Source organism: Zootoca vivipara, chromosome 9 (genome assembly GCF_963506605.1).
Source record: "Zootoca vivipara chromosome 9, rZooViv1.1, whole genome shotgun sequence".
NCBI lineage: Eukaryota > Metazoa > Chordata > Lepidosauria > Squamata > Lacertidae > Zootoca > Zootoca vivipara.
In genome coordinates, this window is record NC_083284.1 from 40,409,670 (window position 1) to 40,553,149 (window position 143,480).

At 42.7% G+C, this 143,480-nt stretch overlaps 1 protein-coding gene across 1 annotated transcript; it reads right to left on the reverse strand.

Annotated features, from left to right (window-relative positions):
- Positions 1–15,388: 15,388 nt before the first annotated feature.
- DCHS2 (dachsous cadherin-related 2) lies at positions 15,389–119,935 on the reverse strand. Its single transcript, XM_060278664.1, has 20 exons — positions 117,773–119,935; positions 71,904–72,095; positions 68,493–68,724; positions 59,085–59,321; positions 55,822–56,841; positions 53,847–54,034; positions 52,984–53,083; positions 49,090–49,247; positions 43,863–44,703; positions 42,631–42,870; positions 39,990–40,124; positions 39,486–39,695; positions 37,947–38,804; positions 30,834–30,944; positions 27,378–27,589; positions 26,366–26,517; positions 23,515–23,645; positions 20,837–21,123; positions 20,596–20,734; positions 15,389–19,574 (listed from the first exon to the last, which is right to left on the reverse strand). Exons 1-20 carry the CDS (start codon positions 119,618–119,620, stop codon positions 16,930–16,932), a joined length of 9,936 nt encoding a protein of 3,311 aa, XP_060134647.1. The 5' UTR covers positions 119,621–119,935; the 3' UTR covers positions 15,389–16,929.
- Between the last annotated feature and the right edge of the window lie 23,545 nt (positions 119,936–143,480).

Here is a 143,480-nt window from a genome sequence, read left to right on the forward strand (position 1 = left end):
GCTATGCCAAAAAAAGCCTTTCTCAACCTTGGGTCCTCAGATGTTCTTGAACTACAGCTCCCATAATCCCTGACCACTAGCCATGCTGACAACTCCTTCTTTGTAGGCAGCATAATTCAACACTTTTGCAGTCATTAAACCCTATGCTCAAGGTCTGTGCTTAACACTTATTTCCAGCTATCTTTAATGTACAGAATAGTCTTCCTGATTTTTCTGGCAGTTGACACTACTACCATTTTTTTACCATTCGGAAGAAAAGTGTCCCAGGGGTTGATTACTCCAATGTGGTCACATATGGAAATCTGCTTTGCAAAATGAATTATCCCTGGGAGTATATTTCTCAAAATGAAAGTTTTGGAATAAAACAATCACCATACTTACATGTCCTGAAGCTATGCTGATGGACCTAGACAGTTTTGTGGACAGAGCCCAGAATTGGCAAGCCATGAAGCCCAGGAGTATAGTTTGCTTGTCCATAATGGGTTTTCCCTACCAGAAACCACCAGGTCAACACAATGACTATTCTCCACTGAAGCTATTTTAGCTATCATTCCCCATCTAAGTCAGTTTGAATTACATTTTTAAATAAAAAATATTATTTTCTTAAACAAATTAATAATCTTTACTTCCGCCAGGAAAACATTTGCTGCCATATCATCATAGAACAGTTTTGTAGTTTTATGGACAGTGACATTTTTTTGAACTCTTTATAAACCTCTGCTGTTCAGCAAAGAGTCCTGCATCCCACTCTCACCAAATGCCTGTATCACCTGAGCAGTACTTCTCTCTTCTACCTATCTCTCTCCTCTCAAATGCATGCTGACCAAGATCCAGCAGACTATCCACTGCCATCCTATGGGGAAGAGACAGATCCCAGTAAGTTTTTTTAGGAGACATAAAAATTACTGGTGTCATATCACAGTCTCATCCTGGGAAATGATGCTAACATATTTTAGCATTCTCCACTCAGCGAAGTCTTTTTAATAACTTTGGTGTTGGTGAACATATATAGATATCTAGATCCAACTCAATTACAGTTTAAATTTGGTTGGGTAAAGACGAATTGCAAAGCGGGGGAAGATGACCCCCCAAAAGTCACAAAGTTTTCAATTTGAATAATTCCAGTGTGACTGTGGTTGTCCTCTATGACCAATCAAAGCATGCCTGACCCACATTTCAGCATTTGTACCATATATGCAAAAATAATAATCAAACTTAAACGATATTTAATCATCATATATGATGATGATGATGATGAGATTCCTGATGTAACTGATAACAAAAACTGATTTCTATAGTATGGGATGGACTCTTCAGACTCACATTGAATATGAACTTAATAAACAATGAATGAAATCTTTGTAAATTGTTTGAACTTTGTAAATAGTTATTTGACGCCGGTAAGTACTCTTGCCTGATTTACTGCTTATCAATTGGTAATATAATTTTATTGAGCTTTACTACCATTGTGTCCCTGTTTGTGATCAGTTCACACAATGAAAAGTGAGTAACATATTTATTAAAAGAAATATACTATTCCCCAAACAATGCTCAAAGGGGTGTACTCCTTGTAAGTGCATTTAGGGTTGCAGTTTTAAATACTAGCACAGAACTTTCAAACTCATATTCACAGTCTTAAGATTTTTCAAAGCATGCAATGCAAATTTTAGAAATGGCAAAGCAGGCGATTTATCTTATTTATTTACTTTATCATATATCTCCCGTGTGTGACCACACTCCAGCAATCAGTTATTAACTCAGTCAAGAAGATGCTGAACACTGGAATTCAAGCAAGAAATATATACCTGATTCAGGACTGGTGGGCCTTTCAGAAAAGAATAGCAATCATAGTTCAGCTTTGAATGTATGGGACTCATTTAAAGACTATAATAAGAAGCAAATTACCTCTGTGGCATCAGCTAAAAAGGACAGCTGAATGACAGATTAGAAGAGACAGAAAAGGAAATGAAGGAGTTGGAAGCTAAATAAGCAAGGTCTGAAGACCAAAAAGAAGAGGATCAAGTTACTGGAATTAAGAAAAGAATGCAATTTTCCAATTATATATGAAGCAAGACTTTTCTGCATAGTCATAGGGGGATAACAAATCCAGCAAAATAAAAGCCCACTCCAAACTGAATTACAATGAAGTTGTCTCTATGGCACTTACTTTGATTCCTATAGAATATGCTTTATTGTTAGAAGTCTCATCCAAAGGCCAATAAATCCATGGAAAGACCCCTGCGCCAACTGCAATCTGTTCTCATTGCACTGAGGGAAAACCTTTTGATGTTGTGTTTGAAACCTATTTTGAAGCAAGGTGGCATGATAAAAGTGCACATGGCTACTGTGAGGGACAGGGGATATCGCGAAGTCCCTCCCCTCCTGAGTTCAAGCCCGTCCCCGAGCAAAGGGGAAAGCAGGGAGAGTTCCGATTCCAGTGGGGAAGCAGGAAGTCGTGTCCGAGGCTCAGGCAAGGTAGAGGAGCCAGGGTCCCAGGTGGGACAGGAAGGGGCAAGCAAGGGGGGAAGACCCATCCCTCCAACTCCAGAATTACGCAGGAAGAGGAGGGGCAAGAGGATGGGTCTGCCAAAGCTTTTGTGTTGGAGAAAGACGCGCCAAAAGCCATTAGGAGGTTCTGAAACCGACTGACAACATCGCTCCGTGTAAATAGCAATGACTTGAGCACTGTAAATACGCAGCACCAATAAAAGAATAAAATGCAGAGCTGCGTAGCGTCGTTACTCTGAAGTAGTCCACTCCGGCCACTGTGACAGCAACCTCCTAATCATTTTTGGGCTACTTCGGAGTTGCCGGGATGAGCGTGTCCGAGGCGGAGAAGTGGCGGCAGATCGCTGAGCAAGCCCAGCTAGAACTGCAACAGCTGTCGCTGCAGGCGCAGGGAGAATTGAAGGCAGCTAAAGAGGAGACTAAGAAGGTCCAGGACGACCGGCTACAACTTGCGGAACAGGTGAGAGAGCTCCAGGAAAAAGAGCAGCATTTAAGGGCGGTGGCGGTAGACCTCCAAAACAAGCTGGATGCAGAGAAAAACAAGGCGGGAGGGGCTCCCCAAGTCCAAGTGCTGCCAGGAAGGAGAGCAGGGACCCTTGTAAGCAAGTTCAATGGAGACCCGAAGGAGTTTCAGGGCTTTGAGACTGAGATCGTGTATGCTCTTGAGCTGCACCAGAATGAGTTCCCCGATGATGAGCACAGAGTAGCGTTTATTGTGGAACATCTCACCGGAGCAGCCAGGGAGTGGCTAAGACCATTAATCGCAACCAAGAATCCTTGCATGAAAAATGTCCAACAATTTCTAGAAGGTTTGAGGACGATGTATTCGTCCGATAGTCATTTGGACCAGACTAAGGAGGAACTGCATAATTTACGCCAAGGAAATATGACAGTTCGCGCATATTGGGCGAAATTCACCATGCTGGTGCACAGACTGGGGTGGGTTTTGGATTCGCCTCCCATGCAAGCTGCGTTTTACTTGGGTTTGAGCGAGGAGGTGAAGGATGAACTCTCGAGAAGTCCAAAGCCCAGTACTATGGATCAGCTGAGCAAAGCAGCTCTGGCGGTGGGGGTGAGGCAGGAATCCCGGTGGAACGACAAGCAAGCGACGCGCGCAAAGCGGGCTTGGTTCCCACGGTCGCAGGAGAAGCCACTCCCTCGACAACCCTTTCAGGCCACGCCTGGAGCCAGCCAGGACCAGGAGCCCATGCAGATTGATAGCGCGCGCGCGCGGGCTTTTCAAACCCCAGCGGCGCCAAGACGCAAGGAGGGAAGGGGCGGGAATTGCTTTCTCTGCAACTCACCCCAGCATCTCGTCAGAGACTGCCCACATCGCAGGGAGTGGCAAGGAAAGGCGGGAACGGTGGTGCCCTCCCCCACTGACGCAGCACCACAGCAGGGAAACGGGAAAGCCTGGCTGCAGGAGACAAGGGGCAGCAGCCAGGCACAGTCAGCAGACAACAGCCCCAGCCCGCCCACCCGCACAGAGAGGTGCAGAGCCAGCCCACCCCTCCCAGAGCAGGAGTGGTTCTAGAAGTGACGCTAACGCTCCCAAATGGCTATCCCCTGACGGTCCTCGCCTTAATTGACAGTGGGGCGTCCGCCAACTTCTTCTCGAGAAGCTTTGCAGAAGAGCACCAAATCCAGCTTTTGCAGTTGGATTTTCCTCTGCACGTAGCAACCATTGACGGCAGGGAGCTGCTGGGAGGGGCCATCACACATCAAACCCCCCCCATGAGAATGACGGTGGGAAGGCACTCAGAGACACTGGCATTCAACGTCACAACCATCTCAGACCCCCCCATCGTCTTGGGCATGAGCTGGCTGGCGCGCCACGACCCCTCCATCAGTTGGCACCAGAGGTGCATCACGTTTGGGTCAGACTTTTGTCTGGAACATTGCATGCAGCACCAACCAGGGGAGGGGCCTCCGATAGCCACGGTGGCCACCATGCATATCAAAGGGGGTGAGGCAATACCCAAGCAGTACTGGGACCTGCAGGAGGTCTTCAGCGAAGCGGAGTCCGACCACCTACCCCCGCACAGGCCTTTTGACTGCCAGATCAACCTGGTGCCAGGGGCGACGATACCCCCAGCCAAGCTGTACGCCATGTCAGACCAGGAGCTGGAGGATCTGCGCGCTTTCATCGACAAGAACCTCAAGCGGGGGTTCATAAGGGAAAGCAAGGCAGCAGGGGGCAGCCCGGTCTTCTGGGTGGACAAGAAAGACACGCAACAGCGCCGTCTTGTGGTGGACTTTAGACGGCTGAATTCGGTGACAGAGCCCGTGGCTTTCCCCATGCCCAGAGTGGATGATCTCCTGACAGCGGCACGCAGGGGCAAGATTTTCACCAAGCTGGACCTAAGGGGGGCGTACAACTTGATCAGGATCCGGGAAGGAGATGAATGGAAAACCACGATGTTCACGCCTCTGGGCTCTTTTGAATATCTGGTGATGCCCTTCGGTTTGCAAGGGGGCTCAGCATGCTTCCAGGCCTTCATGCACCACGTCCTGGGGTCCCTCCTCTTCAGGAAATGCTTGGTCTTCCTAGATGACATCCTTATCTACTCGAATGACCCAGTGCAGCATGTGAAAGATGTCAGAGAGGTGTTGCAACGCCTGAAGGAGAACCACCTGTATGTGAAGCTGGAGAAGTGCAAGTTTCACACCAAAGAGGTGGACTTCCTGGGCTACAAGCTGTCAGACAAGGGGCTGGCGATGGACAAGGACAAGGTGCAGGCCATCCTGGACTGGCACAGCCCCAGGACGCGCAAAGATGCCCAACGCCTACTAGGCTTCGCTAACTTCTACAGGAAGTTCATCAAGAACTTCTCTCGCGTTACGGCTCCCATCACGGACTGCCTGAGAGGCAAGCAGAAGTTCAAGTGGACACCAGAGGCGCAAGCAGCGTTCGAAAGCCTCAAGAGAGTGTTCGCCTCAGACCAAAACCTGTTCCATGTGGTGCAGGACGCGCCCCTACGCATTGAGACAGATGCTTCTGAAAAAGCTGTGGGCGCAATTTTGTTGCAACTGGACGCCAACAGGGAGTGGAGACCCTGTGCCTTCTTCTCCAGGAAGCTGACACAGCCTGAACGCAACTACACAGTGTTTGATAGGGAACTTCTTGCGATCTACGCTGCGTTCCAGCACTGGCGACACTTCCTGGTGGGCGCAAAGCACCCCATCCAGGTGTGCACCGACCACAAGAACCTGGAGTTCTGGAGAACTGCCAGGGTGCTCAACCAGCGGCAGATACGGTGGGCAGAGTTCTTCTCGAACTTCAACTTCTCCATCCACTACATCCCGGGGGAGCAGAATGTCAGGGCGGATGCCCTCTCCCGCAAGCCAGAGTACATGGAGGAGGAGGCGCCACCAGCCCCAAGGCACATTTTCCCCCCGTCGGCATGGTCCTGCGGAGCAGCTGTGGTGAGCGAGGCAGAACTCACAGCACTGACGGCAGCGGATGGATTTGCCAACCGCATCTTCAGAGAACTGAGAGGGGGGAGGGAGCAGGCAAAAGACTTTGCAGAACGCAGAGGGCTGCTTTTCTACAAGGGTGCGCTGTACCTACCCACCACCCAGCTTCGACGTACGGTCCTCAAGCAGATGCACGACAACCCTACAGCGGGGCATTTTGGAAGGGACAAAACCGCTCACCTAGTCATGAGACACTTCTGGTGGCCAGGGGTGCGGGAAGATGTTCGAGACTATGTAAGGGGCTGTACCACCTGCCAGCGGGCGAAGGTGGTCAGAGCAGCGCCACCAGGGTTGCTGGAGCCCTTAGCCACACCACACAGGCCGTGGGAAGTGGTGTCCATGGACTTCATCACAGATCTGCCTTCGTCCAGGGGTAAGACTGCAGTGTTGGTGGTGGTGGACCTTATGTCCAAAATGTGTCACTTTATACCGTGTGCCAGGGCAGTCTCGGCAGAAGAGACAGCCAAACTGTTTGTTGATCACATTTTCAGACTGCATGGATTACCTTTAAGGGTTATTTCGGATCGTGGCCGCCAATTTGTTTCCAGGTTCTGGCGGCGGCTCATGAACCTCCTGCAGGTGGAGGTCAGCTTGTCGACGGCTAGACACCCGCAGACCAACGGACAAGCGGAGAGGGTCAACGCCATTCTGCAGCAGTACCTGAGATGCTACGTCAGCCAGCGGCAAACGGACTGGGTGGATCGCTTGCCACTAGCAGAATTTGCCTACAACAATGCAGTGCACGTCTCCACAGGGGTGTCGCCCTTTAAGGCCAATTACGGGCGCGACCTCAGATCTTTCCCAGAGAGGGAGAGGGAGGAGGAGGAGGAGGAGGGCCCACAGGCTGAGGATTGGGCAGAGGAACTGGAGACGGTGCACCAGCAGCTCAGAGAACACTTGGAGAGGGCCAAGGAAGCGTACAAAAAGGGGGCAGATCGCCACAGGCGACAAGGGGAGGTCATCAGGGTGGGGGACAAGGTGTGGTTGTCCTCGGAGGGCCTTCCCACCAGAGGGAGGTGCAAAAAGCTGGCACCCAAAAGGCTGGGCCCCTTCACAGTCACGCAACAGGTAAACCCGGTGGCATACAGGCTGGCACTGCCAGAGGACATGAGGGTGCATCCAGTGTTTCATAGATCGCTGCTGTCGCCGTACAGGGAAAGCAGCAGGCTCCGAGACAGCGAACAAACCCCCGAGGGAGGGGGGGAGAGGGAAGGCAGGGAGCAACTCAATGAGGCCACGGCCATCCTGGATTCAAGGTGGGGGGTGGGGGGACTGGAGTACCTCATGGCATGGGAGGATGCTCCACCGTCCCAGAATGAATGGGTCCCAGCCACTCAGATACAGGAGGAATTCTTGGTGGAAGAATTTCACGCCCTCTTTCCCCACAGACCCAAGCCCTGGCACATGGAAAGGGAGGGGGAGGAGGAGGAGGCACGGGAGAGCAGCTCACCATGGCGCTGGGAAGCGGAGTTTGAGGAACCAGAGGATGAGGTATGGGTGTCACCGAGATCCACCCAGTCAGAGGAAGGAGCAGATTGGCAGAACGTTTTTACCCCCACCAGCTCTGACGCCACGGACTTTTTGGGATTCCCGTCCGCCCAGGCGGAGGGGGGGGGCTCGCAGGACTGGGGGGAGGTATTCACACCAACGGGCTCGGAGAGCACTGAGTTCTTAGGCTTCCAGTCGTCACCGACACATGGGGGGGGCCTGGGGAGGGGTGAAGGAGAGCTTGGGAGGGGGGTGGATGTGAGGGACAGGGGATATCGCGAAGTCCCTCCCCTCCTGAGTTCAAGCCCGTCCCCGAGCAAAGGGGAAAGCAGGGAGAGTTCCGATTCCAGTGGGGAAGCAGGAAGTCGTGTCCGAGGCTCAGGCAAGGTAGAGGAGCCAGGGTCCCAGGTGGGACAGGAAGGGGCAAGCAAGGGGGGAAGACCCATCCCTCCAACTCCAGAATTACGCAGGAAGAGGAGGGGCAAGAGGATGGGTCTGCCAAAGCTTTTGTGTTGGAGAAAGACGCGCCAAAAGCCATTAGGAGGTTCTGAAACCGACTGACAACATCGCTCCGTGTAAATAGCAATGACTTGAGCACTGTAAATACGCAGCACCAATAAAAGAATAAAATGCAGAGCTGCGTAGCGTCGTTACTCTGAAGTAGTCCACTCCGGCCACTGTGACAGCTACCATATGCAATTTTATTTTGGGGGCAAAGGTGGGTTGTTATTATTAGTGGAGAACCTATTCTAGATGACTCCCAGTTGGGCACTTTCTGTATCTGTATACATACAGAGGTCACATCCATGCTATAAATTAAAAGGACTCTTATACTACTTTAACAATCCTGGCTTCCTCCAAAGAATCTTGGAGGGACCTGCAGTTCTGTCAAAGGTGATTGAAAGAGTAGCTCTGCAAGGGGTCCTCTAACAACTCTCAACACTTTTAACCACCTTTCCCATGTTTCTTTGGGGGAGCCATGACTGTTAACAGGAGTGTTCAAAATATATGGCATGGGTGCGACCTGGAGAGTAGGGATGTGGAACCTGCAGCCCTCCAAATGTTTCTGGATTCCCATCAGCCCGAGCCAGCCTGGCCATTAGTCAAGGACGATGGGAGCTGTAGTTCAACACCTGGAGGGTCAGAGGTTCCCCATCCCTACAATAGTAAACAGGGACATAAATTAAATATTAAAGGACTCTGGTGTATAAAAAGTTAGATCAAAACTAGAGTTCTTTCCCTCTGATTGTCTGCTTGCATTTGAAAAATGAACCAAGTCCGCTCACCTCTCTTGGTGTGGTGGCATTGCTGGACGGAAGAGGCTTCACTGGGGCCCTTCCCGATAGGCAGAGGGGGCATATGCCCCTGCTGCCTATCAGGAGCCTGCACCCTGCATTGGCAAATGGGGATGCAGGCTGGGACGTGGGTGGATCCAGGGGCGGAGCCAATGGAGCCGAAGGTGGGCTTCCCTCTGATCCGCCCCCTGCCCATTTAAGCAGCCCACACCTGGGGCACGGCCTGTGTGTTCCTGCACTGGGCCCCACCCCACCCCACCCACAGTTTATGCTGATAGGAATGACTTTGCTGTGGCCAAGGTGGTCATCGTTCTTATGGGGCCGGGTAGGAATTTGCCCAGCGGGCTAATTGGCACTGACCCGGTGGTTTTGCCTACCTCATAGCAATTTGCCACAACTGGTTGAGCATAGAGGCAATCCCCTCCAAACGCTGGGGTACCCTGTTAAAGGGATCCTGAGGTAGTGACCATGTTTGCATGCTCAGGGGGGCCTGCAGGGGTCACCCTATTTGATGTAAGTCTTAGGAACCCCTGCCTTAATTTGACCACACGCCACTTCCGGCAGGTGGGCCGGAGGTATTTAGATTGCCCCATGCCCAAGCCAAACTAACTATTCAATAAAGTTGTGGACTTTTTTTTTTTTTTTACCCAAAACCCAGTCTCTTATTTATATGTGTTGGGGAATGGGAAGTCCAATGCCTTGTCCTGCAAGAGATTCTTGCTAAATCATAAGGAAATTCACTCCAATCTTGGCATGCAAATGTGCACACACACTCACATTTTTCTGTGTTAGATTCCAGGTTCTTGATGTCTCTTCTTCTGAAACACATTCCCTGCTGTTTTATATCTACTACACTGAAGGGAACCATTTCAGTGCTGCCAATTACATCACTGGTACTCTGTTTCTTCCAGGTGCTGCGTATGGGCTGAATCCAAGTCGTCCTGCAATCTGTTTGTGCTGGCAGGGTTGGTTCAAGCCACAACACTAGTCTGTTCTTTGATTTGAATCAATCTTCAAGTTTCTTTGAGAGAAGATTCTGGAGAAATGTGGCCATTTAGCCTTTAAAGATGCAGTAAGTTTAAGAAAGTTTATGTAAAACATATTCTTCTATATTACTTTAAAAAAAAAATCAGTGAAGACATTTCCACAAAACAAAAGACAGATTCTTTACTCTGAACAGGCAAGAGATAATTACTACGAACATTCTGTCACCCGAAATTTTGCAAGGGGGGAAGACTAGGATGCAATGCCCTCATGTTTTGCAGCACATGAACTTACGGTCAATAAAATATGCAGAGGAATAAGCAATCTGTGAGTGGCTATTGCACTAGCAACCTAGAGGGTTGGCACTCTTGGTGTAAGACCAGCACAAAATGCTGCTAACAAGTCATGTGTCCAGAATGAGCCTGGAGCCTTCTTGTTTTCCTATCTTATCCTTAACAGATGAAATTCAACTAAGTTTTGCTCAGAGTAGAGGCATTAAAATTAATGGCTAAGTCAGGTCCATTAATTTCAGTGGCTCCGCTCGGAGTAAAATTTAGTTGAAACACCACCCAACAGATTTATTATTATGGTGAATATTTTTGTGAGGCAGAGCTCATGTGTTAGATGCATAAAATATCACTTGAAATAGGTGAATATATTAGAAAGAAGAAAATGAAAAATGTTTATTTTTAATTGAGGCCAAAAGGATAAGCACTGCTTTTTTTCTCTATACACAAATGACTGCACCTCAACTGATCCAAGTTAAGATCTTGAAATTTGTGGGTGATACAACAGTCATTGGGCTCATCCGGGAGGCGGGAAGTAGATCATCTTGTCTCTTGGTGCAGCAGGAATAACTTGGTGCTGGCGCTGTGGTTAAACCACTGAGCCTAGGGCTTGCTGATCAGAAGGTCGGCGGTTCGAATCCCTATGACGGGGTGAGCTCCCGTTGCTTGGTCCCAGCTCCTGCCAACCTAGCAGTTCGAAAGCATGTCAAAATGCAAGTAGATAAATAGGAACCGCTACAGCGGGAAGGTAAACGGCGTTTCCATGTGCTGCTCTGGTTTGCCAGAAGCAGCTTTGTCATGCTGGCCACATGACCTGGAAGCTGTACGCCGGCTCCCTCGGCCAATAATGCGAGATGAGCGCGCAACCCCAGAGTCGGTCACGACTGGACCTAATGGTCAGGGGTCCCTTTACCTTTACCTTTAAATGCCCAAAAGACAGTGGAAATGTTAATTGATTTTAGAAGGCATCTTCCCATCTTGTTGCCAATCTCCATTCTTGGTAACATGGTTGTAGTGGTAAAGTCCTTTAAGTTCTTGGGCTCTATGATCTCTCAAAAATTGAATTGGTCAGATAACATCAATATTATTATTAAAAAGGTACACCAGAGATTGTATTTCTTGTGGCAACTAAGGAAATTTAATCTGCCCCAAGAATCGCTGGTCCAATTTTATAGAGGTTCTATTGAAACTGTTCTCTGTAATTCCACTACTGTCTGGTATGGTACAGCCTCTAAGCTGGATAAGAAGAGGCTCCAACGAGCAGTAAGAACTGCAGAGAGGGTGACTGGTGCTAGTTTGCCTTCAATAGAGACACTTTACGCCGCTCGAGTCAGGAAGAGAGCAGAGAGAATTGCTGTAGACCCTTTGCATCCTGGTCATCACCTGTTTGATTTACTCCCTTCTGAACGTCGGTACAGGACTCTATATACAAAAACGTCTAGGCACAGGAATAGCTTTTTTCCTTGTGCCATCAAATTGTTGAATCTGTAGTTGTGGGCGAAAGGGAGGTCAGTTGCTGGTATGTGGTTTTTTCGCTGTGCTGTTGTATTGTGAGGGGAATAGTGTTTGTATGAGGTACGTTTTTTCTTACATTGCAATGTAGTCGAAGCAAAATTCCAAGTATGGTTGATACTTGGCCAATAAATTATTCTATTCTATTCTATTCTATTCTATATGTAAAAAATAAAAAAGGAAAGCTGTATGTATGCCACTGTAGTACTAAGCAAAGCACTGTGGAATACTCATTCAGTTTGGAAACCAATTTGCACATCAGATGAAGTGGGTTCTGGCCCACAAAAGCCTTTGCTGCAATAAAATAGTGAGTCTCTAAATGCCACATGTATATAATGCTGCAAGCAACTCTTTGGAAATGACAGTGCATTTAAATCTGAAATCCAATTAATGCAACTAAGTTCTTTATTCGAAGCAGAACACAACTTATTTAGGATTAGAACTTATCCTATATATGCTATATATAGGGAAATCCCTATGGTTATGGGCAGTGCTCTAGAAAAGGTTTACCCTACCTATCCCCTTTAGGAATTAACGAGATGCGCAGCACAAGCCTACATAGGCTAACTATGAATTAAAGTTTGGCATACTCACAGGCTCACTTCACTGCCTTAGACATAACCAACTTTCTCTAGATCAGGGATATGTTCTTCTTTGTGCAAAAAAATATTATGACCAATAGATCACATTTTCTATTCATTTGGCCCTGAATTACACAACTATAACTCACTGGCTGTTAAGCAAGTCAATTCAGAGTGGCAACCCGCCAAAAACTCCAGCAAACCATCTTATTTTATAGTTTTTGCACTTTGGGCTTAATATATTTTTCCACTAACAAATCCTGCTCCTCCATCACTAGTATATACTGATCTTTTCTCTCTCTCCACTGATCAGACAATAGACTTTTTCAGGCAAGTGAAAACTAAACTCACAATAACTTAAACAAATTACATTGTTTACACAGAGAATAAAAAAAGTGAGGTGAAAAGAGCTGACATATGATTTACTGCAGACTCTTTCCTTGTATATTCACATTTTTCAGCCCAGCCACACATGAGACAGAAATACATCTGCTTAATGTAGTTCACAGTTTTGGACACAGAATTAGTAAATATATATATTTAAAAGAAAAATGAAATTAAAAAAAAACCTTGACGGAACAAAGTTTCTTAAGTCTGATTATCCCATGCAGAGTGTGGCATATATTTGCTAAAAAGGTGGTGGTGGGGGATTGGCTTACAGCTAATGTTTTCAAAAAGGAGTGCAACAATGACAACTAGATTCAAAGTCTGGAGGCAGACTGCAAAGGGTACCAATGGCCTTTTGGGCGATACAGAAAATGGCCATTTTGTGATGAGGATGACTGGATAAGACCATTGTTTAGTGTACTATCACCTGCAAATAATAATCTAGAACATCTACCTGAAAGGGAGAACGGCGAACCTTTAGCCTTGTTGTATCAGTTTTCCACCCTATTCTATAAATCAATTTTTTGAGGATGACAGCATGGTAATCCTGGGAAACAAAAAAAGCATGGGTGAAATCACTCACTGATTCCTGACAAACGTGCCTGGATATGACAATGGCATATGATGTTCTATTGACATCTTCTGTATATAAGACCTGGTTTGTTTCTGGTTTCATCCTCATGTGTTCACACGATAGAGAAGATCTCAGGGACAGATCGCTGTGCATACAAACTGGTATTCAGAATGCAAAAAGGGAGACTATGATAGCGGAAAAGAGAGGTGCAAAACCCAAAGTGCTGGGATAATATTTGTTCATTCAAAAGTTCCAACCACATCTTAGGTGTCTGGTGAGTTTCTAGCACTTGTCACCAACGACTGTTTGCAGATGGAAGGTTTATTTTACTTTATTATTTATTTCAACAATGTACGTACAGCTGAGCAGCTGTGCAGTCTCTAGACAGTGTACTATCAGGTGACAAAAGATACATGTTTTTTTAAAACAAAATTCTTAAAATAACCATAAAAATCAGAGGACCTTACCAAAAATGACTAAAATGAAAAGGTCTTAGGATGCCTGGCACTGCCGCCATGGCGAACTGCAGATCCCATGATAGCGGATGCCAGCTGTGCAGTTAATTAAGGATAATCTGGGAGTAATTATCCTTGCAAGCCACCACCCCCAGGGTCAGGGGGGGAGCTTTCACTAGCGGATCGTCCGATGGAATTAGGGGGCAGGGACGCAGAGGGCACAGCACTGCATGTGTTGGAAACCCCCCCAATACGGTAGCCATGAGCGGAGGTACTTTTCTTTTAAGATGGATGTGAATTTGGACTTAAGAAACTGACATGCTCTGAAGGAGAGGGATAGCCTGCTAAATGAATCAGACACTGAGTGCCAAGGTTTTGATCTGGAGAGGACTCTTGTCGTAATTGGATTGCTATGCAAGTGAAAGGGAAGACTTTGTTCTCTTTTTACATTATATTTGCTTTGCTATGATTTGGCAAGCCTTCACTGAAGAATCAATCAATCAATTAATTAATTACTAATGGAATAAAATTACTAATGAATTACAACTATATATGGAATGCAAGAAGGATTCAACAAGAACTATAATTTTCTTTACGGAGTACTGGAAAGAATGGACTGTGTAAAATACTGTGATAATTTGTGACATTGCCTACTAAAGAGGGCTCTGATTTATTATGGTTTTGGCGAGACACCAGCTTGTTAGTAGATTGGAAAGGACTAAAGGAGATAAATGCTGGAAGTAATCCAGGAGTCATGGCCGGATGCTGGACTACTTTCGGTTTTGGAAAGGCAAAATGGAAGCTGTGGCGTAATGAGAATTAAGTCCTCGAGGGAGGGGCAATGTTGAAGAGGATTTATCGATTACAACCTGAAGGAAAAGAAGAATGTAAACAAATATTTCACACAGAAAACTACAAGAAATAAATTTCCTTTGCAAGTTAATGGATATGGATTTGCTAAATACAAACGAAAGTCATCACACCAGTGGCTGTTAAAATAAAGGATCTAGATCGGAATTGTTGTATTTGGACTAATTAAGAGAATTGGTGCAAAACCAAGGAATAACATTAACTCCTGATAGCCGAAACATGGGAAGTCATCCAAAAATGTTGAATTTGGAACTGATTAATTGTATCATGATTTGGTATGATTTCGTATTGTATTAATGTGGCCTCCATTGGATTGTTATTAATGAAAAAGTAATAAAAATATTAAAAAATGAAAAATAAAATGAAACGGTCTTCAGCAAGCCTTAGAAGTAATGAAGACTAGAAGAAATGATAAAAATGCATCAGGCATCCGTAAAATGGTTGCATTTTTTAAAATAAATAAATCCATGTCCAAGCACCTAGGGTTCCTTCTCTTTTTTGGGTGGGGTGGGGTGGTGGTGGTGGTTAGAACATGTCTCTAGAAATCAAATTGATAAATAATCTACAGAGGGTGATTATTTCAGTATGGCACATTCCAGCTGTGCAGAGATCTTCCAATGGTAGCTGCTGGGTGACCTAAACTACACACATATATATATGTATTAAAAAGAATAGGTCTGGGGGTAAGCTGTGACTGGAACCAGGCCCTGCTTAGAAATGCAAAATGTGTCAATTCTCTAAAACCTGTTTCCAATCAGGAGAATTCAAGATCATCTTCCTCTCTTACAACAGTCTTCTTCCTCAACTGCTTCCTTTAGTAGGACTGAGTCAGGAAATGCCCAGAAATCCAAAGCCCTGGAGATCCTTACAGTTTAGTACCTTTTGCACATTAAAACCAAGAAAAATAAAAACTAAGTTTTCACATTAGAAAAAATATAAAAATTATATTTAAAATACTGTTACATTATTTAGTTATGCAATTATACAAGTCACTGCCGTGACTTTACATTTTTGGTTATACTTTGTTATATACATGTATGTATTTTGCAAATACAGAATTCATAAATTAACATTGCCCATTTCCTTTGTTTTGTTTGGTATGCTTTCATATCATGGGAAAATAACTCTGCTATGTGAGGGAACTAGTGTGGCAGATCTTGATAAGCTTTCATGCTTCCTATAGCAAGTCAGAAGTTAGAGCAAAAGGTCCTGGCTATAATCCAATAAACCACACAAGTAGATGGATCCCACTGTGGGTGTAGAAAGCAAAGAACCATGAGTACAAGCCAGTGTATCCCTAAAAGCCAGAAAATCCTGGCTGCACTCAAATATCAGATAAATGTCACTCTGTCACTTTTCAAAGAGGTCCAAGGGAATGTAGAATTGCACAGGTCAGGGGCCTAAAAGAAGGCACTCCAGCGACACCAAATTCTTCTTTCAGACAATCTCAGTGTAAACTGCATTGGAGATTCACTGACATCAAAGGCAAAAAATACCAGATGCTGCAGTCATTCTACATCCACTAGGAATGTATCTTTGATTTGTTTTGCCATTCTGAATCTCTGTGATTTTACCCATTACTTCCAGTGTTATCTGGAAACAACGTTAATTCTGCTTCTTTATTCCTCCAGCCTTTGGTGGTGCCACTTCTACACAGAAGTAGAGAGGATCCAGATATTTTGAATCTTGAGTCGTTCAGAATAAGCAATCGTTAAATGTGAGCCCAGAGGGTCAGTCTGGGAAGCATTTCGTTCCATTGCTTGTTCTAGATGAGACTGGGGGGAAACCAAACTTTGTAGGGCCCTTTCATATTCACCAAATGCCTATTCTGACTTATCCTGGTTTCTTTCGAGGTAATGTAAACGAAGGTGCAAAGACATTTACTTATATACTGAAGCAAAAGAAAGCTGTAAAAATATTGGTAACTATATGCTGATTTGATACAACAAATATGCACACTCCGAAATGTGTGCGTGTCTGTAAATATACTTCTACATGCACTGAATATTATGTAGCACCAACTTTTTTCTGTTTCTTTTTTTACTGCAGCTGAAGTGTGCTTGGCTCAGGTATCAAGAGTAGTTTGGGGGAAGGGACAAAAATGGCAATGCCTATTGTGCCTGTCTAGCAGCACCAGAGCACATGTTAGACCAGCTAAAATAGCAACTCTGTATGCTGCATGGACATCCAGCAAGTTCTACACATCCTCAAATATTCACCTGAGTTTAAGAGTAAGCATTACGTGAAAGTTCTGTTTCCCCCTAGATGTCTAGAACTTACAGGACACAAATAGCTCATGTAGGTAAGTTCAAAATGAGTGATCAAGGAGGTCCCTAACAGATCTGGAGTACACCCTGCAGTGAATTAATTAGGCAGGTAAATGTTTTAACTTCTAAAAAATATTTTTTCTCCCTCTTACAGATATAGACATGACATGCAATGCTCATTAAGGGATATGGCAAAAACATTTAGCCAAACATCCATGTAACACTTTAAGTCAATGATAAATAATTATACTTGAACGTCTTCATCTGCTGAAAGTTCACACTTTGCCCCACCAGGGCATATCCCCTTCAGGTTAGGGTGGGAGACCACTGGAGATGCTGTAGGGGTCTGCATGGTAAGCAGAGACAGAGAAGTTGAAAAACTGGGAGTCATAGCAGATGGAGGATACCTCAGGTGATGGATGAGGGGTGAGCGGGGGTATTTCTTAAATGCCTGACCAGGCAACAGATTTGGAATTCGCGGGGGGACTGTCTTTAAACCAGGCTGAGCTACAGAAGTAATTAGAGGAGGAGGAAAGATGAAAGATTTCTTCTCCTTAGGAAAGCTGTGCATTTTTAAGCTTTCATCCTCCAGTTCTGCAATATCACTGAACACAGATGCGAGAGGCTTAAATCTGGGTTCCCAATTAAGCAAGTAATCCCAGTTGTAGCTGCCTCTGAGATCCTCATCAGAGTCAACTAGGGTAGCAAGAGATCCATAATGGGAGTTCTGATCGTCAGGTATGAAGATATATTCTCTTGTGATGTCTGTCATGATGTCTTTTTCCTTCACCCCCATGTTGTGAAGTGTTTCGGACAGCATTTTATTGCAAGCGTACTTTGCGTCACATTCTCTCCCCTCTCCTCCACTTCCATCTTTGAAAGAGTGGGCAGCCTCTACGCTTTGAGAAATGGCCATGACATCAGTCTCCTCAGACTGACACGAAAGCTGGTCAGAGTCTCTAGGAATTCCTGAGTCGGGTATACGCGAGCCTCGGTCACTTAAAGCTGATCCGGACCCCTTCCTGCAGGGATGCTCATTGATCCTCTTTATTTCCTCATCTTCTGCAGTTTCTCCTTCTGCAGAGCCATGGCCGCTGGAGTCCGAATGCCTACAATGATTGCCCATGTCCCTTCTCTCTCTGATGCCTACCAAACTTAGCCACTCGGCTATGGTGCCTACGGGAAGGTTACCGGTTGCATGGATTTGGGATTTCCGGATGTCTTTAGGAGCACTATTCTCATGGTCTAATTTCAAATCACCAGATGAGGGACGTGGCATCTCTTTCTTCATGCTGGAGTTTGCTGTGTCTTTTCGCCTGAATCTAACAATAAGCACAGCAAGACTGATAGCCAGAAACAGGAATGCTACAGTAGAGGCGGCAATGCTAATGGACACTGTTTCCACCGGCAACATGGAATAGCTCTCTGGAGCTTTAGAAACGTTCACCAGAATTGTGCACGTGCTAGACTTTGAGTCCAGCTTTGGGCTATGAGCTTTTACAAGCAGTTCAAGAGTATCGCCTGCTCTCTTCATGCCGATTCTCTTCCTGTGGAAAGGACTGGTCAAGTAGAGGGCCCCACTGCTGTGGTTCACAGAAAAGAAGGGTGACTGTTTTAGCAAAGTGTAGTAAACAATACCATCCAATCCTCCATCATAATCTGATGCTGTGACTTTGCCAACCAACTGCCCTGCTTCATTCCTTTCAGGGAAATCAAAAAAATATTGGTCTTGGTTAAAGACAGGGTCAAATTCATCTGCCCCCTCGACCTCCACTTGAACGGTGATAGTGGCTGTTGAGTCGCTTCTGTCTTTGGCCTGAGCTATGAAGCAATACTTGTCCTGGTCTTCAAAATCAAGTACCTGCTTGGTGCGGATCTCTCCAGTCAGAGGATCTATGAAAAACATGTCATGATCTCCAGGAGTTCCATGACCAGACAAACATGATGACTGGATGGAATATGAAAGGTGACCGTAGGGGCCGGTATCAAAATCCAGTGCAGAAATTCTGCAGACAAAAGAAAAAGCAGGCAGATTTTCATGGATTCTGCAGTCCTGGGTGGGAAATACAAATATTGGTACGTAATCGTTAGCGTCGAGGATGCTGATTAAAACTACAGCGAAGGCCACATTTTTTATGCCAACTCCTCCATCAGAAGCTTGAATGGTGAGACTGAAATTCATTGTTTCTTCATAATCCAAAGCTCTGACCAGGTCAAGGGAGCCGGTTTTCCCATCTAAACGAAAGTGCCCCTTGTCATTTCCAGAGGTGATACTGTACGTGATGTCTCCATTAGGTCCAGCATCGCAATCACTAGCTGAGACAGCAGTAACATGACTGCCTACAGGTAAATTTTCCCTGACATGAACTTTATACTCCAAACTGGTAAATATAGGTGGGTTATCATTAATATCCAAAACGGTGATTGATACTGTAGCTGTGGCGTTTAAAGGAGGAGTCCCACGGTCAGATACAAGAATTAACAACTGGTAAGATGAACTGCTCTCGCGATCTAGAATGCTTCTCAACACAAGGTTTCCGGCCAGTTTACTTGGAGATTCTGGCCCAATGATGCATTTTCCCACCTGGAACTTATTAGTACCATTACCACCAATAATGGCATATTCAACATAGGTGCCGTCATGTGTCCTGTCATCGTCAATAGCTGAGAATGTTAGCAGCATCTCTCCAATGGAGACATTTTCACTGATACTGAGGTTATACGATGGCACAGTAAATTGAGGGATGTAATTATTCACATCCTGGATCTGTATGAGCACTGAAGCAACAGCAGTCAAAGGAGGATTTCCACTGTCACTGGCTTCTACACGGAGTCGAATAACTGGATTCTTTTCCTGGTATGTCACTGTCTTAACCAGATATAGTGAGCCTAAAATAAAGTTTTAGAAAAACACATTTCAAAACAAACTTTCAGTAATAGAAGCATAATGGTTCAGTTAAAATCCCCCCTCCAGCATTTCCTAAAAGAAACAGTCATTATTTGAAATGATTTTAAAGCAACAATCCTATACCCAACTGGAAGTAAACCACAAGAGTTTAAAACAATAGCAACATGTCACCTAATTCTGCAAGGCTGAACATTTTCTTTTCCATTTGGAGCACACCTAGACTATAGTGTAGTTGTTCCCAAACTTTCTTCCCCGTGGATCTCTTCAAAATTACTGAGGGTCTTGGCAGGCCATTTAATGTTTTTCCTGCTCAATGTATCAATTGTAATCCACTGTGCTAAGCGCTGTATGAATCTGAACTGTACTTTTATTGTTGCTTTTATTTCTTATACTTTTTTATTGTATTACAATTTGAATTTCATAGAATTCAAGTTGCTATACAATAAAATACAATATAAGAAATAACAGAAACAATAAAACTACAGTTCAAAATCAATATGAATATTTAACGTGATGGATGTGGCGTCTGCCATCTTTAATTACAAATCCACAGACATGCCAGGGACCAGAGTTTGGGGAACCCTGCTCTAGTGGGCTTTCCAAAATGTGTGCATAAATTCTTTTGCAAAATTATTAAATGTGGCAGATCTCTTTATTCTTTATATTACTGGAAAATCCTGTTCCTACTTGAATGCCTGAAGGTATGCTGCAATTTAATGTTTTTCTCATTTGAACTCTTGAAGTAAGTAACAGCATGGCATGTTCAACAAACAGGTAAATAAACAGACTGCTAGGTGCTCATTACATGCCCTCTGTTCATCACTTAAATCTTCCCATCACCCAATCTCTCAGTGCTGTCAATGCAATTGTATTACAGAAATGGATAACAATTATGGCTGTGTTTGATGTGTGGATGACAAGAAGCTTCAATAGGCATTCGAGACAAAGCACTTCATACTGTATGTTCCACACTGCAAATTATTCAACATACAACGAACTCACCATTTTGTGGATCAACAGAAAATTCATCAAAAGGGGGAAGAATTCTGTAGGTTATCTTTCCATTGTACTCTGAATCTCTGTCTGTGGCATAGACAGTCAAAAGAGTGGTAGCTACAGGCCTACGTTCTGGTATCACCACCTGAAAGGGGGAGAGGAAAGTCCACAGCATCTCAAGGTCACATGAAGAGATGTCTTCACAACAAAAGCTTTAAATTACTTACTGTAAAGTTTCTTTTCTTACCTGATATGCATCCTGAGTAAATACTGGTGGGTTATCATTAATATCAGATATAAATATCAGAAGTTGTTCTGTAGTTGGATGCACAGAATCCGAAACTCTGACCAACAGTTCAAGCTGAGTGGTTTCTTCAAAATCTAATGCTTTCACCAATGTGATTGTTCCATGGCATTGGTCAATTGCAAATTTCATTCCAGGATTTCCATTCTCAGCAAAACTATAGTGAAGGGGTGGTCCTAGGTCCGCATCATCTGCCAATACTTGCATCACCAGGGAGCCAAGTGGGGCATCTACAACCATCATATTTAAGAGTAAGACTTATTTATCACTGTTGTTCTTGCAAGTTGTGAGCCCTCCAGAAATTTTCATCAACAAAATTTATGTGTACAAAAAAAACAAAACCAGAAATCTTGGGAATATTTTAAGGGTAAGGTTAAAGATAATGTGGATGGCAGTACTGTACTAAACTGTGTATATGCTGTTAAATCCTCAAGCAAAGTTTTGCAAAAATCCCATCCCCACACTGCAAATAAGAAAACATATTTGCTCAAGAAATAAATGGCATAATCTTCCCTGGCTTCATAAAATAACAGTTAAAAAGGTGGCTTGTTATCTAAATAATACTGCCCTGAGATCTACAAATATACAGTGGTATACAAATTTAATAGATAAGAAAAATACATGCTAGCTCTTCCCAGCCTTTTTGTATTTAGACTACGCAAAGCTATTCCAGGGCAGGGCACACATCTTTGCAATCTTGGTCACAGCAAATGAAAAGCCAGACCTTTAACAATATACTGGTAACACAAACACTCCCATGTATATTTGGTGTTCATATGAGACCACCATTAAAAGGAGGAAAGGGGAACTAGTAGGAGTGAAAAGCCAAAACAAAAAAGGAAGTTAATAGCTTACTGGATGCAACTACTCTCTTCTTATGTCAGGAGTTATTTTGGAAGAATATAATTTTGTCCAGATGTTTCAAAACGGGTCCTTGTTTGACACCTGAGTACAGTAATGAATATCTGGCATGCAAATTGAAGATTTTAAGGTCTAAAGTTCATCTCCCAGTCGATTGACAATTTTCATCCAGGTGTGTTCTTCAAGGTCAATTTGCCTGAGTGAAAACTATACTTCTGGAGGAATAGCTACATAAACCAGATACGGATAAGCCAAGCTATTTCTGGATTATTGGCAACCCCATGTCTGGCTGGTGGGTGGCAAATGCATAAATGTTTTCCACTTCTGGGAGTGACATGCATCACCGCTGTGAGTGAAAAATCAAAACATAGGAAGGAATCTCAAAACGGACTTTATTTTTAATGGTCGATGTGTCATAACTCCTTCTTGTGCTGCTCTTTAAAGGCAGCAGTTCCAAGTCACATGGAAACTGTCCTTCTCTTGGTTCCCCAAAGTGGAGATGCTGGCATGGGGAGCTATAAGGAATAGCCATTCCATGTGACCTCAAACATGTGGTATAAAAAGAGGCCCTTGGAATAGCTACTGTGCCACAAAATGTAACATCAGAAGAAGGATGAAGCACTGGAACAAAATTGCTGAACATTACAACAGCTTCAGTTGATTCACTGTGAAGTAACTTAACTTTCATAACACAAGTGCTACTTTCGTCAATAACAATAGAATTGAAAAGTTAACTGTTGGGAACTCTGGCTTAAGAACTGTATTTCTTTCACCAAAAGGGAAATAGAAATTGAAAATAAATCTTAGGAATTTGACATCTGAACCTTGCAGCAGGGTCTTTTACCAATGTTTTGAGATTTAATGCACCAGACAGCATTCTTTTGTATGCTGTTTTTAAGTTGCTCACAAATATAAGCTTCCCAGCCAGCAGAAATATGCCACAGAATATGTGCTACTCATAAGAAAAAAAATATTTCCCATCTGATCAATTTCCCCCCTTTTATTACAAAGGCATAAAAAGACAGTGGCCCCATTTGCACAGAACTCTAAACCATGGCTTGACATGACAAACTGCAGTGTGCCCCAGGATCAAATGCTCCTCCCTCCCGTCTCATTCTATGGCATGGCTGCAAGTTCAATTTCTAATTCTAATTTTGGTTGAACACATCTTGTGATACTTCTGAGCCTTTGTTGTTGTTGTTTAGTCGTGTCCGACTCTTCGTGACCCCATGGACCACAGCACGCCAGGCACTCCTGTCTTCCACTGCCTCCCGCAGTTTGGTCAGACTCATGTTTGTAGCTTTGAGAACACTGTCCAACCATCTCACCCTCTGTCGTCCCCTTCTGAGCCTTACACTGTGGTTAATAGTAACTATGGTTTGTTGAAACAACCCACCCTTTAAAACTATGGCATAAAGTTGACTTTCAATAAATAAACCACAGCTAAAATTAACTACGTGACATGTTGTGGTTAGTTTAAAACGTAAGCGAAAGCCCTTGAATGAGAGGGAGGGGAGGGGGAAATGTGTGAGCACAAAGCTCCCTGTGGTTCATTCATGTAACCATGAGCTAGCATTTTATAACTAGGTGCCCTCCAGATGTTTTGGAGTATGACTCCAACTATTCCTGACCATCCCAGCTGCCTGTAGTCCAAACATCTGAAGGGCACTGGGTTGGGGAAAGCTGCAGTAAACTATGGTTTTTAACAGGATTAGGTCCAAACCAGCACAATCTCTTTGCTTGGTATTTGCCATTCTTACTTTCAGGGAGTTCAATGTCGCCGAGCGGCTGGAGAGTTGGAGCATTGTCATTGATATCCACAACTTGTATTTCTATTGTGCTTGTAGCAGATAGCCTGGGGGTTCCTCTGTCAACAGCTTGCACAACTAACCTGTTAAAAAGAGAGAGTCAAAAATAGGATCATTTTCTGTCAGGAGTTATTACAGAGATTCATTTATATGCCTATCCCTTTCTGTCTCAAAAGCAGTGCTGGGCAATGGTTCATAAAACAAGAGGGATGCTTATTATCTATTTGCTACATTTGTATTCTCCACATGTCCATAAAATACCCAACGGAACTCGAATAATTTCCAAAGTCAAATGCAATTGTTTTCAAAAGGCAAGGAAAAATGTGCACAGGGATGAAGAAAAAGCATAAGCACCTCTACAGATTTTTTTAAAATACATATGTAAATGCATAAAATTCTATATCAGTTCCTCCAACAATTCTTAAAAGGTGATTAATAAAACCATAAGAAAAATAACGTCAACAGTAGTCTTACATTCCATACAGTGTGGTAAAGTGCTTACAGCAGCCTTTCTCAACCTTGGGTCCAAAGATGTCGGACTACAACTCCCATCATCCCTAGCTAGAAGGACCAGTGGTCAGGGGTGATGGGAGTTGCAGTCCAACAACATCTGAGCACCCAAGCTTGGGAAAGAGTGTCACAACAGAACCCGGGAGACCAGGTGCAAATCCCTACTTGTCCATGAAGCTCACCTTGGGCCAGCCACTGCCTCTAGGCCTAACCTACCTCACAGAGTTGTTATGGAAATTAAATGAGAACCATGTGCACCACCTTGAGTTTCTTGAAGAAAAAGGTGGGATATAAATGCAATAAATAAAACAGTAAAATAAAGCTCAGTCTGCGCAATCCAGAGGCATCCATAAACGAAAGGATGCACTACTAGTATTGCTCAGGCTATTCTGACATGGACATGCATCTATCCTCACATTAAGATGTGGCTAGCTAGTCTGGGAGGGTCATTAGATGGTGGCAAGTAAACAGAGCAAACTACCTGTGTTTAAGGGTCTTCTCAGTAGCTGCTCCCAGACTTTGGAACTCCCATCCTAGAGAAGTGAGACTGGCTCCCTCCTTGCTGTCCTTCCACCAGCAAAGGAAGACTTTTTCCTTAAATTGGGCCTTTGGGTAAACTGACTAACTGCTTTTAATGAAAGGGCTGGTGCCATGCTGTTTTTATTGAAATTATTTGTATGGTTTTAATAGGTTTTACTTATGCATATTGCTTTACTTTTAACAACATTTAATTTTTTTATTGTTGTTTTCTGTGTTTAGTGGTTCTCATTTTTATATGCAAGCTGCCTTGTGTTTCATTAGGGACAGAGGTGGGGTATAAAAAACTACAGTATATAATAAAATGATGATGATGATGATGATGATGATGTCTACCCAGAAAGAAGCTTAGTGAGTTCAATGAAGGAAACTCCCAGGTAAAGTATGCATATAGACATAGACCTGGATGTAAACTTCACAGGTTTGGAGTAGACATATATAAGATCGTGGTGTAAACATTTTAAAGAGATGTTCCGTATTTGTAAACCATGACTTTATCATTTTTGGTGTAACTTTTAATTTGATATAAACTATTTCCAAAATTATCCTTCTGAAAATGGGGTGGGGGAGAAACCTTGTAACTTAAATTTTTATCATTTACATGGCACTTCTTTTTCAACATGTGAGGAAGGGATTCAGTTCAAGAACGACAGAGGGTTAAACGGGAACTAGAACAAAAGGAGCAGGACTCAGGGCTGGCATTAACGCTTCACTGATGTCATGTGTTTTACATATTGTAAATAGGCTTAAATTGGTAAGCAGTATTTTTCTCTATCTCCCTTTGGAAGTATGTATTTTTATAGTGAATGTCATTATAATCCACTTCAAAGCTTGGGAAAGGGCGGAATATACATTTGTTAAGTAAATATGCAGAATTCATTTTCTCTTTTATCTCTGACACAATAACTTCCTTTCAAAAGTGACAAACAGCAATGTTTCCCATTATTCACATGACGGCGCTGGACACAAAAAGCTGAAATTTGATATGTGGAGTCTAATGCCATTCATCTACCACACCAGTTCTGCTCTTGAGTTTTGTGGCTTCAAAATTGTCAGAACACATTACTTGAATTACAGACTTGCATTCAAAGTTTGTAAACATGCATAATTTCATATTTTGTCTAGAACATATATCAATAAGGTACACATGGAGATATTTACTAAAATAATCGGTTTCTTAAGTTTCAGTGTGAACACACACACACACCAACTTTCATAAAGAAACAACGTTATATCCAAGACATTCAAATTTAAGCTTCTGTCAGCAGTTGCCTCTGAAGCTCTTGACATTTAGCATTTCCACCCAAGTATATTGTAATGTTTAGGTCAAAGAGGAGATCATTTGAACTTTGAAAAAGCAAAGTTCGTAGCCCTATTGAATATTTTCCAAGACAATAATGCGCACTCACACTACAAAGAGCTTATAACCCCCCACTACTCTCAGCAGCTAGGAGCATCATAGCTAGACACTGGAGGGACTTGTCAGAAGTGAACATGGACCACTGGTACCAAACTGTATGGGACACAGCCTTAGTAAAAAAGCTAACCAACAAACTGAAAATAAATTAAAGGAGGGCACCTTCACCACCCCTGTGTGCTTCCCCTTCATTACATAAACAGCCCAACAAGATAACAACAAGAACCCACTGACAGCATACAAATTGATATGGCTAACTTGACCTAACAACCCCCAAACAACCCCCCCCCCAAACAAAACTCACACCGGCTATAGATCTTGTATTTGTTATAAACAAACCTATATGATGGAATGTCTTCACGGTCTAGGATTGCATTCGTTGATATAATTCCTTGTGCTGAATCAATAAGAAATGCTTCATTTGTGTTGCCAGATAAAATTGAATATTCAATTTCTCCGTTAAGTCCAGCGTCATCGTCTGTTGCATAGATCTGTATGGAGAGAAAACCCATCCTTATGGAAAGGCACTCAGCTCTACATCCTGGAGTAGAAATGGATCTCGGATGCACATGTGGCGCTTGCTGCAGTTTATTTGTGTTGCAACTTTGCTTCTATTGGCCAGGTCACAGGACGCATTATTTGCCCACATACGTGACAATAGGTGCATGTAGAGTTCAGAAGGTGTTGGATTACGGCCAATGAAACTTATTCTCAGTGAGGGATGATCCACACATGCATCAACATCCCCTCACACTTAAGGCTGCTGCAGTGTCACATGCAGTAGCTTGCCTTGCATAAGGGGAAGGATCTGAACACTTAGAATAGCAGGGCAAATTACAAGTGTTGGTAGTGAGTGTGTGCATGCAGTCCCATGGCTTCCTAAGTGCTGGTTCCAGTTTTGAATTCAAGTAAGACCCATGTTTTCTCATATATGTTCAGCATATGGCTTTCTTAATTTTGTAGCGAACACAGTGCTTTTTATTGCTCCTTGTTTCAGATCAGTGCTGCATACTAGAGAGCTGAAATTTACATTCATTTTATTTACAAGATCTACATTTCCTCTTTTTGTCCCATCAAGATGAGCGCTCTCTCTCTCTCCTCCTGCCCAAAAAAGAGACAGAATGTTCAGCCACCAGGGACCCTTGCGAGAAAGGATGCATAAAAAAATTGAGAGGACTAACCCAAAATAGGTATTTCAAATGGTCCTGTCAATCTGGAGGGTTTGGTTAGATAAATTAACTGGTTTGTAAAGACTGGTTTGTAATGATGATAAAAGTGGCCGAAAAAATACAGTATTCATTAAGAAGGGAAACTTCAGACAAATATAGTTTAAACACAAGTTTGAGGTTACCTGCATGATGTATGTGTTGTAGACTTGACCTTCCCATACTGATGTTTTGAAATAGTTTTGCTCAAATCGAGGTGCATTATCATTAACATCCTGTATAAATACTGTCACCCCACACACCGCTGAAGTTAAGCCATTTCCAGCTAAGACTACAAAATGTACTTTTTTCCTCACTTCATAGTCAAGAAATTCAGCTCGTTTTACTGTGATGTCACCTGTTTTGTTTGATGAAAACAAATAGATGGCTGTTATATATTCAGGAATATACATACATAGTTAAAACGGCAGTGCATTCTACATAAAAAAGTAAGTAAACAAGGTAAATAAATTTGTAAATGAAAGAGAAGACAACTGTATGCCTGATTATCTATTAAATTGTAGGTCTAGAGTTTCTTCCTTGACTTCAATCACTCTCTAAAAAGTGCAGAAAAAATGAAAACCATAATGGCAATTTGGCAAAAAGCAATTTTATTTTTTAGAGAATCTTAATAAAAGTAATCTAACCAAGCAATCTACATTAAAGTGGGACTGCATCTGCTTTTTATTAGTCCAATTCAGGATCCACAGCAGCCAAAGAAAGGCTAATGGAAGAGGTCCAGATGAGGGCTGGTGGCACACACTTATCTTGGTGAATTCTTACTACCCCAGAAGCCAACATTTACAAGACAGGACAATCCTACCCTTCTGCCACAAATATTTGTCTACACCACTACCAATGCAAGGGGTACAGTCTAGAGCTCTCTCTGTGAAGGAGGCTGCGTTTCAAAGGCCTAATTACTGACCCACTGCCAGTTTTTCTGATGTCTTATTTTATCATTTGCACATTCTTTTCTATACAGTATTACCCCTGCATCGAGGTTGCACAATGGGCATTTGAAGAAAACTCCTTATTCGTGTACTGCATTTATGCGTTGCATTTATTCCAGCATGATATTCCAGGTGGTATACAAAGGAAATGGACCAAACCCAGTCCTGCTAAGCTTCTGCAAAACCTGTCATGCTTTGGACCATAACCATGGACCCAGGTATCATACTCTGCAGCTACTGATATATGTTTCCACTAGCCAACATCTGCAGCATGAACTTTGTAGGTGACCTGGCTTTTAGGCCTACTTCTCACCATGGTGGTAGAGCTATGGGCTGTGCCACATCAGACTACAGGCGAGAGAAGGAACGGAACTGATAGGGAATTGTGCATCATAACAAGTATTTTTACATCTCCCTCTTTGTCTGTCACAGGGAAGAAACTGTCCTTTTTTGTATCAATGGTTGGGTCCACAGTTCTCTTCTACCAGCACCCCCTGAACACAGTTATGTTCCTGGTGTTTGTATGCTGGCATGGGTAGGGGAGGTGGGAAACAACTTTTCCAAAGTCCTCTCTCCTCCTCGGGTAAATGACCCTGGGAGCTGCAGAGGAATGGGAGAATTGGCAAGAGTTACTTCCTTCCTCCAACTAGTGGAACTCCCTCCACTGGATCAAATGCCTCCCATGGATGGAAGGACTCTTTCTGTCTGCAGTAGGTGAAGTCTAGATTCAACCACATCAATTTTTTATCTTTTCATAAAAGTATCAAAAACTGTGCATTGTTGGAACTTACACAGCATCAGGTTTGCACCACATCTGCTTTATTTACATTTTTATCTGTTGGCCACTGGGAGAGCATTTTGAATAAGTGGTTTATAAATCGTATCGAAATAAATAAATAAATAAATAAATAAATAAATAAATAAATAAATAAATACTGGCTCAATAGGTTTATACATTACAAGAAGAAAAACTTGCTGACAAGTTTGCTTCCTGGAGCAATCAAACGGAGAATTTGGGCTGGGTACCTTGATCTTACTCCATAAGCAGAGGCTTCCTAAAGGAACATCCTAAAAAGGCAGAGTACTTCTAAAGAACCCCGATAAACCTTGCCACTGAGTTCTGCCAGCTGAAATGCAAGAATGCCCTTAGGATTTCTGTGGCTGTGCCTCTTCTCTCCCACCTGCCCTGAAAAACCACTTGGATGCTGGGGGTTTCCCTGTGCTGGATTCCAGGCACAGCAGTGTCAAGAGTTCAATTTCCTGGTCAAGAAGAATTCAGTTATGTTCCTATAGTACACATGCTGGTACCCTGGTGCCACATGCTAATCAAGGCTTTACTGCACAGCAAAGTACAGGATGAGGCTGTATATGTGTGTAAATAGTGGCACTGAGCACCTATAAGCTCCCATCTCTCTAATCATGCCTCAGAATCATCCCAATAGAAATGGATCTTGGGTTGGCTATGATTATTCTGCTAGCACAAGTAAACATATGTGTACACACAGAGACAGACATATAGCTTGAATCTCCTCTATTAACAATCCAGTTGTTGAAAACATCTTATGTAAACGTTCCCAAATGTGTACTTGATTGAGATTAAATGAGACAGTCATGTTAATAAAATAATTGATTATTAAAAACATACTTGAGGTTTAACTAAGCAGTAGATCTCTTTCCACAGCCAGAAGGAAGTGCTTTTCAGCTATCAGATGGTATTCATTTAGCACACAGCGACTTTACTCATAAAATCTAGCCAGTGGATGGTTTATGTAAAAATCTTTTAAAAATACATACTTTTATGTTTCAATGGATTTTCCACAAATATACAAAAATGTTTACAGCCCTTTTCACATCCATATTTGCAACACTGTTGAAGTTAAATATGAAAAATGTCACATTAAATCTGGCTAATTAAAATTGATGTGAAGTTTGCAATCACTTTGCCTGATCACAATTGATGTTCAATGAATTTTCTCTCTGATTATTTTAATGAGGAACATAGCGAACCTAAACTGCAACTTCCACCCAGGAAAACAGCTGGTATTATCACATATCAAGGCCATATTCTAGCCAGGCAAAAACATTTGAGGAGTTGCAGAGCAGGACCAGTAGGGGATGTAGCTTGGGGAGGGAACATGGCCAAGTGTGGATCCTGAGGGTCAGACAGAGGATGCCTGGAGGGCTGCATTTGCCCTGGGCCTGAGGTTTCCTACCACTCACCTAGGTGATAGAAAGGATGACATCTGAAGGCTAACAATTGCCTGTTACTAGCAATATACTAGTGTGTTACTTCTAGCAAAAATAAACCTTGTTTCAGAGGATAACTTTGTGAAAATCTATTCTGATCATTTTCTCACCTAGGGCAAGTAAATAATGTTTCAGATCTGAGTTCCGCTGCTAATATTACCATGGAAGAATGAATCAGGCCCTGAATTTTGTTTTGTAGAAAAGCAATCCTAAAAGTTTGATTTTAGGAAACACATCTTTGTTAAATTTAAAGGCCAAAAGCCAGCTTCCACTGGCACTTAAATAAACTAACACTAACCACTGAGATAATGTTTATACAAAAGCAATCATAATTCAAGTGTGGAAAATATTTTACAAAAGCCTCAAATGGTTTTAGGACAGATGCAGATAGATAGGCTGATTTACCCATGATGGGATGGATGTAGAAAATATCTTCATGTTCACCGATGATTGTGTGCTTTAAATTCTTTCCCATCAAACTACGGTCATATGCAGCCACAGTGAAAACAGAGGTGCCTAGAAAAACAAGAATATGTTGCAGTGACTAAAACTTGGAAAGATTTTATCTTAACCAGTTATTAATTTATTCCATGTGATGTCGAACTATGAAAGTTTAGCCATCCGTCTCCTATCTGGAGAATTTTTGCACGTTGTTTATATAGTCATAAAATAACGACAGGTATTATTCTGTTCTCTAGAACAGCTCTTGTCAGCCTCACCAACCCGTCAAACCTATTCATCACACTAATTCATGAACATTACCAATCCACATTTTGATTGTGTAAGAAAGTGGTCTAAAAACTGCAGAAGACATTGGAGAGCAACAAATATTGCAAAGGGGTGCGGAACTCATTTATTGTAAGAACAGGACACAGTTAAGCTTAGGAACTTAATGAGAGCCAGGTGCCTATCTCATTCAGCACTCTCTTCTCACAGTGGTCAGTCGAGTGACCACAAGCAGGACATTAGCACAATGGAATGCTCCTACTCATGATCTTCATGAAGTAGGACATTCAGAGACATATGGCCTCTGATACTGTGTACAATATAGACACCACGACAAGTAGCCATTAAAAGTCATGAATTTGTCTAACCCCCTTTAAAGACACCCATGTTGGTGGCTATCCCAACATCTTGTAGAAGCAAATTCCATAGTTTAATTGTGTGCTGCATGAATCAGTTCTTCCCTTTGTCTGTCCTGGGTCTCCAGTTTTAAGTTTCATTGGAACACCACTGGTTCTTTTATCATGAGAAAAAGATTGGGGGGGTGAGTCCTCTTTATCTACTTTCTCCACACCATGTATAATTTTATAAAGCACTATCATGTTCCCCCTTACCTTTTCCATAAACCTCAAACTTTGTAACATTTTGTCATATACATGACAAACACCCCTTTATCTAGCCCCTTTATCATTTTGGCTGCTCGTTCCTGAACCTTTCCCAGTTCTACAATACCCTTTTTGAGGTGTAGCAGCCAAAACTTTAGACAGAAATTTGGACAAGGATGTCATAATAGCATCCCCACCCCACCCCAAATTACATATATAAGCAGCAGGAATGGGTGGATTTCCTTGGTTCTATTCCACTGTGAGTTTACCTGGCCCTGTATTCTGCTTATCTTCCTTCTTTCCAATTTAAAATAGGAAAGTGCTAAAATTAATTCACATCCCCAGTTTGTTACAGATTTATTTCCTTTCATTTGTCCTTGCCTCCCTTCTCTTTGTGAGTATGTACAAGCACCAGCTGATGAAAGACAGCAAGTTGAAACACATGATTATAGGGATAGAGGAACACACGAGGGCACAAGGTAATGATCAGACAAAGATTTCAATTTTGTACCATGTTTAATTAATGCATGTGAATGTACCAGTAGAGTAGAGGGCAAAAGAGATGTTAATGGAAACAAAAGCACTAGCAAACAATGTTGCAGCCCATACAAAGTTCCAAAATCAATATGAAAGAATGGCAGTTTCACAATGCACTAGTGATGATCCACAAGCAAGACCAGGCCATTTAGAATCAAAAATATAGAGCAAAAATTGTATGATGTTCTAAACAACCTGATTTTGCTTGTTTTCTGATGTCTGCTTCAAAGCCAGCTTGTTCTTCATTTCAAAAAGTTACTCACTGACACCTAATTTGTGCAACAAGTACCTCGCATAACATCTGCTACAACGTTAATAAGACTAACTGGTCCTTTTGAAGGAAGCTTGCAGCCCCTGATTTCTTAAGCAGCCCTATGCTTTCCTTCTTAAAAGAAAATGTTTCTCACAGCACTACGGAGGAAAAGAAAGGAAAAACCCAAATAAACAAACAATTAAAAAAACCAAAATATAGTCATGTTTCAAAGAACCAAACTAAACACGTTTACTTAAGTTTCTCCCAAACAGAAGACCCCCACCACCATATACCACATGGCAAATGCCTTTTGAAAATGAGGTATTTCAAAGTCATTTTGTGATACAACGTTTTGGGTGAAAGGGGTGTTCAAGCTGGTCAAAGAAAAAAGTCAAACATTTCAGTGGGTTACACGTTTTTTAGTGTTGCAAGAATTAGCCTCAAGATGTTTCACAAAGATTTGCACAGTTTGTTATTAACATCAAAGGGAGTATACCGTTGTTCATTGAGATCCCGAACCCAGAAGAGAACTGATCTATCATAGCAAAAGGCATGAAATAAACAACCATTCTGTTTGTAGCAAAAGTAGGAAGAACAAACAAAACATGAGGCATTATCCTAACCAAACACATCACATCTAACTGTGATTAAGTTTAGAAAACAGTTACCAACATAAGTTTTTGTTGTTAAGGTTTCCTCAAGATCTAACAAGATTAAAGCTATGAGAATTTTAGGCACTTGTGAAACCAATTCTGTAACATGGCAATTGATTTTAATCAGTTGTGATGGATTCAGGTTACTGTATATTGACCTTTTCCAAATGAGATTTTATTATATTACAGGAAACATTCTGTAAATACAAACAGACCCAGGGGTCAGGAACATACCATCTCTATAGTTTGGCTTGATGCTAGTACAAAACTCTCATGTTTGTACTTTGCAAATTTCTAAAAACAGGAACAAAGGAAATGTTAACTGCCTTGTTATTTGCTGCCTACCTGGCCACAGAAGCAACAATATCCACGTAGAAACTACACATGATGTTATCGCAAGGGGCTCGGCTGCTTCTGAGAAGTTCCAAACAAAGCAGGAATGATTTGAAGTTCTACAGAAGTAAAAAGGCGGAACTGACAGGTATGCAAAAGCCGAAATTAATCATGGGAACAGGAGTTCTGATTGCTGTTCAGAGTCATCGCAACTACATTCTTAGAGTCTCGTACTATCACATAATAGAAACTTTCAGACAAAAATGACATAGGGTACATTCAGATGTGGGGATTAATGCATTTTCCTGATAATACTAGTGCTTTTATCCCAGATTCAAATGTTCCTTTTAAGCTGCATCACCCATTGGGTTGTAAAACAGTGGCTTTTTGATCAATATATCACCAAGTCACACTAAATTTAAATGTCACCACATAAAATTACAATGCATGCAATTTCTCCAGGTTAATGGGGTTGCAATGGTTTTTTCTGGAAGCAAATAACCTGCTGGATTCTTCTAGTTTTCCAGAAGTTACTTTTATGTTGTGTGAAAGATCACATGTTGGCATCCGTCTGTCTTGGGAGACAATGGAGGAGTTGGGAGTGAGGTCCGACTGTTGGAAGGTTGCAGCACCTGCTGTGGCTGTAGACATGTTTGGTTGCAGCTGGGGCAGATGAAGGCCTCTGGTTGTGCTGCTGCAGATGCACCATGGGGTTTCTTCTCTCTGGACGCATCCCAGCAGTCATTCCTCCTTTGGTCACTGCTATGGCTACACGACCTGACTGTTGCTCTGCAGGCACTGCTGTTGTCTGCAAGGGATTCCCACATGTCAGGGTAGATGTTGTCACATTTGCAGACATCTTTGTAATACAGAGTTGGTCTGCCAATGGGCCTGGTGCCTGAAGCTAGCTTCCCATAGAGCACATCCTTGGGGATCCTGCCATCTTCCATTCTGTAGACATGACCAAGCCTGAATAGACATTGCTGAGACAGTTGTGTGAACATGCTGGGCGATATGGCCTTGGGAAAGCACATATTTGTTTGAAACTCTGCCCTGCCATGGGATACCCAAAATCCTCCTGCCATAGGGCATTTGGAAGGCATCGAGGTGCCGTGCCTGATGGCTGTAAGTTGCCTCTGGCTTACTTCCATAAAGCAGTGAGCTCAACACGCAGGCCTGGTAGACCTTCATCTTGGTATTGGACATTGGCATCACAATTTCCCATACCCTTCTGGAGAGTCAAGCCATTGCCACAGCTGCCTTGCCGATGCGATTTTCTAGCTCAGCATCATGGAGATGTTGCAGGTTATGGTGGAGCCCAGGTAAACAAAATCACCTACCGTCTCAAGTGTCTGGCCACTAATGCTGATGCATGGAGTGCTGGCGACACCCACACCCAGAATGCTGATCTTTGTCAGGCAGATGGTAAGGCCATTTCCCTAATGTTGCCCTGCCTGATAATTTCCATGCTAGACATCTTTGGGAGAAGAAAAGCCTAAGGAGTAAACCCTACACAAATCCAGAGGGGTGTCCCTAAGATGGTGGGATGGCATCTTGTATGTCTTCTTCTGGCAATTCCTGCAGCCTAGTTGGTGCCAAACGTTTGATCTGCTCTCCTTTGAGCCACATCAGTGAGGCTGAGAAGAGAGTCTTGTCTTCGGCGCAGGACCTCCAAACACACTGCCAAGGCTTGCACCCCAGGGTGGTCACTTTGGTGCTGCTAACACTGAGGGATGCTTGACTTCACCCCCAGAGGCGCATTCCATTGTCTCTTGAGACAGACTAATGTCAACAATGTCCCTCAGATTCAAAATGTGGCTGTGTAGGACTGGGAGCCATTTAGATATTACAAGTGGGGCCCCACATCCAAATGTGTATCCCTAATATGCATACTGTTACCTAAGCCTGTGGGTGAGGGAGCCGTTGCCTCAGAATTAAAATAATTCACCCTCTGTGGAGAGGTGGGCCTTTTTGACAGACTAAGGTTCTGGTTTCCTCAGAAAAGCTGTAGTCTCTCTCTCTCTCTCTCTCTCTCTCTCTCTCTCTCTCTCTCTCTCTCTCTCTCTCTCTCTCTCTCTCTCTCTTTCTCTCTCTCCATCTCCATCTCCATCTCCTCTGCTGCTCATCCAGCCTTTTTCCTCCCCTCCACCTCTGCTGTTGGTTTTTGCTTTTTCTTCCCCTCCTTTTGTACCTTTGTCTTTCCTCTCTCGCTTGAGCTAAGCCTCATCCATCATCTTCCAAAATCTTGCATTTCTCCACTGATTTCTTATAGGCAGGCCTCACTTCTGTTCCTGGAGAAATTTTAAAATACATGTACCCAGAAATTACTTCTTTAAATAATGAGATAGTTCTCTTTGCTTTTTTTAAATATCTAGTGCATCTCTTTCTCCACCCTCTTTTGCTGTTCCGACTCTCTTCTTTGTGCTTCTTGCCTTTTCTTTCAGCTAGCTGCTGGCATCTTGAAGATTACCAGGAGGCTGCGACTTTGCATCTTGTTCTTCAGCTACTTCCATTCAACTGCCCAATTTCATCTCTCCTTTCTCCTCCAGCAGATGCTCAATGTTCCATAGCTACTGAGCAGCTCAACCCATATGAGGCTTTTTGTTTGTTTGTTTGTTTGTTTGTTTGTTTTACCCTCTCAGGTTCAATTTCTGAACCTGTACTTCTGCAAGTATCTTTGTTTCCCTCAAGCATGCTGGCTGCTTCCTTCTTGTTGCTCAGTGGCCCCATTTGGGATCGAGCTCACCATTAGGAGGAGTGGTGGTAAAAATAAATGAATGCATGTCGGGCTGGGATGATACTGCCTACCCCACTACAGTGGGGTTAAGAACTTAATTTGTTCTGGAGGTCTGTTCTTAACCTGAAACTGTTCTTAACCTGAGGTACCACTTTAGCTAATGGGGCCTCCCGCTGCCGCCATGCCACCGCCACGTGATTTCTGTTCTCATCCCGAAGCAAAGTTCTTAACTGAGGTACTATTTCTGGGTTAGTGGAGTCTGTAACCTGAAGCGTCTGTAACCCAAGGTACCACTGTACACATTCCCATGAACACAGTTTGCCATGTGTGGGAAAAGTTTTATAAAGAATGACTTTCCTAAATTATGACTTTTTCCCTTTTGGCTGCCCATATTAATGAGGGTAACCAAGTTCAAAACAGAGCAAATAAAAAGTCTAAATCTCTTCAGAAGAACTTCTAGATCCTATCCTGCAAACTGTTTCTCTCCAAGAGCCGATTCCCAAGTTAAAGCAGGCAGTCTCCCACATTTCCACTCTAAATATTCCCTCCAAATTTATTCTTATTTATGTTTATTACTATTTAGCAGCAGGCTGTTTCTATTCTCTTACCACAACGCCTTAGGGAATTTCCATAATGTCAAACTACACCCCTTACAAAGCCATATTTGTAACAGACCATTTCAATAACAGATTATCTCATTGAATTTTAATAATCGCACGCATATTTACTAAGCCTTGTTTTAAAAAAAAAACCCATGAAAGATGAAAAAAAATCATTTGCAAGAGAATGCTGCTAGCATTGAGCTTAGGAAAGCACCATACATTTTCACCACACACATGCACAGAGATTACAGAACCACAGATCTCTGCAACCAAGAAGTTGGAAATCCCAGTTAACAGCACCTTGTTTCAAAATGAACAAACACACAGACAATCTGCTGGTTCAGGCAGGTAAGGGCATTATGAAGCAAATGTTGTGCTCAACTGATGTATAGAAATGCAAAACCAAATTACTGCATTTAACAGAGAAAGTGAAATATATTTGCAAACTAGAAATCATAAGAAAGGCCTTCACTGACTACCACTTTTCTACATGACCAACACTACTAGCTCCAATTAAAGCTGCTTAGACAGGCTGTCAATGGAAAGACACTGAGCAAATAATTTCCCCAAGTGCTAAAACTTACACAGCAAAAGGTACGATAAAAATTGTACCTCCTGTCAACTAGGTTTTTTGAATAATACAAGAACCCCCCCCCCCCACTTTTTTTGTTCATAGGTACACCTACTGATTACATAGTAACATTAAACCATGACTGCGTGATCTCAGGCAGTTATGCAGCCTAATTTATGTCTAACCTGGTTTGTGTGAACACAACTCCCACCATGTTCAGTACTTAAAATTGGAGTCTGTGTCTGATGTGACACCTTTCTTCATCTAGAATGCACAGTACACACAGAGAGAGAACAGAAAAATAAGATAAGATACCTGAGCAACAACTCAGGCATGATTCCGTTCAGACTCAGTCCTCAAGAACATAAAATTCCTATTCAAATACCAACAATTAACTCATGACTGCATTTGCTGTCAGAGATTCTTCATGTCCCTTACACGAACCCCCACAATGACACATTTTTGGCTGTGGAACAAAAACAAAGACCATGATTAGGTACCCACCTATTTCACTATTTTCAGGAACTGCTGCTTCATACTCAGTACGGCTGAACGAAATAATCTCTGCCTGTGTTTCCGAATAGACGGCCAAAAGTGCAGTAGCTGTTCTAGCTGGGACTCCTTGATCAGAAGCCACTATCAGGAGGTGTGAAACGAGGCCTTCATGAGGTACAGGCTCTCGAAGAGAAATTTCTCCCGTGCTTGGGCCCATCTGAAACATGGTTTCTGGTTTCAGGAACCTAAAATTCACAACTCCATTTAGTCCTAGGTCAACATCGCTGGCTCTCACAGTAGCCAATGTCTGATTTATAGGTGTGTGAGAAGATACATGAACTATGACAGGATTCTGTAGGAAAAAGGGACTATTGTCATTGAGATCCTCGACATGCACAATTACAGTAACACTCGTGCTTCTTGGTCCTAGGATGCCAGAGTCTGTTGCCAAAGCCTTAAATACATACTGAGATTTTAATTCCCGGTCCAGCAGCTTGGTAGTAAATATCACACCAGTAATCCTGTCAATGGTGAAGGCTCCAAGGATGTCCTCTGTGAGAGAGTAGGTGACCTCGCCATTTAGACCCTCATCTGCATCCACTGCAAAAAGTTCAAGAACTGCTGACCGTTCTCCGAGATCTTCTCTCACTGACACTTGATACTGGTTTCTTGCAAACAAGGGACTGTTGTCATTTTCATCCAGGACTTTGATATGCAGTTGGGTCACCGAGCTTTTTGGTGGACTGCCCAAGTCGAAACACTCAATAACCAGGGTAAAGTTGCTGTCAGTTTCTCTGTCTAAGCTGGAAGTGGTGAAGAGGTCTCCTGACGTTTTGTGTAATGCAAAGTATCCTCCAACATTTCCACCTTTAAAATGGAGCAAGCATTAAAGAAAAAGAACACATCGGCTAAGCATTCTCTTTAAAGGACCACTTAAAAAACAAAAAACAATTCACTTTATAGTAAAAATTTTTTTGCAACTATGGGCCCCAGGTATGCTTTCATGAGACCTGCATTTCATTTAAATCAGGTCACAGTAGTACATCCGAAGCACCACCTGAATTTACGTAGCAACTGTTCTGCCAAATGGATTCTCTTCCCCTCTGTCCTCCTCAAATCAATCTTGCAAGATCTATTGCTCATGAGCAAGGTACTCTTTTGCCAACTTCAGTTACACAATGGAATCTACAAAAATTGTTGACCAAAAGGAGTTATTTTGACTTGCTACTCTCCCACAGGTTTACCTATGGGAAGCAAAGATATTTAGTGTTGCAATATCTATATCTATCATTTATATATTCTGGGTTGTTACCGGTTATGCTTTGGCTACTAGGGACCCTTCTAGTTATTTTTCCTTATCCAGAAAGGAAGAACACCACTCTTCCTCATTGCAGGCCTATTTCCCATTTTGTTTAATCATGCCATTGCAAGATAAATACCAAGTGCAAAACAATTTAAATAATAAAATAAATTAAAACCTCTAAAGAAATCAGAAAATATTACACTGTGACATTTTTAATATTCAGAGTATAAAGCAATTCAGCTTACCAATGATGTGATATTGCACAGTCCCATTACCACCAGCGTCCTTGTCTACAGCCAACACAGTTGATACTGTTGAAGGCTCCTGGTTCTCCGTAATTTGGATCTCAGAAACTGGAAGGATGAACTTGGGAGTGTGGTCATTTTCATCCAGTACTCTGAAGATTATTGTTGCTGTACTGGATAAAATGGGAGTTCCACTGTCTTGAACCAGCACTAAATAGAAAAGCACATTTGAAAGCTAGTATACAAAACCAAGGTACAGTAGACTGCCTGCCAACGTGAAAACAACAAACTTTGCATGCTGTTCCTCCTAAGACACAACACAACTTTATGTTTCTGAACACATTGCACTGCTTTTGTTTCATTAAATTTCGTTGACCTGGCGTAGAGACCACAAGTAACAACTTCTATTAAAATCTGTGTGTTGTTGTTGTTGTTTTTTAAAAAAACCATTGATTTACTTGCAAAATTTTGTGCAACACCCATTAAACTGAAGTAGATTCTTACCTTTAATAGTGAATTTATCTTGTGCCTCCCTGTCAAGCGAGATGACTGTTGTAATCTCTCCAGTATCTGGGTTTATTTGAAAAGTTTCATATCCAGGACCTGGTAAAATTTCATACTGGAGTAGAGAATTGATTCCTTAAAATACAATGGGAAAACCAATAAATCATCTAAGCGTATCAAACCTCAGTATTAATAGTCCAGGTACTGGCTTACTAGCTATTTTCCTATGGATAAATTTGGGTACAAAGGTAACAAAATTTGTTATTACTTGTATAGAATCCCTTGTATAAAACAAAAAAGCTCAGGACAGCTTTAGCAATGAACTGGAAGACAAACATAAACCTATTTGTGATCTAGAATGCACTTGTCATCTCCCAGCCACCTAGAGGTGTGTTTCACTACTTGAGAACCCTGCCTTGATTGTTATTCGTGCACCTTACTTAAGAGATGGGGTAGCTGCAACTAAACAGTTTATATGGCGTTCCGTAATACTTCTTTACCATGCAAAATCAATACCACTCTCCTCAGTGCTGCGGGAGAAACTGTTGTTTATGAACTTTAGCAGCTGTTTGCTTCTTCCTATAGCTGCATGCCTTCTGTAGTGGGAACTGTTTCCCATTCGCATCCTTTATTGCTTCAGAATAAATTGTTCCCATATTTTTTGTGGTTTCAGTGCTCTCCCGAGGAAAGCATGGCACCATTTTCATAACGTGTTATACAGCAAAATAACTCGTGCTATTAAGTATAATGGATTTAATCCTACATTTTGCAGAGAGGATAACAAGTATGCATCTCAAGTTATTGTATATGGCTCGCAGCTAGGTAAAAGCTAAATATGTGTCTGTATTACAGATATAGACAGACAGATTCAGTTTGGGGACCAGCTTGCTGAGTGCTACACTGGGTTGGAGGAGGTTTTCCAAGGGAGATACTGAGAAACCCCACCTCTTGCAAAGTGCAAAATGGCACAATTAGACCATTTAAGATTCTGGATTCAATGCTGCTTATTGGTATGGTAGGGGTTCCTCTTTGGAAGTTAATCTGCTGCCTCACTCAAAAACTGGTAAGTCAGCAATGCTGTGTCTGGGACCTGCCTATTCTTTTAAGTGAGATCCTGGAGACCTGCCCACAATCTTGCCCTGATGAAACCACTGGCAGTGCATCTCTTTGTACTCAAGCCTCCATCTTTTAAGTAGTCTTGCTTATGCTGCTGTAGTTAACATCAACATTAAAAACAATGCAATATGAGGATCTGGAACCACACAAATCTACCAGGTGGCTGCTCCACTTTAAGCTTACTTGTACAAAACTTACGATCCAAGTCTATGTATAAAGTTGTAGTGCACATTTATGGACCAGTCTTAGTTGCCTGCAGGGGAGTGTTTTTATTCTGATATCTCTGCAAGCATACATATGAAAAGCATGACTTTGGAACTCTTCATGGGTAGTGCTATTTCATGGAACCCCAAGAGCAAGTTCCTAGGTCCTTCCTGGATTCTTGTAATAGCATCACAACACAAAAATTTGCATGGACCACTAATTCCAATATAATGTTTTCAGCTGCATGCTTCTGTGGCAATAATTACAAAAGCATTCTTCAGCAGAAATGGTAATATTAGACATGAAGCTTACCAGACAAGAGAGGAGTGGAGACCCGATATGCTCAGGAATTATGAACACCTATAGCCAATTTCCTATCAAGTCCTCCGTTGCTCAAGCTTCTTTACAATACCAGTGGATGCTCTCCCATCACTGTCATTGCATGCCCAGCTAGGTAAACTTAAATCCCACTAAAATCCATGGGACATTAACAGATACAACCGATCCTGTACCCTAGAATTTTGGATGTATTTTTTGCTTAGGGAAAATTCCACAGGAGCTGAACCTCTCCTTTTACTTCTAATGTTAGTATTTGGGGAACATTAAAATGCAAAGGAAGTGTTTGTGCTGCTACTTTTTATGTTTAGAAAAGATTCGCTCTTTTAGGTCACAATCTCTTTTTAGCTATAATGGAGGAAAAAACAGAAGCTGGGATTACAGTGCCCCACTCTGGCCAAATAATATTAATGCATGTTTGCAATTTCCATCAAATGTGTCATTTAAAAAAAAATGCTTTTGAGATAGAAAAAAAATAGCCAAGAGTGCTCCTCAAAACACTAAATACACAGTTATGCTTGGAAATCTAGTGTGGCTCACTAGTACTCAACTGCTGGAGGCATTCAATCCATCCAAATCTTGGCTGGTGGCGGATGAAAGACAAAACTGTCCTCCAGATCATGCCACTCTTCTTCATTTACTTCTTTCCACAGATGCCTGGCCTGTAGTTTAACAACTACAGTCCTAAAGGATGGGCTATAGCAAAATGGAAAGCATATTTTGCATGCAGAAGGCTCCATCTTTGATTATTTGCATCACTAGTTTAAAAAAGAATCAGATAGCAGGTGATAAGAAAAAGCTGAGATCCTTGAGAACCACTGCTGATCACAGCAGACAATAAATGGGGGGGGGGAATCAATCTTCAACTTAGGAGCTTGTGAGTGCATATATCAAAGCAGATGATTGTTGGCATTTTTTTATTCAAAGGTTGATGGCAAAATAATGTGAATTTGTCATTTATTTATTTTTGTAGAAAGCACACTACCTGAATCTTTATCTATGGCTTCAACTTTAATGACAACTGCTCCCGGGTCTTCATTTTCACAGATGAAGGATTCATATAGAGATCTGGTAAACACTGGAACTTCGTCATTTACATCGACAACAATTATTGTCAGACTCTGAGTTGCAGACAGAGCTGGGGTACCCTTATCGAGGGCCACAACGGTCAGGTTGTAATATTCTTGGTGTTCATGATCCAAAGCAAAGGCAGTAGTTAGCAGTCCTGTTGTAAGAGGGGAAATTGTTGTAAGGATATAAATTCTCCAAATGCAGTTGCTGTTTCAGTAAAGCTTTGCTATGGGCTCAGCTCAGCACTCGTGTCAAATCGATGGTTTGTGCTAACTATAGTTCAGATGCCAAACCAAGGTCTGAGTTCCTAAAGTACAGAGAAAAGATTACCATAAAAAAGATTTGCCTTTGCCTGCTATATCCACAAGGAAAAAGTCCCCTTTAAGGGATCATTTCCATTTTCATCAAAATGACACCCCCATTCTTTGAACCACTCATTCTCCACTGCAGCAAAAGAGATATTACATAAGACTTTCTGCCTCAACTTCTCCAGGTCAGCTGGAAAAGTTGGCCTCAAGGGAACAAACATCCATGCCTTATTTTCACACAGCCTGTGTGATACACTAGATCAGGCATCCCCAAACTTCGGCCCTCCAGATGTTTTGGACTACAATTCCCATCATTCCTGACCACTGGTCCTGTTAGCTAGGGATCATGGGAGTTGTAGGCCAAAACATCTGGAGGGCCACAGTTTGGGGATGCCTGCACTAGATAGCTCCCATATCCCCGCTGACCTTCTCCCTTTGTAACCTGCTTTTTGTTTGCACAAATCAGAGCGCAAAGCATAGTTTGCAAATGTGCCTCAAACCATTGCTTCCGATTCTGGATTGTGGATCAAATGCTGCTAAATAACTTACTAGTACGTGCCTTTTCCCTTACAGAGGTGCTTAACTTGCCTGTTTGCTTCTTTCCTTGACACTTTGTCACTGGGGCTGAGACTGACACTCAATTGGACCATGCATTATTACAGTCCTTTAATAAGTGTTAAATTCTGTGTGGAAGCTGGTGAACGTTTACAAGTTTCCACAATACCTTTGCTCTAAGTTCAATCAAAAAGTGCTTTCAAGAGTTCAATTTTTTAAAAGGAGATGGAAAGAATCCCCAGTGCAACTTCTATGGGGCTAACTTAGCCCTTTTTACCCTTACCTGCAGTTTTATCTATTACAAATGGATGGTCTTCGTTGTTCGAGAGAAGATGGTATGTGACTTGTCCATTCCTTCCTTGGTCTAGATCCTGTGCAAGTATGTGATGCACTAATGAGCCTACCTCTGCGTCTTCTCTAACGTAGGAAAGAGGAGATGAAACGAAGCTAGGGTGGTTATCGTTGACATCTAAAATGATGACTTTTGCTGTCAATGAACTCTGCCTGCGATCAGTCAAGTTTGCAGCCTGATCTGCTGCCGCCACTGTCAGGACAACAAATGGAGTGATCTCTCGGTCAAGGGGAACTGCTGTGATTAAGCTACCGTAAGAGGGGTGAATGAGAAATGGATTTTCAGTGAAGTCATTCCCATGTATAGAATACTGAAGGTTGCTGTTTAAAAAACTGCCATCTCCATCTTTTGCATTAAACGTGTACACCAAGGTGCCAACGGGCACATTCTCCTCTATCCCAACTACAACAAAGTCATCCTGGAAAGATGGTGAGTGGTCGTTTTCATCTTTGACATCAATACTGAGGAAAAAAGTATTATTCTGTGGAGAACTATTTGGGTATTCATTCACAACAACTCTAAGGAAGTAGTGAGATACTGTTTCATAATCAAGTTCTTTGGAAAGAAACAGATCCCCAGTAGCACTGTTGATTTCAAATGGAGCATCAGAATCTTCTTCAAATATGCTAAAATGCTGTTTTCTGTTGGAATACGGGTGCTGATGAGGCAATTTTAAAGAGCCCAGCATTTGCGCAGGCCTAAAATTTTCTGGTACGGCAAAATGTCTGATGTTTGGGGAGGGAACAGATCTCCCTTGGGGAAGTGGGATTACCTGAAACGAAAGAACAAAGTTTGAAACAAGCAAACAGCACTAATACTGCTCTTATTTATTGAAAATATACTTTACTTTTTATAGGACATTCATTGCTCACAGCCTGAGCACATGTACTTCAGCTAATGCTAAAATACCTCAGGAATTCAACAAGCAGCACAAGTGTTTACACTTAGAAGAGGCTTCTTGTCAACGTCCATTCCTCAGTCACAAATTTATCATTCCCTAATAGCCTAAAGAGTTCCTGTGCTTGTAAGAATACAGCCCACACAACACACAATAAATGGTTTAATCTATCAATTGATTTTGCAGAAAGGTTATCAAATCTTCTGGAGTTTATTATCCAGCGGAAAGGAGCAACCAAGCATACTAAGGTCCAAATTCTAGACTTTAAGAAAGCCGACTTCGGAAAACTTAGGGAAACGCTGGGTGAAATCCCATGGACAGTAATACTAAAAGGGAAGGGAGTTCATGATGGTTGGGAGTTTGTTAAAAGGGAGATATTAAAAGCACAACTTCAGGCAATACCAATGAGACGGAAACATGGAAGGTGCCTAAAGAAGCCAGGCTGGCTATCTAAAGAACTTTTGACTGAGTTAAGATTTAAAAGGGATATGTACAAAAAATGGAAAAGGGGGGAAATCTCCAGAGAGGAATTCAAACATATAGCCAGCACGTGTAGAGGCAAAGTCAGAAAAGCTAAAGCACAGAATGAACTCAGGCTCGCCAGAGAGGTTAAAAGCAACAAAAAGGGCTTTTATGGGTATGTCCGTAGCAAAAGGAAAAACAAGGAAACAGTGGGGTCACTCAGAGGAGAAGATGGTGAAACGCAAACAGGGGACAGAGAAAGGGCAGAACTCCTCAATGCCTCCTTTGCCTCAGTCTTCTCCAAGAAAGAAAACAACGCCCGACCTGAAGAATATGGAGCAGATGATTCAGCAGGGGAAACACAGCCCAGAATAAGTAAGGAGGTAGTACAAGAATACTTGGCTAGTTTAGATGTATTCAAGTCTCCAGGGCCAGATGAACTACATCCAAGAGTATTAAAAGAACTGGCAGAGGTGATTTCAGAACCACTGGCAATAATCTTTGAAAATTCCTGGAGAACAGGTGAAGTTCCAGCAGACTGGAGGAGGGCAAATGTTGTCCCTATTTTCAAAAAGGGGAAAAGAGAGGACCCAAACAATTACCGCCCAGTCAGCCTGACATCAATACCAGGAAAGATTCTAGAGCAGATCATTAAGCAAACAGTCTGTGAGCACCTAGAAAGAAACTCTGTCATCACTAAAAGTCAGCATGGGTTCCTGAAAAATAAGTCATGTCAGACTAATCTGATCTCATTTTTTGACAGAATTACAAGCCTGGTAGATGAAGGGAACGCTGTGGATGTAGCCTATCTTGATTTCAGCAAGGCCTTTGACAAGGTGCCCCATGATATTCTTGTAAAGAAGCTGGTAAAATGTGGGCTAGACAATGCTACCATTCAGTGGATTTGTAACTGGCTTACTGACCGAACCCAAAGGGTGCTCATCAATGGCTCCTCCTCATCCTGGAGAGTAGTGACTAGTGGGGTGCCACAGGGTTCTGTCTTGGGCCCAGTCTTGTTCAACATCTTTATCAATGACTTGGATGATGGGCTTGAGGGCATCCTGAGCAAGTTTGCAGATGACACCAAATTGGGAGGGGTGGCTAACACCCCAGAGGACAGGATCACACTTCAGAATGACCTTAACAGATTAGACAACTGGGCCAAAGCAAACAAGATGAATTTTAACAAGGAGAAATGTAAAGTACTACACTTGGGCAAAAAAAATGAAAGGCACAAATACAGGATGGGAGACACCTGGCTTGAGAGCAGTACATGTGAAAAGGATCTAGGAGTCTTGGTAGACCACAAACTTGACATGAGTCAGCAGTGTGATGCAGCAGCTAAAAAAGCCAATGCAATTCTGGGCTGCATCAATAGGAGTATAGCATCTAGATCAAGGGAAGTAATAGTACCACTGTATTCTGCTCTGGTCAGACCTCACCTGGAGTACTGTGTCCAGTTCTGGGCACCACAGTTCAAGAAGGATACTGACAAGCTGGAACGTGTCCAGAAGAGGGCAACCAAAATGGTCAAAGGCCTGGAAACAATGCCTTATGAGGAACGGCTTAGGGAGCTGGGTATGTTTAGCCTGGAGAAGAGAAGGTTAAGGGGTGATATGATAACCATGTTCAAATATATAAAAGGATGTCATATAGAGGAGGGAGAAAGGTTGTTTTCTGCTGCTCCAGAGAAGCGGACACGGAGCAATGGATTCAAACTACAAGAAAGAAAATTCCACCTAAACATTAGGAAGAACTTCCTGACAGTAAGAGCTGTTCGGCAGTGGAATTTGCTGCCAAGGAGTGTGGTGGAGTCTCCTTCTTTGGAGGTCTTTAAGCAGAGGCTTGACAGCCATCTGTCAGGAATGCTTTGATGGTGTTTCCTGCTTGGCAGGGGGTTGGACTGGATGGCCCTTGTGGTCTCTTCCAACTCTATGATTCTATGATTCTATGATTCTATGATTCTATGAAATCACAGCAGGAATTGCTTTGGTGCAAATCTTTCTAACAGTCTCAAGCACTTCCAAGAATCATGACCCAACAAGTCGCATAATCAGGAAAAACTACAAGAAGATTCTTTAAAACTAACTAAAGTTACCTTCTTTTTGGCAATGTGCTATGAATCTTATATTTATCTGGCAACAGAGGGCTTGATGAAGGCCCATAATTGAGGAAGGAATATTGGAAAAAGGAGGCTGCATATTTCAAAAACAAATTAAAAGTGGCAAACTACAAAAGGTGCAAATTTCCTTAATACTATGCAATCTTGTGCATAACTTGCACAGTAAAGGTAAAGGTAAAGGTAAAGGGGCCCCAGACCATTAGGTCCAGTCGTGACCGACTCTGGGGTTGCAGCGCTCATCTCGCTTTATTGGCCAAGGGAGCCAACGTACAGCTTCCAGGTCATGTGGCCAGCATGACAAAGCCGCTTCTGGCAAACCAGAGCAGCACATGGAAACGCCGTTTACCTTCCCGCTGTAGCGGTTCCTATTTATCTACTTGCACTTTTGATGTGCTTTCGAACTGCTAGGTTGGCAGGAGCTGGGACCAAGCAACGGGAGCTCACCCTGTCACAGGGATTCGAACTGCCAACCTTCTGATCAGCAAGCCCTAGGCTCAGTGGTTTAACCCTCAGCGCCACCTGGGTCCCGCAACTTGCACAGTACTCACCCCAATGTGTGCAAACCATAAACGTTATCTCAGCACAGGAGATTATACACACAGACACACAGACACACATATATAATACAGTGCTCCTACTAAAAAACTTAAAGGTATTTATTCAAACTTCGTAAGGTATGGTCTTTCTACACAGGGGCCAGCAAGTCTCTTTTACTGAAGCTAATCAGTAATTATATCCCCTGACAGAATAGCAACTGTGGTTTGAAATGCACCAGGTTAAATCATGTTCAACACTGCATGCATTTGCACAATTCCAATTTGCCACTTTTGTCTGGTCATAATGGCACAAACCAACAGCAGTGATGATAAGTGAGTGTATTCAGAAAAGCAATCCCAGGAGGTTCCCAATGTTTGGTTCAGAGGACAATAAATTCTCTTTAAAAAGTCTCTGATCAGGCCAACAGTGTCAGGCAAAGGAACAATCTGATAAAGACAGAGAGTTGGATCCAGTCTAAATTACTCATAATTAGGTCCCATTGATCACAAGCTGTAATTGATTACAATGAAATTTATTTCACATTGCTTTCAATGGGACCTAAGTGCAACTAACTTAGTTTGCAACCAAGACACACACACACACACAGAGAGAGTGTTTGCAAGTTTCCCCACTAATTTCTCTGTTTAAAAAAGTGCATTGCCTTTCTCACTCTCGCTGATGGCTTCCCCTTAATGGGGCAGAAATGTTTGGAACAAAATTTGTAGGTCCTATATTTAAAATTGAGTGAAATATTTCCCCTTTCCAGTGTATTGGCTCAGCAGAGAAATATATGGATTGTGGGGGAGAGGGTGCTCCAGGGATGTTCTAACTCAGGGGTCAGCAAACTTTTTCAGCAGGGGGCTGGTCCACTGTCCCTCAGACCTTGTGGGGGGCCAGACTATATTTGGGGGGGGGAAATGAACGAATTCCTATGCCCCACAAATAACCCAGAGATGCATTTTAAATAAAAGGACACATTCTACTCATGTAAAAACATGCTGATTCCCAGACCATCCGTGGGCCGGATTTAGAAGGTGATTGGGCCACATCCGGCCTCCGGGCCTTAGTTTGGGGACCCTGTTCTAACTGGTTTGTGCTCCAGATACTTCAAGAAAACCATGTCTGTTTTAAATCAATACCTCCACAGTGATGACTACTTGTCCTTGAAGAGGAGGGACTCCCTGATCAGCTGCAGTGATTGCCATTTGGTAGCTTGAACGCCAATTGTACAAAAGAGTTTCAGTGGTCCTTAATTCACCACTTCTGCTGTCAATCTGAAAATGGCCTAAACTTTCCCCTGAAAAAAATACATCACTATTAATATACTTGCACATTAAGAAGTGTTATAGAAGCAGCACATCACAGAACAAACAAGCCCTGAGGTGGTATCAACAAAGTAGTCCCATTAGTTTGATTTCTGGCTGCACAGTAGAACTTCCCCTCATCTTCCCCTCCATATGCATCCCCTAAATGTGTTATGGGGGTTCCCTGAGCCAGAGCAGATCTGCGGAGGGGGAGAAAAGTAGCGGGAGAACTTCTATCGCAGAAATGAAAATCCTTGTGCTAACAGAACTACTTTGTTGATTACAATCCTGAATGGCTGCAACAGATGACTTCAATAAACATTGGATGTATACTGAAGATAGAACAGATTGGTTACGCTGCATAACTTTCAATATAAATGCCCATGTGTATACTTACGGACCATAAAACAAGATGAGAAACAATTTTGGTGAAAAATTGGCACAAAAACTACACATAAAAATGGTTTCTGTTGCTTTGGAATTATTTTAAGTGGTAACCAGAGCAGAACAAAAAACCTGACAATGGAGATAAAAAAACAATTTAATGTAACCATTCTGCACTTGACGTCATTTTACAACAATTTCCAAATATTGATTCTGCTCTATTAAATATTTTCATAAATAATCTCCTGCTAAATGCTGAGTTTAGACTATCGGCATCTACTGACACCTACAACTTTTCTCCAGTCTGCGAGGGAATAATTCTTGTGAGAAAACGTCCACTAAACAAGAGGTGGTAGCCAATAAACCAGTGCAGCATGTTCTGAAAGTCACTGGCAGAAAAAGCTAGATTGAACTGAACTGCCCCCCAAGCACCTTATGGATGTACAGTACTTCTGTCTCTTGTCCTAATAGCAAGTACATGCACAGTTCAATGGACAAGACACAAGGATCACAGCTGTAGAACACACATAGAAATGGCCCAGAGTAGCTGCAACAAGGTGTGCTTGTATTTGCCCCTGCAAAGTCACTGTAAGAGCCACTCCAAAATCCTTGTGTAGCATCCATATGGATTTTAGGCCCTCTGGAAACACAGAGGATGAGGTAACAGATTTGTTGGCCTTACCAAACATTAAGGGACATGGCCTGAAGAGCAGACAGGATGTCTTCATTATAAACCTTTAAGTGCCAGGCAAAAACTTTCCTCTTCAGCCAACCTTTTGGCTGATTAACACCTGATACTCTTTTAAATGTGTTGTGAAAATGGATGGGAAGGTTATTTGTTTTTGTTTTTATTATGTATTTTGTGTTTTTTATCTTGAAATCTTTTATGCTGTGAACCACCCTGAGATTTATGGATGAAGGCCAGTATACAAATTTAATAAATAAGGATAATAATAACATCCTACTGCCCAAGAACTCTGCACCACATGCCTCTCCTAACCCAGAGTCCAAATCAGAAAGAAAAGTGCATGGTAATTGTCAGTGAGTTAAGTTTATCATATAGAACAATGGATATTTCCCCCTTTTTTAACCTAAGGGCCAGTGGGATTTCTGGATGCCTGCACCCAAGAATAAAAACAACAAGAAGCACCACCAGTATCTGACAGCCCATTCCCTCGGGAGCCAAGCAATGATGCTCTGCACCAGCTGTAGTCTCTGAACAGTGGTGCTATTTTATAGCATACCCTAACCCTAGTGGTTCAGGAAGGCAGTCTCCAACTTCCATAGTTTACTTCCATGGAGAGGCCCAGAAAACAGGTTTCACGTATCCAGTTTCTCACAATTAGGAATGAATGAGCTAGTCATTGTGAGGTTAGTGAAGTCTGGATTTCTTGCTTCCCCCCAAGATATCACATCAGTATGTGAAAGTATGTTAAGCTACAAGTCTTCCTGGGAGGACTTTAGGAAGTAGTTACTGTTCTTTCTCTGTTAAGGAAAAGAGGCAATTTGGTTTTCATGGTACTTTAGTTTGAGTTCATTCACCAACAAATAATTATGACAAGTATAAGCTGACTCTGGGATGCAAATTTGAGCTACGTCAAAGCGTAGCGGTTGAGAAATGTAAAATTCATCTGTATTAGGGTTGCATTATTCTCTACCGGTTTTAAATTTAGTGACACCAGTTATTCTCGATTCAAACAGGTGAATAATCACAACTTTGCTAAGAAAAAAAGCCGAACTCATTTAAGGTATATAAATAACAATGGTAATTGAATGCAAATAGTGTACAAAAACGGTTGTTTCAAAAATGAAATTCAGCCATGTGTTTTATGTTGCAGAAGTGAAGAGTCATGTTCCAAAGACTAATAAATGTATCAAGCAGTGTTAGAAACTGAGGTATAAAGGCTAGGAGCTAAATGGCACCACAAACCTAAGTTATGGGCACAAGAACAGAATGTCTAGGAACGTTTTTTTATAATAAGAATACAAAGCTGAAAATGAACTGCAGCTAAAATGTTACGTTCATTTTTCACGTGGTCTGGTCCTTTCCCTTCCCACCCCCCTAATATTCTTCAGAGTGTCTCTTCTCCAGTCTTCAGAGAGCAGCTGGAAGTGGAGAGGCAGAAAAAGCTCCTCCTTTCCTTCCACTCTGCAGTTTTAATCCAAAATCTTAGGCGTACTACTGCACCCAGAGCTCAGAAACTGCTCGTGCTAATGAAATTACCTGCTGCAAAATGCACCTAGAACCATGGGAGTTTCAAACATTGTTGTAGGCATGGATTTTAATAGGCTATAGCCTAACTCATAAAACAGCAATAAAATATTGGTCTGTTAGGTTTCCATGGGACTTTTTTTTTAAAGTTTCCTCCTTTTGCTCTTTTTAATAAGGGCTGTAAAAAGCTGGAGGCTCTGTCACTGTTTTCTGTTCAATGACTCCAGAATAAATGTGCAGTGCATGATCAGTGCACTAGAGAGGGTCATTTTTAGATCTGCAATTTTTAAACTTTTTTTTATAAATAAGCCAAAACTAGGACCTAGTAAAAAGAAAGATAAGAACACTTCAGGATTGGACCAGCATACTGCTTTCAGAGTCCAGGGTCCTGTTCTCAGAGTGACCAACCAGAAGCCTGTGGAAAGCCAACAGGCAGGATATGATCATAAACACAGTTTTGCTGCAGAATTCTCTCCAGCAAATATTCGACCCAACAAAGGATGAAACAGGATCTACACAAGCCCCCATTGTTTGCTCACATTATCTTTTGATCCCTGTCCCAGACTGTCATGGTCAATTCCTATAGGAAGAAGATTTCCAGTTAGTCATGGGAAAGGAAAGGTCATTTTCCCACTGGGACGGTGAAAGCATTTGCCTATAACAGATGAAATCCTAAACTATAATGAACATGTTTTACTTAGTATTATCATCTTAATCCTGGGTGAGCTGAGTGAGTGCTTTTGATTAAGAATTCTAAACGCAACAAAAACAAGCGTGGAAGGATAAAAAGGTAAAGAGAGCTACTCCCGATATTAGAAAGATCGTGAATTCATGAAGAGAGACATGTCAATAATAATAAGTTTGAAAATTGGACATTTTTACAACTCTCACATTTAAAACTATGAATATACCTCATAATAAACAGGCAGCATGCCACACGTGATGGAGAGGCGTGGGAATTCCACTTAATAAACCTGAATCAGCGTTTGATTCAGAAAAGAGAAGTTTCCAAGAGCAGCCAAGAACAGATCTTTGCCCTCAGTTTATGCTGTATGGTTACAGCTTTGCCCAACGTATCTGGATATTGTGCACTTTCTTATCTGTACTTGAGAAGTATGGATTTATTTTTTTACCTGAGGACAATGAATATAACACGATCCCACTGTTCCCAGAATCAAGGTCCTTGGCAAACATGGTGGCAACGAGGGCTCCTGCTGGTTGCCCTTCCAAAACCTAATAGCAAGCAGACCAATTAAAATTAGACTTTCCACAGAACAAAGACCAACTAAATTAATATACATTAAAGAAAGGTTCAAAACTAAAGCGCTAAGAGGGACTGGCAGAGTGCAAAAGGAAAGGCTTTTTAATGGGCATCCAGACCCATTAAGTGGGCTATTAGAGGGTGGGGGAATGGGCACTTCAAAAAGAACATTTGGGCAGGTCAGAATTCAAGTCATGCAGAAGTTGCATTACGATAGGCAATGTAAAGAACTGATTGATAAAGATGTGAAAAGTAAATTACTGGTAAGTAGTCTAGGTCCCCCAGGACCTGATCAAGCATTCCCATTCTGTGGGATAAGCAGCCGCATATAACCAACATGTCTATGGGCTGGTAGCATATGCAGCAAATGTAGGCTACAGTAAACTGAAAATTAAGTTTAAACAGATTTTATCTCAGTAGTTTGATATATTAGAATCATGCTTGCCCTGATTATGTGCCAACTTTGCTTTTCAGCCGTTTCCCCATATTCTAACCACAAGATGGTGCTCAAAACGAATTTTTAAAAAATTATTGTGTGCTGCAGTAAGACACTGTGAGGCTTAAAATGCCTTTTTGCTTACATTGGTCTGTAAAACGCAAATTTAACACCTACACTGGTTCCATTTAAAAACGTCTCTTTCACATTCTGTCACACATTAACAGCATTCATACGCGACACAAAGGTGCTTCTTCAAGTTACAAATGGATAAGGAAGGAATCTCAATCTGTTCAAACCTTGACATGTAGCTCTGCTCCAGACAGAAGCTGTGGGAAGCATGGGTGGTTGTCATTGAGATCGGTAACAGAGATATAGACTGTTATTGTGGCATTATGTTGCGGGACCCCGTGGTCAGTCACCAGAGCAATCAGGTAGTGGTGAGCTTGCTGTTCATAGTCTAATGCAACCCAGTTTATAATTTCACCTGGTTGGAGGGAACAGTGATAAAAAAAAGAGAGCATTATGAGCTGCATATAACAGGTTTTAACAAGCTATGCACGATTTATAGCACACTCTGCCTTAACCAAGTCAGTCACTTGATATGCATACTGCATACTATACAAAGCCAAGAGAGATCCTGTCACTCAGCATATATTTGTGTACCCTGGGGTCATTATAACTTCGCTGGACTCCAAGTGACTCCACTTCACACTAAAACAGCTAACTTTAAAGCCAGATGGCTGCTCTAAAGAAGCCAAAATATTTCCTTCTTCCAGCCAGCAGAATAAAAGAGCGAAAATTATTTTAGTTGTTAGCCAGCTGGATGAGACATCATATACCAGGGACTTCTCATCACAGACCCTTTGGGGGGGACCAGTAAGCATTTTCTTCACTTTGCTGTAGGGGCTGAGGATATTCTGCAGCCTTGCAGCCCCTTACTTACCATGACCAGCTGGCCTTCTTTATCCCAGGATTTTGGGTGCTTTGTAAGAAATCCATTCCTATGGAACTGTGCTGTATTTCTTTGATCTCCACACTATCTCTCCAAACCCAGCTATATTAGCAATTCTGCTTTCCTCATTTTCCAGACGGCAAGCAGTGGAGAGTAGTCTCAGATTCCACATCTGTGTAGTACAAGGCCTCTCCTGCCAGCTAGCTCTGTCACTCGTGCCTGAATTTTTATTACACAATCCCTTCTGATTGATTTTCAACATTTCATTTGATCTTGTTAAAATACCTGTCTTTGTTTATCCTGGGTTTTGGCATTTGAAACCTCCAGCGACCTTTACCTCCTCAAATGCTAATCCTACATTTCACATACAGTTGCGACACAAAATTATTAGACATTTTCACACCAATGTCCTTGAATCGTGTCCAAAGCTGCAAGAGTTCCAGCTACGGATATAGTACAGTGGAAGGGAGCAAGCAGTAGGTATAATTGAGATCGGGGTAGATCCTTCACCAGGAAGAACAATGGAAAGTCAGCTGATAGCAACACAACAAACTGAAACCCAGTGGATCAGCTAAAGGAGAAGAGATGTCAGGTATGGTAAGGATGGGATAGTATTAGGAAGAGAAAGATGTAGGCAGGTACCAGGGCAGGCCTAGGAAGATACAAATGGAAGATTGCACATGTTTTAAGAAGAAATCAAGTGTGTAGATTCAGAGATGGGCATGAAAAAAGAATGGAGGTATCAGACTGGTAAGTCTGACCAGCATCTGTCCTGGAAGTCATCTGCTCAGACCATATGTAATGTATGGAATGGTGGATCTGCTTGCCATCCAACTTTGCACTTTTGCAGGGTTTGAGTGCTGTCCCTGACAGTGATCTGTAACCATATTTGCTAGCAGTTTTCACAGATACTTGTGATGGCACCAGCAGTACCACACTTGTTCCTTTGAGCTGCTGATCACTGCTCAATAACAGCTCAAAGGGAAAAGAAAGGAAGGAAAAAGGAATACTATTGTGTGACCTGCAGGTAATACTATTTACATATCTGATTTTCTAATATACTGACAATTCACTTTGCAAAGCCTATCATGAGTTTTGAGTGTATGCAGAAGCTAGATCCACCAGTGGAGAGAATTCAGTTGTTCTCCCTGAATTTGGACATGCAAATTATATTACACACAAACACACACACACACACACAGAGAGAGAGAGAGAGAGAGAGAGAGAGAGAGAGAGAGAGAACGAGAACAAGCACTCTAGTTTAGCAGAAAGCTTAACATCCCACAAGGAGAACAGGGAAGATTGTTAAAACATATTACCTGTATTGGAATTGATTTTGAAATATTTTCCATCTGATAAGAGGAAATAGGAGAGCTGAGCATTTCTTCCAGAGTCCTTGTCAACTGCGGCTATTGTGCCAACCACACCTTGGGCTAACGAACTCTCCTCCACGTCAAAAAAATAGGCATCACGCAAAAACACGGGAGAATTGTCATTTTCATCCATTACGTTAACTATCACTGATGTACTTGCATTCTGCCCTGACTTATCTGCTGTGCTAGTAACAAAGGCTCTAAAACTATGCATTTGTGTAAGTTCGTAATCTAAAGGATTCCGTAGGTAGATCACACCTGCTTCTGGATCAATTCTAAATGAAGCAGAATCCGTGTTATGCTCCAAGGAGTACACAACATTCCCAGGGGTATGCTGGGGATCTAACTTCCGGGCTTGGATTTGCAGAATTCTGACACCTATGGGTGCTGCTTCACTGACTTCCACCTGATACACCAAATTTTCAAAAGTCAACATGGGGCGTCCTTTATGCTCGTCGATTACCACTCGTAGGATCAACAGAGAACTCAAGGGAGGACTTCCATGATCTTCTGCTGTAATGTGCACCACTGTGTGTTCATGCGGTTTATCAGTATCCAGAGTTCTGGCAAGGTACAGTACCCCAAGAACGGGATCAATGGTAAAAATACTTGATTGATTGCTTGCAATGGCATACCGGACTGCGCCATTTAGTCCACTGTCTTTGTCCTCTGCATGAGCAATGTAAAGAGCTGTGCCAGGCACCGTGCTTCGCGATATATTAATCTGGTCAGATTCCGACACAAACACGGGAGGGTTGTCATTGACGTCGATCACAGTTATGTTGACCTGGGCGCTGCTGTAGACAGGGGAGCTTCCCAACTGTGACTGCACTGTAAGAAGGGTGTGATAATGGGCTTCATGGTCGAGCTGCTTCTTAGTGCGGATGATTCCATACTGAGGGTCAATGGAAAACTTTCCGTAAGGATCACCGGAGGAAATTCTGTAGGAAATCGTTTCCAATAAACCTGTAAAAGAAGATTAAAAAGAAAACACACCCCCGTGTCAAACAAAAGGCATCCAATTTGTTAGAAGATCCGCTTAGCTGAATATGCTCTAGAGCATTTGAGAAATGTATGGCATAGCAGTGTTAAGTGAGTTGAACAGTTTAAACGCCTCTCTGGATGTTTGTTTCCTAAGTTTTTGTGTTTTCTTTCTTTCTTTTTAGCTGTAATCTCTAGGGTGTAGTAGGAAAAAAATGGATGCTGTGCAGACTAACTTAAAGGCACGCAGTTAGCCCATTTACGAGATCTGTATTTTCACCCCATAGGTGTGATTAAATTTTATGAAGAAATAAATATCATTTCTCACATTTAAAATTATACAGGGACTCTTTCCAACTAGGTCAGGTTGAACAGAGGAATTCCACTCTAACCAGACACATAAACATTCCAGTATAGCCTAATTTTAAGACTCTAGTATAACTGTTGTGAGAACTAAGGGTCAAAACCTCAACCCACTGCACAAGCCAGGAAGCTGTAACATATAGAGAGCACACATGGAGTGGGGGAAGGAGAGGCTCTCAAAGCCTAGGGAAATTTACTTTTCCCAGGAAACCATGGAGTGGCAGTATCAAACCTTCCCAGACCACTTCCTGTAAGTTTTGCAATGCATTAAGTAATTAAAGCATTTGCTTATTTAGTGGAGAATGGCAAAATATGTGAAGCCACAGGTGGATCTTTAGTTTCTCACTCTGCTTCTCAATATATATAGTGTTCAAGCTGCCAAAAAAGAACAAGAGTCCCGTGGCACCTTAAATACCCACAAATTTATTGCTAAAAGCTGCCATTTCACCTCATCTACTCAATTGTTTTAACAAACTTGTTTGAACATAACACTAAGCCGCTGTTTATCAGCACAGTCTTTGCCAACCTGGTGTTTTAGACCACAACTCCCATCAACCCTGACCACTAGTCATGCTGGCCTGGGATGTTAGTAGTTATAGTCCAAAGCGTCTGGAAGGTTCCAGGTTGGGGAGGCAGATCCAGGTTTGATTGAAAGTGTGAACCCAGCCCAGCAGACTAACCATGGTTTGTTTTCTGGCATTAAACCATGGCACAAACCTACGGTTTGTTTTTTGGCTTATGAACCATGTAATTTTGTAACTATAGTTTGGTGTTTTGTTTGAAAATAGCCTTGCTTCATCATGGTTTGTTTGGGCACCCTGGTCCAGTTGCTTGTCAAGCTACAAAGACATGAGGCAATAACAGACAGAAAACTAACTGAGCTTTGGAAAAGCAAGGCGCGGTTTTGTGTGCTCATCTGTGAGGCAACTTATTATAAACAAACTGCAGCTTAGCGTTACGTGTGACTGCAGCTGTTTTGTGACAGAAATTCCTTTAAACATTCAGACTCATTTCCCCCAATTTTCATATATGCCATATTTGAACACTAATCATTTCAAGCAACTTTCCTTACGTATAAACAGTACTCATCTTTAACTACCATAATTTCTCCTAGTCCATTTAGAAATACACGCCTAGGGCACAATCAATTTGTATGCTAGTTACAGAGCTCTCCTCCCCTCTCCTCCTAAACCGTGCACGCATACAGTACAGCATGACAGCACATTAGGGAGCATGGAGGAAGGGGGCCTACGACCCTCCCCATCTCCACCTAGCAATATCCTACCTTGATATGCCTGCATAACTTGCCATGCGTGCAGGTGGGGAAACAATCCTTCTTACCTCCACCCTGTCCATGGTCAAGTGAAACGAGCCCAGTGTATCTTGTAAAGTTTAACTCAGGCATCCCCAAACTTCGGCCCTCCAGATGTTTTGGACTACAATTCCCATCATCCCTGACCACTGGTCCTGTTAGCTAGGGATCATGGGAGTTGTAGGCCAAAACATCTGGATGGCCACAGTTTGGGGGTGCCTGGTTTAACTGTTATAATGGGAGTACTTATTTTTTTAAACATATTGTTTGTAAGTATGTATGTATGTATGTATGTATGTATGTATGTATGTATACATATTTGCTTATATCTCTCTTAATATCATCTCCCAAGAAACCACAAGGAAACACTCAAATGTGGGAAAATGCACATTTCTTACCATTGCACTAATTCAAAACCTAGTTTCACATTTAGTTGTGTGCTTTTCTCCACTTAAAGAATAACATTTAACACAATATTGGCTGCATATGTTTGTAGCCTGTAACAAATCAGGGGGCGCTGGAATCTGTCTGAATGTCTTCCAAGGCCACTTACTCAAGGGCTCCCTTGCTTTCACCGTTCCAACGGCACTTCCTTCAGGGGCATCTTCGGGAATGGAAAAAGTGTAACGTGATCTCTCAAAAACAGCAGGAGCCACAGCCATCTGCAGGATCTTCACAGTCACAACTGCATTAACAGCAGAACCAAGGCCACCTCCATCCCGGGCAGAAACAGTCAACAGCACATTGGTAAGTTCCACATTACTGAGAGATGCTATCAGGTAGATGGTTCCTGGAAAGGAGAAGAAAACGTGAACATATGGGACAAGAAAATTACCTTTCCCCATCATTTTTGAAGTTCAGAAGTGTTAGCCACAGAATTGATGTGTACGTACTTAAAAATAAAAATGTGTTAAGAGCACCACTGCAAGAGTAGAAAAAACAAAAGGGCATCTGTATCTTCTATATTATTTTGGAAAGCGGTTTCTGTTTGCTGTGGATTTGGACACCTCTTGGGATAGCATGACCAAATTTGGCAGGATGGTTCCTGAGTTCAAGCATCAGGATAGAGTGGGGTGTTTGAATGTAGAAACAAGCCTTTGGTACATTCACTGCTCTGCACAGAAAATGACCTAGAATCCTGGCCTAGAAGAAGGCAATCAAATCTAGCTCTGCCTACTTGCTTATGTCTTTAACAATTGTCCTGATTCTTCCAAGCCTCCTAACCATAAAAGAATCTGCAATGCAGCCTTTAGCTTCTTTGCCCTTCCAAAGAAGCCTTACCATTATTTCCATTTTGGATATGTGAAAAGTGATTTAAATCCATGGGACACGGGTGGCACTGTAGTCTAAACCACTGAGCCTCTTCGGCTTGCCGATCAGAAGGCTGGCGGTTCGAATCCCCACAATGGGGTGAGTTCCCGTTGCTCTGTCCCAGCTCCTGCCAACCCAGCAGTTGGAAAGCATGCCAGTACAAGTAGATATATAGGTACTGCTTTTTATTCCTTTTTTATTCCGCTGCGGTGTTCTGTTGTGCCAGAAATGGTTTAATCATGCTGGCCACATGACCCAGAAAGCTGTCTGTGGACAAACGCCAGCTCCCTTGGCCTGAAAGCGAGATGAGAGCCGCAACCCCATAGTCACCTTTGACTGGACTTAACCATCCAGGGGTCCATTTTACCTTTTACTCTATCCATCTACAGGGTCACATGAATGACCCTCATTCCATGCATTCCCTCAGATGGAATAAAGCACGAAATAATTTTAGAGAATCCAAGTTTGTTTGTTTCATTACAGTCCATTAAGGGATAAAGTTGTTACTAAAAACCTAGATTTCACCCATTTTCATAATCAGGACTATCGACTGCACTTCAGTATTATGCCACTCACACAGATACGAAAAAGAATAAACTTCGGGGCGGGGGAGTGAATGCCAAGTTGGTGGAAACTACAGGAAGATAAGAGTGTTCTTGTGCTTGAATCCTGTTTGCAGATTTCCCACAGGCATCTGATTGGCCACTATGAGAACAGGATGTTGGACTAGATGGGCCATTGGCCCGATCCAGCAGTCTCTTCCTATGTACTTAAGACCACAAACATATAAAAAGCACTTTACTTTTTCTTCAGGATATCCAATATTTGTCTCATTTTGTTTAAAACATAATCATGCACATATGCTTGATTCTAGGTGGTGTGTTTTCTAGCCAAATGCTATTGCACGTGTTTTTCACTTAATACGGTTCAAACTAATATGCTATTTCTTCTGTTTTGAGCATTATTGCAGAAGATACCATGTTAGGGCTGTTCTGCTAACACTTGCCTAAGAGTTCACCCTGTGCTAGAATAGGCAAGTTCTCACACTTCTGTCTATGCAAGGGAATTTCCAAGTGGGAGAACATGTTTCAGCTACTATCTTGTTTCTCCGAAAATAAGACACCGTCTTATATTTATTTTTCCTCAAAAAAAACACTATGGCTTATTTTCAGGGGATGTTTTATATTTTTCCTCCTCCTCCTGCCGCGGCCGGTATCACTGCTGTGCCTATCACTATGTCTTATTTTCGGGGTATGGCTTATATTCCTTGAATGCTTAAAAATCCTGCTATGGCTTATTTTATGACTACGTCTTAAAATAGGAGAAACAGGGTAGGCTCTACTTGTGAAAGCAGCCCATCCATGAGTGGTAGATGCCTTCAACATCTGAAAGGGCACTTCTGGAACCAACCTACTGCTTTTAATTCTCATCTGTTATAGACTGAGGCACAGGACCAATGACTTCAGTTATTAAAGTTTAGTGCAACTCAAGGAGGCAAGATGTTCCAATAGCAAAGCACAGCTTTTCAGCAGAGAATGTAGGGCAATAGAAGGCACCATGAAGGATCAGGTGAAAAGAAGAAGAAGAAGAAGAAGAAGAAGAAGAAGAAGAAGAAGAAGAAGAAGAAGAAGAAGAAGAAGAAGAAGAAGAAGAAGAAGAAGAAGAAGAAGAAGAAATAACCTTATATGTATGTACTCGCTGGAGATCAAAACCACTTCATATGCCTCATACAGAGTCAGACCATCAGTATTTTCTATACCAGGCATCCCCAAACTGCGGCCCTCCAGATGTTTTGGCCTAAAACTCCCATGATCCCTAGCTAACAGGACCAGTGGCCAGGGAAGATGGGAATTGTAGTCCAAAACATCTGGAGGGCCGAAGTTTGGGGATGCCTGTTCTATACTGACTGACAGCAGTTCCAGCATTTCAGACAGGAGTAGGAAGAATGGTAAATAACAAGATCTGACTTAACAATGTAGAATTGTTTAATCAGCTGAATGACTAATTTGGGATAAAGCGTTAAGGAGGAGAATGGAAAACAGATGAAGCAGATAAATACTTACAGACAACCGAAAGGTGCAGTTCACAAAATTTCCATTTTACACTGCCAGGCCTCTACAAAAACAAACTGCCTCTTGATCACTTTAAGAGTGTGTGTGTGTGTGTGTGTGTGTGTGTGTGTGTGTGTTTTATAGCAAACAAAGAAAACAGCAGATATTGTTTACCCAGCGTGAAAAAACACTGCAGTAATTCAGCAGAGATGGAGTGAAAAACACGGATACCTTTGCTTTTCCATGACTTGGAGAGTAGCAGAAAAACCCCTAGGCTGCATGTACAACAAAGGGAAGGTAAGCTGAAGAGGGACTTTGCACTTTGAGGATAACACCCCAACCAGTAGATAATACTACCCAATTTGGCTTTAATTGATATTTTCACCTAGAACAGGCACGTCCAACAGGTAGATCGTGATCTACCGGTAGATCACTGGACATCTGTTGTAGATCACTGGCTCCCCCCAAAGAAGCTCAACAAATTTGGCTCCCCTAGAAAAAGCCCAACATTTTTGCCCTGCACCCCAAAAAGCATGGCTTTCCCCCTCCCTAGAAAAAGCTCAGTAACTTTGACATGAACCCCCAAAAAGGGGGTAGATCACTGCCAGCTTTTAACTCTTTGAGTAGATCGCAGTCTATTGGGAGTTGGCCACCCCTGACCTAGAGAGCACCATCCAAAACTGTAGTGGACAATACAGTACACATACTGCCAGTGTATTCGTGTGATTTTGCATCTAGTCTACTAAACCATGGAAGAGGCATGTCAGCTAAGGTGCAGGTGTGCCCATTGGCTCTCTTGCTCCTGCCAAGATGTGACTTCAACACCTACAGCCTTTGCTGCTTCTGCAACTCATTTTATAAGGGAATCTCAGAGATCATCCGCTGCAGTGGCTCCTAAGGTTCCCCTCTCCCCACCCGATCGAACACTTGAAAATTGCTGAGCATCTTGGTGGAGCACTTAACTATTTTTCTGCCTGTTGCAGCAACAATAGTAACGCGCTGTGTTAGATGCTGTATGATTTTTTTAATTGTATTTTTATTGCTTCTTTTATTTCTTATATATTGCATTTCATTGTACTCCATAGAATTCAAACAGCAATACAATAAAATAAGCAACTAAAATCAGTCTATTGAATGCAATGGATGTGCTGTCTCCCATCAACTACAAATCCACAGACAGTGAACCACCTCAATGAAGCTCACAGACCACTGGTGGCCCATGGACCACAGCGTGGCACACCCTGCTCTACTGAGACTTCCACATTCATTTCAATAGTAGAAGAACTTCTAATCTGAAGGAAAGGAGAAAGCTGTGGTGTATGAATAGCTCCATTTGCACATTGGTGCTAGTGAGCACATCTGTCTTGTTCATGAGGATGTTTGAAGGTGAGGGGTTTTCTTGAGCGTATAATATTGAAGGAATTAGATCTGTTAAACAAGATCTACATAGATCTTTCACTCAAAATGGGAAACTTATAATCATGTTTCATATTCAGCGGCAAGTAATCAGAGAAACCCTATACTAATAATAGGATTACTCTCAGTGCATATACAGTATTAATTTTTTTGCAGCACCTGCTGCACAGAAAATAAGATTTTACCCTATGGTACATGCACAGCCCCCAGGGTGCTTCTTTCTGGTTTAAACTGTAGGGTGGATTAGAGCGAATCAAAGGAATTACTTGTAGCCTTTGTTAGGCATAGGCTTGCATTTACCTGGATACAAATCTGATTACCTCCAGGTAAATAACATGCTGGTGGCTATACTAAGTTAAGTACTGGTAACCTGACCTTTGAGCAAATGCAGAAACCACAGCCCACATTTCCCAGCATGAGGCAAGCTGACAGATGGCTTCTACTTTGCCACCAGCAATTAATACAATGAAGGGCACAGATCACCTTAGTTCTGAGCAGGCGACAAATCAGTTCCTTCCTGGCACAGAAACCAAGAATAAACTATGAGGTATACCCAGGCCATAACTGGGGAAGATTCTTTAGGTGCTTCACTGGTTGGGTGAGACTCTCAGCTGGCTCACAGAGAAGGCAGATTAGCAATACAGCCCACCCACCAGATCCCCACCCCTTGTGTAGAACTTTGATTCATTTTCACCATTCTTGCTGTTCCAGAAGAAACTAATCTACAGCATCCTCTGGCCAGCAGCCCTGTGGCTGGCTGGAAACCAAACTTACTGCAAACCTCAAATTCATCTGTGCCTGCTCTGCCCACCACCCTGCATCACATAGCATTGCACTGTGGGCATTCGGGATTAACTTTCAATCAGCTACATGGTGAAAAACAGTGGCCATCTGCCTACAGCTTCTAATTGGTTGCCTTGGTTCTTCTGGCAATTTATTTAACATTTGACATACACAGCTCTTTAACTAAAGGTAACTAAAGCATGTGCGAAGTATGCATTTGTTAGTAGTCAACAGCAGCAGGTAGAATGAAGCAGATCATTCAAATGGACTGGTTTACTTCTAACTATTTAAAGGTATATATTTCCAAATTTCTAGGCTCTTCCAATTAGTAATCACCTACAGTAGAGCAAACCTGCACCAAGAGAGTTGTTTTTGGTTTTTAAAAATAAGCTATTAAGAAGAAGAAAAATATAGATTAACTATACCCATATGGCTTCCAACTAATACGATTTGACAGCCAACTCAGACAGCAGGCAGATGGCTAAAAAGGTATGCACAGTTCATCACCCAAACTCACCTTCAAATCTGGCAGCTGAACCAATTTAACACTCAGGCAGGTCAATGCTCATTTCCAGTGACCTATTCAGAATGAATATTTCTCCAACCTGCCTATTTGTCTGATGTATGAACTAAGAATTAAGTACAAAAACGTCAGTCTCTTGAGAAACATGAGTCAGCAGTGCACAAAGCCTTTAATCCAGTTCTGTTATTATGCTGCTTTGCATAATATTTTTTAGCGTTGCAATTTATTAATGCTTTAATTACTGGTTGCATTTTTTATGTTGAACATCACCGGAAGGGCAGCTTATCTTGGTTTACTGGATTTTTGCTGCCTGTTACCTTTACAACCTTATGCTCTGGATTGACTAAGGCCGATTTTCCTGAGGGTAACCACAGCAACACATAGAAAAATGCTGGACAAAGACTTGAAACTTTTTGTGTTCTTGAATGTTACGAAAATCCTGCTTTACCTCTCTTTCTTATGGTACACACAACCCAGTAAGATAGTTCCGTTCAGACAAGAAGCCAAACTCATGGTTAAGGAAGCTCATCTACATATTAGCATATTGATTTGCACACCATAAACTATGGTTTGTGTTAACTATAGTTTGACTGATGTCTGAACTGGCAGACCAAGGGGATCCACAGCTTAGTGATCATGTAGATGCTTTGTACACCAAAGGTACTGGGTTCAATCCCTGCCATTCCCTACTAAAAGGCGCAGGTAACAAGTGATGGGAAATGTCTCTGCCTGAGACACTGAGGAACTGCTGCCTGACTAGTCAATAGTAGGCTAGATAGATGGATCAATACTCTGACTCAACAAAAACGCTTTTGTTATTCCTATATACAGACAATGTTCCAACTCTGTAGGCCACTGAGTCAAGTGGTTGGAGTGCTGCGTAGACACAAATTGAAAGCAGACAAGTGGCACTAAGCATCTATAGTTGGAAGGTCATATCATGGTTTGGCATGATGTCCAAATTTAATCATAAATGGAATGGAATATGTACATCAAAATATTAAATCATCTCACACATTTGCAGTAATAGATATATGTATTTATCAATCCCAGCAATTTCTATACAAAAGGTCAAATGCTTTTCCTTCCACCTATCTCAGGAGTCACTGGCCTCTATGTGAAACGTTCCTTGAACTGGCTACTTTATTTATTCACTTATTTATTTAAAATAACGTATGCTGTCATTCCAGGGCAGTTTGCATAACAATTAAATGATAGAAAACAAAATACTGAAAACTTAAACAGCAATTAAAATAATCAGTTTTAAAGGCTGAAAGCATCGGGGGGGGGGAATCCTGATGGCAAATGGAAGAGAGCCTCGCTGGGGAAGTAATTCTACTAACAGGGTGCCACCACCAAGAAGGCTCTCCTCCAATCATAACCCACTTAATTTAGACAGAAGGAGCTCTCCAGAGAGCTTCTGAAGCAGATACCAGTGATCCTGATGCACAGGCAGGCTGTTGTGGAAGCATCTGCTCTTCAGGTAACTAAGCCCTAAGTCATGTGAAGTTTTAAAGGTAGGCACCAGCACTCTGAATTGTGTTTGGAAGAAAACCACTCTCCAGTGAAATTCTTTGAACACTGATGAGATGTGTTCCTAATCACCAGTCTCACCTGGCTACCTGTATTCTGAAGCAACTGCAGTTTCCAGAGAGTCATCAAAGGCATCTATTCATATTGGAAGTCTGGCTTTTGAAAAGGAGATGGCATTTGTTCTTACCGCTTAACATTTGATATTAACATACTTAATATTAGTATAACTGTGCTTGGATTCAGGAAAACTGCAAAATGGAGGAAACACAGAGATACCAAAGGCATAAGGATGATACAAACCTTGTTTTAATGTGTAATGTTTTATTATGTTTTTATGTATGTTGGAAGTCGCACAGAGTGGCTGGGCCAACCCAGCCAGATGGATGGAGTACAAATAATAAAATTATTGTTATACTGTTGTTGCTGTTATTGTTGTTGTTGTTTGGGGATACAAATGTAGAGTCCCATAATTTGCTCCATGCTTAGAGAAAGGACCAAGAGAGAGAGCGCTCAAAATCATTCTTGGGGAATCCTAAACTAGCAGAAAGAAGGGTAGCAGTACACATTTTATGGAGGGTTTTGAGCTGTGATTTGCTCAGTCACAGCTATTGGATCATCAGCTATTGGATCATCAGAACAAGTCCCCATCCTCTTAAGGTTACTGGGTCAGGTTCTAGCCAGTACTCAATGAATAACTTCATACACAAAAGTGCTTTGGATTAGTTCCAGAAACCTCTACTGCAAATTCCCCCCTGAGCCATTTTAAACCCTAATTGTTCCCAGCATTCTCCATACCTGAAAGTTCCACTCAATCTTACTTAGGTTAAATTCTGTGGTGCTTTTTAACAGAGGCATGAATCCATTAGTGGCTAAGTTCAGACCACGAGAAGGATTTCCGTTACTGAACAACTAGTTCTCAAAAGGTCAAAGCCAAACGCATTAACCTAGTCCCATTTACTTTCAGTGGTCTCAATGTGCTATCAATTACTTATGCAGATTGGACAAAAAAACTAAGGAAGGCTTTCTTCAAAAGGATGTGGTTTCAGAATGTTCCAAAATAAACGATTTCAATCTCACAATCTGTCTTTACTCATGTCAACCCTTTCATGTGTGCATTGATTTTGCTTTATTACACACCATATAAAAATGCCATGTGTACTGTAGTTTAGAAATTAAAATGGATTAATTCTTCCTGTAATAAAGTGTAAGACGAAATCACATTTGCAGTCAAATTGGGATTAAAAAAAGAAAACACACAATCCAATGTTATTTTACTGCTGCATTTGTCAAAACCTGTGTCAGAATAGGTCTTCTACACCAAATGTTTGCTTTGCTAAGCAGAGCCAATGATACCAGCCACTACGACTGAGGTAAACCATGATGGGCCACAAATAATTCCTTATATCCAGAATGTTTTACCACTCTAAACACCAAAACCTGTTCTGAAGCAAGCTCTTCTGAAATGATTTCAGAAATCCAAGATGGAACAAGCGACAAGCTGCATGTTACATGGAAGCAGTCATGACCCACATGCAGGAATTTCCAAGCAAGTTAACTGCTTTACTGGAGAAGATTAGCTTCTAAGATAAACAAAGGAATCACTCAAAATATCTTTGCCACATTCATGGCTGCGCTCTTCATATTCTGTGTGCACTTTCACAAGCTCATCTTTAGCATATGTTATGATTTCAGCAGACCAACTGTCTCCTCACAAAACCCAGCAGCCAGGGAAAATCCATTTATATGATGCATAAATGCATAGGGAGAATATGATTTTTCACTTGATGAAGAAACAACGTTCAATAGGACATGATGGGGGCTGGGCGGGTGGGGAGAGACAGCACCTTGAAGACAGATTTCATCCAACACAGAATTTAACTTGCTTAACCCCACTGAAACTGACAAGATTAAGCACACCTAGTTCTGCAGTGGCTTTAGGCCTACAGCCACACTCCTATGCACACTTAACTGGAAGGAAGCCTTGCAGAATGCAGCAGTAACAGAAGATTAAGCACTGTAACAAGATTTATTAAAGCCCAGGTTTTCCTTCTACTGAAAGACATTCTATGTCATTTGAAACAGTCAATTAAGGCAGTGTGGAGGGGAGCGCAGAGGAGGTTGTTCTCACAAAAAGTGTATATTCCAAAGACATCATTGGATACAAACACCAAGTGTGGAATTCCATGTAGCAATAAGCAGATGGTCCCATTAGAGCCAGCATTTCAGCTTGCCCAACAAAACCACCAGCCCACTCCTCCTTCTGCGCCGTGTTCTGGGAGTTATCCCGATCTGTATCAGCAGAATATGATTTTAAATGGTGCGTCTCATGCACCTTGTATCATACCTGTAGATGTATCCACTGTGAACAGGGAAGAGAAGTCACCCGGTAGCAATTCGTAAGTCACAACTCCATATATTCCAGAATCCTTGTCCGTAGCAATGACACTGATTATTTCTGTTCCTGGCTGCGTATGACTGCTGATGCTTGTCGTGTAAGTCGCTGGGTCGAAGACAGGGTGATTGTCGTTAATGTCTTCTATCTCTATGCGGACGAAAGCTTGAGCACTCAGGCCACCCTATTGAATGAATCACAACAAATGCCAAGTCAAATCAGTTATAACAAAGCATGGAAGACATGAATGCAATTAGACCTGTTTCACCTTGCTGGAGCTCAGCCAATCCCCAGATAGCCGAAGGGAAACTGTACTGACTTACAAGGACCTCTGGGTAGCAATGTAATGTAACTGAACAGTATAAAAATTCTACATCTGTTTACTTTAATGTATCTTGTCACTAAAGAAGCCATCATAACCTATTGTTAATTTCAAGTTACTCTGGGTTCTGATCATGCTGTGCTTTCTAGATCATCTGGCTGGGAGCTATTTCAGCTGTGTCAAAGGAAGTGTCACGCCTCCTCTCCAGAGCTGTAGAGGAGAAAAGGGTACTGGGGGACTTGGTGATGTCAAAGCACTTGGAGTACTCTGGAAGCACAGAGCCAAAAGAAAGACCAACCCTCTTACTCAGCTTGAAGCTGGAGCTGAGGCTTGTTTTCACGCGGGCAAAATTAAAAGCAAGGAAGAATTGAAAATATACATTTTTAAATTATTTTTCTGCATCCCTTTCAGTTTGAAGGTCACTTTTTTACTTTAGGAACATAGCAAGTACTATGTATAACTTAGATAACTAGTAATTTATCATGTCTGGTAGATTAAAATTTGTTCAGATAATAATTATAAATTTAATTTACTTTTTTCTTTCTTTGATAGAGTCAGAGCTAGTAGCTGCTTTACTGAAAGGATCCTAGCATATTTTTTTCATTTTTCCAGTTTACTAGGAGTAGGCAAATAACAATAAAAGCAAAAAACATCAACATTATAGTAAAAACATTATATATTCTTAAAATATCTAATATATGTCTCCTTCAGTCCTTCACTGTGTCAAGCAGACATAAAACTCTCATCTCCATTAGAAGATCATAGCAAGCACAGCTAGAACCCACATTTATAATGCAGGAACTTGGAGGACACACCAATCAATTTGCCTGCCACATGGGGAATGAACAGAGATTCTCCCACTTGCAGTTCAATATCAATTAATAGTAAGTTTGCAAAGCTAAGCTGCCAGCTACTCATAAAATCAATAAATTATACCATTGCTTATTTGGGAAGGTCCCTTATTGCAATTCAGTAGATACTTCATCTCTGCCATGGACATTGGTGACAGCCAATCATGTTTTGACTCTGCCACGATCTTGCATCATTCCTGCTTCAAAACTCTTCGATATACACCAAGTGTCGTTTCTCCTACAGATGTCAACTTGGAAGTAAGACTGACTATGTTAAACTTCCTTGCAGGAGTGTTTAGGATTGCTGCCTAACTGCTGTAAGGGACTGGAGTTCTACCACCCTCAGATAAACAGTTCTTCTACAACTTGGCATTGGGGTTCTGCTACAACAGCTGAAACTGCTTCGCATTACTCTCAACCATGAACCTCTGCCCTGCTACTCAAGCAGAGGACTTCATACAAAATCTACTGTATAAAGCAACATCACCCAGAAAATTATACTGGGTCTTTTGTTTATTGTTTGCACATCTTGAGTAGTGATTGCTGTGGAGTTGAAGCATCCATCAAGATTATTTCTCAATGAGCCTTTCATTTCTCCCAAGAATAGCTCATATGGTTGTATTGTCTACTTAGGCTGGCACCGAGATTGTCATGCTTCAGTTATACAAGACAGCATCATGAAATGCCAGGGAAGAAATAAAGGGAATTGATGTACAATGAAGGCAATTTGAGTCATGTGCATGCTATTAATATATTCGGTGCTGGGCTTCACAGAAAAGCTAGTTTCACACGTGAAGGAAGAAGGAAAACGATGTCATTTCCTTCCTCCCCCCCAAAAAAAGGGACTACTACTGCTAAAAGCCTAATCCTTGGAGTTGTAAACCTCCCCAAGGACATTATCTTTCCCACCAACACAGTGCTTTACATTGCTGGTCCAAAGTGTTTGGTGTGTGCTTTCCCAGATGATTTTAGGAGTTGGGAATGGGATGAAAAACAATGCCAAAGAAAGAAACGTGTTTTCAGGAGAATGGGTGAATGCGATGAAAAGCGACCTCCTTCTTCCTTCCTTAATACCTCAAGCCTAGGAACCAACAGCCAGCAGAGCCTACACAATTCCACATCCAAATGTTTGTGGACTACCCTCCACTTCTCTCACACAAGGACTCAGCAAACTGTTAATTAAAGAAAATGTAGGAAACACCTTAAAGACACATGGTCACTTCAACCTATCCAATTGCAGCATGTGAATTCCCACCTCCTATTGATTAGTCTACTGCCCTCCCTAGAAACACCTTGCCAGAATCTGGATTGCCAGATTCTCTTTGGCTTTCACACTATCGGTGAAGAGCCAAGGCCTGGCTCTGTTCCTACAAAAAAACAAGGTAAGTGTCCATCTGCCCTCAATTGCAAGCTGCTTGGAAATGTGAGTAATCAAAGGTTAGCTATCCTGATAAGGAAAATGTAGCTAGTTGATTATGTGTTTTTATGTTCTTTTAAAAGAAACTTTCTGTTTTTAAATCTCTCTGCTAAATGCTTAAATAAATGTACTTAAATGGAACTCAGGAGGTGATTAAGTCCTTTTGCAAGGTCTAACAAGGTTTCACAAACTTTAAAAGGAAACCCTGTGAAAAAGTATGTCTCTCTCCATAAGTTTAAACCATAAATATGAATTGTCCACTGCTCCACACTAAGGAATAAGTGGTGAACCTTACTGGCTCCACAGGTCAGATCCTTTTCAAGATCAGTATTGCGGGCCAAATTTGGCAGGTGTGCAGAGCTGCCCACCTGTTGATCGCTTGATGTTATTATGATGTCTCTATGATGTCACATAAATGACATTAGGTTTGTCCCACACACCTGTCTAAATCCCCTGCAGAAGTCCCACAAACTCACTGCTACTGAGGTAAATCCTTACATAATACAGCTGACCTAGGGAACTCCCTGTTGCCAGATGTAGTCACAAAAAGTGGCCTGGTTCACATGTAACCCTGGGCTATGGTTTATAAGCTATGGCTCACTAAACTATATTTTAAGTTGATTGTCGAAACACGGTCAGGGCTTTAAAGTTTATTAACACGACTGCATTGATACAACTGATTTAGGTTACCAGATGTAGTGACAAATATTACCTTCACACCTGACAAACAACAAATGGTTGCTAGAGTGGAATTATCCAAGTGTGAAACTTACCCCATCTACCGCTTTCACCAGGAGATCATATGTGGATGGGTCCTCTTCCCTGTCAATGTCCTGTGAGACACATATGTGGCCGCTGCTCAGGTCAATCAGGAACGCTTTTGATTTTTCATAGTTATGGAATCCATCATATAGAAAATACTCAATATGTCCAAAATTCCCTGAATCTCTGTCTGTAGCCTTGACCTGCAGTAGCACAACGAATAAAAATCCATTAATTATTTAATTATTATTTGATGGATCCCACACATTCATTGCTTTTCAAATAAGATGTACAGTATATTTTTTTCCATCATGACTTAGTCTGCAATCCTATATATATATACTTATTATGGTCTAAGTCTCACTGAACCCAATAGGACTTCTTTCCTGAATAGATATGTATAGGATTACGCTGTTTATTTTCAAAAGTATCATGCTGAAATTTTGAACAGTATTGAGACAGAAAAGACTACCATTTACAGGCCTGGGCTGGCTGAATGGAATACAGTCTTGCTTGGCGAGGCCCCGGGCCCCGCAGTTCCCCTCAGAAATAAACACACAGTCCTGAGTAAGTTGGGTTAATGGGATAAATTAGGCCACACCTTTATTGGTTACAGATGTGAATGGTTTGGCTTCGGCATTTGGGTGAAGAGCAGGACGTCTCTCAAGGGTCAACCACCAATAGGGGGAGCCCTATGATATACATCAATTAAGAGCATCCCCCAGGGTCACCGATGAGGTCGAGGCATGGCCCTAGCCCAGGCTTCGGACAGGAACCACACCCCCAGATCCCTTTAACGGGATACCCTCAATGAGGAGGGGGGCAGGCGGAGGCAACAACCTCCCCTCTGTGATTTAAACGGCAAGCAGCCACGCCCCTGGCTAACCCGATTGGTCAGCCGGGGGGCGTGACACGACCCGGAGTCCTAATGACCTCCGCAGCATCCCTCCACCCACTCCTGGGTCACTGCAAGGTCCCGAATGTCCGCCAGCAATGCCGCGCCCCCGGGGAAGGGGAGCGGTCATAGCAGAGCAGTGCATGTTGCTTGGGGTAGGCTAAGGCAATCTAAACAGTCAGTCTCCCTTTCATTCCCCAATACACAAGGAAGTGTGTGGCAGGAAGGAAGGAAGAGATTTCCTTAAGTTGTTGGCATAAAACTGAAGGGTTTACCTTAATAACTATAATAGTGCAGCTAGAGGAATGCTGCTTAGCACACAATCAGCTGTGTTGCTCTTCCATGCTCTATCTCCATTCTTATGTGCTGTAATCTTTATCTCTTAAAATCATTAATACCTAAAAGAAGCTTAGGGGCACATGCAGTTACACAGAAGCAGTTAATAACTATGCTGCAGCTCGGGCACATTAACGGCAAATCATTTAATAATTAAGATTATAAATGATAATTTCTATAGCACTTTTTGGCATACCAACTCAAGGCGGGAAATAATGGATATATGTGTGCCCATTGATTACTCTTAATTCCTCACTGCAGTCTTTGAAATGCAATTAGCTAATCTTCTACTAGATCCCTCTCCATTAGGAAGGGCTGATAGCCACTGTTAGGAAAAGCTCGTGGAGAAAAGCATGCGGTAAAGTCAACCAGCATTAGCACTATACCGCTTCCAAATGCAGACAAGAACTACGTGTTTGATGGAAGAAAGCATGTTATGGAGACGGCTAAGGGAAGACACTTCTTCCCAACACATTCCTGGCATACCAAGTGGAGGTGGGGGGGTTGACACAAGAGGACATTAATTCAGAAATTGGTATATATCCAATGAGATATTTAGCTACATGCAATTGTCAAAATCAAGAGTTTTTGACTGCAGCAATTGCACGCACCAATGTACACATGTCCTTCAGGTTTACACCAATATATACAGGACCCTGAATGTGTGGTAGGTAACCTGCCCCACCAACATACCAGGATTTAGAACTGAAATTACGGTACTAAACAGTAAAGCGGTCAATGAAATACTCCTCAGGAAGCTTTTGCAGCTATGCGTAAAACTTTAGACCTGAGTTACTTTTTCTGACTTTTAAAACCATAGAGATAAAATATTAACTGTTTCTAATATCTCCCCCCCCCAAAAAAAAAGAGCCGTTGCAGCTCTTTCAAAAGTGTCCAAAGCTTAACTTAGTACAACTCTCCAGTGGGTCATTCTGAATCTCCTACTCTTAAGGTATGAAATCTCCATCTTCTGAAAGGGGTACAGTACTTCCCTCCTAGAACTGTTGTGAAGATAAATGAAGTAAGAAGTCCCATACATTATATAAAAATATTGTAACAAATATTGTGATACTTCCTGTCCGCAGTATAACAGATGGCAACTCACAGTAAGACTACTGTATGCTTATCAGCTTACTTTCCAATTAACTGCATTTGAAATATTGTCTCTAAAACACACTACAAAAGGCATGCCATTGACGAGGAAATCAATATAGTTATGCAACCCTTTGCATGTTACAAATTAGTGTTTTATTATGCATTTAAAGGAATAAGCAAATCCATACACATACAGTTGCCTTTACAATGGGAAAACTACCTTTTACCGTAGGTATCTTAAGGGTAATGTAGAGTGGTTAATTTGCATATCCAATGGCCATTGTGCATATTCCCCTGGCCTCATGGAGAATGCACACATGTAATTCCTCAGATAGAGAAATCTTCCCTCCTCTGTGATTGCCATGGTAACTGATCTCATGCTGCTGTTAAACTTATTCCTTAGCTTAGCTTAATAAGGGCGTGGAAAAAGCAAGAGTTCATCACGAAGGAAATACTGAGAAGATTACCTCCTTGCACCTTAGGTTAACCAGAACTAGCAAACCCCTGGTTCCAAGTTCAAAATAGCTGAACCAGATTAGAATCCTTCAGTTCATCCATAAGCACCCAGCCCAAATCTTAGCTGCCACCACCCCAACCAAAAGACGGTTCCAACAACATGGAAGAACCGGTTCAGAAGACAACTTCTGAAGTCACCACCTTGCTAGAGACTTCCATGGAGGAGGTAGAAGACCTTCAAGAGAAACAATACCTCCACCCTACCTGACCCTACCTGACTGTCTCGCCAGAGTGGTGAATGCTCAGTTACCTCTCGCTTGGACTACTGCAATGTGCTCTATGTGGGGCTACCTTTGAAGGTGACCCGGAAACTACAACTAATCCAGAATGCAGCAGCTAGACTGGTGACTGGGAGCGGCCGCCGAGACCACATAACACCGGTCTTGAAAGACCTACATTGGCTCCCAGTACGTTTCCAAGCACAATTCAAAGTGTTGGTGCTTACCTTTAAAGCACTAAATGGCCTCAGCCCTGTATACCTGAAGGAGCATCTCCACCCCCCATCGTCCAGAGCCGAGGGCCTTCTGGCAGTTCCCTCACTGTGAGAAGCAAAGCTACAGAGAACCAGGCAGAGAACCCCCATCAGATGTCAGGAACACCCTCCCATCAGATGTCAAAGAGATAAACAACTACCTGACATTTAGAAAACATCTGAAGGCAGCCCTGTTTAGGGAAGTTTTTAATGTGTGATATTTTAATGTATTTTAATCTTTGTTGGAAGCCGCCCAGAGTGGCTGGGGAAACCCAGCCTGATGGGCGGGGTACAAATATTTTATTATTATTATTATCATCATCATCCTCTGTGTGCCTGAAGAGGTTTCCTGGACCTTATCTTCTGCTTCAAATGACCTTCTTAAAGATCATTTGCAGCTTGGGAGAGCACTGTCTGCTGCCATATAGTTAGTGCATTTCCTAGGCTGGCTATGCAGCTCCTTCAATTCTGAGCAGTTTTCTTCTTTGGCTCCAGGCCAGCACTGAAGCAACGCTCCAAGCTCCCTACTTGACAGCTGGTCTTACATCTGACTATCTTGCATCCAGCCACACGGTGAGCTGTCAGCAGACCTCACCACACGCTTATTACCTTGAACTCTTGCAGGTTTTGCTATTACACCATTGGGGGCTTCAGCCTGGAGCAAGAGAGGAAGTATTAAAAGTGGCATGAGTCTTGTTGAATACAACCAGAAAGTTCATGGCTGTTAGAGGATAACTAATTCACGTTAAGTGATCTTGAGTTTGGTCTCAATAATAAATTACTGTACTGTGGTCAACACAAGAGGAAATGAAGGGCAGGGCAGGCTTGCAGGTGTATGGGCAATAGAGCAGAAAAGTCAACTGTGCTTTGATATGTGGGAGGAAGATGAATTCTGTCACATACCTTTCATCTAAACGGTTTGGATGAGGATGGGAGTATTGTATTGCAGGAAAATAATGGGGTTAAACTCAAGGTTTCTCTTTCAGCTGGAGGGGCATGGGGAGGGAGGAAGGAAGAGAATGAGAATGAAATATATAAAGTATAGGCACTGAAGTTACATTTCCAAGTTAGGTTTGCCACACTAGTGTTTCGACCCTTAAAATAACGGAACCAAGAAGTTGCCTTCTGGAAAAATAACTTTATTCTGCTAAATTTTAGTAGTTTGTCCCACATTTTGCATAATATATTTGGACAGACAATAGCTCATTGGAAGGATAGAATTATATTCTGTATGCTTATACAGCACAAGCCTATATATACCCAGATTCAATGCTTCAAATAGCTACATAAATATATTATAATTTTGCCTGTTTTCAATTATGCATGAAGCCTTTGAACTATAATATTTTACAGTAATGATTCCAGAGTCACTGCTTTATTGTCTTACGCAACAGGGTGAGTGCAGACATAATCCTCTTAACCATTCTTAAGAGATTGGAAGCAGGTCATGGTCTCACATGCTTTATATATGGGCTGCATTGCATAGAAGGCCACATCCTGGCTGTATGGCTAGACAGGCTGTTTTGTGCTCCTTTGCCTACATTCAGATACAAAACTGAATCATGGATATGTGTTAAAACAGCAAGACTAGAGCTCACACAATTCACCCTTCCCTTTTCGCACGTGAGGAGTGGAAACTGAACACTACTGAGTGAAGGTTGCTTCTGATTAGAGAAAACTGATGTAGAAACCATTGGTAGTTAACAAACAAGAATCTCACATGTGGTACAAACTAGTTTTCCCCCATAAAAAAAATTAAAAGAGCAGTAAGTCAAATAAAAAGTACCCACAGGATATTTAACACAAACTCTACTGTCAATACACATCTAAAGGCATGGATAAACAACCAAGTCTTCAGTTGGCATTTAAATGATTTGACCATCTGGAAGTTTCCTGGGAGGGCATTTCACAAGTGGGGTGGCACCACAGAAAGTGGTTTTTTTTCTCTCTCAAGTAGACACACACACACACACCATGCAAGCAGAACGCAAGACCGGGGAGACTGGTATTGGGAGAGATGCGCTAACAGATACTTGGGTCCGAAACTTTTTAGGGCTAAGAGCAATACCTTTAAGTGGGTCCAGTACTAGTGTAAGAGCACAACATCTGTATTGTGGTGAAGCAGTCATCTGCATTGTTCTTCGAAATATGGCTAAGTATCAGAAAATGTAAGTGCTGACACTTTTCCAATATGATGACCACTTGCTTTAGTTTAGAAGTGCTACAGACTTACAAACCACTGCAGGACAAACGTGTAAAAGCAACATATGGCTCCCATTAATCACATTTTCCTCCTTGGCATTCCTTTAAAAAAAAAGTCAGAACTGGTTTTTGTTTTTTACAAACACCAGTGTGGCTGCTGAAGTTAATTAGGACAATTAGAATGTTTTGCTTAAAAGAACTGAAGCCATTATTGCAGTTAGAGAGTGATACACAATACACTATAGCTAATCATGTGTAAATTATAAGCAGTGCATTCTGAAATGTGTCTGCCTAGTATTGAATACCAAGTAGGATGTGACTCCTGCTACGCTGACAGAAGCTGCTGGAACATATTATCCATTGATTTATTCAGTGTAAATCCTGAAGGAACACACAACCCATGTGCAAACATCAGGAAGATCAATATTTAAGCAGATGCTGAGAGTCTAGTTCAATCGGTCTATGACGGTCTCGTACCATCACTGGAAGGCCTTGACAATGACATGATCACCTATAGCCAGTTGGAATAGATAAACAGGGTGAAAGCACCTAACAAACACAAAGGAATTTACAGATCCTGTGATCCAAAACAGATTATACAATATACAGTCATACCTCGGTTTAAGTACGCTTCGGTTTGAGTACTTTCAGTTTAAGTACTCCGCGGACCCTTCTGGAACAGATTAATCCACTTTCCATTACTTTCAATGGGAAAGTTCGCTTCAGGTTAAGTACGCTTCAGGTTAAGTACAGACTTCCGGAACCAATTGTGTACTTAAACCGAGGTACCACTGTAGTATACTTTTAGTACTGTACTTTTCTAGCTGCAAAAACACATGCAAAAGTCTGCATATACGTGTTAGTACGAAGTGGGGAGGGAAATATAATACAGGCAACTTCCCATTTACGTGGGGGTTGCTTTCCAAAGCACCGCACGCATCAGTGAAATCCCATATATTTGAAACACCATCGGTAAAGCGTGCAAACCCCACAATGGTACCCTCAAAACCTCCTTGCTCAAACTCTAACTCTCTACCTTAAAGACCAATGCATTTTTACAGCATAAGCCGCTTCATCAGATGCTTGAAGTGTAACTCTGAATTGAGGAGAAGGGAATGTAGTTCCTGTAATATGTGATACTCAAGTTTGATGGAATTTATATGCCTCCTGTCTTTACTAATTACTAATATTTACAGGCTTGGTCACATGTCATGTCAAGCCAAACCATGACTTAGTGCAAATGCATGAGCATGCAGGCTCCTCACGAGGAGATTGTGGCTGCTTTGCGCCTCCCCAGCTTTCTGCAGCTGCACACTAAATTAACACAATTTGGCTTGTTGGAGTAACTGGACATGATAAGGGGCTAATTTCCTTCATGAGCATAAATTAGCTCACCCCATGGATGAGCAAATCGCAGGTGCAAGGTCAGCTAAGACAGCTGCTATGGTAATGGCCCAGTGCCCTGGCTATATATGTGATTAATGCATGTCAGATTAGCAGTGTCAGTCTGTGAATCTGCAGTTAGTCTGTCTGTGTTACTTGTCTGGTGTTATGTCCTGAGTTGCTGAACTTATGTAGAGCAAGAGATACTCTGTACTTGAATATATCTCTATCTGCCAAAATCTACAATATATCTATCTATCTACATCTAGAACTGTTTTACTGAGCCTTATCTTCCGCAGGTGACTGGTACTGGGAGCAACTTCCACTGCATATCTCACATGACTTAGTGTGTCATCCAAGCCTGGTCTCATGCGTTAGCTCTCTCCAGATGGAAGATGGAGCCAATGTCTTGATGTCCTTTGGTTTACAGCTTGTGTTTTGTGCAGGAGAGCTAAACCACAAGCTTGGGTTTGGATGACACACTTTAGCTCAACACAGCATCTGAACCAAAAGGAAGAGCCTGCACACTCATATGAAGCCATGGTTTTGCTCAGCATGACATGCAGGCTAGACCAAGTGCTTCTCAAATGTGATTCTGTAACTATCTGCTGAAATATCCACATTTGTTTATTAGCAATTGATGCCAAATTGCAGAGAAAGATTTAAAGAAAAATACAGAATAATTTAGCAGTTCTAAAAAGATTTGAGGCGGATAGCTACTTTGGTGAGCCTTAAGAGATATGGCCTTTTGCGTGTACTGATACCGGCATTTTTGTATAGGAAAACAGCAATAATTTATAAAAACAACAAGTAATGCTTTATTAGTCTCCTGCCACTATCACTCTTTTGTAGTAAGATTTCCTATTTGAAAGTGAAAAAGAGAACCACATTTGTACCTGCAATAGAAGCAGATGAGTTGTAAAAAATACAGAGTCTGTAAATCACAGCCATAATTACACTAAGAAATCAAGTGTGTCATAAAGCACAGGCTGTTTGGGTTAATCTTTTTTGCCAGGGTGTATGGAAAATTTAAAACATGGCCAACCTCACAGCTTGTCTCATTTATGCAAACTGCTTTTTAAAAAGCTCTCCCATTTTCTCAACATAAATAATAATGCAGTTGGCAACAGATGATATTTCTTCCAAGACATATTGTAATCATATAGATTCATTTTCCTTGCCCCTTCCCCCCCTCCCCATGACAAACTTTACCTACATTTGCCCTGACCAAGCATCACGCACATTCTGTCAAAGAATGTGGAGCTGTCAGCCTCCTTTTCAGGATGGGACTGTTCTTCATAATCAAGCAGGGAATGAAGAAAGCTCTGGATGTGTCACAAAGCCATCCTTCACTTCTGCTTCTAAACCGAAGTTTATCTCTGTGAAGCTTCCTGTAGCACGCAAGCGGCAGATCCCAGATTCTCACGCTTCCACTAGAAGCAGAAGTCTTCAGAAGAGCATGCTTTCAATAAAACGAATGAGTGTGGTGCTTCTTTAGCAGAAATGAAAAATTGTTTATTCAAGGGAATTCAGATTAACTGAAGCTGAATGTGACTTGCTGGCTCAAGCTGTCAAAACCCAATTCTCTAAAAAAAAAAAAAAGTCCAAGAAGAGAAAACACACAACTGCGAAACCTGAAAAGAATGCAACTATGGAAAAAGGTCAATGTTCACCTCCTTTACTGACAACCAGCAGAATAAAAGACATTTGCTGTAAATTACCTGTGGCTGTAGACACAGGATACAGGTAAAGGTAAAGGGACCCCGGACCGTTAGGTCCAGTTGCGGACGACTCTGGGGTTGCGGCGCTCATCTCGCATTATTGGCCGAGGGAGCCGGCGTACAGCTTCCGGGTCATGTAGCCAGCATGACTAAGCCGCTTCTGGAAAACCAGAGCACCACACAGAAACGCCGTTTACCTTCCCGCCGGAGCGGTACCTATTTATCTACTTGCACTTTGACATGCTTTCGAACTGCCAGGTTGGCAGGAGCAGGAACCGAACAATGGGAGCTCACTCCGTCATGGGGATTTGAACCGCCGACCTTCTGATCGGCAAGCCCTAGGCTCTGTGGCTTAACCCACAGTGCCATCCACGTCCCGGTAGACACAAGATAGCCATGGTCAAAGACTTGGGGGTGGAATAGGATCTTGTTATACCTATTTTTCTCATCAAGCCATAACTATGAGGACTGCCTCTTTCCATATAAACCTCCCAGACCCTGAGATCATCTTCTGAGGCCCTTCTTTGAATACCTTCTCTTCCAGGGTTCCGGAGGGCGGCAACACGAGAACGAGCCTTCTCTACAGTGTCTCCCCGCCTGTGGAATGCTTTCCCTAGGGAAGTTTGCCTGGCGCCTTCATTACACACCTTTAGGCACCAGGCAAAAATGCTACGTTTTCACCAGGCCTTTGGTTGATTTGATTTACATCCTATGCGCTTTTAAAATGTGCTTGGGGGGGGGGTGTTTTTATTTTGATCATGTATTTTGTGGTTTTATATTTTGACTTTATTCTGTGAGCTGCCCTGAGACCTCCGGGTATAGGGTGGTATATAAATTCAACAACAACAACAACAATAATAATAACAATATCAATCACAGAGGCTGAAGACACATGGAACACTCTTTGCAAAGCAGGAATTCAGCTATTAAACTTCAAACAAGACGTTCTGTACTGCCTTTCCGATTGTGGAAAGTAATCCCAAATTACAACTAGAGCTGCGCTAAAATGTTGCAGAGTATCCCTTCGCCCCAAGAACTCCTGCTGTTCAGGGTTCCAACCAGACTGGAACAGGAGTGAAGGCCTTTTTTTGTGAGTCCAGAGGGAAAAGCAAAATGAACTTTTGTGTTCTAAAGATAGTTCTCAAGGTTCTGTAAGATTTGATATTCTGAGTTTTGGGAAAGGAAAATTCCAAAGCTCCTCTCTGCTTATTTTGCCCCTTGAGATGAACTGCTCATACATCCCTTATATTGTTAAACAGATTAGGGTATGGCAGGAGGCTTTTCTGGCCTGGAAGCACCTTATTGCAATTCTTTTGCCGGGAGCTGTACATGCAGCGTATAATGGAACATGTAAGGAATCACGTTCACTTAGTTGCAATCCTATGTATACAATCACCTGGGAATAAGCCCCAAAGAATTTAACAGAGCTCACTTCTGAGTAGACATACATAGGAGTGCACTGTTAGTTTATTTAGTTGCACAGATTGCCAGACTTGACTTATTCATTCCTTGCATGTCTTAGGGCTGCTTTACTATTACCGGTTTAGCAGCAGGCAATAAATTAGAAATCATAACTCAATACACTTTAGGTATGTTTGGGTAATTAAAGGCATCATTTTGGTTTCCAATATTAGTTCATATCTGATTATCTTATGAATACTAAGACAAGACCATGCTTTATGCCTATATGCTGCTAAGCTATACATTCAGCAAGCATGTGAATTGTTCTTATAAAATTTATTTGTTTCCCCCCATCTCTAATATCAGCAATATAGCTTTTTCCACATTTTTTCTGCAGATAGGGAGCCCCCAGAATATTCAGAATCCATTACAATATTTTTGAGTTCTGTTTGACTACCTAAGGTTGCTATTAGTATATAAAAGTGGAGGTGAAATTAACATTGGAGTATATTCTCTTTGAGAAGAGCTCAAAGTTGCAATCATTCAATCCCTTCAAGAAGGGCTTCCCTCCCCATGTTCTATTTTTCTTCTACATTATTATTATTTATTGTGTTTTATGCTGCCCTTTATCCCGTAGGAGACCAGGGTGGTTAACAAGAAGAATAAAAATACATTCATTCAATAATTAAAATCAACATCAACAATATAATACAACACAGCAGAAAGCAATACTTGGGACACTGAGCTCTATTACAAGTATATCCCAAAGGCCAAAGAAATAAAAATAAAATAAACTTGTATGTTTTAAGTTGTCACCTGAATGAGAGCATTGTGTCTGATCTCCACAGGGCAGTAATTCCACATCTGGGGCACCACCACCAGGAAGGCTCTGCCAAATGTTACTATTATGTGGGTCAAATCTGTCAAAGGAACCACAAGCACGCCTCCCTCACTCATCTCAGAGCACAGACCAGTACATACTGGCAGAGTATTTACCACCAACTGGAGTTACCTCCCTGCTGGATCTCACAAGTCAAGATGTGCAAGGGTCAAGAGGACAAACACAGGACCTGCCACACAAGGTCCTGCCAAACAGGACCACACAGATGTGAAAGACTCCGCACTCAAAGAAGGAGAGAGGCAGAAAACAGGGCAATAGGAGAGAGAGAGAGAGAGAGAGAGAGAGAGAGAGAGAGAGAGAGAGAGAGAGAGAGAGAGAGAGAGAGAGAGAGAGAGAGGCCGACCAGTAAAGATAATAGATGTGATGAAATATTGATTTACTGTTTACAAAAGTCAAACCATTTTAAATCTTCATATATATCATTACAAATCACCATTTATGATACACCAAATCTTCAAAAGCACTTCGTATCCATTAGCTTGTCAGGCTCTCAAAAACCTTGAAATATAAGGCAGCTTTACTCCATATAAAAGCTGAGGCTTGCAACTGTTGGTGGTGAAGTGAGATTAGAACACAGAATGCCAGCAAATTTACAGCACTGTGCACTTACAATATAGCTGTGAGTTGTTGCTTTTTAGTACCTCTTGTGTTAACATAAGTGAACAGAGTTTGGCCATTTGTATACTTTTGCTTACTTTATAAATAAGAGGCTGCACAACTGTTCCGCATTCTTAAAGTGCCATTATTTGTCATGGTGGGAAAGGGATATCTGTTGCATTTGTCTTGAGTTCGACGTTGCGTTATTTGAGCTCTGTCCCTTTCCATTAACACTGTGTACACAATATACCCTGTATACCCTCTGCCTCCAGCACACTCCCACAGCTGGTTTGTGAACTTGTGTGTGCACAGCATTAGCCAGATGCCACCTGTATCCTGAAGCTTCTGAAACACTGCGTTTCGATGGGTTTTTCCACCAACTGGCCTTGATCCGATTGCAAAACATACACCATATGAAGACATCCAACCTCACTCTCTGCCCACTGGTGTAGGCAGACAGCAGGCAACTTGGAAACATATCCAGCTATATTGATGTGCACAGCAACGTGCAAATGCAATCTGAAATTCAGCAAAACAGCCCTGCTGCCTTTTAAGCTAGTAATGTGAGCACAGCCTGAGACCACAACCAAAAAAGCACTTTGGGGGGGTTATTACTATTATTATTAAGCGGTGTATAAATATATAATTTTCGTTAAATAATAAATGAACCCTTAGTGCCTTTAGGCATCACATACAAGAAAGTCAATAAGCAAGCTTATGGCAAGGAAGTCCATAGAACTAAATGCTTCATTCATCAATAGAAAAACACATGTACTGGCTCAAATGCAGGCATCTACTGAAGAAAGCAGCTTATTAACCACTGCACCTTGGCAGCTGCTCAGATAAATAGCACTGCCAAGCATCAAAGGACCGGTGCCAAATAGTAGATTACAGTAATTATGCAATGGCTCAAACTACTAGGCTCAAAAAGCTTTATCAGCAAAGTATAAAGAGTTTACTATCAGTACGTATTTATTCAATATTTCTGCCCTTCCTACTCTTCCCTGAAGGAGGGGAGAAGAAAACTTCTCCATGGTCTAAAACAGGCATCCCCAAATTCGGCCCTCCAGATGTTTTGGGACTACAATTCCCATCATCCCTGACCACTGGTCCTGTTAGCTAGGGATGATGGGAGTTGTAGTCCCAAAACATCTGGAGGGCTGAGTTTGGGGGTGCCTGGTCTAAAAGGTGATTAAATATCTGAATTAGTAAGTTTTGTGTGACTTTAAACCTTTTTTTGGGGGGGGAAGCATAGTGTCTAAAGATTTTAAAAAAAACATTAAAAGAATGCAATGACACAAAAAAGTTTCCTTCAGCCACTGTTAATAATTGAAATTCTACTAACAAAAATGTATATATGACACTACAAAAAGAAAATAGACACTAAAACCAAGAAACCTTTTATTTTGGCATGCATTTTCACTTTCCTGAATTGATGCAAGTTTCATCCCCTTAACAACCTAATCACTAACTTTTGCCCGTTAACATTTGCAAAATCTGTATTGCAGGCAATTCTCGAAGGTATATCCCGTTAGGAAATTTCAAGCGCAAGCTTCGAGAAATGACTGCAGCTCAGCCTGACAGCAGAACTCAATTTCAATCTAACCTCACAGCGACCTGCTTCAAGCCCAGACAGGTTCCAAACAAAAAAAAAGAAAGAAAGTCATTAATTGGAGCCAAGCATGAAGAAGGAGCTCCATTTCACAGCATTATCATCTTGACTGTGCTATTTCGGGACTCCTACGACTGAATTTTCCTCCCCATTAATAAAAGCCCTGCAAAGAGAAAACCATACATCAAGGAGAAGTGCTCTCTAGTCTAGCCTTCTTCTGCTCAAAGCAATCGCTCTGAGCAGGAACCTTTATTATTATTTATTTAAACAATTTATATACCTGTTAACCACAAAAGTCACAACAGTTTCTACAGCAGCTTACAAAAGATTTTAAAAAATCAGTTAAAACTACAAAGTCAAACTGCAATTATAGTTTGAAATTATTGCAATTACTACAGTGACTCCCCCCCCCAAAAAAAGTCCTTGGTGATTGGGCAGGGATAAAAGGGATTATGTAGTCCTTGAGGTATGCTGGACACAAATTAAGGGCCTTGTAAATTAATCCCCGAAACCTGAACATGTCCCAATAGCATATGGGCAGAAACTGAAGACTTTTGAGCATGCGAGTTATCTGCTGGTGATAATGTCCACGTTAGCAGCCTAGCCACAACATTTTACACTAGCTGGAACCGCTGAACCAGGCCCAGTGGTGCCACACCCTTTCTTTTTGGTGGAGTGGTATACCTCAGATGATTTGTCCAAGGACAAATCTCCAAATTCTCTTCAACTCCTGGTTGTAAATCCCAACCTGCACCCTGAAGTGGTCCAAACAAAATGCAGATTTAACAAAGAGAGAAAAAGAAAATACTCATAACCATAAACACGATTGAAAAGTCAAGAACGGGGGACAATACTGGAAAGTATTTCAGTATCAATTGACTTTAAAGGGTAATAAACTCGCCCCAAAAAGTGTTCTGTAGCAGTCAACTAATCAGCTCATTGTCAGGCCTTGCCAAGTGCTCTGCAAGACCTGACAATCAGTTGGTCGCTGGTTCTTGCAAAAGCCCTTTGGGTGCCGCCAAACACCACTCAGCTGAGCCAGATCTTTATCTGACCCACCTCTTACGTCCTATATGATGATGTCAAGGCTAGGGCAGGTGGATATGGTTTGGCTGAAATGGCCTGACAGGCCAAATAAGGAGGCTTGGCAGGGTTAATTCAGCAAGTGGGCTGTAGGTTCCCCACCCCTGCCTGAACTGAAAGCAACAAATAGAAGATCAAAGAGCAAAACACATGTTGACATCGTAATCATCTTAAGTGTATAATGGATCGGCTCCAGAGCGGCTGTCAGCCCTAAGGAACTGGTGAGATGAGAGAGCACAGAAGAGGCCAGGCCTGCATCCTAAAAGCTCTCCAGCTGTGACAATGGCCTCCCCAGAAGATTCGCAGCAACTCCTCGCTGGCTATGAAGCAGCAAGCAGACAAGACGTTCTGCCAGCAGCCGTGCAGCTGGCACCTACTCAATAAACCTATGCTGCTGTGGGTATTCTGCAGCAACACGGAAGAAATATGCATGCTCAACCTTCAAAGCGTTTGTGTGGCAAGTGAGGCATTCAATATGGATGAGGGATCTTCCAACTTGAAAACTGCAAGGGTGGCAAATGGACCAAATGGATGTTTGAGCCTTACCCACTGCTAAATTGTTAATACAGTGGTACCTTGACTTACGAACGACTCGACAACCGAATTTTTCGACTTACGAATGGGGGTAATGGTCACGCACTTATGAATGTCTCGACATCCGAACGGAAACCGCGGCGGTTTTAGATAGGGTTGCTTCAACTTACGAATTTTTCCGTTTCCAATGCATTCTTATGGGAAATCGCGTTTCCAATGGCATTTTTCGACTTACGAAGGTGCCTTCGGAATGGATTAAATCCATAAGTCGAGGCACCACTGTAAAGTTCTACAAAACATAGGAAGTCGAAATATAGTGCCTGCCAAACAATACAACATTGTTGTGTTTAAGCTTTCCTAGCTCCAGCTGCTGTTCTGTCTTTCAATAATTTTTCCTCTTCTGTTACCACATTTCCAGAGGGGTTCCCTTGGGCCTCTGCCTTTTGCCCCTTCCTTTTTTCCACTGGCCTTTTACTATGGATTATTTAATTCATTTACTTGACACCTGCTCCTAGCACTACACCAACAACTTCTGAATCGATTGCTTTGGGTCGCAGAGATCCTTCTGTCCAAATTATAAATTGTTTCAACATGTAAAAATCGGGCGGAAATATAATTTAGTTCACATTCTAATACATAGTGTAGGTATTCTCTTCTCTGAATTTTTGTGATGCATCTGTCCAACCCCAAAAAAGTGTATATTAGGTTAAAGTGTGCATTAAAATGCGGAAATTGGTGAAAATAACATACAAAAATGCATTCTATTAATTCTATTCTTTAAAAAATGTTTTAAATCTATTCTAATTTACTTATACAGATGTGTAGGGGAAAATGTGCATTAAAACGCTGACAATCTTTTGTGCGGATTAAAAATAAATAAAATCCCAACCAGAACTGGGAATGTGGCAGACTGAACTTAAGTTTTGAATAATATGAAATGGAGAGACGCCCATATTGACATATCAGCCCACCCCTCCTTCACCAGCAAAACTTTAGGAACATCCCACATACACCTTACACCAATTTCCTACATGCTACTTGACACATTACTGAAAAGCAGTTCATGCCCACTGAAATTAGTGGGTCTACCTTGTGAAATACCCCATGAGCCCCCTTTCATAAATTTCATCAGATGCTGGAGAAATAGAAATCAGAGTCACTTCTCTTTTACAAATCCTATGTTGCATTTTATAAAAGGATTTCATCCTCTAAAAACCAAATGTGTATCTAAACACCCTGTTCATTTACATGGGGCAAAATCCTAAGACATAAAGTTTAAAGGGGTTTAAGAAGAAAAGAAGAGGAATCCAATCCCCAAATTTTTAAAACATTGCTTGTAACTGTTTTTGTGCACCATGTTATAGATTACTAACAAACTGAGGATTCTGTGCATGGAATGCAATTAATATGTCTAAGCTTTTATTCTTAGGAATGTCATTGTCTTGAAACCGACCACAAAATTTGCTCTTATTAACAGGCTAGATAAAACTTTGATCTGTGCCATTAATTACTCCCAATCACTCAACATCTTAAATATAGCATGACAAATTGTGTCATTGGTTGTTTAATAGCTGTGTCAAATAACACTGTTATGAGCGAAACATGTGATTGTAATCCAGAGAATTCAGCTGCTACGGGACTTTGTATTTGTCTTCAGAACATGAATACATTTGATGATGCAAAGGGCAGTTAAGTGAATCAACAAAGAACAATGTAACAAATTGACCCATGATGAAGTTGGAGAAACAGCTCTAGCATAGGATGGAAATATCTAAATGATAATTTGGGGATTATAAAGTTTGAAAAGTAGTTGTGTGCTTCAAAAAGTCCAAACTGCAGGGAGAGGGGATGGGGAGGAGGATTAAATGCAGGGATCAAATGAAAAAAGAGTTTAAAAAGTGCACAGAAGGCAATTTCATAGAATTGAAGACTTGGAAGGGACCCTGAGGGCCAGCTAGTCCAACCCCCTACAGGGCAGGAATCTCAGCTAAAGCATCCATGATAGATGGTCATCCAACGTCTGCTTAAAAACCACTAATGAAAGAGAGTCCACCACCTCCCAAGGGAGTCCATTCCACTGTTTATAACAGCTCTTACCACCAGAAAGTTCTTCCTGGTGTCTAGTCAGAATCTCCTTTCTTGTAACTTGAATCCATTGGTTTGAGTCCTACCCTCCAGAGCAGGAGAAAACAAGCTTGCTCCATCTTCCATGTGCCTGTCAGCCCTTAAGATAGTTGAAGATGGCTATTATATCTCCTCTCAGTCTCCTCTTTTCCAGGCTAAACGTATCCAGCTCCCTCAACCGTTCCTCATAAGCCCTGGTTTCCAGACATAGCTGCCAAGTTATCCCTTTTTTACAGGGATTTTCCCTTATGCTGAATAGGCTTCCTCGCGAGAAAAGTGAAAACTTGGCAGCTATGTTTCCAGACCCTTTATCATCTTGGTTGCCCTCGTCTGTACACATTCCAGTTTGTTGGTATGTTGCAGGTGCAGTCTGACAAAAGCAGAATCAAGCAAGACTATGACTTCCCTTGATCAGGACACTATCCTTCTGTTGATGTAGCCTAGAATAGCAAGGGGGGGTATTGCTGCTACATCACGCTGTTGACTTCTGTTAAGCTTGCGGTCTACTAAGACCCCTAAATCCTTTCCACATGTATCCTCCATCTTATATTTGTGCAGCTGGTTCTTCCTGCGTAAGTGTACAGCCTTACATTTGTCCATATTGAATTTCTTTCCATTAGTTTGGGCCCAGTTTTAATAGAGTTTTAATATTAAAAAGTGGGAAATAATCCGCTGTGCACCTCTGACATCCCATCCCCTTCAAACAGCCTAAAGATGGAGCACAAAAATATGTTCAAAATGGTCCAAATACATATTTTTCCCAACCACCTTTAGGAGACCATTTATCACCCACAAAAATAATGGAGAATATTGGTAATTTTCAGGGGGAAGGTGAAAATAAAGAACTTTTTGGAGAGGCAGGCAGGCCTTTAAGTGTGTGTGTGTGTTTCTCCCTCATATTTAAAGATATGCCCACACATCCCAAATATTGTTCAAGAACTTCATCACTTCAAGTGGGGGCTTGGTTGCCATTCACAACATTCTCATTGGAAGTTGGGACAGAACAAGACATTCTTGGGGAGAGGGATGGAGATGGCTGCGCAAATCTTTGGAGAGAATTTTCATCTGAAGATACTAAAAATCGCTGGGTGAAATCCTTTAGCCCAGATCCCAAATATATACATACAAAAGAAAGTGTGGCGAATGAAGCTTCATAATGTATGTTCTTCCTGGTACTTTATGCAGCAAAATCTTACTTTGCTGTTGAAATGGTTCTTTGTGAGGATCATGTGGCAGCACCAAGCAAACAACAGAATGGTCTGAACCAGAAACTGGCACCAGCGCTTGCTCATCCTATGAAAGCACTTGCTGCAATATGCAGGTCAGACACACACTGTCTCAATAATTTGCCAACACTAACGGCTTTTGTGCTTAAAAAAACAATATATACAGAATTCTGTCATATACTGTAATTATTTCTGCCATGCTCCCAATCGCAACAATGAACAAATAATAATAATCATTTGCACAGTAAAGCAGGGGTGGGCTTTCCATGAATTAAGAAAAATGTTCACTTTTGTAATGTGGGCAACAAAGGTAACATTGCTTATGAATACAGTGCTTATTATTCTATATTTTCCGCAATATGCAGTAACTGATTGTCTCGTGGAGAGACCAAAACAAGAGAGTGTGGCATTTTGATCTAATGACCAAGCCACTCTGCATGCAAAACCAACCACTGCAAGTCCCCTGGTGGTATGGGAAATGCCTTAGGGCTGGAAAAGCAGCTGCTGAATTTCTCAGGCTCTTCCAAGCCCCAATTTCACAGCGAGGTATCCTGTTTTACGATGGAAGCGGTTGTGTGGTTTTCTCTTTCACTGCAGAACCTGAACTGTTTGTTTTGGAGCTTCCCAGATGAAAGCAGTTGGACACGCTACAGCTGCAGCACTCAGGAAGATAGTGAATGGAATGCCACAATAAAATGCTGCCCTTGGTTGCTTCGGTGGCATAAAGGGTCTGAAGTGGAACTTTATATTGGGGGGGGATTGTATAGTCATTACATTTACGTGTTACCCAATGAGCCTTCACAGTTGGCTTTTGACCACTTTCTGTGCTGTACAGACAGAGGAACGGGAAGCAGAGAAGAGTGACAGTTATACTGTGGGCCAAAAATAAACTTTTACAATGCTTCAAGTCCTAAAAAAAAGAAACACAACAACACAGCTACAAGTTTTCTTGCACTGTTAAAATTTGGTTTTGGGTAAAAGGTGGCGGTTTATGATACACAGATACTGCATAGCCGCCACATGTTTCAAGCACATGGCTTCCCACAAGAATCCTGGGAGCTGTAGTTTACCCTTTCCAGAGCTACAATTCCCAACACCTTTAACAAACTTCAGTGTGCTTTGAAACGTATGGCACGAATGCTGCCACACACATTGTCACTGCTCAAAACAGTGGCCCAAATGGTTAGTTTTATTTCCCAAAATTATAGCTATGATTTAAAGGTCAACTCAGAGGCAATCCAGTTGAAAATATATACTGTATTCTAAAGTAGCAAACAAATGTTTAAAATATTTGTCTGAAGTAACGCAAGCATATGAAATTCATATATTAGAAAAGTGCCAGTATCAAGACTGCTATTAGAAGACATAAAGACTGGGTTTGCATAAGCAAGTTTATTCATTCTGGATAGAACTTTATACAGTCCCACTCAATGTAATAACACAATATGTTCAAACGGCCCTACTCCTATATGCTGCTGTGGTGGCACAAAATGAAGACAAAAAATGACAGGGCAAATTTGGGGGGGGAGGGGTTGTCTTATTTGTCATTATAAAAGCACGGAATTTTGAATATTTAGTCTTTTTTATTAATCTTTCACAATTTATAAAACAAATTCCAAAATGGATATATCTTGTGCTGTTATAACAGGCATTTCCAAAGTCCAGCCCCTGTGGTAGTTTATTTAGCGGGGTAAAATAAAAAGCTGAACCACTTCAATACTCCAAAAAGCTCAATAACTTCGGGGTTAAATCCTTTAAAAAAAAACTCAACAACTTTGGTCGCCCTCACGCATATTCACTTCATCACATCTGGCCCTCTTTGGGAAAAGTTTGGACACCGCTTGTTATAAGAACTGACAACTCACTGTTTATTTATAGATTGCTTATGTAACCTTTAATTTGTATAACAACAACAACAACAACAAACACAACAGACACAACAAACACAGAGACACAAAGAAGATAGACTGACAGTGCAATCCTATGCATGTCAACTCAGAAGTCCCTAGTCCTACGGGACAGCCTCTACTGGTATGCCCCACGGAGGACCTTAAGGTCCACAAATAACAACATTCTGGAGATACTGAGCCATAAGGTGGTTAGATTGGCCTCAACTAGGGCCAGGGCCTTTTCAGTACTGGCCCCGACTTGGTGGAACGCTCTCTCACAGGAGCCCAGGGCCCTGCGGGATTTGACATCTTTCTGCAGGGCCTGCAAGATGGAGCTGTTCCGCCTGGCCTTTGGGTTGGATTCAGTCTGACCCCTATTTTTCCTCCCTATGGCTTTGATTTGAGCTATTTTAAAATGAGGCTGCATTTTTAAAATTTTAAACTTGTTGCATTTTAACCTGTACTTTAATTGTTTTTTCTTTTATATCTTATTGTAATTTTACTGTGTCAGCCACCCTGAGCCCAGCTTTGACTGGGGAGGGCAGGGTATAAATAAAAATTTATTTATTTATTTATTTATTATTATTATTATTATTATTATTATTGTTATTATTATTATTGTCCCCTGCAACACAATCAGGCTACTAACCTTGTGCCAACACCTTCCACTGCCAGTTGTCCTGCACCCCCAAAGTGGCTTAGTAAAGCAACCTCGGGAGACGTGCACTGTGGTGCCATAGGGAGGGGTGGGGAAAGAACTCGTCCCCTTGCACAACATCCTGCAGGATTTTCAACAATGCTGCTGCACACACAGGGAGAGAGAGGTGGAAATGCTTGGTAGAGAGGCACAGCTGGCTGCCATCAAGAGAAAGACTCCCCGGTTTATTGATGTGTATTAACAAGACATGAATTTAAAGTGCACTCAGTATGGATGCTTCAGGTGGTGTCTCAATCCCTCACTTAGAAGTGAAAGAAATCTCAAATCATCCTACATTACTGCACAACTACCTACATGAATCAGAGCTTTCTCCGAATTTCACGAAGCTTTCAATAACATACACAGGAGCAGGACAGAAATCTTTGGGAGATAAACATTGAGCCATTTCCCACTAAAATTATCTCTCTGGTGTGGTAAAAATCTTCAGGTTTCATTATTTTGTTTTCAACAAAAAAATATATATACATTCATTATGCCCAATGAAACCCTCTATTTTCCCTCTGCATATGATTCCATTATTTTTCTTCAGGAGTGTGATGAGGCCATTTGCATTATTAAAAGCACAATCCTCAGAAGTAAAAACCAGAATATTCCAGTCACCTAGGTTTTACTTTGTACTATCACAAAAATCTCACGGTGACAGTTGCTCCATCCCTCCCTTATTCACACATTTTCCCACCATCTCTCCTGGGACACTGAAACCTTTTTGCCCCAAAGCTTATAGGTCTGCTAAACATGGGCATAGAGATATGCACTTTAAAATCCTCAAAACTCACTCATGTGGTACTGGACCCAGAGCTGTTCCTGGTGGAGAGTGACTCATAGAGTTTAGGGGTTCTACGAAGCTGCAGCCATTCCTGGAATAGACTGACAGTGTCACAGTGTCACAATCATTACTTGACTAGGAACCTCCTCCAGGCTGGGCAACTTGTGGTGTGCTCCTCAGATACATAGAACCTCAGATATACAATTCCCAAATAACACCTTAAACCTAGGTTACAGTCACCACAATGGAATGTCTAAGCATCCTTTCCCGCCTTTTCTGCAATGGAGTTTGTTGCTGTTGTTGCTGTTGCTATTGTTGCTGTTATTTCTATACCACTTTATATATATTTTTTTTTAAAAAAAACAAATCTCAAAGAGGTTGACAACACATTAAATCATCAAATAAATCAATCCAGAATACTTTCCATCTTCATTAGATGCCTATTTGCTTCCAACTAAAGTAGCTGGTCCTTACCTTTCTAAGGCCCTTTGGGGCCCTGCTGCTTACTTTAGCGGTTGCCTTCTCCCACCTAATTCCCCACTCCTCCGGGTTGCCCTGCCACACTATCCAAAGGTTGAGTGGCAGGGCCTTTTTCCTACTGACAGGAGTCTCCAACTATGTGGGGCTTGCAGGAGCATTTGCAAACCAAAGAAACCACACTCATACCACAACCAAGCACACACCGCAGTATATTCTACTGGCTAAAACAGAATGCTCCTTGGAAACCTAATTCCAGGAAGGAGAGGGGAGGGGATTTTGTGGGTGTCATGAAATGTTTATGCCGAGTCCTTTTTGATGACCCCTCCTACAGTGTGGAGGGCAGGGCCCCAGGATGCCTGTCTGGCCCCAACCCAAAGTTCACCCCATTGTCAGATTAAGACATACTTTCTAGCTTGGCTTTTTGGCAAACTTATGCTTTGTTTTGCATAGGTTTATTTTTTCCGTCGCTACACTGACAGTATTAGCTGGTCACCTGCTTTTATTCATTTCCCCTCCCTCCTCCTGATCCTGTCCTTTGCTATTTTTCCATTTGCTGTTGTTTGTCCACATATATTTATCCACATTTCCACTATTTATATACAAAGGGTGTGCCAAATTTACATGAAGTAGACAAATGAAGAGGGTGAATGCACCCCCACCACATTACCTCACAGCACTTCATTTCTTGAAGTACTTTTATCCCAGATTAAGCTCTGAGATCAGAAGTGAGATCAACTCACCTGTTTGCTTCTTCTTAAATGTTACACATCTCACCTCTTATCTTTCATATAGGTTTTGGAACCAATATCTTAGGTACTACTCAGACTGCTTTAGGTTATAGCAGCATGTGTACAACAATATTTTATATCAACACAAGTGGTTGGGTTGTTTTTATGACAAATGGTTGTTTTTCTTCATGACTGGTTCTTTGAAATCAGTAATTTTGTTGTTATTTAAACAAAATAAAGTCTTGCATTGTAACATATGCTTACCAGATAGTAGTAGTTCTCTCTCTTCTCCCCCCCCCCTCGTTTGCTTATATGCTAAATTATTTGCATAAGGAGAAGAAAACACGATCTTCTTGTTCTAGGAAACTGCCACACTTTTTGGCAGCTACAAAAGTTCCCTTTTAATCCCACTAGTTTAAAATGTTTACAGCTATGAATATGAAATATTGTCAGCATGACTTTAATTATATATTCAGTGAAGCAAACAAAAACAAAAACAAAAAAAACAGCTGATTGAACCAATATACAGTACATTCAAATCTAGACCTTTCTTGAGAAGGCTCTTCATTGCCCATGTTAATAATAGCAACCTCATCAAATACTATTAATAAGAAAATAAATTAATTCCGGTTAAGAATGGCCACTATCAGTTTGGGTATAATGTATTCAAATGCATCCATTTATCATTATTTTCACTGCAAGCTTTTCCAGTGCTCCCGTTCCTTTCGCTTGTTAGGGAGTGAACAGCTTTCCTACCTACAGATTTAAATGATCCCCTATGATGTTTATAATTGCAGCATGACCTGGAGAAACTCGCAAAAATCAAATCAGAAAGAGGTCGACCAGACAAAGAGCAGCCAAGGAGAAACATGCTGTGGTTCCCAGCAGCAGCAGCACAATGCAATTCACATGTTAGGCATTACCCTTAATTCAACTATATTTTGCAACAGATGGGGAAGGGTGGAAAGGTGAGGGATTAGGCCACAACATTCATTTATTCCCCCATTTAGAAGCTAAACAACAAATACTTACAGACCTGAGGGCACATGTGAAGCATCATACATCTCTCTACCCACCTCACCACAACCCACATTTATGTTGCATCAGAAACCTCTTTTGACACTTCTGAGATGCTTGTCAAGTGGCTCAGAAGACTCCTGTAAAAGAATTGGGAGAACTCTCTCACACACTCATACATATGGCTCTCTGGATCTCCAAAATAATACTTAGCTTCCCAGTTGTAGAAGCAGAGCTGTTCTCCCTGAATTTTTTACCCGTCAGTATCTGGAGGTTTCCAGCTTGTCAGTTTCTAAAAGTTTCTACTTATGCCGATACCCAGGCGGAATGCCAGGTTCTGTGAGAAAGCATGATGTGCTCCATGAATCCAATCAATAACTCTTATTAGTGTTTAGAAAGGCTACAGTAAACTAGGATCAATAAGTGTTTCATGTAGGCCTTCATTATTCACTGTTTCTGTAGGCATGATTTAGAGAAAGAATGCAAAGTAATGTTACTGTAAGTGAATCTTCGGATATATAAAATTATTTTGGCAATTGTTGATCATGGTTCCTTTTCCTGACATGTTGCATTATTTATGGGAGAAAGCAATACAGTGGACGCTCAGGTTGTGAACGTGATCCGTGAGGAATGCACGTTCACAACCCACAGCATTCAAAACCCGTGTCTGCACACGCGCGGGTTGTGATTTGGTGCTTCTGCGCATGCGCAAAGCACAATTTAGCACTTCTGCACATGTGCGCACTCCAAACCCGGAAGTAACCCGTTCCGGTACTTCTGGGTTTGGCACATAGCGCAACCCGAAAGGACGTAACCCGCAGCGGACGTAACATGAGGTATGACTGTAACAGTATTTTGAAGACCATGTTCTGGTCAAAATTGCCTTGTAGACCAGAAGCAGAGAATATGGTGCCCGGCACTGCACATGTACCCACAGAGGCCTTTTCTGAAAATAAGCTTGAAATAAACATTCTGTTGCAGGCCACAGAATGACCTGCAGTGTACGCTTGGTTGCTTTGTGTGTGCTGCCCAGAACAGTTTCTCTGATTTGCAAATGAGCCCAAAACAGGCCCCAAAAAGGTTGGTAATCCCTGTTTTAGTCTGTACCAGTTATTTCTGTAATCAATTTTCAGTCATTCAACAAGAGGTTCATATCATATGAAATGATCACCTGAAACCTAGGGCCTCTGTCTGATTTTATTTATTTATTTATTTATTTTGTTGTTGTTGTTGTTGTTGTTAATTAAATTTTTAGTCGCTTTATCTTGCCCAGGAATTACACCCAATCAGACAGACAGAAAACCTCACACAGATACATTAAAACCAAGAGGAGTAAGAAATACATTAAAATCATCCTGCTCAAATCTAAAGATAGTTGCTAAAAGCCGGAGCCTTGGTTATAGAGGAAAGCTTTTGCCTAGTTAGTTTTGCAATGGTGATGGCACGGACAGGATTGGCACTTAAGTGTAATAAATATGGAATTAACTTGGCAGCGCTGGATTCTCCCATCTAGATCCTGCTGAACTTGGAAATGCATGCCAGAGTCCAGTTTGGAGTTTCTGTGTCCTGGCTCCAGTAACAAACTCTGCTTGTTATTGCTGGTTTCAGGAGTAGCAGAGACTTTGTAGAAGTGCTCAACACTTTTATCACCTTGACCTGTGCAGCAAGACCAGCCACAGCAAAGAATGCTTCAAATCTGTGAAGTCCTCCAAATTCTAGGTCTGTTCTGGAGAGTTTTTGTCCCAGGGCGAATCATTAAAACTCCCCACAAAATCTGACCTGCTCTCAAATCCGCCAGCATCTGAAAAGGCACTCAAGAAGCCAACCTAGGCTTAGGCAGCTCCACATTTGACAGATTGCTTTCACACAACTAGAACAGCTTATCAAGTGCAGATGGAAGCCAGCAGGAGCTGGGGGCTGGGCTAATGCACAGAACATGGAATGTAAATACAGAAATGATAGTCTACATTTGGCCTGGGTTACTTTTGCCACCACCTGACCCACACCCAGTTACTTGGGTGCTTTCGCTGACCCTGCAAAAGACCATACAGAATGAGCTTTCATTGAAATCAGCACATGAAGGTAACGGGAGTAGCAAGCTAGCCTTCCACTTATCAGATTGAAGCACGTGTTGCTTAGTTCCATGTCGCAGCCATTTAGCGTGAAAACGCCCCATATACATTTTTTTTAACTACCAATGTAAATTGGGAGATCGCTGGCAACACCACATTAATGACTTGCACATTTAAAACTATGGTTTTTAATTTAGAAAATCCATAGCACTCTCTTGTTTTTGACTCGCTAAATGAAAACAGAATGCTCAAGCAGCCTAGTAGCAGCATAAAACCATTATTGGAGCTATAGTGACGCAAAAACAATACTGCAGGCTGGAACTTCAAAGGCATCTTTAAAAAGAAAATGAATAAACAAAAACGTTATCCTGGAGAATGGAGCCTTGCCTCGAGTGTCATCAAAGGGAACAAACAAAAATACTGACCAAATATATTTTTGTTCTGCATAAATGTTTTGGTTTGGAGCCACTGCGAAAAAAGCTCAAACACAGCTTCGAAGGAAATTATCTGTGTAAAATCAAACCGAGAGACCAAAGACGTTACCACAGCATGAATTAGTTCTCCTATGCAGTTTTTAGGAAAACAACTTCTTTCCGCTCTCATGCCCTTTTTTCCATGCATACATTGTGTTTCTACATATTGGGGGGGGGGGCAGGTAAGATTCCTTTTTGTTTTTCTACGTTGCTTTCCATGCTACTAGAAATCAAATGTGCATCACTTACAGACTTGCAGACATGCCTCCATCAGACTACGGTTTAAACCTAATGCAATAAGATAAATGTTTCCTGAATACTGCAGTGACTCGAAATAATGCTCATCCAACCCAAAATTAGTCCTCATCATCATGTTTCGTGCCAACAGCACATAGCCTTAACACTACTCAAACTGGGAATTCAGCAGGTTACACAGCAAGGGGCAGGCAGTGTTATTTTCACATACGGACAGCTTCTTATGGGAGCTAGAGGCAAGGCTAAAAGTCACCTGCTAGGACAGAGATCAGGTAAAAAGGAATGTTGTTTCAGCTTTGTTCTGCAGCTTCCATACGTCATGGGGGAAATGCTGCAGAGAGTTGCATCTTCCAGGCCTTATCTCACTGGCGGAGTTCAGGTGAGGTCTATCAGTTAAAGCAGAAGCAGCCTGCTTCTGAGGCATGCAGCCCAATAAGACTGGTGTCCCCTTCCACATCTCGGACTGTTGCAGAACATGTTGGCTCCTTCTGGGGAGGAAATGATCATGATCCAGGATGATGATTCTTCGTCCGTGGGGGAAGAGCGAATGAATACAAAGGACATCTTGGACTGGTTGGGTGATTTGTCCTTTGATATCTGCACTTCTTTGGGAGTTCCAGGCTCAGAGGCTGCCAGCAATTCTCTGGCCAGAAGAGCTTGCATTGCCTTCCTTAGACTTCCGCTCAGAGGCCATAATAGAACTGTGGTCTCTGCTGCACCACCAGAGTCAATCACTGCTAAAACAAGCTGAGCTCCTTTAAGAACAGAGGCTTAACTTAGTAGGGCCAGGGCTAGCTTATCAGAGGAAGCTACTATCCTGCTTAAGGCTCAGTCTGGTTTACTGGCTGTTGGAGCAACATGCAAGCCTGCCTTGTCAGACTTCCAATTTAGGCACCATGTGGAGCTCTCCAGGGTGCTAACTGCTTCACTTGGGTCGCATGCCACACATTTAAAGCACATTCCTTCCTCCCAAGAATCCTGGGAACCATGGTTCACTCCTTACAGAGCTACAATTCCCAGCACCCCTAACAGGATTCCCAAGTGGAAGTTGTATGCTCTAAATGTATGCACCTTTTTATTTTTATTTTTGACCTCTTCTTCACCTGGCTATGCTTATCTGGGCCTAACCTCTGCTTTTGTTTGATTGACTTCACTAGAATCTAACCTCTGCTTTGTCTGATCGTGTTCAATGGACTCTGACTTATTTGACTTTGCCGTGCTACAACTCAGCCTCAGGTTGACCTGATTTTGCATATTGGTTCCTAAACTACGATCAATGGTACATGATCTTGTTCCATGCCTAGCGCATGCCTCCCCTCAAGCAAGAAACCCATCTCCCCAACTAGGACCACTGTATAGGACATATTGTATTCATCACTGTGAATATATTAGCAAGCAATTATTCTCAAAAATTAGAGAATATCAGCCCTCTGTTTCAGATCAGAACTGCAGCGATGGACCCTTGTGATTCTTTTTCTTATACAATGATATCTGTTGCCCGCTCCTGATTAAGTACATTATTACCTCCCTCTGCCAACCCTATACTCTTCTTTGGGAATAGCCATAAAATAGCAAAGCCTGTGAAAATATAGACATTTAAATGTATAGATAAATACAGACAGTCCTTCTGTCCAAAGAGGTATAAATTGAGAATTTATAAGTCATGTGTTCAGACATAGAAAGGGCAGTGAGAAGTAGATGGTGGGAGTTTATCCTTGCAGCATAAGTCTTTTAGATACCACAAGGGGTTGGCAGAATCCAGTCTATTATGAAAAAGCACAGGACTGGGACTTGCTAGACCAAATAATTTATGAAACTCTGCCTTTGCCACAAATAGTGTGTGCCATCCATCTGCCCTTTTCACTCCTTCCCAACAAAATGTATGCTTGAAAGTTATCTGGCCCTTGAAAAAAAGGGAGACTTTTAGATAAAAGTGTCCCTTTCTTACCATGTACTCACCTGATGCAGCTATTTGAGGCCACTGCCTAACAACGTGGCCTGCACATTCTCCTACTGCCTACAGATATCTTGCAAGCAGCGAAGAGCACAAGAGATTGTTGCTAAGCAACAATCCCAGGTGCTTATAGTTCTCCCTGTTTCAACACCACTACCTACTGAAACATGCCATGACAGCAAAGCAGGTCCACTCCTGTCATCAGATTTAAAATGCACCAACACAGAATTAGAGCTTTTTGCATCAGTCTATGTCTTGCACCGTATCATCCAAAATCACTGCAGATTCCAAGTCTGGTATAATGATACTTTCTGGACGGCTATTTTCAGGTCTATCGGCACTTTCAAAGCAAAGGACAACTGGAATGTACAGAAAAAACAACTCCATGTGCAACAGCTTTAAATAGTTTCTGTGCGTGGAAATGTACATCCAGTACTTTGGAAATTACATTGAACCATATGCATTTGTTTTTATTGGTTAGAACTATAAAGCATACACAAGTTGTTTGTCTCAAGCATGTCTAGGAGGTTTAAATAACTGCCCTTCCCATCACCTTTTTCCAAGTACCAGATGTAAGTACCGTCACTGGAAGTGAAGCAGACACAAGCATGACAATCCAATTCTCTACATAAGGGGGGGAAAGAAAAACACGATATAAAAGCCTTCCAAGGTCACCGCAGGAGACTAAGACATGTGTCAGGTCTGGAAATTCATACATTTGCTTGTTCTGTATATAAAAAAGGAGTTGCAATACTATTAACAGCTTCATGCTTAAAATAATCCAAACTTCAAAGTGAAGAGACTATTTCAAGTACACAGGTCTAAAAATATTCTGACCTTTATGGAAAAGTTTGGATTGTAAGCAACAGAAATCTTAAGAATTAGCAAAGCCTGGTTTACATTTTTAAAATGTTTTGTTTGGCACCAAAAGAGGAAATGGAAGAGACAAGAAAACCAGAGGTGAATGGCCACCACCATTTTCAAACTTTGATAAGGGACATTTTTTTCAAAAAAACCCATCTTTTTTTCTTAAGAGGAAGTAGTTTTCAAAACTAGTGGTCTTAATTTAGTTGCACCCATGGTTCTTCAAAGCTATGAAGAAAGTAAAGGGTTTCCTACCAGCAACGGTGTTTAGATGACAACGTTTCCAATAGACAAAAGTAAGAAAAACACTAAGGATTTTCATGGCTGGACAAAAAAAAGGGGGGGGTAAAAGAGAGTTTGAATCCAAGGTTGCTATAGCAGGATAATGTAAAGTTGAAAAGAAATCTCTCAGGACAAAACTGCAGTGCTAAGGACTATGTCCAGGGTACATAGACCAGTAGAATATAAATACTTTTGTTTTATACTGATCACTGCAGCGGGTGGCGCTGTGGTCTAAACCACTGAGCCTCTTTGGGCTTGCCAATCGGAAGGTTGGTGGTTGGAATCCACACAACGGAGTGAGCTCCTATTGCTCTGTCCCAGCTCCTGCCAACCTAGCAGTTCGAAAGCACGCCAGTACAAGTAGATAAATAGGTACTGTTGCAATGGGAAGGTAAACAGTGTTTCCGTGCACTCTGGTTTCTGTCACGGTGTTCCGTTGTACCAGAAGTGGTTTAGTCATGCTGGCCACATGACCCGGAAAGCTGTCTGTGAACAAACACCAGCTCCCTCGGCCTGAAAGCAAGATGAGCGCTGCAACCCCATAGTCGCCCTTGACTGGACTTAACCGTCCAGGGGTCCTTTACCTTTAACTTTTACTCATCATTTTTGGTCAGCATATTTCATAATTCCATAATCTTTACAAGGCAAAATACCTATAAGATGGTATTTCTAAAACAGCTTTTTTAAAATGAAACAAAACAGGTCCAATCCCACATCCCTATTATGAAGATGCAATTGTACCATATTCACTTGACATCTAAACGAATAATATTAATTAAAAAAAACCTCTTTAAAATAATTAAATAATAGCAGCATTGCCTTAATTAAACATTGTTTGGCAAGATGCCTAGGGTGCGTGAGATATACTGCAGGTTTCTTCTGTCAACATCTGCCTTACCTTCTAAAGGCTGGTGGGAAAAGGTAAAAAGATCAGAACTACTTTGGGTGTTGTTGATTTTCTAAAGCCTAAGTACCAGGCAGGTTGAAAGGGAGCAGACAGTCCTTTAAATAATCTGAGGTCTTGGCCATTTAGAGCTTTTGGTTAATACTTAACATGTTAAATTGCACCTGGAAGACGATTCTTATTTTTCAGAACAGATCAACATACAGTATAACCACCACCCAGCACATGTTAAAACAGCATCCTCCGGCCCCACTGATCCCTGCATCGGATATCCATTGTTCTCATCTCTGGATCCAGCGGAAAAAGAGAAACAAAACAGGATGTAATCAGCATACTGATGGCACCACTTCATTCCAAATCCCGAAGCAACCTCCTGAACACAAATGCGTGCAAAATAGTGCTGTTAGAATTCTTAAGAGATCCAATACTCTTCTCTGCTAAATCAAATGCAAGTACCTGACTCGGTCCATGAAATGTGAGAGGCAATTAAAAAGGGGGATAATTCCTGAGCTGGAGGAGAGTGACTTTAAAGGCTGAGCAAATGATCCAAACCCCACACTTGCAGAGCTAATAGGAAATGGGTGGTGGGAGGGTAATTAAAAGCATAGCATTAATGTAAGGAGCCCTGTATTTTTTCCTAACAAAGTCTACTGGCCCCTCCAGGTGGGCTTGAATACCCCCATCTTTTTCCCCCCAGAAAGAAAATACGTGCTACAATCTCTGAACTCATCCACCTCTGAACTCTTCTAAGGTACATTTTGCTAAGATCTCAAAGATTACAAATGTGTAAAACCACACCAACAGCTTTTGACTGCCTGCAATGCCTCTTGGGGAAAAATATAAATATAGGAAAAGAATATTATCACTGTTACTCAGTTACAGAATTCAGCCTTCTTTCTTCAAGGCAAATCTAGGAACGTTCCATACTATCCATTTTCTGTGGTCTCGACTTCGCCTGACATTTATGGCACACTAAAGGAATGTGGAATTCTCCAGGGAGATTTGTCTTGTTTAAGCACTAACTGTGGAAGACTCATCATCCATCGTATTTCCTCTTCTTCACCTAATCAAAGCCATTCCTGCCCACTTCTCTCAAAACTCTATTTTTAGCCATTAATCTAGATTCACTAAGTCAGCAAAATATTTAATTGACACTGAAAACTTTCATCTTAGGAATACAAAGGAATATGCTTTGCAAATTCAGGTTTTATCGGTCCTTTGCTTCTGTGGGCAGAAAAATAATAATCATGATCATGAGTTCAATAATTCCTTCATCTCCAAAAAGTCTGAAGTCTAATTGCTAAAAAAATAAAATAAAGCACTTTGCACTCTCAGAAGCACAGAAGAAGTGATAAGGAAGAAGAGTACGAAGAATATTGGGTTTGGGTCTACGTTTTCAGGAAGAGAATTCTCTAAAAACATTCTAATTTCATGAATAACTGAACTTTGCTGAATCCATTCTGGTAGTGCACACATTTGCAGCATATTTATATAAATAACAGTGTCCTAGATGCCATGCATTAGAAGGGAAACAGTGTGAAAGTTACTTTGTGAGAAGCACGCCAGCAGTAATGGTAACACATCATCACTAAAACATGATGTGACATGGGCTGCACACAGTGACCTTGTGCTTAGGTCATGAGCAGACATAACAGAAGTCACAAATCATATACCCTGAACTGAAAAACATGGCAACCTAACAGGGCCATGTGAACACATTAACGTATCCCGACTGTTTTCGGCCTTTTTGACTTCTGGACCCTCAAAATAGCAGCTAATGTCAACAACTTCACTGTGCATAAAGCAATCCTTCCATGGCCTAGAACAGGGGTTGAAAACCTGGGAGTCCAATAGCAACTGAAGGGCCACAACTACTGCCATTCCTGACCACTGGCAATGCTGGCAGACAACAACTGGGTGACTATAGGTTCCCCAGCCCTGGCCTAACGCTTTCTTTGCCTCCTGCTCCCCTAGCCTCATCCTCATATAACTGCCCTGCCCTCCAGAAGGATCTGACTGGCTATTGGAGACATGTATAAGCCAGGGTCAGTAAAAGTACCACCAAATGATGGGGAAAGGCACTTGTGCCTTCCGGTCCCTTCACCATAGTGTAAGGGCAGCTAAGCGAGAGGCTTTATCACCACTGATACAAACCCCCTTAGCTATGTATAATATAAACTAGGCATAGGCAAACTCAGCTCTCCAGGTGTTTTGGGACTACAATTGCCATCATCCCTGACCACTGGTCCTGTTAGCTAGGGATGATGGGAGTTCTAGCCCCAAAACATCTGGAGGGCCAAGTTTGCCTATGCCTGATATAAACTCTAAACACAATAGGCAAAAGAAAATCATACCAAAATAATAAAAATCTTAGGATTTATTATAGAGGACAATTGCTCCATCTTCCTGAAACTTAAGAATGGATTGGATTCAGAAATATACCAGTGGAAAAAAATTCTAGTGGTGGGGCTGTGGAAGAGCCTTAGCTCTGTGGTAAAGCAAATGTTTTGGTTGCAAAAGATCCCAGGTTGACTCCTTAGTGCCTCCAGGTAAGCCAGAGAAAGACTGCTGCCTGAGAACGGGGAGAATCACTGCTAGAATCGCTCCCTATACAAACCCACCCAGGTACTACCGTAAAATCCTCTGTTGAGCACATTCTCTCAGTCTCATCAACATCAGAAGCATGGCTGATGATGACACAAGGGAGAGCCTCTTTTGTGGCTCATCCCACATTATGGGATGCCCTCCCAAGAGAGGTCAGACTGGCTCCCTCTTGGTTATCCTTCTGCCAGCAGCCTAAGACTTTCTTATTCGACAATTAAAGTGCAGACAATGCTAATTTTAAGTGTGTTTTTATGTATTTTAATTGCTGTTTTCAGCTAGTTTGTTTTTATTGCTTAGTATTTTACAAATCGGAAGGCACCTTGAATCCCAACTTGGGAGAAAGGTGGGATATAAATATATTAAATAAATAAATAGATGCTTTCTTTATGGGGGTGGTACCTACACATTTTCCTTAAAAAAACAAAACAGATTCTGGAGCAGAGCTGACCCCACCCCATTTTCATACCAGCTCATGGGAAATTTCTCCAGTCCTGATCTCACATGCTAATAGTTCAGCTTTAACAGTATCGTGAGCTGGATCCTATATAATACGTCTATTTTATCACAGAGTTTATGATTCCTTAAATTAACTATACCAGTATTAAAAATCCATGTGTCATACAATACATTTTTATGGTTGCCTTCATACAAAAGCTATCACATCACCACATACGTCATTAGAATGAGTGGTTATTGGCATAAGATAAAACATGTTCCTTTTTTACTGTGTCTCATAACATTTCAAATGCTATTCAGAAGTGAAAGTATATCACAGCCTGTACATAAATTACTTTACAAATGTATAGTATACATCATTTTACCAAGCTACTCCATACATGATTTTGGAGTATGGAAGAACAAGATTCCCAGATGCTGGTTTTTAATGGTGGGGGGAGGGGGGACGGGACCGATGAGCATGAGCTATTTAGGTAGTTTAGAATTTATTTATTTTCTCAATTTTTTAAAAAAGGGGGGGAAGTATTTATTTTTGCTATTTTACTAAATTTGTTTTAGAAATAAAGCAAAATAATTTTGTGGCTTTGTTGCTGGTTTAACATGCTTGACTTGTGACATCGTTATGACATCACGTGATTGATTGATTGGTAGCCACCCTCACCTGTCACACTTGAGCTGCAGGAGATGGGGGAAGATAAGGATCCAGCCCACCAGCCAGATCTACTTCCCTACTCCTGCTTTAGGAATAGAGGTGAGATGCAGAGTCAAACTTACTTAACAAGTCAGTCAATGTGTCCACGTGCTCATCAAACAAGTCACCAGAAGGACATTGTTTTCCTATTGATCATACACTCTCTGTCCCACAGCTGCAGAACAGCTACAGCTAATGTTCTGTAGCCCTCATTTAGAAAGAATAATAGCTTTGGGTTTCTGCTCAGGCTGTCAATCTATAACAAATTTCTAAGATAAAAGGCAAGCTTATTACCCATGCTGACCTGGCTGACATTAGCATTATGAACATCGGCTGCCTTTATTAGAAATGTTAATAAAGTCTTATTTGTTGTTTCTGTGCATACCATGAAATGTTCAAGAGACCATCAATTTCTGTTTATTATTTGGTGCCATAGCTGTTTTTCCAATTCCTCTTTTTTATTTCTGTTTGTTTACCTTCTAAAGTGCTGGGTTTAATTTGTTCTTAGTTCCTTTCCTCAGGGATGAAGTTTATCATAGCTTATTTCAGGCACATGAAGAAGAAGAAATGAAGCACTTCTCTCTCACACACAAGCTTGCAGAGGTTGCAAGGACACATGTTCAAGTGGAATGTCTGTCTCAGATTCGGATCAGGTAAATAATCTTGAGGCAATGAGGACATAAACAGTGCACAAAAGATGCTCAGGAACCCAGGGTTGGATTCTGTTAAATGAAGCATGCTGTTAATCAGTCCAGTCCAGCAAATACCTATGGTCCAGACTACAGAACACTTTTTTTAAAAAAAAATCTACCCGTGCCTCTTCTCTCTTTCCCCAGGTTATGACAGACGAAGCCAGAGGTTGTAATCAACTGGGGGCAGAAATCAACTCAGAAAAAGCTGAGGGGAAGAAAGAGGCCCAGTAATTGTGTGTCTGTGAAGTCTCCAATCTGGAGTAAAGATTAAACAGAGATAGCTGGAGATTAATGAAGGTAGCATTGTGCCAAAAATGTCTCCTGCATTCTCCCCACCAACCATTCTGCACCAGTTAGTAAACAAATAAACTGCATTTTAAAAGTATCAAAGAGAAGGGGGAAATTCAGTGAAATTCTCATGAGTAGAGAATGTGTGGGTGTCCTTTCTTTCATTTTACAATTCACCCCACTATTCTGCAGCTTTCACAGGTGCCCCCATGGCAATCAAAGCGGAGGGGAAGACATCATGAGTTAATTTCTCTCACACGACTTTTTTTCAGATCAGGAAGTCTGGATAGCCAAGAAAGCTACAGAGTGCTAGAGAAGTATTTACTAGAAAGAAAGAAAACACATACACCACTTTTACCCACCTCACATCATTAAGGAAAGTTCAAAACTCAGTGCCCCAAGAATGAGGCACAAAAATGGAAGCCCCTTTGGCCAAGGAAGAAAACTTCTAAGAAACTGGAGGACAGATTTCATAACAGCCCTAGAAGAAGACAGGTTTCACAAGTAGCAGCTGACTGAATATTCTATTATGTTTTTCTGTTGGAAGCCACCTAGAGTGGCTGGGCCAACCCAGTCAGATGAGCGGGGTATAAATATATTACTACTACGACTACGACTACGACTACTACTACTACATATGTGTACAGATCATCCTAGTTTATGGTTCACAGAGTACCGTGGACAATTGTCTCTGCCTCTTGAACCATGATTTTGCATCTGCTCGTGTTCATTTGTACCTGACTTAAGAAGGTGGGCTTGGAGTTTTAGGAAGAAAACAGGTCTTTTTTCCGGCCATGCCTGCCCTGTATAGCTTATCAACAGAAGCATAGAATAATACTGTTGCAAATCCATGTAGAAATTACTGCCCATGAAAAACAGAGAGAGAGAGGTAAAAAAAATAGTATCAACTAAACTGAAGATCAATCCTGAATCCTATTCAGCTTTCCCGTTCCCCTAAACTGCATTTTTTTTAATCACTGCTCTTAGAAATAGAGAATGTTTAACATGACTTTGTTGCCACGGTAGGAGTGACAACAATGGCAAAGCTTACAAAGCGTAAAGCTGAGGTTTCAGGAAACAGGCAGATTTGGACTAACTTGTGTTGTCAGTAATTGCCAAAAATACTGCTTTAAAGAGCATCCCAAGAAATGAAACTGTCGTACCTTCTGCCAACATCCAGCTGTAGCAGCCAACAATCCAACCTGAAGTCTCCCAGACCTCACTAGCCCACAATCCAAACTAGAGACAAGGATGTAATCTCTCTAAACCAGAGATTTCCTTTGCCACCACCCATGGACCACTTGAAAATTGTTGGGGGTCTTGGCAGACCATTTGATGAATTTTCTGTCTATTGTAGCAATTGTAATGCACTGTGCTGAAAGCTGTGTAATTGAATTTTTATTGCTTCTTTTATTTCTATTGCATTTTGCTGGATTAGAATCTGAATTCTGTTACGCTGATGCCATGAGTATTTACTTGGAAGTAGGCTCCACCAAGATCAGTTGTAGGTGTGCATAGGACTGCAGCCTTAGAAGCTTGATCCCATGCACCTTTCCTCAAAAGGAAGCCTAATAGTTGTTCTATAGTGTACTTGCAAGCATCGTGGTTTGCAGCTCTGAAACCTCTCATTAGTTTTATCCCTCATTTATCTTATGTCCCTTCAATACCATTCATATTGAGAACATCCAGACTCTTGAGGAAGAAAGGAGATTTCCACTTTGAAGTGGAACCACGATATCTTAAAGGGGGCTGCAAAACAAAGGGAGAACACTTGTACGACGACATAAGATTGGAGCGACCACAGTTGCAATTGGAAATTAACAGCACAGTTTGTCAAGCCCTTGCTTGTCTGAATGACTGACAAACAGGCCCCTGGCACACGTACACCAACCGTGGAAGGAAGAGTGGGAAGAGCCACCAGAACAGATGCCAATCATGGAGAGAACATGTAAGTACAACCTTATTGAATGCCAGAATGGCAAAGGACACTGCTACCATTTCCGCTCCTCTCAGGGACTTTCCACATCCAGTAATATTCCCTGTCTCCAAAATGAAGTAGACTCAGAAAGAAAAGACAGCATGAGACAAGGGGAATGCAGGCTGGCCCTGCCATCTGCAGTGGGGAGGATGAAAACCTAGTTCTATCCTGCAACAACATACAGTGTAAAGAACCTTAGAAGAGTGGGGCTGCTGCTGCTCCCACCGTTCTTCACGGACACTCCACAGACCACCAGCATGAGGCTTGCAGACCACGAACCCCTGTTCTAAACCAACCATAACATGGTATGGTTACATCTGATGAAGCAGAGCTCTAGTGGGGGAGGGGGGAATCTTGAATATATAAATGTAAGTTTCCAGCACAGCTAACAAAGTAGTAAGATATAACAGAAGTACCATGAAAACAGCAAATAATTAAATAAATAATACATACTAACACAACACACTATATAGCAACAGTCCATCCAAACTGATAGTAAAAGACCAATGCTGCTCTCAGTTAAAAATGCAAACATTAACCATACTTAAAAAGCTGGGAAAACAAAAATGTGTTCTCCTGGCATCTAAATGATAGTAATGAGGGAGCTTAGTGGGCCTTCCTGGGAAGGCAATTCTGAAAGTGAGAAAGGTTCCTTGCCTGGTCACCACCCACCATACTTAGGTAGCAGGATTTCAATCAAAAGGTGGATTAATGCAGGAAAAGGTGGCTCAACAGGAAATTGGGTGCTGGGCAATGTAATTAATATTTAAAGTACAACAAGACTTTATTGTTTTTACTGCAACAAACTACCCCTCTAGAAGTTGTAACAATGAACCTGAAATCATATCACAACTACTCCCATTAAATTTATTGTATTTTAAAAAAGAAAACTGCCTGAAACAAAATGAATCAGCTTCAGCACTTTTTCCTCAATACATGGTCGCTAATGCCAAGCTGAAACAATGGGTGAAATGTCACCGTACACGTATAAAAGTGCCACAAGAAAGATTTAATGTAGACATCGAAGATTTATTTAAATCTGAAAAGGCACATTAACTTCAAGGGGGGAAATGCTAATGAGAAATATTTGGCTATCTTTTAAGTCCACTTCAAAATGTGTGTTTATCAAGACTACGGTGACAAGAAAAGATTGGCTTGTAAGCAGAAAACAGAATGACCTTGGGAAGGTCATATTGCCGCAGCCAATTGATTGAACCTTAATTCAAGTCATGGACCAGGGAATTCAGAAAAATGTAAATTAGGGTAACAAGTGACACAGCATAGAATGAGCAATGAGCAGAGTATTCGCCCACACCCATTGGAATCAATTATTTCTCCCTGTTTAAGTATTTGCATTAGTTTGGCAAAAACAACAACACCCAGATATTTCATTATTAATCCGATTAACATTATTAATGTAATAGTAATAGCATGGAGCAAGTTCATCGGAATTCTGAGATGCTCGGGGGGGGGGGTTAATAAATTTGCCATTCATCCAAAAGGCTTGGGGTTTTTTTTAAAGTATAAAAAACTACAAAAGTTAAAATGCTCAATTTTTAATTATGAAAAACTACAAACAAAAAGGAATCCCTACTTAAGCCTATGGCAATGTTCAAGAGGTACAATTAAAACCTTATGGCACAAAGGCATGGCACAAAGAGGCTACAAAACTTCTACCCAGGGCTCTATTTCATATTCCATGAGTCTCCCAGTTTCAGAAACCTTTCCAATACATCCACGCACATAATTGCAGGAGCAATAAACACAAGTATCTATGCTGTCTGTCACTTAGAGGTTCAGCAGGTTCTTATGCATCTCACAAAGATGCTCTGGACAGTTGTCCAATCACTAGGAGCAGGGGTGACAAAATACATTTACTGCTGTGCCTGGGCATATTGGTTTTGACAGACTAGGAATACCTTGAGCGCAAAGCCACCTACAATCATCTGCTTTCTTGTCTGGAACATTTGCAGCCTTTCAACAATGAAAGTTTGTACAGTTGCTATCAAAGGGGAAAAAAGTACTTTAAATCTCTTACATCGTGGAACCCAAATGAAAATAGATTATATCAAAATTGCATGCAGATACCAAATGGAATCTTTTCTGATCAGAGGTTTCACCAACAGCAAGCACTAAGCATAATTTGCATGTTTTTTATTTTATTTTATTTTTAAAATTATTTCCATTGGTGCTACTGGAAGCTTTGAGAGCTGCCTATTGGTAAAAGCCCCACACTACCTTCGTGCTGAAAGACATGCCTTCTTTTTCAGCAGACTGCAAGTGTTCCATTCTTATAGGAGGAACAAGGGTGGGTGCCAGAGCAGCTCCTCCTTTCCTAGAGTTATAGAGCTGAATCTTAAGAAATGCTTACAAGAAATGCTGGCCTGAGTGGCTTCAGATGTTCTAAACAAGAGAAAGTGAGCAGGAGCGAACTGTCCTTTCTGCACGTTTATTAAGGCTATCCCAAGCTGAGACTGTCTCCCCCGCCCCCCCTGTAAAGGACTGTGCTTACAGCGTTTCCACATCTGTAGCACACACATCTCCCCATGGAAATACAACACTTTGGCTTTGGACAATAAATGTGGGCAGTGGCAGCACACAGATCATCTGAAGTCACCGAAACTCTGGCTTATACCATAAATTAGCAACTGGCTACAATACTCCTTAGATCTACAACACTGATATTGATCTCTGGAATCTGCATCAATTCTTTTGTTTCCACAAGTAGATCTAAATCTAGCATTTAGAGACCTGGGGACGGTGTAAAGTAAATTTCCTATTCCTAGCAATCTCTCTATAAGCAGGGGAGAGGAACCTCAGTTTCTGGGCCTCCTTCTCTTTAGCCCTCAGGACTCTCCTCAAGCTAAACCGCTCACTGGTCCAGTTTTGCATCCTCGTCAAGTGCTTTTGCCTGGTTGGAAATGTGTCCGTAACCTGTGGCAATGCACCTTGCGTAACAGCACAGAGAGATGGGGAGGGGGGTATAGAGACCTCTGGCTTTTGTCCAGCTGGAATGCAGCCTAGTATATAAAAAAACCTCACAGCATTTGCCCCTCCCATCTTTCGCCTCTAGCCTCATCCACTTTTACCTCTGTCCCCCTGCTCCAACAGCTGGCATGCAGCCCCTTGAAAGTTGCCCATCATAGAAAGATGCCCTCAAGCTGAAAAAGGCTCCCCACCACTGCCCTATAATTCTATATGGCAACACACTTCATAAAATCAAACATAAGATTATCTACATATCATCAACAGAACACAATGGATCCACTGGCGAACATAGAAAGGAGTCTATCAGCTCACACAAAGCAGGATGAAGTGCTTGGCACATTAAATCATAGAGAGCGTTTTATGGGTCATGAAAGATCTACAAAGCAATTCTGAAAGCAAAAAGCTCAAGGATCTGCCTGGGGTTAAGCACAGAAAATATTTAACAATATGCTGACAGTTTATGGCAGCAGAAGGGAACTTCTTTCAATCCAAGGGCAACATTCCTTTGTGGGGAACCTTCCAGGGACCATACGCCATTGGTTGGTGAAGCCAGAGGCAGAAGTAGGTGGAGTGATGGATGTAACGCTTACCTTTGTACAATATGAATCTGAGGTTTATACACACACACACCTCTCTCCACCCAAGCAAGTAAGATGCATCACTACAGCTCAAAACCACATTACAATCAGGCAAAAGTTTTCAAGGAAGGCATAGAGTAGGACTGGCCTAGAGAGAGTCCCAAGAGATGCCTGCAAAGCCACATTTGGCCTCCAGGCCTGAGGTTCCCCACCCCTGGTTTATAGAAAAATTAAAAGCATATTAGAAGACAGAACAACTGATTGCTGGATCCACTGATGCCACAAGAAGCAAGATTGAAGTTAACAACCACGTAGATATGGGCTGAATGTTAAGAAAGTTCCTGACAATAGCAACTAAATATGTAGATTTTCATGGAAATGCTAAAAAGATCATCAGACCTACATTAAGGTAGGTGAATCCATACATGGAGGGCACCACATCCACACTAACAAACAATACACTTTACCTAAAAAGGTAAGGAAAGGAAGCTCAAATGACATTCAGAGGCTCCCAAAATCTGAAAATCTTATCCCGTTTGTCTGGATTGCTTCAGAGCAGTGCTCCACCTTATCAAACTTAACACATTAGGAGAACACTATTTCATAATTCACAGCACACCAGAGCTTAATTATTCAATTACTACATCTGTATTTGTTTATATCAGTTATTTGTTCAATTTGCACCCCACCTTTCTGCCAAATGGTGCTCATTAATTACAGACAAGGAAAATATCTGGCCCTTTCAAAACGCATAAGAACAACTAGCATGTGGCTGTGCTTACAGAAATTACTCAAACTTTCCCTGTGCAAGTAATGTGTTCTTCTACTGATGAAATATTTCCTTTAGAGTGCATTGTTGGCCTGACTTTCTGCTGTGGTAATAACTCCACTCGGTTTGGAGCCTGTCCAGTCACATATATCTGCTCCATTCATGCTGTTGCTGATGTAGTTTCTACTCCATTCTATTGATCCAGTGCCCTGCACACCTCTTGCCACAACCACAAGCTTAAGGGCAATTCCGAAGAAGAATCTGACAGCCATACATTAAGGGAGACCAAGTCAGCAACCCTATACATGCTTACCAAGGAGTAAGTCAACAGGACTTGCATACAGTGCAAAGGGACGACCAATAATAGGAATGCATGTGTGAGACCTCCACAACCAAACAGCATCATTACCATCAAAACAGTTAAGACTGATTGCATAATAAATGGCAATAAGTTCCGAAAAGACCTCCTGTACAAGTGTTTAGCTTCTTCAAACCCCAAGTTGTTTATCTGTATTTAAAACATCAATAAAATATTTTAAAAGAAATCGATAGCTTAAGTCACATTCTTGGCCAATGCACACCTGCAATGTGAATCTTGTCCAACAAGTTCCTTACCTGCTAGGATCACACGGCTGCTGGCATTGTGACAGAGCCTATCTAATTCAGCATCCTGTATCCCACGGTGGTCAATGAGATGCTTCTGAGAAACTTGTAAGCAAGACAAAGGGGCAATTGCCCTCTCCTGCTGTTGATCCCCAGCAAATGACATTCAGAGGCATGCTACCTCTGATCCTGGAAACAGCATTCAGATAACATACCTAGTGGCTACCGATAACCAATGACATATCCTCTGTGCAGGAGGTTAACAGTGTGTCCCTCGGTGAAGATTCCACCTAAACATTAGGAAGAACTTCCTGACAGTAAGAGCTGTTCGGCAGTGGAATTTGCTACCAAGGAGTGTGGTGGAGTCTCCTTCTTTGGAGGTCTTTAAGCAGAGGCTTGACAGCCATGTGTCAAGAATGCTTTGATGGTGTTTCCTGCTTGGCAGGGGGTTGGACTGGATGGCCCTTGTGGTCTCTTCCAACTCTGTGGTTCTATGATTCTATGAATGGGCCCCTTCTGGGATATAATTCTCATCATCCTCAGATTGACACCACAAACTTTTTCCAGACCAACAACCTGGCCATCTAAGGGAACCAATTCCCCGCCCCAAGAACCAGGAGCTCATTGTACTAAGCCCACACCTGTAATTTCTGTCCACCAGACAGGTACACTGGATAGCCTTCATGCCCAGTGCTTGCTTTCTACCTTCACAACTGTTTGTTTACAGTGGTACTTCTGGATACGTACCTGATCCGTTTCAGGGTGCCGTTCGCACCCCAAAAAGTACGCATCCAGAGCAGCGCTTCTGCGCACACGCGAAGCACACAGAACGCTTCTGCGCATGCGCGCACAGCGAAACCCGGAAGTAAACACTTCCGTGTCCGCCGCATTCTTAAGTTGAAAATACACAACCCACAGCTAACGCAACTCGAGGTATGATTGTATTAGGCTTGTTCACATGCAAAGTTGGGGTATGTAAGATGGGTTACCTATTCTTGGAAAGGGCCTTAACTTGCCCATTTGCTAAACTATTTGCCTTGACACTTTGTCAGCTGCAGCTTCCCTTGTTGTTGTTTAGTCGTTTAGTCGTGTCCGACTCTTCGTGACCCCATGGACCATAGCATGCCAGGCACTCCTGTCTTGCACTGCCTCCCGCAGTTTGGTCAAACTCATGTTCGTAGCTTCGAGAACACTGTCCAACCATCTTGTCCTCTGTCGTCCCCTTCTCCTAGTGCCCTCAATCTTTCCCAACATCAGGGTCTTTTCCAAGGATTCTTCTCTTCTCATGAGGTGGCCAAGTAGAGTCTCTCTTAAGCTTGCCTTACTTTTATACCCCTGGATACCTCCCCACAACCTCTGCTTAGCACCAAAGATTAAGAGGACCTCGTTTAAAAATAAGAGTGTGATCTACTGAGCTGCTGACACCTGTGAGTGGAAATTTAAAGGTGCCTTTAGGTCAGCTGAGTCCTGTTGGGATAGTGATTTTTATCAAAGCAGAGGACAATGAATGGCAATTACATAGAGCATCTCTGCGAATGCAAGGATCTGACTCAATGTACTCTTATTCAAACTCACATCCTAGATTTTAACACGGAACTAAACACTGAGCTTTTAAATTGAACTGAGGTCTACACTTTAAACTGCATTTAAAGCCTAATTTAGGCTGAGCTTGAACTGATGGCTACACTTTTAGTTTATAAACTTTTAGTTTCCCACAAGCTAGGACCGCAACATTGTATGCAGTGCTAATACTGTAGTCGTGCATAACAGGAGAATGAAGAGAGGCAACAGTAGGTCACCATCATAATCATCATATAAGCAGAACAAACCGGGCCATTTTGACAGCCACAGGACTCCCCAAGGATGCACTAAGGATTCAGTGAATCGTCTGAGACCACACAAGTGAACAATTAACACTTGCATTCATCTCTTGCAAATTGTTTGCTTGAGCTTGTAGGGGGTGGGAAATGTAAACGCCAGTACAGTACTGAACTTCACTCATTCAGTCCAAGTCCCTGAGACTGAGCTATTCATATGCAATTAAGTACACTTAAAAGTCCACTACAACACACATTACAAGCAAGGCCAGAATTTAGCCCTGAAACTTTGGTTTTGTCAATAGAATAAGATGATCTAACAGCCTGAGGAGTTTACAGAAGTTTGAAGATGGAAAAGGAGTCATGATACTTTGATAACATAAAATCAGCTGCAAGTGGCTACCACCCTACCCAAATATGAAGTCACCTGCTCTTTGGATATGCAGGAATGTCAATTCTCACTCCATAACCAAGATTAGCCAGACAATTTATCAAGAGAGAAGGGTATTCAGGAATCACAAAGTAAAGGAACAGCACAGAAGCTATAACCGGGGAAACTATTCCTCCTTAGCAATGTTCTTTTTATTTGAAGACTCAGTATTAAATTACGCAAATAACTAGGATGTAGTGAAGGAATCACTGTGTGACTTAAAAGGCAAAGTTATTTGGCCAGACCATGGTCCAACAGCAAAATCATCACTACCTAGAAAAATCTTTTTTCCAGGAAATGGTCACTGCTATCTCCCTTGATATACAGTGTCATCATGCCAAACCAAATCATTCCTTGGAGACGTCACCCTTTTCTCCTCTTTGTTTGAATCCAGCTGAAACTGTTGCATCACTGTCTGCAACCATTCATCCAGGCGTGTTGCTAGGTACCTCAGGGGCACAAGCCCACAACACAAATGCCAGTCAGCTGTGCTTCTCTGCTGGTACACACGGGATCACACTTTGCACATATCCCTGCATAGACAAAGTAAGTTTGGGCCACCATGCAAAAGAGGTGATTGGCTCTGCAGCGGCTGCTGCACATGACCAGGGCCAGCCCTGCCATGAGACAGACTGAGGCAGAATGTCACCTCAGGCAGCGATTTGGGGTGTCATGAAAGGGCAAGAAAAAGTTATTTGTTTATTGTGTTTTTTGTATTGCCAGGGCCCCTGAGGAATTTTCTTCCAGAGCTGCCAAATAACTCCATTGGCATTGAGTACCACATGCCGCTTGAGACCCCAACTGGCTGCTCATGAACAACAACCCCGCCCTAGATTTCCTTTGTGGGGTTCAACCTTGCAAAGGCTGCTCAGATGCAGTGGAGAGAAGGGCTTCTACCCCCCAACTCTCCACAGCATCTGAGCAGCCTTTTAGGGCAGGCATCCCCAAACTTCAGCCCTCCAGATGTTTTGGACTACAATTCCCATCTTTCCCGACCACTGGTCCTGTTAGCTAGGGATCATGGGAGTTGTAGGCCAAAACATCTGGAGGGCCGCAGTTTGGGGCTGCCTGCTTTTAGGGCCTTTATGTACCATATATTCCGGTGTATAAGATGACTGGGCGTATAAGATGACCCCCAACTTTTCCAGTTAAAATATAGAGTTTGGGATATACTCGCCATGTAAGAAATAAAACCCGGCCTATAAGACGACCCCCGACTTTTGAGAAGATTTTCCTGGGTTAAAAAGTAGTCTTATACACAGGAATATACAGTATTTCATTTATTTATTAAATTTGCATACCACCCTATACCAGAAGGAATTTCAACAGGTGCAACTTGTCAGGCTTCACGGCCTTGCAAAAAAAATCCCCCACTCCCCTCCAAGCAACCACTGGGGGGGGCATCCTCTGACCTCCCCCCCCCTTTCTGGCCTAAGGAGCCAAGGCCGAGCTTTCTTTCTCCCCGTGGGTGGGCGCGCCCCGTTACCTGCAGGAGGCAATGGCCGGCAGGGGCATGCTCGGCCATGCTGGCGTTGTAGACCTGGTGCTCGAAGACGGGCTCGTTGTCGTTGGCATCCTCCACGGCGACGCTCACGACGCACGAGGCGGACAGAGGCGGCTCGCCCAAGTCCCTGGCCAGCACCAGCAGCTCCAGCGCCGCTTGGCGCTCGTGGTCCAAGCCCGCCCGGATGCTGAGGGCGCCGCTGAGCGGGTCGAGCTGGAAGAGCGCGCCGTGCGCCTGGTCGGGGCCCAGCGCGTAGCGTACCTGGGCGTTGCGCGAGCCCGGCTCGTCGGCGTCGGAGGCGCTGAGGCGCAGCACGACGGTGCCCGGCGAGGCGGCCTCGGAGACAGCGGCTCGGTAGCGCGGCTGCGCGAAGGCGGGCGCCTGGTCGTTGAGGTCGGCCACGCGGAGGAGCAGCGCCCGCTGCGAGGAGAGGGGCGGCGCGCCCGAGTCGACGGCCACCAGGCGGAGCTCGTAGGCGTCGCGCCTCTCGCGGTCCAGGGGCCCCTCGACGCACAGGAAGTAGACGCCGCCGTCGCCGCCAGAAGGCCGCAGCGAGAAGGCGCCGCTGCCACCCTGCAGGCTTAGCGCCACGCCGCCCGGAGGCGACCGCTCGCCCTGCCCGCCGGCTTGGTCCCGCTCGTCCGGGTCCGAGACGGACACGCGGGCCACGTAGTCTCCCGGCTGCGCCCCCTCGGACACGCTGGCGCCGCTGTCGGTGAGGTAGAGCAGGTGGATCGTGGGCGCGTTATCGTTCACGTCGAGCACCTCGACGGCCACCAGGGCCGTGGCCAGCTCCGGCTGGGCGCCGCCGTCGCGGGCTTCCACGGCCAGGCGGTGGAGGGCGCGGGCCTCGCGGTCCAGAGGCCGCAGCAGGCGAAGCAGCCCGCTGCGCTCGTCCACCTCGAAGAAGGAGGCGGCCGAAGGGTCGCCCTGGCGGCGGGCCAGGCTGTAGCGCACCTCGCCGTTGGCGCCCAGGTCCGGGTCGGTGGCCCAGACGCGGCACACGGAGCTGCCCACGGGCGCGTCCTCCCTCACACGCGCGCGGTACTCGCTCTGCCCGAAGGCGGGCGCGTTGTCGTTCTCGTCCACCACCTGGACTTCCACGCGCAGGCGGCCGCTCCGACGGGGGCTTCCGCCGTCCCAAGCCTCGACCAGCAGGCGGTGCGTCTCCGCCCGCTCCCGGTCCAGGCGTCGCAGCAGCACCAGATCCAGGGTATCCGGCGGGGTCCTGTAGCGCAGCTGGAAAAGCGGACCTTTCTCCCTATCCTGGTCCTGATCCTCCGGCGGCAGCAGCAGCAGCGAGTAGCCCTGCGTGCCGAAGCTGTCGGCGTCGGGATCGCGCGCAGCGGGCAAGCGGAAAGCGCTGCCGGGCGGGCTCAGCTCGGAGATGTTGAGGCGCACCCAGTCCCGCGGGAACCGCGGCGCGTGGTCGTTCACGTCGCTGACCGTGATCTCCACCTGCACCATCTCCCCTCGCAGTGTGGCCGCCACGAAGCTGTACCGCGCCCGGCTCTCTCGGTCCAGCAGCCGCGCCGTGCGGATGATGCCCGTGTCCGTGTGCACGTGGAAATCCGCCAACACGGCCGACTCGCCGCTGCCTTCCGAGAGGAAGAAGCCGCCGGGGTGCCCATCGCCCGGAGGCAGCCCTGCGCTGATGTCCCCCACCAGCGTGTTCGCGGGCAGCCCTTCGTCCACCGCCAGGCTGAGCTTATACACCTGCCCCCTGCAGCTCCTCGCAGCGCACACGCAGAGCCAGAGGGGGATCAGCCACTCCCGTGCTCTCCTCCGGCACCCCCTTCTGCCCCCGGGGGCAAGTGGCCGGGGCTCCATGCTCCTCTCACGCCGCCTGTCTCACCAACAAACCCGGCCAGTGTCCCGGGGGATGGCTTCTTCCTGGGCGCAGCGAGTCCTCTTCCTAGCAAGCAGGCGCGCCTGTGGCTGAGCCAAGTCACAGTGACCGCAGCCGGTGCCGGGCGCTCCTTTGCTACCTGGCCGCTTTTATTATGCCTTGCCCAGCTTCGACCGGCCTCATCGTTTGCAATCAGGTGCTCTGCAGCCCTTCTGCTCCGCTAGAAAGAAACCTCCTTCCTCACCCTCCTTTCCAGCACACCCATAAAAGTTCAGGCTGGGAATAACAAGTGCCAGAGGCAGGAGAGAGGACAGCTCCCTGCCTTTTTGCTCAGGCTGCTGCTGCTGCCTTCTGCTTGCTCCGGCTGCTCCCCTCAGCGTCTCTGAGCTGCTAACACACCCCCTCCCCATGTGACAGCAGGCAAGGGCAAACTCCGCGCCTGGGAGAAACGGCGACAGCCACTTTGCAGCAGGGGGCTGTCCCTAATTAACCAGCCGGGAGCAGCGTGACGCGGGGGGGGGGAGGCGCCCAGCCGGTGAACAGGCAAACCCCAGCTCATAATAACAGCAACGCAAACGCGAGCCGGATCCCCCCTGGAAAGATCTCTCTGCGAAGCAATGGTGTGGAATACTAACAAAGCAGCGGTAGGTCTGTAGTCATTCCTGAGCCCATTAGGAACTTATGGATTAGGTAGGAAATGATGGCATGTGAAGGTACATCACACTGGCTGGAGAAATGTACCCTCTCTGCACACACTACCAAGCTCCATGAATTTCCTGTGCACAACCCATTTATTGAATCATCATTACAGTATTGTTAACATTTGTAAAGCACTTTCAAGGATTCAAAGCATTTTAGATGCCTTGGCTAGTTACTACCCTTAACAATAACCCTGTAAGCCAATTTAGAGGAGGGAGAGAAGGGCTATAAATGGCTACTAGCCATGATGACTATGCTGTGCCTCCATTGTTGGAAGCAGCAATACTTCTGGATTCCAGCTGCTGGCAACCACAAAGAGGGAAGAGAGCTGCTTGCAGGCTTCCCACAGGCATCTGGTTGGCCACTGTGAGAGCAGGATGCTGGAGTAGGTGGGCCATTGGCCTGATCCAGCAGGCTCTTCTTACATTCTTATAAGATTGAATACTGGGGATGGGCTGCTGTGGAGCAACAGAGCATCTGCTTCTATGCAGAAGGTCCCAAGGTTGGCCAAGCCCTGGCACCTCCAGGTAAGGCTAGAAGACAACCTGGCCTGAAACCTGGATGAGATGTTGCCAAGATGGCAGTGTTGACTTGGGGAAAATATATGGGATTCATAGAAAAAGGGGTTTGGAAATATGGCATTCAGTGGTGGGAAGAAATATTGTGACGCCCCAGGTAAGAATCTGGCTCTGAGCAGCTTCTATTAATGAACTATTCTCAGCTGCTTTTGCTGGTGAAGAATGTGAAAAGTCTGATTACATCTTGGGAGTTGTATCACTGCTTAGTGGTAGGGCATCTATTTTGCATGCAGAAGGTTTCAAGTCCAATCTCTAGCATCCCCAGGTAGGATTGGGGATATTCCTTGCCTGAAACCCTGAATAACTGCAGCCAGTCATTGTTAACCATACTGCATTAGAGGGACCTGTGATCTAATGGTGTAAGGCAGCTTCCTACAGTTGTTGTTGTTGTTGTTTAGTCGTGTCTGACTCTTCGTGACCCCATGGACCATAGCACGCCAGGCACTCCTGTCTTCTACTGCCTCCCGCAGTTTGGTCAAACTCATGTTCGTAGCTTCGAGAACACTGTCCAACCATCTTGTCCTCTGTCGTCCCCTTCTCCTAGTGCCCTCAATCTTTCCCAACATCAGGGTCTTTTCCAGGGAGTCTTCTCTTCTCATGAGGTGGCCAAAGTATTGGAGCCTCAGCTTCACGATCAGTCCTTCCAGTGAGCACTCAGGGCTGATTTCCTTCAGAATGGATAGGTTTGATCTTCTTGCAGTCCATTGGACTCTCAAGAGTCTCCTCCAGCACTCCTCCAGCTGGAAGCTTCCTACAGTATTCCCCATATTGTGGATGTGGAGACTGAGGCTCACAGAGTGGCTCACCTAGCGCCACCTAGTGAGCTCATGCCAGAGGCGACATTTGAACCGGGGACTTCCAGTATGTCACATCAGTTCATAAAAAGAAAAAAGCAAGATGTAGGTTTAATGTTTAGCCTGTGATTAGGCTATTTGTGCTTTAAGCCCATATCTCTTAATTCTGCTGGAGAAAAAGCTGCACTTAATGTTAGCTATGTGAAGGTGTCTAACCGTCTCTGAGTCCCATCTCCCCCAGTTCCTCAATTTCATTGAGATGTAGTTGGTCTGTGCTTTCTAATCCTCCAGACTAAGCATGTCCATAGCGATAAGAATCTTGCATTTTTAATATAACCTCTCAACCACATCGAAGCCAAAGCACTTTACAAATTTTATTAAATCATTGTACAAAGCCATTAGCAGTCTCAAACTGCAGCTCCCTCCCATAGTTAAGATCTCTTCCTTCCTTTTAAGTGATTAATGTGGCCCATATTGGCATGGTTTATTTATGAAAACCCTAGAAAGAGAAACCCATGCTGAGCACTGGAAACTGCACACTGAGGTAAGTGTGATATAACAGTATAGTTAACCGAATAATAGTCCAAACCACATAAAGAGAATATATGTCCCCCAGCTGGGAATTTACAATACTTTAAAAGGAGAGGGGGGTTTTAGGGGAGGGTTCTGCTTGACTTTTCTCTTGTGCAAACACACCGTTGCAAAATTATGCGGTCTGTAATATTAGACTGCCATTGCAAGCCCTGTAGTCCTTAAGATGCTTCATTGCAGTAATTAGTTCATTCAGCCTTGCTAGTATAGGTTGTACTCCCATTTTAGAGATGGGAAGCCGAGGTCAAAGTTCCTGCCCTGTGCACATTTCTGGGAAGTAAATTCCGTTAACATTGGCAGGACTTGCTGCTGAGTGAATGTGCTTAGGTTTGGGTGGCAAGGGGGTAAGAGGTCATTGAAAAGCGTTCCTGGTCCAGCAGGGGTTTAAAATGCAAAGACGTCTGTAGTGCAAATCCATTGTAGCACCTTGTCAATATTGTGTCCCACTGCTGTGTGTAACATAACTGTGTCATATTTTCATGAACAATTGAAAATAAATTGTGATCCATCCTACACATTTCGTTGACCAAGAAATTCCTTTCTGGAAGTGCCAAAGAAGATATGTACGAATGGAGAACCGCTGCAAATCAGTCCAGGCAATACGGAGCTAAATGAACCAGCCTCCTGTTCTCCTTTCAGAGCTTCCTCAGAGTAGATGCACAAACACTTTGACAGACTGTAGCATAGCATGCTGGGCAACAATTGCTTGCTCTTTTAAAAGGCAAGCGGTTATTTGGTTCACTCTAATCAGAAGATACGGGTAGCTTGGAAGGCAGAGGGCATTGCAAATAAAGTCCTTATATTAGAAAGATGGGCAATCAGTTTTAGATGGTACAGAGTCAATATAAGTAAAAAAAAATTATAGTTGGAGAACAGATTTCCCCTCGAGACAAATCCCACCACCAGATGATGGAAGATTATATTCCTTCAGTTCTCCTGGTTTGTCTCTTGTATAGCTAAATCTGATATTTTCCCAAGGTCAGTAGACATTGTAAAGCATTATGGGGAAGCAATAATAGCCACATTAAGTGAAATCCAATAACTAATACAGTCCTTTTCTTCCACATTGTTTTTTGGTTTTCAAATCCTGGGTAGGATTCAGTAAAAATGATTATATATCAAAATTATATCAAATTATATCAAAATATGATTTTAAGAACATTGATTTAGGGAATTATTTCCTATTTATGTGCTACATATATGTGCTACAAATTTCCCATTTATGTGCATATAAAGCACATTCAGAAATGGCTGCATTAGCTCCAGATACTTTATTATCCTTTCCAGACACGCCACGCACATTGGGGTGCAAGCATTCCTCCTTTCTCTGGTTTTGCTCCCATTGCCTTGGAGTGGAGATCCATCTTTAAAATGCAATGTAATTGAAGACCAGTTGCACCTATAAATAAATATAGTGGCAGGATCCAAAGAGCTACTTAAGACCAGTTCAGTGATTTAAATTAGGAATATAGAAATCTGCCTTATACCGAGTCAAACTATTGGCTAGTCCAATTCAGTGCTGACTACATTGAATAGCAGTGAGTGACCAGAGTATCTTTCTGAGCCCTTCCAGGATTTGAATCTCACAAAGCATGTTTTTTGTTTGAGGAACGGTTTTCTGGAATCCATGTAGACTGAATACTTGTTCTTTCTACATATACCTGTATACACAATCAGATCTATTGCATATTTTTTTTGCTCCTGAAAGATGCTTATTGAGGAACTGGTTTCATTCCAAAAAATAGAAGGTCATTGCAGACTGATTCTGTGTTACCACATAATGTGTCCCTTTGAAAACAGATATGGGTGGTCCCAGAAATGAGTGTGTGTGCAGCCACAAGGACATTGTGAATGGGTGATACCAGGCATAGGCAAACTCGGCCCTCCAGATGTTTTGGGACTATAACTCCCATCATCCCAAGCTAACAGGACTAGTAGTCAGGGATGATGGGAGCTGTAGTCCCAAAACAACTGGAGAGCCAAGTTTGCCTATGCCTGGTGTATACCAAGATTAAAATCACCACTTCTTCAGTCACCTGGGCAGGGAAAGGTGTGCATCACCTAGCGAGGGGTGTGTTTTCAAATGCATTTCAAGTAACCGCAGCCATCCTTGTGGATGACAAGATCTAGAATCCAATCTAGACTGAAAGCAGCATGTTGATGGAAAACGGGAATTGTTCCAGACTGAGAAAAACTACGGGTTTTTTTGCTACAGCTGGGTTAGCGTGTCCTCAGCCATACCTTTAGAACAGGCATCCCCAAACTTCGGCCCTCCAGATGTTTTGGACTACAATTCCCATCATGCCTGACCACTGGTCCTGTTAGCTAGGGATCATGGGAGTTGTAGGCTAAAACATCTGGAGGGCCGCAGTTTGGGGGTGCCTGCTTTAGAAAGTAACTATGATTGCAACACTGACACGTTTGTGAACATCTTAGTAGCACATTTTGAAGAAAAGTACACAAGGTTCTAGAAATTGTACTTGCCCTCCCAGTGTTCAGAGTTGGATACTTCTTTTTGTAGAGACGAGGGTTTCAAAGAGAAGAAACCCTTCTCTTGTCTGGTTTTGTTAGTTGTGCAGACCCAGAGAGCAACTATGTTGTGATAATCCTAAGCAGGAAACAGGCCCTTGGCAGGTTTACTAATAGAGACGTGGAGTGTCCCTAAGTCGCAGATGTTTGACAGGAAAGTACCTGGATCATATTGGTTCATAACATCATTGGGGGGGGGGGAAGCCCCACATCCGCTTATTCCATGATCATTAAGGAAATAAACATGTTTTTTATTGAGATGTGGTTACTACGGAACTAAACTTAAACCTCCTGGAAGCAAGTGCAGCGAGCCTCTCAATAGTAACCATCTGCATTTTGATTTAATCAGTGCAAAACGCAGGGGTCACTGCTGAGGAAATATACAAAAATGGCTGGGTTAGCTGGATAATCTCTGGGTCCATTAGGATTTATCTCAATTTTACTCACACTCTTGTATATCTGGAACCATTTATGTGCACAGAATTTCTTAAGGAGCTGGATCTTTCCTCAAAGCTGTATTTATTCCACAAGCCCCTGGTAAGTAAGGAAAACTGAACCTATATTATAATGATATCCTAATTGCTACGCTATTTATCCAGGAGACTTTTTTGATCTCAAGAGAAACCAAATCACGAGGGGCCTTGTCACTGCTCCTTCATAGCTTGACGCCATGCAAATAAGGAGTTGGAGGCCTCCATCCTCCTGCCCTTGGGTTCAGTAAGGTCTTCAATAACCTCTGCTTAACCAACAAACCATAGTTAGCCATTGTATGTGGATGTGGAAAACTCTGACTTGCTCAAACCATTGATTCCCTGAAAAGCAGGATGATGAATCTAGGTTTAACTGTATGAAGCGTGTATGAAACTTGTGTGATGGCCTTAGTTGATAATCCCACCCTAGAATCCTGACCCATCCTGTTCTCAGACACCTTTGTGGTTTTTCAGGAACCAGACTGCAAATAGTATTCATCACATTTTTATCCAATGGACTCAGGGTGGGATACATATATGAGATTGCTCCATCTTCACAACCCCTGTGAGGTTACTGATTGAGAGAATGGCAGGCGCCCCAAATCACCCACTGAGCTTCATGGCTGAGTCAGAATTTGAATTTGGGCCACAAGTTCCCCACTCCAAATTTGACTGCATTCTAATCTAGGACAGCAATACATCCAGAGGTCAGATGTGGTCCTTGGCCCACTTTCATCCTATGTGGCCTAATTTGTGCTCCCAGACATTTGCTGGTGCTTAGTTCCAGCAAATAATGCTAAATTTGACATTGCCTTGGATTATCAAGATTTTGGGTGGAAGGTGATAGAGACATGTTTTCATAAATAATTGGCAGGCCCCTGGGGGGAAAGGGAGAAATCTGGATGGGTAGAGTGATTTAATGATCAATCCCTCTTCACTGGAAACATCTGTGAGAGGAATGGAGGTCTCCTAACAACTCTCAATACCCTCAACGAACTACAGCTCCCATAATTCTTTAAGGAAAGCCATGACCGTTTAATGTGGTATCATAGTGCTTTAAATGTATGGTGTGAATGTGGCCTGACATGCAATAGGATTGCACTGTTAAGGAAATTCACAGGCAGAACATTTTCCATATAATCCTCCCACCGCCACCATCCTATATTGTTCAGGAGGGCCCCCAACCCTTTGGACACTCTTCTGGGGGTAGCATTCCTTCCATGAAGTTCATGAAGCTAACTTGTCTGCAGATCCAAACCATAGTGACAACATCTGGTAATCACTATATTACTGGCTTGCGAGGATAATAGGCTCACGTATTTGTTGGAAGTGAGTTGCACTGATTTTAGTGGACTGTCTTCCAAATCATGCCATTTTAGTAATTTGCTTAAAAGTGCAGTCATTTCCTAATAAGGAGATAGTTTAATAAAGTATATTTCAGTTTTATATATTTCTTTCATTCAGTGTCTTCTCCTGCACAAAGACACATTTCCCAATGTAGATAAGTTATATCAGATTGGATTTCTGGCCTAACTTTTTCCAGCACAGTTCATCTCCCAGGGTCTTGCTAAGAAAAGACATGAAAATGTTTTCCCTAATGTGGATCATTTCAAAGTATTGGATCAGAACCAGCTTTTTGAACTCTGGAAGGGATCGATTTAAAATATATTGTTAATAATTCCCTTATTAATCTAAGTATTAGTTAACAGTGTGGAAATAGATTTTAAAGGTATTTTAGTGAAAAATAGCCAGGAAGTTGATAGGGTAGTAGTTTGGTCTTGCAGCTGCATTTTTGGACTGTCTCTGCTGAAGTATAGACTTTCATTTCTGACTCACAAAGCTGATGGCTGCCTTTTTTCAAACCTAAAATCAGGAACTATGAATGTGCAGCTTAGGTTAATTGAATGAGATTGCCATTGGAAAGAAATAGTTAGATAATGGGTCATAAGCTTTTGTAGGGCTGTATATCTGTATTTCATTTTTTAAAATAGAATTTTTCTTCTCTGAAATCCCACTTGCTTAAATATGTTTTAAATGCACTCTAGTTGACTCCACTAATTGTTAAAATAGTGCTGCGGACACAGGACCAAGATGTGTTAGATTTCAGGTTGGACTTTCTTCACAGTTGAACTAGGAAGCTTCTGGAGGCTGTACCAGAGTTCGAAGCATTAGATAACCTCATCTTTGCTCGTTTTGGAATTGTGTAAGTAACACATCACAACCAGATGTTGAATCTGAAAGGAGAAGAGGGAAAACACCACCCCATCTTTTTCCATATAGTATACTACAGCATAGAGTAGACCATTGGATACCAAATATTCAGATAACGTCTAATGAATATTCGTCTTTTGCAGTGGGGAATTCTGAGCAGCACATTTGTCTCCACTCTAATTCAAACAAACCTGCAGACTGCTTTGAAGTCGACTGAGCTTTGCTGGGAGCCATTCCCTTTTTAACGGCAGGTGTGTCCCGCAATGCAGAGCCTTATTAGACGTCTTCATGTCTGAAGCTAATGGAAGTCTCTTTGATTTGGGCTCCAGTCCAAACCATGCATACTTGGAAGTGAGTTCTAGTGAAATTAGTGGAACTAGCATCCAAGCAAATGTGTTTAGAATTAGGCTGCTTATTTATTTTTCTGATCCAAATATACAGTATTTCACACACTTTCAAGGACAATGCAGTTGAGGGCCAGAAACCGTTTTCTGAAGATGTAATTATATGCGAATGCACTTGAATTTCATTATTATTGTTGATAAAATTGACCTCGATCTTTGAAGCAAAAAAAACAAAAAACATCCCTACTTTAAATTCTCAGAGAGCCAAAGAAGACATGAAGTTTGCCACATAGTTTGTCTTGCATAGGTTTTATTATCGTCATCATTATTTAAAAGCACAGGAGCCCCTCAGCCTGATAGGGATTGAGGCATGGGGGTTGGGGGGGTTAACCTTTTGCAGACCCACTGGCCAGATCGTAGCCATGGTAGGTCAGGCATCTGAAAGAAGCACGCAACACAGAAGATGCACACATGGCCCGCATTTTTGCTCGAGTGTGCAAAGTAGAAGCTCGAGCACTACCTCACCCAATTAGTGGTGGGGCCATTTTGAGTGATAAGATTACTTCTGAACTTTTCCGTTCTCCAGTTTTCTAGTATGCAGGCAGTCCCTTGTTTGTGCTTATTCAATAAGTGCACGACCATGTATATGTGCACCGCACTGAACTCTAAAAGTGACCCAGAAACATCATAAAGACGTCACAGAACCATCACTGAAAGGGCTAGGGTGGAGCAGGGTGTTTGCAAGATTTTTCATTGGGTTTCAGTTATACACGATTTCACCAACGCGTGTGGTGCCTTGGGATGTAAATCCTGTGTATACGGAGGGCTGCCTGTATACATAACAACTCTGGCTTTGAAGATTCTGTTTTCACCACACTGGATATGATGATCAGTCACCGCTAAGTTCTGATGTCCTTGCTCTTTTGTAATACTACTGATGTAAAACAGGACAAAATGTGAACAAACAGGACAAATACCACATTACATTATCTCCTTTGCAAGAGATTAGTCTTCTTTTCAGCAGAACACTTCACTGTTATCTCAGCCAGGCAGGCTTAGACTTTCCTACAAAACAATTTTCTCTTCTCTTGAGATCTATATATCATTTACTACTCCCACTATCGCTCCTTTGGTTGTGTTCCTCCTGACTGCTTTTGTTTTTATTACAGGCAACTATGCTCTTGGAAGATGCCCTAGGGATTGCCTTGAGACAGGGTATTGGCTCTTACACTATCCATCCAACTTTCAGGTTAAAAAAAAATGCAAACTTTTGGAAATGGCGAATTCATCTTTGTAAAAATGTTCAAAGACTCCTAAACTGTCTGCTGCCTTTTGCCACTGACATTTACTCAAAATGTTGCTGTTGTTGTTGTTGTTTCTTTTTATGACATTGATAAAGTTTTATGTCACACAGAATTGCAGAAGGGTACACCCACTTCGCAACGTTAGGGAGAATCATAGATAGCTCCCAAATACATACAGTAGCCCAAATTTGTATGGTAATGTATGGCAATGAACACTGTGAAGGAGTGAGCAGATTTAGCTGAAGTTTAGTAAACTTCAGGTGGTTAAGGCAGGGTTAGGCAACAGGTAGAGAAGGGTAAAGTGTTAAATCTTTGGGTGTAGATCTGAAGTAGATCCCCCTCCCCTTAATTATACTGCTGAAATGTGGGGGGGGGATTTGGGTAGTGGGCTAACAGGAGTGGATTTGTGTGTGGAAAATAAAGTGGTAAAGTGTTAAATCTTTGGGTGTAGATCTGAAGTAGATCCCCCTCCCCTTAATTATACTGCTGAAATGTGGGGGGGGATTTGGGTAGTGGGCTAACAGGAGTGGATTTGTGTGTGGAAAATCTGTGATCTCAATTCAGTTCCAGCATTTGTGCCTTCAGTATTTCACCTTTAAGAAACTTAAGTCCATCTTGGATCCATTCTCTTGAGTATTTCTGATCAGGGGATCTCACCCAGTATTTCCTAAAGCTTTTTAAAATCAGTCTTCTTAAAGTCCAGAGTGCATGTCCGGCTACACTTAGTTTTCCCTTTCCTTTGTATAATGAAACAAAAAAACCCATGATCACTTCCTCCGAAGGTTCCCAGTACTTCCACTTCATTGATCCTTTCCTGCCTGTTAGTGAGGAGAGGACCAGGTTCAAAGAGAGATGACCCCCTTGTTGCTTCTTCCACCGTCTGAGAATAGAGGTTCATTTGTCATATTTAAAACAGCTATTCTAATTATTTAATTCCCATCATGGTTTATATTTTTAAGACAGACAGAGAGAGAGAGAGAGAGAGAGAGAGAGAGAGAGAGAGAGAGAGAGAGAGAGAGAGATTTGAAGCTTTATTCTTATTAGTCTCCCCGGATTGCCTTTTACGTGTACTAATGACTTGAGAAGATTTACATTTTAATGAGCTAAATTAGCCATTTTATGCTGCTAATTGTGCCCTTGGAAATAATTCTCCCATCTACAATATCTCAGATAAAATTAACTAGTTCTTACATTCACCAGTTATGGTTTCTGTTGCTCCACTGATTCCTGTTGTCTAGTCCAATTATTTTCTGGTTTTTAATGAAAAATATACACAAAATATTCCTGGTATACTTAGGAATATACTAATTCCACAACTGTAGCCTAACAGAAACCAGTGCAATAATAAAGTACTTCTAAAAAATGAATTCAGGATAAATGTGTATATTGATACCTAAAGAAAGTGATATTGCACATCGGAAGAGTGATCAGCAACGAATTCTGAAACACTGCCATCTTGTGACAACAGGCAAGGAAATAGAATTAAGCATTATGTGTGGGTTGTTGTTGTTTTTGCCCCACCTGCTTAATGTCTTGTGTGTCCAAAACAGCTTAGCTTTTCTGGGTTCTTTAGTTATTGATAGATTGGCTCTCATATACATTCATAATCCCAACATTAGAGATCTGTTAATGAGGCTCTGCTCAGTGATACCATCAGGGCAGAATTTTGAGGCTGAAGTCTATGACCCCAGGCAACAAAAGTGCAGCAATGTTGACTTGCACTTTCTACATTTTGAAGTAAGTGAAGTAATACATACACATTATCCATCTAAAGAAGCCTTTCCCCTGGTAAGACCATCAACTCTAAAATGCCTTAATCACACCACTGGCCCTACAAGAACACACATGGGTAAAATTTACATTCGTAAAATGGGTATTTTGTGCTACCCACAACAGTTTCTTTGATTTTCAAATGTGTCCCCAGTCCCCCAAAAGTTGGGGACCCCATTATATAAATGAACCGGTCCCATCCTCTCCCTTTCAATGCCACAGGGGGCTCCAAGTCATCAAGTTGCTCTTAGGTCCAAATTACCTTGAGGAAAAGCCAGTGCATTCCTGGGTAGCTGCCATTAGTGCTGGGCCAGTTGATAAATTGTACATCCAGTACAGCCCCATTAAAACATAGCAAAGACACTTAATAACATGTACATATTATATATGTTTATAGGTGTTTGTGTGTGTTTAAAGATGAGGAATCGGACCTCAAAATCTTCTATTTCCTCTTTGCATGGCAAGGAACTTTTACTTGATCTGTTGCTGCAGATCCACTGAAGATCTTCTCTCCATTGTAGCCAATACCACAGTGCCAGCACTAAACCCCTTTTAGAGAATCAAATCACCAGCCCCCTAACTGCAAAGCCTGCAGTTAGATGTAGACATATTAATAGAAATACCAAAGGATGCTACAACAACCCCCGACATAAAAGCACCTCAATTTGCAACATTCCTTTGGTTTTAAATAACTAGATGTGGATTAGATTAACAGACATTTAATAGGAGGAAACAATAGTGCTTTCTTCCAAATGAGGATTTAGAGAATGGTTCTAATCCTTAAAGAGCTTATGAATTGTACTGCAGTTCCACATTTAAAAGTTATTGTGGAAAATATCTGGGGCATCTTAACAGCTATACTTAATACCCTAAGATTCTACACTTATTAGGATATCGATGGCTGTTGCCAGAGATGTTGTGGGGCTTTTCTTGTGGTTTCTACCATAGCCATTCCTACCGCTCGAGAGATACCGGACTCGCTTGCGGCTCCTTTACTGGATAGAGGCAAGGGGCAAGCGAAAACCGCCTCCCTGTGTTTGAGCCTATCCCTTCTCCTCAGCAGAATGGCGATTTCAAAGGAGAGCAGCTCTGCCAAATTCATATGGTCACAGCAAAGACGCAGAAGAATTTTCCTTTCCCATAATGGGAATAGCTAACAGCACTGCGCGACCCCAAACACATGTGCACGTCGGTTTGCGCAATCTTTTGCACAAGCCAAATTAATTCCAGTTGGGAAGCAGGCAGGTCAAGGCTCCAGAGCACAGAGCACAGCAGCCAGGCTGTCTATATGAAAAGGGAACCATATTGTATCACTTTGGTAGGGGCAGCGGGCAGCTGTAGCCACTCCCTACCATAAGCTATGAGGAGGAGCAAGGGAGTTTAGAGGAAGGTTCCACCAGAACAGCTGGTAGGTGGAATGATGTTTGTGTGTGTGTGAATGGAAAAGAAATATAACCATGCAGGCTAAACCTGCACATATTACTTGCAAGTAAGTCCCACTGTCTTCCATGGGACTTACAGTGAGCTCAGGTTACTGTGCATTAGATTGCAGCCTTAGGGTTTCAAATCCAGCCCTGTGTTTGGTTATTGGAACCACTCTATACGGTAACAGCAGAGGGACACAGGTGGCGCTGTGGGTTAAACCACAGAGCCTAGAGCTTGCCGATCAGAAGGTCAGTGGTTTGAATCCCTGCGATGGAGTGAGCTCCCGTTGTCTGGTCCTGCCAGCCTAGCAGTTTGAAAGCATGTCAAAGTGGAAGTAGATAAATAGGTACCGCTCTGGCGGGAAGGTAAACGACGTTTCTGTGTGCTGCTCTGGTTCGCCAGAAGTGGCTTAATCATGCTGGCCACATGACCCAGAAGCTATAGAGCAAGATGAGTGCTGCAACACCAGAGTCGTCCACGACTGGACCTAACGGTCAGGAGTACTTTTACCTATAACAGCAGAAGTTAGGAAACCATCACCTTACCTAAAAAGAAAAAGAGTTTTAAGAATTTTGGGCTGATTGTTTAATTGTTGTGTGTTATATGTTCATCTATCTATCTATCATCTATACCTAGGGCTCTATGTTCTACGGTGTTGCTCAGCTGACAGTAAGACTTCCTTCAGCATAACAAGGATTGATACAATTTCTGACAATCCTCTCCTCCCCCTTGTAGCCCCACACGCCCCTAGATGTGCTTGGGGGGTGGGAGTGGTCCCCCAAACCTCTGGAATAGATTTGAGGGAGTGGCAACTGCAGAAGAAGGGGGTGAGAATAATCAAAAATTATTTCCCTCCCTGTTTTATTGATGGAAGCTTCACCATCAGTTGAGTGAAACTGAACATGGGCGTAGACAGGGGGTGGGGGGCAGCTTGCTGGGGGGGGGACGGGAACACAGCTGTAACAAAAACACATCAAATAAATAAAGCAAAGTGGCTACCGGTAGTTAAGCAGTTAAGACAATGGAGCAGAATACCCCTTCAGGCAAGGTTTGATAGCTCACCACTTCACCCTATTGTTCTTCAGTGGGAGTTGTTAATGAGCATTCAGGGATCGCATTAAGAGTTCTATTGGCGATTTAATGAGTGTGCAGAGGATTCAATTTGACTAAGGTGGCCCTGCAAGGCTAAAAGGAAGTGAAAAAGAAAAAAGGGGGGCTGTAGCTTTGATAGACACAGTGATAAAAAGCAGTGATGTTCCCGTCTGCCCCTCCTCTTGCATCTGTATACTGTAATCAAGCAGAGAGAAAGCTGCTTACAAGGCTCCTGTACAGGCGTACCGGTATCTTCCTCTTGCTGCAGAGTTCTAGCATCACAGCGTCACCCAGAGGCATCCACAAATGTGAGTTATCCCTCTCTCTATTTCTTCCTTCCTTCCCTCCCTCTTCCATCCTTAATAATATACTGGGGGGGGGCAGATAAGCCCCACATAGAAAGCCCATCAACATGGGGGGATGACTCTTTCAAATACGGTATTTACTAGTAATTGGGGGGGGAGAGGCACCTAGGCCACTAGGAGTTGGCTGCTATGCCTAGGACAATTCAAGAAAGCAGAATGATGCATATGCTATGGTAATATATCAATAGAATCATAGAATTGTAGTCAGAAGGGACCACAAGGGTCATCTAGTCCAACCCCCTGCAATGCAGGAATTTTTTCCCAAGGTGGGGCTTGAACCCACGACATGGTTGAAATTTTATGCTGATATGCAGCAATGCCTCGGAGCCGTCGTGACTGTGGCCATGCCTTGCCCCGCCCTCGCCCGCCCTTCCACCCCCTCTCGCCTGCCCGACCCTCCTGTCCTCTTGCTGCAGAGTTCCAGCATCACAGCGTCGCCCAGATTCACCCACAAATATGAGTTATCCCTCTCTCTATTTCTTCCTTCCTTCCCTCCCTCTTCCATCCTTAATAAAATACGGGGGGGGAGCAGATAAGCCCCACATAGAAAGCCCATCAACATGGGGGGGTGACTCTTTCAAATACGGTATTTACCAGTAATTGGGGGGGGGGAGACACCTAGGTCTCTAGGAGTTGGCTGCTATGCCTAGGAGTAGGACAATTCAAGAAAGCAGAATGATGCATATGCTATGGTAATATATCAATAGAATCATAGAATTGTAGTTGGAAGGAACCACAAGGGTCATCTAGTCCAACCCCCTGCAATGCAGGAATTTTTTCCTAAGGTGGGGCTTGAACCCACGACATGGTTGAAATTTTATGCTGATATGCAGCAATGCCTCGGAGCCGCCATGCCTTGCCTCGCCCTCGCCCGCCCTGCCACCTCCTCTCGCCTGCCCGACCCTCCCGTCCTCTCCAGCCAAGCAGGGTAGCCGCCGACGCTGCCAGCCCCAGAAGCACAAGGTGGCCGCTGCCGCCGCTGCCACAATGTCATCGGGCCCGTTGGCCCTGTAGCCCCGCCCACGTTCCCACTTTCTGGCCCCTCCCCTCTCGTGCCTTGGCCCTGCCCCTGAACAACCATGGCTTGCTCTCCCCCCCCCAGTTTTGATCCTGGCTACGCCCCTGAAACTGAACACACAGCATTGGATACATTGCCAAAACACATTGCAGTATTTAATATTACAGAAAGAACTCGGAAAGGCCACAGCATGTTGACAATGATCAAAAAAATTGTCTTTGTAATTCTTTGACCTGTGAAACCCCATGAAGGCAATTTTGTACAGAGAGCTTTGCAGAATCTGGGTCTGTCTAGAGACAGAAAAGCAGCTAGATTTGCTAAAGCCGAAGTCTAGTCATTATTTCATAATGCTTATTTGAAAAAGCCCCTTCGAGAATTGAGTCAATTTTGCCGTACTCTAGTTGCATGATAATAACTAGCAAGTGTTTTAGCAAAGTTAATTCTCTTCATTATACTAATAACTGTACTTGGGAGGAGATATCTTCACCAATATTGATAAAAATTTAGTGAAAACTTTGCTGTGACTAGTCTTCATTTTCAAATGCCTGAACCTTATTAAATAGATAAATTATCATCTTGTCAACACTCCCTTGTGGTGCTTGCTGCCTTTCCCCCCGCAAAAGAACATTAGAGAAACATGCAGTTCCATACTTAAAGACCACATAAAAGTAGGTTTCAAAATAGAATGCAGGGGGAAAGCCATAATGTCTATACTTGACATTAAAACTGATCAAAAATACATTTTACAGCCTACGGGGTGAGCGGGGAAATTACTACAGCATTAAAGCACATCACTTTAGGCAAACATTGCTCTCAAGTAACCTCTTTGAAAAGAAATTCCCCTCAGTGCTTATCCTAACTTAGCTTTGGCTTCTTTAAATGCTGGGCAACAACCATAACATATCGGCACACACATAAGAAGGATGTGGATGTGATGTGGGACTGTTACACACATATCAGCACAGAACCTGTGTGCACACAGAGGTCTGTCCGTGTGTAGAAATCTTAGTTACGTTTGAAGTGTCCTGTTCAAATCAGCAAACTTTAATTCTTCCATTTCTTGCGAGACCTGTTCAGCTTTTTCCTACTTTGTGACTCAAAGGCTACAATGAGTAGGATACCCAGGGCCAAACAACACAATAGCGTAATAAAAACCTTTCTGGATCACACCAGGGGCCCATGGGTGTTGCCGTGGTCTAAACCACTGAGCCTCTTGGCCTTGCGGATCGGAAAGCCAGTGGTTCGAATTCCCGTGTGTGACGGGGTGAGCTCGCGTTGCCCTGTCCCAGCTTCTGCCAACCTAGCAGTTCGAAATCACACCAGTGCAAGTAGATCAACAGTTGCCGCTGTAGCGGGAAGGTAAATGATGTTTCTGTCATGGCAGGGGTGTAGGAAGATAGGGGCGGTGGGGGCGGATCACCCCGAGTGATGCGATCCCAGGGACGCCATCGCTACTGCCCGCCCCCAAAAGACGCAAGCTGCCCCTGCGTGCGACGTGCCCCGACCCAAAACGCAGCATGACACGCCCCAAAATGTGTGCCATGTCATTGCACACGATGCGCCCCGCCCACAGAACGTGTGCCACGTCACTGGGGGCAGTGCGCCTGCTCTCCGCTGCTGTGTCATGGTGTTCCGTTGCGCTAGAAGCAGTTTAGTCATGCTGGCCACTGTGGACAAACGCCAGCTCCCTCGGCCTGAAAGCAAGATGAGCACCGCAACCTCATAGTCACCTTTGCCTGGACTTAACCGTCCAGGGGTCCTTTACCTTTACCTTCTTACAGTGGCTGGCCAGATGCCACTGTGCAAAGCTTGCAACCAGGAGCTGAGTGCAGCCATGCTCTCCCTACCAGCACTGCACAGAAGTAAACTGTCTCTGATGGTGGAGGTAGAACACCGGCCTCATGGCAGGTAGCCGTGGATAGTCTCATCCTTCATGAATTTATCTAATCCTTTTTTAAAGCCAAGTTGGTGACCATCCCTTCTTTGTAGGACTGAACCCCACAGTTTAACTATGCACTACCGTGTTTCCCCTTTTTTAAGACGTAGCCATAAAGTAAGCCATGGCAGCATTTTGTAGCAGTTGCTAAATTTAAGACACACCCCGAAAATAAGACATACCTCCATACCGTGTACAGCGGGACCGAGCCAGCCAGCGGGGCCTGGAACCGGCTGCTGCAGCGGCGAGCCACCTGCCAGAACAGGCGGCTGCAAAGTGGAGCGCTCCGCAGCGCCGAGCGCTCGGAGCGCGCGCCAGGCAGAGCGCCCAGCCAGCGGCCTGGCCTCTTCCTCGCCCGGCCGAGGAGGCCTGCTGCCCCACCGCTGGAACAGGCGGCTGCAAAATGGAGTGCTCCACAGCTCGGAGCGCCCAGCAGCGCCAGGCGAAGCACCCAGCCAGCGGCCCGACCTCTTCCTCGCCCGGCCGAGGAGGCCTGCTGCCCCGCCGCCGGATCAGGCGGCTGCAGAGCGGAGCGCTCTGCAGTGCCAGGCGGAGTGCCCAGCCGGAGTGGCGAGGCAGAGCGGCGGCCGGAGGCTCGCTGGCCCTTCCACACCGCCGGAACGTTGTGGGCTGTGTGGCCCGAGGCAGAGCGGCGGCCGGAGGCCCGCTCGCCCTTCCGCGCTGCCGGAATGTTGTGGGCTGCATGGCCCGAGGCAGAGCGGTGGCGGGAGGCCCGCTGGCCCTGTTAGGGTGCCGGACGGCGCCGGGAGCGCTGCTGGCCTCTTTCGCGGCGCCGGAGCATCGTGGGCTGCATGGCCGCTGCCGGAATTTTGTGGGCAGGGGAGCGGGAGGCAGGCGGGCTGGGCGATAGGCCCGTGGCTGTGCTCGGCGGGGCCAGTAGTGGGCTCCACGTTGGCCTGCGCCGGCCTGCGCCAGGGGCTCCGGCTCAGTCCACTGCTGGCGCACGGCACCTCGTTGTGGACGAGATCTGGATCGTGGTTGGGTGGGTGCCCTCCCCTTCCATAGCGGCGCTGGAACGAGGCTGCCTCTGAGCATGCACAGAGAGACACCCCCTTCCCATCCCCCAGTCCAGTGCCGGGGAAAAGGCGTCTTGGAAAGCCGGAGTGGGTTTATAGCTCAGGATGGGGTGGTCTCTGAGCATGCACAAAGTGCCTCCCTCACCACTGCCTTTGCACTGGTTGCCTTTGGACATGCACGGTGAATGCTCCTTACATAAACATCATCTCTCAGGGAGGATGTATTTTGCAAGGCTGGCGTTCTGGTGGCTAGGAGTGAGGGTGATGGTGGTGGTCTCTGGGCAGGTACAGAGTGCCCTCCCTCCTGCAGCCTAGGCAGCGTGTTGCAAAACAGAGGGCACTTTTTCCCTTGTCTCTTTTTAAAAGAAGTTGCTCCCCAGGGTAGGTCCATAATAAAAATCTGATAAAAAATTAAGACATCCCCTGAAAATAAGACACCTTGTGTTTTTTTTTGAGGAAAAAAGTTATAAGACGGTGTCTTAAAAAAGGGGAAACACGGTATGTGAAAGAGTATATGAAATTATTCCAGTTAGACCTTTTTAATGGACAGTTGACTTGCACAGAAGGCAGGAACAGGGAGAGTCACACTTTCATCTGCCACCCTGAAGATCTTCCTGTGTATATCAAAAGCTTGCCAATAAACTCACCTTTTTTCTCTCTTCTGTTTTTTTTACCAGTGTCCCAAATCACTTCTGATCCTATGCAAATGTCTTCTCTTCATTGTGTACAGGTTCAGTTCACTTTGAACGAATTGTGTTTACATTTATGGGGAAGCTTCTGGTCTGCTAAGCATAATTTAATTTGAATACATAATTGCTATTAAGTGTTTCCCCTTATCACTCTGTAACTATTCTTTAGTTAGTACTCAGTAAAGCATTTAAAGTGAAATTTTCCCTCGTCACTTTGTTTCATTTGCTCCCTGCAAGGACATACTAATTTAGCATAAAAGGGGATTTTCCTAATCAGCAAGAGAACAGATGGTGAAATCTATTGTTGTTGGGTTTTTTTGTCTCTTTAGAAGACAACCGCAAAACATTTTAAAGACTTATTTGACTATTATGCACCAGGATTCAGAGAGATTTGGGGTACTGTATATATAATGACCTGGACTTTTTTAAAAAAAAAATTCTCAAAATTAATGCAATTTACTGTTAAACAACAAAGCAAGAATTTTACAAGAAATTGAGTCGAGTTGTTTGCATAAACCAATAGGTTTCCTCCATTTCTCCAAGCAATGTCTAAGCCAGCAGAGGTTGTGGCATTAGGGCAAATAGGCCACTGCCCCACCAACCTCATTCTGCCAGCGAACTGCCCCCACCTGCCTGCTTTCTCAAAGTACTTAGCTCCTCCTCCTCCTCCTCTTCCTTAGTCTCAGTGTTGCCCTTTGTAGAACTCAGCAGGGAGGAGGATCAGAACAAAACCAGAAGGAGCTGTCTTTGCACATCATTGAGTCCAGCTCCCCCTATTGTTGGTCTCCTTGCCTTCTGCCCTATCAGTCCCAGTAGACACCAGCACCACTGCTCTAAGCAAAACATCAAACCAGGGCTGGGCCAAGATATTTTCCTGGCTGTCCATGTACAGAAGCTAACCAGGCTGGCAGTTCAATTATTTCTTCAACCTTAGCCAGTAGCCACCACCACACTTGAGGGCAGCAGGCTATCTTAGCGGGTGCAGGGCAAGCTGCATGGCACACACGGCTGTCTCCCAATACCTACCTCTATGCTCCACAGCACCTACTGCTCAAGACAGATGCATGACTCTGCCTAATGGTAGGGCTGGCCCTGTGCTCACTTGATACTCCCAGAAAACACTATATTTCTACTCCTGCTAGCAAGGAAGCTGCTTTTTCTTCTCTTTCAGTGCATGATGGTGTTTATGCTAGACAAGAGGACCCTTCTAGCCAACCAGAGCGTGTCAACAGAGAAAGGGCAGTGCTAGCAAAGCTCTTCTGTCAGCAGTTGCAATTGATGCTGGCTGGTCGCACAGGTGCTTTCCCAACTGGCTAGCCAGCATAAACAAGAGTGCGCTAGCATGAGTTCTATCTAATACTGTGTGCCAACTGCAAATATTGCTTGTTGTGTTTGGGGATAAGTCCTGCTTGATCCTTTGAACGCAGGGGTGCATTCTCAAATTTGGTCGAGCCGCCAATACTGGCATGGTGATTTAACAGGGCTTTGGGTCAGTACAATCCAGTATGTGGAATCCATGCCAGACATACCATAAGAGTCTGGAATGGTAACACAGCTTGGATCAGGCCTGTATAATATTTATTTAAAAGGCCAACAAGGTGGAATAAGAGAGCACAAGGAAAGAATTTATAAACAGCTTACTGGGCAACCTATACCTCAAAAATTCTACCCTTCCAATATGAGTTGATTGTGTTGTTAAAAGCAGCTGCTTCAAAGTAGATACCAATTTTGCTCTTATCAATGTGATGTGGAGAATCAATTTATTCCAAAGGAGAAAAATTTGTGGTTTGCAGAAGTTATGAATGTATCTTTTATGACCTAGTCAATTCCTTACACGTGAAATTCTACTTTTGGCTCTTTCCCCCAGGTAATAAACCAGAAGTCAGGGAATTCCGCCCAGTTCAATTTGGGCATGCCAGCCAGGTCCCGGCTGGGAAGTGTCTGGCATGCCTGAACCTTGCACAAAGCAGGAATGAGCCTAGCGCTGATAAACTGATGCACAGAGAATTCAATCCTGCTTTGCACACTAGTTCCCTGGACCCCAGCAGACCCCAACTTTTGATAGGTGGGTGTTGTCAAGGTTGTCTGCCAACATGAGATAAAAATCTGGCACACTGGGCCAAAATGGTTCCCCACCCCTGCTGTGCAAGTTCATTAAACGAGATGCCACCACTGAGAAATCTCAGTCAACCCAGTTCTAATCTTTAATTGTTCAGGCACATGGATGAGTTTCAGGTAGATAAATTAACAGCAGATCCTATGCCATTATCACAAGTTGCAGAAGTCTGCAAAGTATGTTTTCCATGCCGTACAGTTGCTGCTGTTCCAACTTTTATTTCTCCAAGACCCTTTTTGACGTGCAAAATATGTCGAATGGATCCAAGCCTCTCTCTCTATTTACATCAATTTAAGAAACATAAAACCCATTTCCCCTTCTGGAAAAAAAAATGCATATTCCAGAGAATGAACTCATTTCCTGCATTATTTACATTTAACCATAATATGGGTCTGCACATGAACATAATAAATTAATTGGATTGAGTTCTGAAGCGAAACACACGCATGCTTCAGTAATTAAATTTTTATTTGTGATTAAGTTGCAGAGAATACACAATATTCATATTTTACTTAACTCACAAAATATTTAGTTTTGTTGCCCAATCTTCCATTAACAAATGATAACATCCCCACTCTAATCCACACTGCATGTTTTCATATACAGGAATCCAGTCTTGAAGCTTTATGATCCTAATCAGTCACATAAAACTTGCAATTATGTTACAAGAAATTGTTTTCCTTTCTTATAGTTATGTACAATATTAAAAACAAAACCCTTTTAAGTCATGTTGGTAGGAAAGGAGATTTTAGACACTCAGAAAAGTACATGCTACCAGATAAGAGGAAATTATAGGAGTTCTGATTCCAATTTGAAATACTCTTAACAAGATCTGACTCTCAAGTAACACGGAGCTTTCTAAATTTCCACACTTGTATCAGTTAACAAAAGAGCAAAACATACAAAATGTATTCCAGACTTGTTATCTGACAGAAACTGCTAAGCACAAAAGCAGGCAAGAAAAATTATTAGAGCCAACAGCATTGATCTGTGCCAACACTTGTTTGTATGGGATAACCAGCTTCATCTAACCAACATTCTTAAATCTAATTAATTGCATGAAGGGGTTAATACCATACAGTCCTGCCAGATTTAATCTAGATCACTTTCCCTCACCTTGAGAGGAAACAGTCTAGTGCAGGCATCCCCAAACTTCGGCCCTCTAGATGTTATGGGACATCCCTGACCACTGGTCCTCTTAGCTAGGGATCATGGGAGTTGTAGGCCAAAACATCTGGAGGGCCGCAGTTTGGGGATGCCTGGTCTAGTGGATCCAGTGTGTGAGAAGCTCTGAGTTGCATGGCTTTTTACAAGCCGCTCAAGTTCCTATACCAATAATTTAGGAACTTTTGCCACTTTGTAACTGAACTAAGTTTTACTGCCTGTGCAACTTTTCTGAAGCACATTAATCTGACCTTTGAAGAGGTTGTAAGTAAACCATTTTTTTACATACCAAAAGTGTGGGGTTTCCCCCCTATGCTAGAGGAAGAGGGAAACTTTGGAAACAAACTTTTAAGGGAACATTTTTGGAACTCACTTTAAAGGGCATATTTAAAGGTTTAATAACCTATATTTCTATACTTTGCTGCATATTGTGATTTTAAATATCTGCTGGGATACCATAGTACTTGCCCCAAATTTGGATCTTGGCATCTAGGAATTCTTTATTTTGTCCTTGTACCAAATTTGTTGCTGGCTTAGCAGTCCCTTTGCCATATAATGCTATCCTATTCAAGTTTACTTAAAATTTCTGCTGCATCTAATGGAGCTTATTTTCTTAGGTGTGTTTAGGATTGCAGCCATAGGTGTTTCTAGAGAGACATCCTTACCTGGTAGTGATAATGGCTCTCCTGGCTGTGGTGCCAAACTAGTGTCTGGGGAAATCAGTGTTCTAATCACCACCTTTCACAGTGTGAAAGTAAATAAGATTGTTGAAAATACTAATTAAAGGTTCAAATAAGTAAGCATTGTTCTCCAACACCTGCTCTTTGCATTTCCTCCCTCAGCCCTATATTTGAGCCACTCAGTTCCTTGTGAAAGCAACTGCTGACATTTATAAAATCATTAAAATACACAGGAATATTATTTGCAGTTTCCTATTTGTCATGTTGCAAGGGCCAAAAGCTTTTCTGCTTCTAAAACTTAATGAAATGTGTGCAGACTTGTAATATTGAATGTACCCCTGGAGTCAGTAATCTTGACCATATGAAGCTTGTTTTAATACTGGCTTGGTTTTTTTAAAAAAGTGTTTTCAATCTGAAGGACAAAGAACAATTTATGGCACAGAAAGGCCGCCCAATATTTTTATACCTCCTATCCTTTCTAAAGTATTCTAGGCTGAATTCATAAATGGTAACAGCTCGTCTATTACATGCCAATGGGACATCACTAATTGTTGTGATGGGAGCTGTTACAATCTGCTATATCCAACCAAACAGTACTCAAGAGAAAGCCCACTGAAATCTTGGGTACTGCTATCACTCCAAATTTCTATGGCCCAGAATTCTACTCCAGCCTCCAAAACACAATTGGCTGATTCCATAAATCGCTGTGCTGGCAGAGCAGATTTCATTCTGACATTAGACCTTTGCTGTTATGACTCACAATCTGATCCTGACAAACGTTATCAGATTGTTTTATTAAAACATGTCATGATGGCGCACCTGATCTTTCACATCTGACAGGCTCCTTAATTTAAAGCTGTTTATGAAGTACAGTATTGGCAAATGTTGACATTTGCCCAAGGAACTATTTTGCTGTTCACCATCAAGACTGAGTTCCTGGTCTGCACTTTTCTAGCTTCTTTCTTTGAATTATCTTCCATATATGTACAAACAATTAGAACAAAACTTAGTTGTCAAACAAGTTAAGTA

Excerpts from the sequence above, each read along its gene's own strand:
- DCHS2 (XM_060278664.1), bottom strand. The coding sequence starts at position 119,620 with ATGGAGCCCCGGCCACTTGCCCCCGGGGGCAGAAGGGGGTGCCGGAGG. Across the intron at positions 49,248-52,983 it reads GTTATATTCATTGTCCTCAG|GGGAAAGTTTAGGCCATTTT; the intron begins GTAAAAAAATAA and ends TATTTTTTTCAG. Across the intron at positions 26,518-27,377 it reads ACAACACATACATCATGCAG|ATCTATGCAACAGACGATGA; the intron begins GTAACCTCAAAC and ends CTCTCCATACAG.